The following is a 144,179-nucleotide window of genomic DNA, read 5'->3' as shown; positions in this document are numbered from 1 at the left end:
CCAGCGCTCCTCTTTTTAAATATTGATCTACAATAATCTTTACTTACCAACACGAATACCCAACCAGATTTTTTATATTAGGCTTCAAATCTCTCAGGGTGCCTTTCCATATACAAGAGAAATTGAAACTCCTTATCGTGGCGCAAAAGAGCCTTCCTAGCACCATTCCTGCTACTCTTTGCAGACATCTCCCAGCCAGTCCCAGCATTTACCCTTTGCTTGGCCAATACCAAACCTCTAACATTTCATAAACATACCATGCTCTTTTGGTCTTTGCTGTTCCATTTGCCTAAATGTCCTGCTCCTTTAATGACCTGGCATTTTCCTATATATTTTTCAAGATTCCCTGTAAACATAATAAGTATCACTCCAAAGCCTTCTTGGCAACAACCCTCCCATCCCCCCAGCTACACTTCCTCTCACTTCCTATCTCTCTATTCATAGGATAGCTGGTTCACCTTCTCTAAGATCCCAGATCTTATGTGAAAACTTTAATGGTTGCACAAGTAGTATACTATATTAAAGGTATCAGTTTATAAATTTGCTGTCTCATTAGATGTTGACCTCCTTATGGGCCCAGAGTAAGTCTAACCCATCTTTTTTTCTCAAAGTACACAGCAAATGATGGGGGTAGTAGTTACTTTTAGTTTTATTTGCTTAGCATTCCTTTCCTTGAAATCAACCTCACCACCATTCCCCCACAGTTCCAGAACTGCCTTTCTTTCATTTCTCTCCTTTCAGAGCCACAGGATTTGGTTTTTGAGTAAGTCAGTGACCTAAGATTACTTTTCCGGGGATATAAATATTAGTAAATTAGAACACTTTCCTTTCTGTTTAAATTAGGAAGATGTGGTCTGGGAAGCCCCTGAAAGTCATGGGTACAGACACAGACACAAAGACAGTTTAAGAGGATAAAGCATGATCACAGAAGCAGAAATGAGAAAGGGAGAAAAAAGCACCCTACGGCACTGCAGACCCTGGTTTGCAGTTATTCATGTCTACAATGAAACCCCTCTTTTTTTCTTAAGTTGGTTCAACTGGAGTTTTATCTTGACCCCAAAATGCTAACTGACAGAGAAAAAAAATCAAGAAATGGGAGGTAGCTGACAGGTGAAGGAGGGAGGGAGGGAGAGAAAGAAAATTAAAAAGTCAAATGTCACAAGAAATCCTTTCAACCTTACTAAACTCACTCGGTATGCAAGAGTTTTCAAACTTCTCATCAGAATTAGTGTTTGGTAGCAATCAGGTATCAAACCTCTAGGATGAAATACAAAAACCTTTGTAATGAATGCAAGAATCTACTATATAAATCATACAAAAAGCAATTAGAAAAGAATTTTAAACTTCCTTGGTTTTAAGTTAAAACTTCTCTATTTATAAATTCAGAAGTCTTCCATAAAAAAAAAAAAAAAAGACTAGTATTATGTGGTGATGCTAATTTGGTCACTAATTTCCAAAAGTTTACAACATTATTATGAGAAAAGAATAAAGGCAAATTGCAAGTTTTGCTTTCTAAATTGACCAACAATTTAAAACATTGAAAGGTTAAAACAAAAGGCTCTTAAGGGCACCTGGGTGGCTCAGTAGGTTGAGCGTCCAACTTCGGATCAGGTCATGATCTCAGGGTTCGTGAGTTCGAGCCCCGCATCTAGCTTGCTGCTGTCAGCGCAGAGCCCTCACCAGATCCTCTGTCCCTCTCTCTCCCTGCCCCTCCCCCACTCTCTCTCTCTCTCAAACATAAATAAACATTTTTTAAAAAAGCATCTCAAAGGCTCTTAGACTCTGATGGATATTTTGCACTTTTGAAAAAGATAATTATTCTATATCGATTTTTTAAATTTTAGAATTTAGCAAACCATGTCAGGATTTTCAGATCTATTCAAATAGCACTGATCTGTCTACACTTCCTTTGAAAAATTATATTATTTAAATATTGGCCCATCAAATTGACAACCCATTATATTTTATCATTATGGAATATGCACTAAGAGCAATATGCGAGGTGCTGGCTAGGAGCTGCTGATCCAAAGTAATTTTTCAGATGGAAATTAATTCAGCAATCTAGGGAAATACTACCACCAAACAATGCCCTACTGAATCTCATTAAATCAATTTGGAAAGGCATATGGGTGGAAAGGTAAAAATAAATCAACAAGATTAAAAAGGAAGTATATTGCTTTGTAACAAAAAGAGAGGAGGTATAGTATCTGGTTGCCAAGTAACAGGATTTTAAGTAGGAATCATTTGTCTTCCTTATAGAATAAGGCAATTTTGAGGATTAGAGCAAAATACTGTTGCATATGGTCCAGTTTATATAAACTGCATTTCCCTCAACCAGACCTACTCCATCTTTCAAGAGGGAGATGAGCTTTCACTGGAGGAGCCATTGCCTAGCAACAAGATGCTAAGAAGGCGAGCTGAGTCCTCTCCAGAAAGAGCTCCCTCTCTCTCCCCACTGCACTGCAATGACCTCTAGCACAGATCAGTGCCCTTGAGAGAACCACCTTAACAACCAGAAAGCTACTGGAGAAGAGTTTTGTTAAGATCACTATGAGGTCTAAGCTGCTTTTGTCTTAAAGCAGATCACACAGTGTTCATGCTTCTGTGGTTAGCACGACACAAAGCATTTTCACCAAACATGATTTTACTTCAGTTAAGCCCCTGGCTGTCATCAGTACTGAGGCACTTGACTCACTACCTAACTAACCACAGGCCTCAGGTCTGTCTGGGCTTACCTGATCGCCAAATGTTTGCTGAAAAGAATTGAATGAACTCCATCATCCCTGCTATGACCTCAAGTGTTACACCCACCAGCCCCACCCTATCCTGGGCAGGGTAGCAAACCCTCTTTTAACCTCTTATTCACAGTGTGACTAGTCCTCGGCTCCTTTTACCCTTCACTTCCACCTCCTTGATAAAGATTTTAAATATTCTTTTTTTGTTGTCTTAATTGGGCCCTAGTAAGTACACGGTGCTAGGTGCTGGAGATAAAATCAGGAACAAGACATACTTCCTGTGGGAGCTTCTAGGACTCCATGGGAGGAAACAGGTGAAGCCATGGGGCAGGCTGCCTGGAGAGAATGACTCTCCTATGAGGCCTAAAGAGCCTGCAGAAGTTAGTGGGGCAAAAAAGTGGGAGTAGCTAGAAAGTGTGGTGGACTAGAGGTGGGGAAGAAGACATCTTGCAGAGAGAACAAAGGCAACAAGAGAGTGGGATCCTGAAGCCAGGGGAGTATGTTACCCTACCATCATATCCTTACAGTTCAGTATTTTGTAAGTTTTTAGCTACGAGTCAAACTGACTCAGTAACTTTTTATTGCAACCTAGCATACAACCAAAACCATTCACAAATCTATTACAAAAGCTGCTGTATTTCACCAGTCTCTTACTCCAATTACATTTATTCAAAATGTGTTTCCATATGTTTCCAAACAGGAGACAGGGCTTGGAATACACTCAAAATAATTATTCTTAAGGGTATAGGACAGTGGAATAGAGTATGTACTAGTAAATCTTTTATCAAATTGCAAATACCCAAGAAAAAAAAATAGGAAATGTTTTCAGAGCAATCCAGATACTACCCTTGCAAATGTCTGTATTCACATGGACTTACTATTCCTAGATGCTGGTCTTAATTTTCTTTCAAAGGAGAAAAATAGGCATGCCAGTTGCTTATGATTGTTTCAATAGATAAAACGTTTAATTTTTGAAGGGCTGTTCTGGAAACACTATGCCCAAAATTAGAGCTCCAGGCTTCTCTGATTTGCTCTTCAGAGCTGGGCGGCTACTCTGCCTCTCTGCTGCCCCCATGTGCATTGACAGAACATAGCAGCACAGTAAACCCTGCCTGAGAACAAACCTGCCAAGCCACAGAAAACTTCAGTAAAGGAGGGACAACGTGACAAGCACAAGCCTTTCTCACAGATTCCAGGAATCTGGATTGGTTGTGACTCAATCGCTGCGCAGATGGGTTTCTATTGACTAATATTTTAAGGATTTGTTTCAAAGAGAGGAGAGTTTTTCCAATATCCTAAGACAGCTCAAAATGTATATTCAAACAATATGAAGAATAAGAAAGCAAGATGTAATCGGCTAATTAAGGTTCCAGTTTGTACAATTACAGAACAGTTATTGCCCAGCCAAGAACCAAATCTTACTGGTTTTTCTTTCCACCTTAGAAGTGCTATTCTGTTCCTTGCTAGTGGAATGGTATACATCGAGGATTTCATTTAGCTTTCTTATCTTACTAAAGCTAAATACATGCATTTCCTTAAAAAATAACCTGTTTTTGGCAACTTGTATGACATACAAAATGTGAAAGAAAATTCTATTTTTGAGCTAACTTTTATACAGAGCCTTTCAAATATGCCAATCCTTTCTTCTTTATTTCTATTCTGTGCCTTAGAGATTGTAAGTATTCCTACACCTTCATATATCATTCCTCTGCAGATGGTTTGCAAATGGTTCCTCAGCTTTTCTTGTATACTAGAAATTAATCTTTGAATGTTTCACCCCTGGCTCAAATTAAAAGGATAATTCCTTCTTCTCCCAAACCTTCTTTCATACTGATTTTCCTACATTTTGGGTTTTCTTATCATCTTTCCAGGCTTAACACCCAAAAGTTATTTTTGAATCCCTTTCCCCTTTCCTCTATATTCATTTTCCAACCTGTCAATGCTAGGAATTCTGCCATGGGCTTTTGTACCACTGGCCAGAGATTTCTGGTGAAAAGTGGATGCTTAATAAAGATCCACAGATGGATTTTTGATGGATGGATGGATTGTTTGATAGATGGACTGAGAGAAAAAGACATTAGACAATCATAATTTTGAAGAAAAAAACAACTAAGAGGATAGGTATGCTGTAACAGGGAGATGGAATCCAATTCCAAGTGGGGGTACAACAGGGATAGGCCTTCATGATGTGATTTTTTTAAGCTAATATTTATAAGATAAGAAGTTGTTAATCAAATAAAAAGAAGGAGAAAAGCATTCCAGGCTGAGGGAATGGACTGTTCTCCTATGAGGTAGGAAGGAGCTAACTGCAACATGGGGAGAAGAGAGAAGAGGGAAAGATGATTAAGTGCCAGACTGGAGTGTTAGTTGAAGGCTTTTTGTTTTTTTTTTAAATCCCCCTTTGGCATATTTATAGCTTTTTTAGCAGGTGAATCATACGTTCATGCCAACTGCCTATTCCATATTTGAGATTTGAAACTTAAGATTGAAATTGGGTCTTACAGCACATGTGATTAGAGATTTTATCCTAAGAGCAAAGAAAGCTGTGGAAGAGATTTAACCAGGGAAGTGACACATTCTGATTTGAGCTTATAAAATACACTAGAACATTTCCATAACACAGTAAGTGTAGTCCAAAATTTTCACTGCCATAAAATGTACCTTTTTTATGATGAGGTTAATGAAGTGACCTGGATGAGCCTACCAGGACAGTAGAAGGAGTTCAGCCACAGCAGTGCTGTCCAAATTCCACCAAGCCAGGGCCTGGCTCCCAGCCTCATTCAGCAACCACCTGTGGCAGCTGTCCAGTCTAGATTAAATATTGGTCAGGATGATTTTCGGTGCTGCAGCTTGGATTTCCAACATAGTAGCAGCAATATCAAGAATCTCTTGTTTTGCTGATACCATCTAGAGAAACTGAACTGAAAGAAAACCGGGGGAATGGAAGAAGCTCCTCATCTACTTCCCAAGATACGAGCTCCTGATATTTCCTTGATGAGCGTTACCTTCTTCTCTATGGGCTTCTCCACCAAAAGATGAGAACTTTATTATTTTTTAAGGTTTATTTGTTTATTTATTTATTTTGAGAGAGAGAGAGAGAGAGAGAGAGAGAGAGAGAATAAGTGGGAGAGGGCAAAGAGAGAATCCCAAGCAGACTCCCTGCTATGAGTGCAGAGCCCAACACAGGGCTTGATCCCATGAACCATGAGATCAAGACCTGAGCTGAAATCAAGAGTCAGCTGCTCAACCAACTGAGCCACTCAGGTGCCCCCAAATATGAAAACGGTAGCCTCCTGTTTGGGAATGGGGGAAGGATGGAGAATAGCAACCAATCACAAACTGCATTGTATTTAGTTTCTCTTAATTACTAGTGGGTTGTCATGTGCTTTTGTGGTAACACTCCAACTGTTATGTGGAAATTGGATTACAGGTGGTAGAAAGGTTTTTTAGTTAGCAGATCAGTAGGAGGCAATTGCAATAGCTCAAATGAGAGATGAAAGGTTTTTTTTTTTTTTACCTTTTTCTAAAGTAATCTCTCTACCCAATGTGGAGCTCAAACTCATGACCCCAAGATCAAGCATTGTACACTCTACTTACTGACCCAGTTAGGCACCCTGAGAGATGAAGTTTTCTTAAACTAAAGTGGCAGCAGCAGAAATGGAGGTAAGCAGGCACATATGAGATATTGAGGAAGCAGAATCAACTGATTCAGTGATTGATTGGATGTCAGGTAGTAGAGGGTAAAGTGTCAAGAAAGACCTGTGATTGCCCAGATTTCTAACATGAAAAGAGAAGCATATGGTGGTTCAGAATACTGACATACTTGGAAGGAGAAAAATTCAGGAAAAGATCACGAGTTCAGTTTTGAACATATGTTTGAAGTCCTACGAGACACTGAAGTAGATTTATTACTTAAGCAAATGGCTGTGCATGTCTAGAGCTCAAATGAATGGTTCTAACTAGAGGTAAAAATTTGGAACCTATTGCTGTGGAGATGGCAATTGAAGTGGTTAGAAAGAATATGATTGTATAGGGAAACAAGGTTAGATTAAAAAAGAAAAACAAAAAGACTAGCACCCAAGAATGAGAAAAATAGGGAGAATATGGTGGTCGGTCTAGATGCCATAAGAAGAAAGTGTCTCAAAATCGTATAAACACGAAACCATGCTGAAAGCTGTTCAGAGGTCAAGCAAAACAGAACATAAAATGATCTGACCCATTGATTTGGACAGCAGGGTGACTTTAGCAAGTAGAGTTGTGTGGAAGAAGTCAGAGTCAAAACCAGACTGGAGTTATTTGCTAATTTATTGAGAAATTTTAAAATGCAAAGTGACATGTTTAATTCTATATAGTTGTTGGGATGTAAGCAGTAAGCCTAGATACGTCTTTGAAAAAGTTTTGTAGTACAGAAAAAAAAGAGGCAAGACTATAGGTGAGAAGAAATTTTATTTTTAAGATAGGATACATTTGAGACTATTGAAAAGGGTCAATAATGATGGAAGAAGTAATGACAGAAGATAGAGAAAAGATAAAAAATTTAAGATTCTTGAGGAAGTGGGAATAAGTGGCATTGAGAACACAAGAGAGGTTTGCCTTTGATCAGAGGAGGAAGAGTTCTAGTGTTGCCTAGGAGAGGAGGGGTACAGATGATGGGGGTCTCACAGATTCTGTGCTTGGCGGTTCCCAAAGCCTTTAATACTCTGGGTTTAGACTCTTTTGTTAACCTCCAAACTGGTCACCCTGCACTGGACTCTTTCTACTCTACAACATTCAACACAAATTATGTATCACAAAGAACTACATCAATAATGTCATTTCTCCACTTGAACGTCTTTAGCGACTACAAAGAAGGACACTGAAGAAGATGTGCTGGATGTTAAGAGTTAGAACCAGGTCAAAACAGAGGACCTGGCCTTAGCTCAGCTATATGCTCATCAAAATCCCTTCACTCCTTTGTCCCTGTTTTCCAAACTCCTTTCTTTACACAACCTGGCTTCCCTAAGCCGTTGCCACTTCCATCGTGACACATCATCAATGATCAAGGTTCACTTCTTTACTTTCCTCCACAACTTACCAATGACTCCCACAGAGAAGCCCTACAACACTCATTTGGTTCTTTACAGGTACTACTCATATTGCAGTTGAATTTCTCATGGTTTTACGCATGCCTTCTCACACAGGCACCATGTTTCCATTGGTAGGTGTATCTAAGAGAAAGTAGCAGAGTACCTTTTGCATTACACACACACATGCACACACACACACACACACACAGATACGCAATATTTTGCAACAGTCATACAGAAAGGAAAACAGGAAACAAGGTAAGAGGTCTTTAGGAAGTCACTTCTGCTACATCATCATGCTAAAACTCACAGTCACATTTCCACAAGAATGTTCAAAGAATATTCTCAATGGACATATGCTCAAAAGAAGCCATTTCAGAGAGTCAGAAAAATTGAGTCCAGTGCCCTAATTAATTGTTTGACTTCGGGCAAGTCACTTTCCCTTTGGGTCGCAGGGTCTTCATTTGTACAAAAAAAGTACATAGACCAAATAATCTCTCATTTTCCTTCTAGTTATAGTATTCTATAAATCTCTTTTTGAGAATGAGGCTGATTATGAGTGAAGAGGCATTTTAGGATTACAGAGATTGCGACCACAGAGTGATGATCTTACAATTTATAGTCCTTTCTTTGCATTTACTAGGGAAGGAAAAAAAGTACTGAGTGATATTTTCATTTTCTGTGAGCCGCATTGTCCTTCCTGGGGAAAGTCTACTATCACCTTTAGAATATGAAGTGATTAAACCATAATACTCTTCAACTGCTTGCAATGTAAGGCAGTGTTTGATGATGAATGGTTACATAGATAGCCTCATAGTACCACCAAATATGAAAAAGTTGCTTTTAGATCAGACTCTAAGCATCAAACTAGTCCCACAAAGAAAAAAAAAAAAAATCCAATGCCCTTATTGTGAAATAATGACTCTAGTAACAACTACAATTATTTCACCCTTGCAACTGATAGCAATTTCTGTGGAAAATAATCAGCTAACATTTAACATAATTTCTTGGAAAAAAGCAGCACTCTCAAATAAATACATAAGACTCAGTTTACTAATTACATGAAGGATTAGAATGAATCATGAATCAATAAAAAGAGCTAAACCCTATTCATATATCCAGTAATAAATATTTAAGCACAGACTAGGATTCGTAATCATGTGGTTAAAAATTAAGGCCCTGCAGGACGCCTGAGGGGCTCAGTCAGCTGGGCGTCCGACTTCAGCTCAGGTCATGATCTTGTGGTCTGTGAGTTGGAGCCCCGCATTGGGCTCTGTGCTGACAGCTCAGAGCCTGGAGCCTGCTTCGGATTCTGTGCCTCCCTCGCCTTCTGCCCCTCCCCTGCTTGTGCTCTGTCTCTCTCTCAAAAATAAACATAAAATTAAAAAAATCAAAGAAATTAAGGCCCTGGACCAAGGTATCTATGTCCTGGCTCAAAAGGCAATAGGACCTGAAGGAAGAGGTCATACTTATAGTGTGGTAGGCATAATAATGGCCTTCCAAAGATGCCCACATCCTAATTCCTGGAATGTGCGACTGTGTTACCTTATATAGGGGCTTTGCTGATGCGATTAAATTAAACATTTTGAAATAAAGATTATTCTGGTGGTTCCAGTATATTCACAATGGCCCTTAGAAGAGCAAGGCAGGACAGTCAGAGTCAGGAAGGTGATGTGCCAGTGGAGCCAGAGGTCAGAGTGATGTGGGCTCATGAGAGAATTACATTGTTTACCACAAACTGTTTTATTCTCCTTCTCCTGTATCAATTATATACCCAGCTTTTTTTTAAGTCAAAGAGCAAATGTAGAATTACGTAAATATATTTGTCTTACTCTTTAAATGACTCTGATAAGTCTTTTCATGATTTACTTTTAGGTAAACATACTAGTTTCCTCTTGCAGGTATCACAAATGTGCACAGACTCAGTGGATTATAAATACTGCTAAAGATTTTCATGGAAGTGGTATTTTTTTATTTTTCGTGTGTGTGTGAGCCTAAGTTTATTGTATAGAGTACCTAAAGTTCTCACAATGGTGGGTTCCCTCCATCTCAACAAATTCTTTAATCGTTCTTATAATATTGTGAATTAAAGCCTCCTCTAAGTGTTGTTAAATATAGAAACATGAGCTCCTCATATCCACTTATCACCAATAAATAATATGTAATTTTTTTCTGAATAGAAATATTCTATGTGACTTGTTTCAATAATACATGTCCACTTGGAATATATTATTTACAGACATAATTCAAAAATATATTATATCTTCAAATAAAAAATTATAACTCCTGGGGCACCTGGGTGGCTCAGTCGGTTAAGTGTCCGACTTTGGCTCAGGTCATGATCTCGCGGTTTGTGAGTTCGAGCCCCGTGTGGGGCTCTGTGCTGACAGCTCAAAGCCTTAAGCCTGCTTCAGATTCTGTGTCTCCTTCTGTCTCTGCCCCTCCCCCACTTGTGCTCTGTCTCTCTCTGTCTCTCAAAAATAAATAAATGTAAAAAAATTTTTTTAATAAAAAAATAAAAAATCTTATAACTCCTAATAAAGATATGTAATCTGTATAGAGCATTAATTGCGAAAATGCTTCCTGACAGTGCATGGCTTTCTTGCATGACTAGATATGGAACTGATGTTAAAGCCCCACTTAGGCTCTAAATATACAGTGGAAATTATTTATTTTACTTTTTTCACTGAAACCACAAAATTAAACATTGTTAAATGTTAGCTGTTGGGAGAGTCTATGTAACAAATCACCCAAAGATAGGAGGCCTCTCTCATTTCCATGGAGCCAAGGGTCTCATGGAGTCCATGAATTAGTAGCAGAAGAGCTGCAAGGAATTTGTTAGCCCCTTGAAAATGCAAGCAACTCTGTGTGTGTGTGTGTGTGTGTGTGTGTCCCTATGCACACATGTGGACCTGTATTCTTAGGTCCTTACATTCTTATATTGCATAAATAAATGTCATCATTGCTTACAGCAGTCTGTAAAGAGAAATACTATCTCTCCATAGGCAAGCTTCAGTAGGCAAAAGGTTAGATACTTATAGTTTCCATTCTTACCCCAATTACACCATCCCAGTTATACCTTGGTCAAATCATTGCATCGTTTATTGCCTCAAATGTTTACTTCTTAAAACAGAGTTAATGCTGATTTTCTTATGCCCCATATTACTCGAGTCTCCACTTGGAGACAGATGGAGGGAATAAATACCCAGGCCTTCTCCCTCTGACCTCATGCCAGACCTCTTAGCAGCTGAACCTAACTGTAAGCCAGAGTGCAAAGTTACCTGGTGATATGCTTCACACAGCCTATCCTTGCACAGCAAAAAGAAGGATGGAGATGGGGAGAGAGTAGATCCTGGGGAATGAGGCACGGTGAGTCAAAGCAAGCTATCCTGCATGTGTCCTCAGGTATGAAGTTCTTAAAGCTACACGTACTAACACGGGGTCTTTACACTTGCTCTTTACCTCCTTCAGGTTCTTATCAAATGTCACCTCTGGTGAGACCTCTTATCACCCTATTTGAAGTAGCAAGCTGCCTTACACCTGCCTTTGACTCACCACCCCCTGTCCTGCTTGGAGTCTGATGGCAGCACTATCATCCTTACACAGACTGCAAACCTCACTTGCTTATATTTTTTTCATTATTGTCAGCCTCTCCCCACTAGACCGTAAGCTCCAAGAGAGCAGGAAATATTCTGGTTCTGAGAACATTGCCTATCTTCAATGCCTGCATCGGCAATATCTGGTACCCAATAGGCACTCAACCTATCCTTAATAAATTAAGAAAATTCTTGTGCTGTGTTTTAAAAATGAAAACAGGCCTATTAATAACAAAACTGTAGTGTTTTTCTTTTTTAAAAATCACTACAGATTACTACTGGTAGCTTTCACTATCTGAACTTTATCTCCTAAATCTCTCCTTTTTTTGACAAAAGTGATCGCTGTCTCTGCTGAGCTTCAGAGGAGAGTATCTGTATCCCTTAGAGCAGTACACTCTCCCCATGTGTATCAGTTATTTGCATGCATATCTGATCAGCAAAACTGCATTCCACGTTCTTCGAAGGAAGGATCTGTGATTCATGCAACGTCCATGCTCTACAGCGCGGAGCACAATCCACTGCCTGTAATGTGTTGAAGAGCATTAGCCCTGGAATCAGGGGCCCTGCATTCAATTCGTGCCTCCATGCTCACCATGAGACCCTGCCATTTAAGGTCTCTAAGCTACAGCATGGATAGCTACAAGGGTTAAATAAGATGATGCATTTAAACCATTAGCCAATAAATGCTCGATAAAGCATATCCATCATTACCTTAGTGAGTGTTCTGTGTCTGTTAAACAAATTAATGGCTATAGTAAGATATGGAAGAATAAAATCCATACAAGGTCAAATCTTCCCATGTCCTTGTTTAGTGATATATGGTGGGTCCTTTATGTAAACTAGAAAAGAAATCACTGTCTAGAGTGCAGACTCTTGGTTGCTCAGAATCAAATCCATTCTTACTTACTGTATGACCTTGACCAGGTATTTAACCTTTCTTTTTTTTCCTTTTTATTTATTTTTTTAAATTGTTTAATATTTATTTATTTTTGAGAGAGAGACACACACAGACAGACAGAGTGTGAGGGGAAGAGGGCAGACAGAGAGGGAGACACAGAATCCGAAGCAGACTCCAGGCTCTGAGCTGACAGCACAGAGCCCGGAGCAGGGCTCGAACCCACGAACGGTGAGATCATGACCTGAGCCGAAGTCAGACGCTTAACTGACTGAGCCACCCAGGCTCCCCTCTTTTTATTTATTTTTGAGACAGAGAGGGACAGGGCATGAGCAGGGGAGGGACAGAGAAAGAGAGGGAGACACAGAATCTGAAGCAGGCTCCAGGCTCTGAGCTGTCAGCACAGAGCCCGACACGGGGCTTGAACTCACAGACTGACATCATGACCTGAGCTGAAGTCAGACACTTAACTGACTGAGCCACCCAGGCGCCCCTGGGTATTTAACTTTTCTACCCTTGAGTTTTCTCACGTAATCCATTGAGAACAGAACCAGGGTGTAGTAAATGATTGATATCACTAATTACTATAGACACTAAAAGAGACACCAAACTGAAAAAAAAAAAAAGTTTTATTTTAATCTGATAGGCTGTTAAACATTCAGAAATTCTAGGAATTTAGTCTGCATGCTAATGATAAATAAAGAGCTATAATTAATTTTTTTGGAGCCTCTTGTTACCACAGTCTTGTCTTTTCAAGATAGGACTAAACCATAGACATTTAGAGAAAATTACTTCAAAACAAGCAGTGTTCCAAAGAGGTAAGATATAACTTCAAAAATTCTTTTATACATTTGTTAAAAGTAATCCTCAGAGCAGCTGTTATTAAAACTTTCTACATTTTATCACCCAACAGTGTTATTTCACAATCATTAATAATTAATCATAGGCCTCTGATTCATTCCTGTCCACTCTAAAAATAGAATACCATGAATAGGCTTAGAACCTTACCAACAGAATATTGAGTATTCTATCAACCCAACCCAGGTACCTGCTCACATTTTGCAAACAGATCTGTCTCAGAATTGCTAAACTGGAAGGTATTTCATGGCAAAATCAGACCTATCTGTCCTATGTGCAGTGATTGCAAACTCATCTCCCTAAAAGCCTCAACATTTCTTCTGCTATTTGCCTGCTGGCACAGAACAACAGAGCTTGTGCTACCATTTGAGACTCTCAACATGGAGTCCATCAGACAGGAAGCCTACTATATGGAGTTTCTGATGGAGTTTCTGATGTCCACCATGGGACAGATATTTGAACGAGCTCTGAATGAGAAAATTGAATGAGAAAATGTCATTAATACGGGTAGCATCTAATCTTTACTTAAATTTTAATTTAATTTGTGCCATTTAGAGATAGGAGGGGCCAACATGGTGGAGAAGTAGGGGGATCCATACTTCCCGTGTCTCTCAAAGAAGTGTAGAAGCCAAAGGGCTTTGAACACCAGAGCCTGGGAGGAAATGAGACTGAATCTACTAGGAATAAAATGGGAAAGCTGGAAAAAAGATATGTGGGTAACTGTGAAATGGGGGAGATAAAAACAAAGGCCACGTGGGTATGGAGCGGAGGGACCCCCTTCTGCGGAGAGCCAAAGGGGAGAGAAAGAGCAGCTAGGGAAGTGTAGGACCATATCTGGACAGGAGAAAGATCTCGGACTGAGACTGAGAGGGCTCCGATCTCTAACTGCAGAGCTTTCTTCGGACTGGGGCTGGCTCCCTCGGCACCTGGGGAAGAGGGGAACAAAGCCTGCGTGTGGTGGTAGTTCAGGGGCTCAGTCCGCAGTTGGAAAAAGTGGTTCCCTGCCTGGAGGGCTGCGAGATAGTACAAAGCCTGCCTGTGTCTGCCATCCCTGGGGGCTCCCGGTGAGGTCAGTGGCAGAGTCTACAGTAGGAGAAAGTGGTCGCTCCCTGGGGTGCTGTGGGAAAAGATAAGGCCTGCCTGTATCTGCTTGTGTCTGTGAGGGCAGTGGCTCAGTCTGCAGTAGGAGAAGCTGGTCCTCCCTGAAGTGCCGCGGCACAGACAAAGCCAGCCGGGACCACATATAGGGCTGCACTGAGAGGTGCTTCCCCAGCGCAGAGCATACAGAGCAGGACTTTGAATCCTAGCCAAGTGTAGGGTCAGGGTAGTTGGTGGAATGAGAAGGACCACCCCATCTGCCCCTGCGGCACAGTGAGGATGACTCAAACAGAGGCCACTGGGTCTGGCTCTGTGGAGAAGAGACAGGGGGTTCCCCATTCCCCACCCCCCACCCCGCCCCAACCACCACCACTAAGGCGGGGCCTCAGAGATCACTCCCAGGGCTCATAGTGGAGGTGGATCCAGATTACGCCAAACCACGCCCCCTTGCACTGCGTAACTGCCTATCCACCCAAGAGGCACAGACCCTGCAGACAGCTCCTCCCCACAAGCAATGCAGCATTGCCTGAGTTAACTCTAGGTCGATTCTGGATATATAGATATATTCTCCCTCCCCCCTTTTCTCCTCCTTATCTCTTCCCTCCCCTAGGCTGGTTACTCTGGTTATTGGTCTGTCTAAACAGACATATTTAATCCACTCTCTTGGTACATGTTCTACACCTCCATCTTCACACTCCTTTCTCTCTCTCTCTCTCTCTGGGATAATCAAACCATAGAGTTTCTCTGTCTGGGTAACTTTCTCTTCGTTTTGTTTCCCCTGCCTCTTTCTTTCTTTTCTTTTCTCTCTCTCTGGATTAAGCCTTTTAGTCTCTCTGCCTAATCAATGTTTATTTTTTCTCCCCACCAACCCCCCTGTCATTTCTCTCTTTGCATGTGCTCTTCCATCAGCACCACCTCCACCCTCTTCTTTACTTGTAGTTGGTGTGTTGGGGTTTTTTGGTTTTAGTCTTTAGTTTTTTATTTTTGTGTATTTGTTTGTGTTATTTGTTTGTGTCTTTGCGTGTATTTGTCTCCATTTTGTCTATCTGTTTTCCTTGACAGGGCTACTCCAAGGAACAAATCAAAGCACACCTGGTGGAGGGCCCAAAATATTACTACGAGTAAGGTAATAAATAACCAAAGTCACAACAACAGAGAGCAAGTAACAATCTCTGCAAAAAATCCTCCTGAAGGGCCAGGCCCTGGACAGTGTATGACCCTCCTTTAATATAGCAGTGCTCTCAGGTGCAGAGCACACAACAAGCTTTTAAAACGCATAAGGGACAGAAAATTAGCCAAAATGACAAAATAGAAGAATTCTCAAAAGAAATTCCAGGAAGTAGGACAGCCAACAAATTGATCAAAACCATTTTAAGCAATATAACTGAACAAGAATTTAGAATAATAGTCATAAAATTAATTGCTGGGCTTGGGAAAAGTATTGAGGACAGCAGAGAATCTATTGCTACAGAGATCAAGGGACTAAAAAATAGTCATGATGAATTAAAAATGCTACATAATGAGGTGCAAAATAAAATGGAGGCAGCCACAGTGTGGATTGAAGAGGCAGAGGGGAGAATAGGTGAATTAGAAGATAAAATTATGGAAAAAGAGGCAGCTGAGAAAAAGAGAGATAAAAGAGTACGAGGGGAGAATTAGAGAACTAAGTGATGCAATCAAATGGAACAATATCCGTATCATAGGAATTCCAGAAGAAGAAGAAAGAGAAAAAGGGGCTGAAGGTATACTTGAACAAATCATAGCTGAGAACTTCCCCAATCTGGGGAAGGAAACAGGCATTGAAATCCAGGAGGCACAGAGAACTCCCTTCAGGCATAACTTGAATCAATCTTCTGCAGGACATATCATAGTGAAACTGGCAAAAACATAAGGATAAAGAGAGAATTCTGAAAGCAGCTAGGAATAAACGGGCCTTAACATACAAAGGTAGACACATAAGAGTAGTAGCAGACCTATCTACTAAAACTTGGCAGACCAGAAAGGAATGGCAGAAAATCTTCAATGTGATGAATGGAAAAAATATGCAGCCGAGAATCCTTTATCCAGCAAGTCTGTCATTCAGAATAGAAGGAGAGATAAAGGTTTTCCCAAACAAAAACTGAAGGAATTCACCACCACTAAACCAGCCCTACAAGAGACCCTAAGGGGGACTCTGTGAGTGAAATGTTGCAAGGACCACAAAGTACCAGAGACACCACTATAAACATGAAAACTACAGATATCACAATGACTCTAAACCCGTATCTTTCAATAGTAACAGTGAATGTAAATGGACTAAATGCTCCAACCAAAAGACACAGGGTATCAGAATGGATAAAAAAACAAGACCCATCTATTTGCTGTCTACAAGATACTCATTTAAAAAAATTTTTTTTACATTTATTTATTTTTGAGAAACAGAGTGAGACAAAGTGTGAGCAGGGGAGGGGCAGAGAGAAAAGGAGACACAGAATCTGAAGCAGGCTACAGGCTCTGAGAGGTCCGCACAGAGCCTGATGTGGGGCTCGAACCCACGAACTGTGAGATCATGACCTGAGCCGAAGTCAGACGCTCAACCGACTGAGCCACCCAGTAGCCCCAAGAGACTCATTTTAGACCTGAGGACACCTTCAGATTGAAAGTGAGGGGATGGAGAACTATCTATCACGCTACTGGAAGTCAAAGAAAGCTGGAGGAGCCATACTTTGATATCAGACAAACTAGACTTTAAATTAAAGGCTGTAACAAGAGATGGGAAGAAGGGCATTATATAATAATTACAGGGTCTATCCATCAGGAAGAGCTAACAACTATACATATCTATGCACTGAATTTGGAAGCCCCCAAATACATAAAACAATCACAAACGTAAGTAACCTTATTGATAAGAATATGGCAATTGCAGGAGACTTTAATGCTCCACTTACAACAATGGATAGATCATCTAGACAGGGAATAAATAAAGAAACAAGGGCCCTGAATGATACATTGGATCAGATGGACTTAACAGATATATTTAGAACTCTGCATTCCAAAGCAACAGAATATACTTCTTGAGTGCACATGGAACATTCTTCAAGATAGATCACATACTGGGTCACAAAACATTCCTTAATAAGTATAAAAGAATTGAAATCATACCATGCACGCTTTCAGATCACAATGCTATGAAACTTGAAATCAACCACAGGAAAAAGTCTGGAAAACCTCCAAAAGCATGGAGGTTAAAGAACACCCTACTAAAGAATGAATGGGTCAACCAGGCAATTAGAGAAGAAATTAAAAGATATATGGAAACAAATGAAAATGAAAATACAACAATCCAAACCCTTTGGGATGCAACAAAGGCAGTCCAGAGAGGAAAATACATCGCAATCCAGGCCTATCTCAAGAAACAAGAAAAATCCCAAATACAAAATCTAACAGCACACCTAAAGGAACTAGAAGCAGAACAGCAAAGACACCCCAAACTCAGCAGAAGAAGAGAAATAATAAAGATCAGAGCAAAAATAAACAATATAGAATCTAAAAAAAAAACAAAAATCAAACAAAAAAAACCAGTAGAACAGAACAGTGAAACCAAGAGTTGGTTTTTTGACAAAATAAACAAAATTGATAAACCTCTAGCCAGGCTTCTCAAAAAGAAAAGGGAGAGGACTCAAATAGATAAAATCACGAATTAAAATGGAATTATTATAACCAATCCCTCAGAAATACAAGCAATTGTCATGGAATACTATGAAAAATTATCTGCCAACAAACTGGACAACCTGGAAGAAATGGACAAATTCCTAAACACCCACACAATTCCAAAACTCAAACGGGAAGAAATAGAAAATTTGAACAGACCCATAACCAGTGAAGAAATTGAATCAGTTATGAAAAATCTCCCAACAAATAAGAGTCCAGGACCAGATGGCTTCCCTGGGGAATTCTACCAGACATTTAAAGCAGAGATAATACCTATCCTTCTCAAGCTGTTCCAAAAAATAGAAAGGGAAGGAAAACTTCCAGACTCATTCTATGAAGCCAGCATTACTTTGATTCCCAAACCAGACAGAGACCCAGAAAAAAAGAGAACTACAGGCCAATATCCCTGATGAATATGGATGCAAAAATTCTCAACAAGATACTAGCAAATTGAATTCAACAGCATATAAAAAGAATTCTTCACCAAGATCAAGTGGGGTTCATTCCTGGGCTGCAGGCTGGTTTAATATTCACAAATCAATCAATGTGATACATCACATTGATAAAAGACCAAGATAAGAACTATATGATCCTGTCAATCAATGCAGAAAAAGCATTTGACAAAATTCAGCATCTTTTCTTAATAAAAACCCTCGAGAAAGTTGGGATAGAAGGAACATACTTAAACATCATAAAAGCCATTTATGAAAAGCCTGCAGCTAATATCATCCTCAATGGGGAAAAACTGAGAGCTTTCCCCCTGAGATCAGGAACACGATAGGGATGTCCACTTTCACCACTGTTGTTTAGCATAGTGTTGGAAAGTTCTAGCATCAGCAATCAAACAAAATGAAATCAAAGGCATCAAAATTGGCAAGGATGAAGTCAAGTTTTCACTTTTTGCAGATGACATGATACTGTACATGGAAAACTCGATAGACTCCACCAAAAGTCTGCTAGAACTGATACATGAATTCAGCAAAGTTGCAGGATACAAAATCAATGTACAGAAATCAGTTGCATTCTTATACACTAACAATGAAGCAACAGAAAGACAAATAAAGAAACTGATCCCATTCACAATTGCACCAAGAAGCATAAAATACCTAGGAATAAATCTAACCAAAGATGTAAAGGATCTGTATGCTGAAAACTATAGAAAGCTTATGAAGGTAATTGAAGAAGATTTAAAGAAATGGAAAGACATTCCCTGCTCATGGATTGGAAGAATAAATATTGTCAAAATGTCAATACTACCCAAAGCTATCTACACATTCAATGCAATCCCAATCAAAATTGCACCAGCATTCTTCTCGAAACTAGAACAAGCAATTCTAAAATTCATATGGAACCACAAAAGACCCCAAATAGCCAAAGTAATTTTGAAGAAGACCAAAGCGGGAGGCATCACAATCCCAGACTTTAGCCTCTACTACAAAGCTGTAATCATCAAGACAGCATGGTATTGGCACAAAAACAGACACATAGACCAATGGAATAGAATAGAAACCCCAGAACTAGGCCCACAAACGTATGGCCAAGTAATCTTTGACAAAGCAGGAAAGAACATCCAATGGAAAAAAGACAGTCTAACAAATGGTGCTGGGAGAACTGGACAGCAACATGCAGAAGGATCAAACTAGACCACTTTCTTACACCAGTCACAAAAACAAACTCAAAATGGATAAAGGACCTGAATGTGAGACAGGAAACCATCAAAACCCTAGAGGAGAAAGCAGGAAAAAACCTCTCTGACCTCAACCGCAGCAATTTTTTACTTGAAAAATCCCCAAGGGCAAGGGAATTAAAAGCAAAAATGAACTATTGGGACCTCATGAAGATAAAAAGCTTCTGCACAGCAAAGGGAATAATCAACAAAACTAAAAGCAACCGATGGAATGGGAAAAGATATTTGCAAATGATATATCAGACAAAGGGCTAGTATCCAAAATCGATAAAGAGCTCACCAAACTCTACACCCGAAAAACAAATAATACAGTGAAGAAATGGGCAGAAAACATGAATAGACACTTCTCTAAAGAAGACATCTAGGTGGTCAACAGGCACATGAAAAGATGCTCAACGTCATTCTTCATCAGGGAAATACAAATCAAAACCACACTCAAATATCACCTCACGCCAGTCAGAGTGGCTAAAATGAACAAATCAGGAGACTATAGATGCTGGAGAAGATGTGGAGAAACAGGAACCCTCTTGCACTGTTGGTGGGAATGCAAACTGGTGCAGCCACTCTGGAAAACTATGTGGAGTTTCCTCAAAAAATTAAAAACAGACCTACCCTATGACCCAGCAATAGCACTGCTAGGAATTTACCCAAGGGATACAGGAGTGCTGATGCATAGGGGCACTTGTACCCCAATGTTTATAGCAGCACTCTCAACAATAGCTATATCATGGAAAGAGCCAAAATGTCCATCAACTGACGAATGGATAAAGAAGACGTGTTTATGTATACAATGGACTACTCCTTGGCAATGAGAAAGAATGAAATCTGGCCCTTTGTAGCAACATGGATGGAACTGGAGAGTGTTAGGCTAAGTGAAATAAGTCAGGCAGAGAAAGACAGCTACCATATGTTTTCACTCTTATGTGGATCCTGAGAAACTTAACAGAACACCAAGGGGGAGGGGAAGGGGGGAAAAGTTAAAAGTTACAGAGAGGGAAGGAGGCAAACCATAAGAGACTCTTAAATACTGAGAACTGAGGGTTAATGGGGGGTGGGGGAGAGGGGAAAGTGGGTGATGGGCATTGAGGAGGGCACCTGTCGGGATGAGCACTGGGTGTTGTATGGAAACCAATTTGACAATAAATTATATATAAAAAATAATAATTTGTGCAATTTATAAATAAACAGTGTAAAGTACTATTCTATATAATTTACAACCACGAGTTCATTTAATCTTCATAACAACCCGACGGGGAAACCAATGCAAAAGTTAAGTTTGTTTCTAAGAGTCACATATCTAATAAATGGACGATCCAGAATTGAAACTCAGGAAGCTGAGTCCTGAATCCGAGAAACCAAAGGCTTAAGCAATCCAAAACAAACCAACCAACCAACCAAGAAAAAAACCAGTAAACCACAGGTCTGGTTAATATATTTCTTTTTTTCTCTTTTTATAAAAAAGTATCAAATTTATTTCAATATCTAGTTCCATTTTAAACTAAAGCTGGTGGACAATTTTTTGTAATTTAAAATTTATTATCAGAGGGGAGGAAAACATTAATAAGTTATCATATACTGACAGCAAATAAAATTACTGCACTATGCATTTATAAAAGCCTGTTTAATAGTAAATGTTCCAGTTATCTACTTAACTAAAGGAAAGATCCTTTAGCTCTTTATTTCTAATTTTAACACATATCTCATTTTGACACAATTTACCTTTTTCATCCAATTACCGGTATGATGACCAAAATTTTTCCAAATGTAAAACCTTTCTTTACCACTTATGAGTTACGACTTAACTATTACTTTTTAAGAATTCCTTAAAATAAATTTGAAATTTTAATTTTCACCATGAACCTGTTTCATCAGAAAGCAGAATATCACTACTAGGTAAGTTAAAACAAAGAATGGAATAAAAACACAAAAATGGCATCTATATAATGAGCAAATTATCTGATAAGACATTTTAACTACTTCACATTTCTACTTAGCACAAGAAAGAGTAAACTGGTTCCAAGGTAACACAAGGTTTGGCATTTTTACTGCAAGCTTTAAATCCTGGTGTTATTCTACTTAACAAGACATCTCTAAGAAAATTGCAGTGTTCATAAGTACAAAAACTGTTACATCTGGTAGGTGGTATTCTATATAGTCAATAAGAGAATTCTTTATAAAATTAGATTGTAAAAAATTCAGAATGTCTGATAATTATCTCAAAGGTTAAAATGAGAAAATGCAGAACACAAAAAGTCATTAGTTAATATGTGGCTTTGAGAAAGCCAGAAATGATTCTATTCCAAGAAATAAGCAATAATGATAAAAGATATAATTAATATACTATATGCCTTTTAAGCCAAAGCACACTTTTCACCTCAGGACAGTTTTGATTTTTACATTCTTAACTCCTTTCGTCCAGAAAGGGCCCCATTCTAAGCCATTATTTGAAAAGAATTCATAATGTATAGTCATTTCTCTCCACAGGATGTTTTCGTTTCAGTACATAAGCTGCAAAATGGCAAATGACTAAGTCAGTTATAAAGAATTTATAGAATAAATGCCAATTTACAATAACTGTCAACAGACTTCTACACCAAAGCCTAAAAGTTGCAGTAGTAGAGGCCACAACTAACATGATCCTTCCATGTGCTCAGACTTCATTGACTACAAATTACTGTCATAAAAATCAGAAAAGAAACCTCAGTGGGTCCTTCCAAAGCTGCTTAATTTTCCAAGTGATTTTTCTCTGGTTATAGAGCCTGTTCATTCCTTCAATCCTTCTTTGGTCGTTTAGCTTTTGCAATATTTTCTTGACGTTTTTGTTTCTTCTTTTGTTCCTTTTCCCTGGCTTCAGTCATCTTGGCCAATTTCCAGGACAGTATAGCACTTGCTAGAAACAATAGAGTAAGGGTCAAAATAACCGTTGTAAGGAAGCCATATGGGTCCTTTGCAGCCCATTCCACAACGTACTCAGCCCAAGCCTTTATATCAAACATCTTGGTAGCGTCTTCTGCTTGAGTAGTTATTTCCAACTTTGTCCTGCGATTATTAGTGAGCCAATTACAATTTCAGATGACCCTTGCTTGTCTTCTTCTTCTTTAGCTCTACCATATACTTGTGAGAGAAGACTTAAATTCTATATACTCCAGGTCGGAAGCCCGGTTCATAAATTTCTGTATAGCTCTTGGCTTTACAGCAGGACAAATACGGGCATGGATTTGAGGTGTGATTAATGTGAGTGTATATATGTTCCTTAACTTAGTTTCAGAATATTCAAGTTACCAAGTGATAGTCTATGTATGGATTTCACTAATATGAAAGAGTTCAAAGAGTTAAACACAAAGATGTATAGCATAGTCTGATATAAAGCAGCAGAGGCAACAATTGAGAAGAATCAAAACTTTCATTAAAAAAAAAAGTTTATTTATTTATTTATTTATTTTTTTCAGAGATTGAGAGAGAGACAGAGAGCAAGCAGGGGAGGGGCAGAAAGAGAGGGAGATACAGAATCCAAAGCAGGCTCCAGGCTCCGAGCTGTCAGCACAGAGCCCAATATGGGACTCAAACCCACGAACTGTGAGATCGTGACCTGAGATGAAGTCAGACACTTAACCGACTGAGCCATCCAGGTGCCCCAAGAAGACTCAAAACTTTAAAACAAGTAGTCCCAGGCTCAGCCAAGAGTAGAGAACAGTGTTTCCTTGTTTTACCCCCATGAAGAAGTAGTCACTTGCTCTTTCTCCAACAGACGGATGATAGATAGATGGGCAGGTAGAAGATAAACAGATAACACACAGATGACCCTTACTTCCTCATGCCACCCAGATTTCTCTTCTGTTCTTTTTCTCTCCCCCAATGGGGATAACTTCAAGCCTGAGTTCATGAATGTCTCTCTGGATACCTGCAGTGTCTGAAATAGCAGCCATGAACCACAAGTGGCCACATAAATTAATTAAAATAAGCAAGTTAAAAATTGAGTTCCTCAGTCCATTCACTACATGTGGCTAGTAGCCACTGACAGCACAGATATGGGAGCTGCTCACCACCATAAAAACTTCTGCTCTAGAAAAAGACGGGAGCCACTGTCAGTTCTGTCCCCTGAAAGTGGTACTGACGCATCTTTTCTGATTTACTCTATTTTTGTGTCATCACAGAGTTACACAATTAAGTTTAAGAAACCATCTACTATAAACATTGAAATTATTTGGCAACATTTACTTTATCAGACATTTCGTTCAGTCTGCCAACATTCCCTGATCAAAATCATTGGCAAGATTCCGTGGATTTTTTTTTGCCTTGCATGACATCCTTCCAAGTAGCTAGAAGTAGAGAGTTTAATATATATACTTCTTTTAATCAAAGAAAATACAACGCATAGCTGATTGTTTTCTTTACCTAAAAGTTTCATCTAACATCATGCATTATTAAGAAAACATCGCCTTTACCATTTTGTCTATCCTGATATGTGCTCGCCTCACCTTGTCTCTCAGAATTGTATCCAAATGCATCAAACAATTTCTGTATTTAATTTCCATAATATTATATCCTTAGTAGACTGGCAACAATTAAGCCACTGAGTCAGCAACTAATAAAATTTAGACATGATCATTTTTCCGTAAATATGGGAAGAGTTCCTCCATAATCTCTTTTGCTAAAGTAAAGTGAGTTATAATATCTGTTAATATTTTCCTCCATCAGATACTTACTTATCACTTACTATATTTCTGATAATGTATTAAATGTGCCCTCAAAGTTCTTACAATACAATTAAGCTAAAATTACTAAAATAAAAAAGTGGTATCTGTTGCCCTTTGAGTTCCCATAGGATGAAGATGCCTGCCTAAATTCAAATCTCTGCTCACTTTCTCCAAAAACCACACAGATACAAAAAGGGAGCAAATAAAACCATCCATCATCCATGCTTACAGAATAACTGGGAGACAAAGATTGTGACAAATTGCAACTTATATGTAAGTAGGGTAGAAGCATCCAAAGCTGGAGAACCACTCTAAGGCTGGGGCCACAGCAAAAACAAGGAGGCGAGAGTGGGATACAGAAGCAACAGAACCCACCAAGATATAACATCACTTTCAGAAGAAGAAAGTTCCAGCAGGCCTGGAAGAATGACAGAACAGAGATAAGACCTGCTGGATCAGAGCACTGGCTCCAAGAGAATTGAAGACAAGGGGCAGAAAAGTGCACAGGAGCGGATGCAGCAGTCCTGGAAGAGGTATGGCCTCTGGGGGAAGGTAGGGCACTTGGCCCCCCGGGGGCATCCCTTGGAGGCCAGGTGGTAAAGAGAAAGTAGCAACAAGTGTTCAAATTAAGGAAAACTAAGAAACCAAAGAGAATCAGGACCAGAAGACATACCAACTTGCTTCTCTGTGAAGAGAAAATTGTACTTTCGGTCCAACAGAATAAGGCATTCTCAAACCAGAAATGTTAGTGAACCACTCAAATCTCTCACCTCTGCACAGGGAATCAAGGTGATACAACGTAACTTTAAACCTGTAACAGTCCAGAGAACACAGTCCTCATGAACCTTCCCTTAGGAATCTACTAGAAGGTGAGCTTCATCCAGCCAGATATGAGCTGAGAAATTTCAGCAAAAAGACCTTTGGTGAGCACTGAAGATATTCAACATCTATACTTAATTGCAGATTTAGGACTACAATAAAGGTGGGGGAAAAGATTAAAGATAGAATATACCTGTTATGTATTCTGCCAGAATTTAAAAATGTAACTAAAGACATGGGAGGAGAAAAAAAGGGGAAAAAAGGGAAAAAAATGAAACACATTTTACTGTGTTTACACAGTTTACACAGTTTTACTATGTTTACATTTACTGAATACTGAATAGTGAAAAGAGGATATTGTTTTAAGCTGACAAATCAGTTAGAAGAAGCCTAAAAAAGGAATTAAAGGGACTAAGGTAATAAACGTAATCATTAGGAAAAAAAAAAGAAATATTCCTAAACCAAATTAAATACTTTCTACTCCAGACCCCTGAAAAAAGAAAGGCAAGGAAACAGACCACATGGTGAAACATAGTATCTATAACAATATATACAGTAAATATAAAAAAATATGGGGCGCCTGGGTGGCGCAGTCGGTTAAGCGTCCGACTTCAGCCAGGTCACGATCTCGCGGTCCGTGAGTTCGAGCCCCGCGTCAGGCTCTGGGCTGATGGCTCAGAGCCTGGAGCCTGTTTCCGATTCTGTGTCTCCCTCTCTCTCTGCACCTCCCCCGTTCATGCTCTGTCTCTCTCTGTCCCAAAAATAAATAAAAACGTTGAAAAAAAAATAATAAGAGTTGATTATTGATGTGACCAAACATATCAGTCACATTAATATATATAAATAAGCTTGATTAACTTGTTAAAGAGATTTTCAGATTGACTCACAAAGTAAAGCCCAACTCTATGCTACATACCATCAACATACTTAAAGAGGTTCAGGAATGTTAAAGAGTTGGACACAGTTTTATCAGGCAAATATAAGTAATAAAAATGTAGGGTGCCCTAGGATCCTTGCAACCCCGCTGGCATGTCTCAGGCTGACTTTGACAAAGCTGGTGAGGATGCTAAACACCCCAAGACCAAGTCAGCAGATAATGAGATGACGTTCCCCTACAGCCGCTACAAACAAACAACTGCAGATGACACAAACAGCGTGGCCTGGGCTGTCGGATCTCAAAGGCAAGGCCAGGTGGGATGCCTGGAATCAGCTAAAAGGGACTTCCAAGGAAGATGCCATTAAAGCTTACATCAACAAAGTAGAAGATCTAAAGAAAAAATATGGAATATAAGCCACTGGATTTGGCTGTCAGCAGTGCATTTCATTTAAACTAATACAATGCCTTGTTTTTCTACTACTGCAGACGACATGAACTAATGAAAATAACCAGTTAACCTAGATCCTGAAGACTGTACAGAATATGGCTCTAACAGAGTAGAGCTGAAATGGTTATTGACCTTTGTTGAGTAGTTTTTATCTATAGATCTAAGGTGCATCTGTTTCAGTAAGTAAAAAAAAAAAAAAAAAATTTTTAATAAAAATAAATTAATGCAGGGTTGATATCTTGATATTGGACGAAGTATAAATCATCACAAAAAGCATTAAATGAAACAAGGAAAGATAAAGGTCATGCTTCATAACAAAGATAGTATTTTTAAATAGCCATAAACACTACCACCACATTTATAAAACAGAAAGTCCAGGAAATGCCAGGAGAGACAGTTAGAAACAAAATAATAATAGAAGACTTGAATGTATCAATCCCAGACCAAGAAAATCAAGTGAATAAAAATAAAGGAAGGATATAAAACACTTTTCACACCATGAATAAGTGTGATCTTATGAAGCTATATTGAATTTTACCACCAATAACAATTTACATACCTTTTTCTCAAAGGCATATGGAAGATTCACATAAATTAATCATGTTATATCACATAGAAAACCTCATTTTCATAATACAGACATAATTCAAATGACATTCTCTGATTAGAGTATAATATTAATAGAAATTAATAACAACATTTCTAAAGTGTCTTTTCTAGCTGAAAATGTAAAACTTGCTACTGAACAACTCTGGTAAAGGAAAAATGCTAAATTAAGTTTCAGAATTTCTTTTAAAAATAATGATAATAAAAACAGAATGTATGGGATATGATTAAAGCTGCGACTAAAGAGGAATTCATAGCCTTAAACACTTACATCAATAAAAATAAAGAATGAAAAGAAATGAATTAAAATCCCAACCTGAAGTCCTTGGGAAAAACAAAGACACAAATGTGGTAAAGCACAAGAAAGGAAATGGTAAAAATAAAGCAGAAATTAACTATCAGAAAAAATATTAGAATTAATAAGTTAAAATGCTGTTTCTTAGGAGTGGAAATCACTTGGTAACTTATTTAGGGATAAAAAGCAGAGGCGGGGAGGCGTGCCTGGGTAGCACAGTCGTTTAAGCGGTTAAGCATCCGACTCTTGATCTCAGTCCAGGTCATGATCTCACAGTTTGTGAGTTCAAGCCCTGCATCAGGCTCATGGTGCAGAGCCTGCTTGGGATTCTGCCTCTCCCTCTGTCTGTCTCTCCCCTGCTTGTGCTCTCTCTCTCTCTCAAAATAAATAAATAAACTTAAAAAAAAAACTTTTTAAAGGGTGGGGGGGAAGCATAATACACACAATAAGAAATAATCACTGAAAGAGAAGTAGTTAAAACACTAAAGAGACTATTTTGTACAGTTCTATGCAAATAATACAGAGATGAAATAGTAATTTCCCAGTAAGTTTAATTGATCAAAATTGATCCCATTAAATATAGGTGGCTTAAGTACACTAACTTCCATGGGGAAAAAATATTAGAAAAAATTATAAAAACCCCACCTCCTTAAAAAGGCCTCAGGCCCAAATGGCCTCACAGGAGAGTTCTACCAAACCTACAAATACCAGATAATTCTAATTATGCTTAAATTCTTCCAGAACATAGAAAAAGAAAGAATACTTCCAAACTTGTTTTTTTTTTTTTAAATAAAGCAAGTAGAACAGGGCTAATTAAGCCTAATGAAGATACCAGAAAAGCATAGTTGAATTGCTTACCACTACAAACATAAGACATTAGACATTGTTCGTTCCCAGCCCCAAGGCTGGGGAAGGGATTAGTAATGGAGAGCCCTGAGGTCAGCTGCCCACAAGCACTAGGTATCTACACTGCCCTTGTTTGCCCTGCTGGGGATAACCTGAACCAGGTGTCAGTTGCTGCAGGCACAGGGCCAGCCTGGCCTTGCAAATTCCAAAGGAAATGAAGGGAGAAGATTTTTTTTAAATGTGTTCTTTATTTTTGAGAGAGAGAGACACACACACAGAGCGTGAGTGGAGGAGGGGCAGAGACAGAGAGGGAGACACAGAATCCGAAGCAGGCTCCAGGCTGTGAGCTGTCAGCACAGAGCCCAATGCAGGGCTCAAACCCCTACACTGTGAGATCATGACCTGAGCTGGAGCCAGACGCTTAACTGACTGAGCCACCCAGACGCCCCAAGGGAGAAGTTTTTACTTTAGCCTCCTACAACCAGGCTGAGCTGCCTCCTGCCCCAGGCCAGTGCTACGGTTCCACATGGGTTCAAACCACTCTCTCTCCCTCATCCGTCAACTCAAGGGTTTCTCATGGTTTCCTCCATTTTTCCCTCCCTTGTTCCTCTGGGGTGGATTTGAGAAGGGGGAGGGGAAGAGCCAGCAGTCCCACTAGGTCCACCTCTTGGGTGGAACTGAGCTCCAGCAGAGAAAGGACATTTGATGGGTTTGACTAAAACTCAGAATTCTCGAAAGGATGTGCTGGAAGATAAAGCTAGCAAGTAATTTCAAAATTATGAAGGCAGCGAATGATCTGATTTGGGCTCTAAACTAGATTTGATAGATCCCTGAATGTTTTCCAGCAAAGGAAGACTTATTAAGACAGTGTTATAGAAAGATCAATCCAGTGATAACCATTTAGGGGGATGTTGCAGTATCTAGAGTCCCATCCTAGTCAAAGTACAGGCCCCAAGCCAACAGCATCGGCCTCACCGGCATCACCAGGAACTTGTTACAATGCAGACTCCCAGAACTATGGAGTCAGAGTCTGCGTTTTAATAAAATCTTCAGGAAATTTATGTGTACATTAAAGTATGAGAAGCAGTGCCTTAGGCATCATAAAATACCAGCTGAGAAAAGAAGAGTTGGATGCAGGAAAAATTGTATTTCAAAGATAGGGGTAAGGTTAGAGAAGACAGTAAGGTTTCAAGATTGGGTCGCAGGGAGTGTATGAGACCTGGCCCCAAGAACAAATTCATAATGACGTTGACTATGATTAATGGCTTACAGCTGCATCACCACCAATTTTCAAAATAATCTAAATTGTTAAATCATAGTAATATTTCAATTTGGAAAAAAATCATTAGAAATCCTGCTATTACTCTTTTGACTCTCGAAGATTTTACATGGCTTATGTTTTTAATGAAACTATCCATCTGATTTTCCATTTTCTTTTTTACAGTGTGGTAGATTTAGAGTCTTTCCCCAAAGTTCCCTTTGTCACTAACCTGGGCATTTTTCCAAGCCCAAAGATAGTAGTGAAAATTATAGGCTCTTCCTACATACTTTTCTTTTTTAAGCAACTAGAACTGGGTTCCATATTAGCAAGCCTCAATCTTTCCCTATTTGTAGAGGTTTTTTTTAAACATCTCCTTTTTTTTTAAGCACCTTCACAGTCCTGATCAAAACACAGAAGACTTCTTCAAAAGGAGCTAAATTCATTAGTGTGCAATTAAGGGAGTTGGTTTATATGGTTTATATAATTTCTTACTGAACATGCATGCAGCTTTGTAAATATCATGATAGAGAAATTTGAAAGCATCTTAAACAGTCAAGTGTTGAAAGAGCTACTCATTAATACAGAATGTCAATTTAGTTAATATAATATAAATAATATAGAAATAACAATATAGAAATAGAAATCATAATCAAGATAAAATGAGTCCCTCTGTGAAATACAAATGTACCACATCACCCTCAGCATGTTTTACCTCTCTGTTAAAGTTAAAATTAAGAAAATGCAGCTGTCTTCAGTAACAATCTGGCTCATTAAAAGACTAATATGTTTTTTAATAATAAAATAAAAATAAAAGTATTAAAAATAAAAGTACTCTTCATTAATTGGAATATATCACATATACAAATATAAGCAAAGAAGCGTATCACCTTCAGATTAGCAATAATTTTAAAAAAAGTCTCAGTGCTGACAAGGATGCAACAAAATAGGTACTATTTACATCAAAACTGGGAGTCTAAATTACCACAAACATTTTAGAAAGAAATAAAAAATTATCTGTTAAAATGAAAATGTCACGTACTTTTGACCCAGGAATCCTATTTTACTTTTAATATAGCTAACCAAAAAAAAAAAAAAAAAAAAAAAAAAAGCATCATTGTAGTGGTATTTCTATAGTGATGTTTATTGTAGTAGTATTTATAGTGATAAAAATAAAAACTGAACAATCAGCCCTCTGACACCCTCTCAATCTGAATAGATACCAGCCCTCCAGCTGTAAACATCTGTTGGAAACTGATAAATATCAGCTGTTTTTAAAGTTTAAATATGTAGACTCATTATATCTTTAAAAGAGTCCAAATATTTTACGTAAAAATGTTACACTACACGAAATCTAATATCCCACTAATGAATTTACCTTTGACAAACGATTCGGTTGTCCCTAAGAGCCTAGCTGCTAATGGATATGGCATCATAATATTTATGTGACAAAAAATAATACTAACAGTAGAATTTAACTGATTTACAAAACTGTTTTCACATACAGAACAAGAAATATATACATCTACTCTACAGATATTTATTAAATGCCTCCTACTTCCCAGATACTCCCCTACATTCTGAGCATGCTGCAAAACAGATTTGATGCTGGCTTTCAAGGAGCTCATGATCATGAGCAAGACAGACATCAATCAAATAAACAAACAGGTATGTACACAATTAGAAATTGTGAACAGGATGCTATGAAAGAAAATAATAAGGAGGGGTTTCATTCTATAGATTAGGAAGTTGGGAATGTGCACTCTGGGAACATGACATTTCATCTATTAGGGTTGAGAAGTCAGCCTTACAAAAGTAGGGAACAAGTCCTCCAGGCAAGTCAAGAAGTCTCTTATTTATTTATGAGACTGGCTTATTTTTTTAAAAATGAATCACAATGTCTAATTGGTACTTCATTAAAGCTCAATATTTACTTATTGAATCCAACCATGGATGCATGCTATTCCATCTCTCTTAGCAAAGGGCTATGTGTTGAATTTTGGTACAATGGGGCACGTGAGAAAAGCTAAAATATTTTGTAAGTGAGTACCACATATTTATTTGCAACTAACACACCGATTACAAAAGGCCTAAGGCATACATACAAAAATTGACATAATTAAACATATATGCAATTAACCCTTTATAGAGCTGTGTTTTTAATGGCTCCTGTCTCTTCTTTCTACGTGTCCATAATAGTCATAGTTCAAAACCTTCCTCTCCATATCATCTCTAACTACATGGAATGACTTCCATCTGGGAGAAAGACTTGTGAGGGCTCAAAGAGGTCTGAATCAGAATGAGTGAAGATCCTGTGCAGTTTGAAAAGTATTCCCCGGTTCTAGGGAGTAGATCCTTTTTCCCTTCCCTATTTAAGAATAAATAAGGTTTTATGATCACTGTCATGGAACTCAGTTCAACAAGTAGAGCATTCATTGTGTACATCCCCATACCATACCCAGCTCTGTAGGGGAATCCAAAAGCATGTTTTGTTTTGTTTTTGTTTTATATGAGAGAGAGAGAGAGAGAGAGAGAGAGAGAGAGAGAGAGAGAGTGTGTGTGTGTGTGTGTGTGTGCTTGAGAGCAGGGGAGGGGAAGAAGGAGAGGGAGAGAGAATGTTAAGCAGGCTCCATGCTCAGAGACTGTGAGCTCATATCTTGAGCCGAAACCAAGAGCTGGATGCTTAACCAACTAACCCATCCAGGCGTCCCCCATAGCATGTTTATTCTCAGCTCACTACAAGACATGTTCCATGGATCTTTGGAATCTGGCCTTCTAGTTACATTATTCAAGTGTTACTTTTCCTCTCAGACCTATTGTTAGCTAAGCTCTTTTGACCACAACTTCCTTTTATCTATCTTCTCCCTTGGCATTGGCACAAATGCCATAACCACAGTCCTGGACACTTTGCTTTCCTGGCTCATCTTCCTCTCTTTACCCTCTACATAGCTTTCCCCAAAGTTTCATAATTGGCCATTTAATGTGGGGTATCTCATACCCACTTAGAGTCTACCATCAAGCTCAGATGGGTCCCAAATCCTTATCTGCGGCCCAGATCTCTCTCCATACTCCACATTCTGATCTCCTACACTCTCCTCACATGACTTGGATGCCTTATGGACAGCTCATGATAGACCCAGACACTTTCACTTTGCCCTGGTTCTGTTCTTCCTCCTTCATTTCCTGTACTCACAAAGACTCCTTAAACCATTCAGGATTCTAGAAGTGATCCTAGTCTCTTCCCTCCTTTTCACCTTCCATATCCAATTGATCACAAGATCCTGACAGTTTTGCCCTCTTTATATCCCTCCATTCTTCTCCTTCTCTCCTTGGTTAGACTCTTAGGTCTTGCATGGAGAAATTCAACAGTGATTTTTTAAGCTAGTCTCTGCCTTCCCTTTCACTGTCTCCACAAACCACCCAATGTAACTTCCATAATTCCATCAAAGGGGCTGTGTTAGAATATCAAAGTACAGTATTGGGGCACCTGGGTGGCTCAGTCAGTTAAGCCTCTGACTTTGGCTTAGGTCATGATCTCACGGCTCGTGAGTTCAAGCCCCATGTTGGGTTCTGTGCTGACAGCTCAGAGCCTACAGCCTGCTTCAGATTCTGTGTCTCCCTCTCTCTCTGCCCCTCCCCTGCTCACACTGTCTCTCTCTCTCTCAAAAATAAATAAACGTTAAAAAAATTTAGAATATCAAAGTATAGTATCAAGTTAAATGTAGTGTTTAATGACAACACTAAAAGGTTAAAACATTCAGGAAAGAGAAAAATATATCCATTTTCCTCCCCATTAACTCCCTCTAAAAGCATCAGTTTTCTAAGAAACAAGGTCACCTGAAATATCTCCCTTGTGAACTCAACAGAAATTTTAGCCAAAAAATCCTCATCATTAGGATTGGCTATTTATAAGGGCAAAGGAAGTAAATAAAGAGCACAGACAGGTATGTTTCAGGACTAGTCTCCCCACGAGTGCCCTCACTGGGGTCCTGATAAAATGAGACACAAAGCAGGAAAATTGGAATAGTGACATAGAGTGGCAAAAACAGGTTCCGGGAGATCAGGATTCCACATACCTAGATACAGGGTTTTATCCCAAAGACGCCCTTCAGGTTTTACCACTAACTCTGTGCTTGTCCTGCTGGTATCATCTCCCACTTCATCTGACTGAGGAAGTTTTTGTTGAACGTCTCTTCCATGCCCTATTGTGAGCACTGGAGGGTATGAAAAGGAATGTAAAACATAGCCCCTGTCCTTATGAGTCTACATTCTAATTGTGGAGTTAACACATTAAGGCAAACATCCATGAAAATATGCTAAATGAGAAGCTACAAAAATAAATGGTAACAGAAGGTAGGCAAGTGCAGTAAGATGGACAGAAAAAGAGGCTGGAATAGGCTGGGTCCACAGGCGGGTCCTGGTGAGAGGGAAATTGGGCCCGTATTGGTGTTGTTGCCCAAAGATTTTGTGATTTACACACATTTGTGTACAGAGCATGTTAGAAGTGTCCCCACCCCAGAAGGTGATAATGTAGGCCAGAAAAAAGTACATCAAAAATTTATTTAAAAAGCAAACCATGAAGGGCTCTGTAAGTGATAAATTTAATTTTTCAATGGTCAAATTCTCTGCCTAAGGACTGGTGAATCAGGCGGAATCATTTCTTCTGCTCTTTGAAGATCAGTCAGGGGATGCTGGGTTTCACTGCACATATCTGAAGATTTTCCACACCCACAAAGCCCTCCAGCTATAGCTCAGCATTGTGTACCACTGGACATTCAATCTTAAAAGAAGTAAAACACTACCCTCTAGTGTCCAATGAGCAGAACTGTGAAAATTTAGCATGTTTCTTCATATTTTTCAACAGTAGCCAAGGCCTAGGCCGAGAGCAGTATTCAGTATTCAGGTTTTAAATGGGTTTGCAATTAAAAGGACTAGAGCACCTTGATAGGATAAAAGTAAACCCTTCAATAAATGAAATTCTGAATCAGAGAAGATTAAATTGTTTCAAAATGGGCCTAAAACTCTAATTACTACCATGACTCTGCATTTATGCAAATTTTTCCTCTAAGGAATTCAAAATTTGACTTAAAATCCAGAAACCTTGACTCCTGGTCCAACCCTTACCATGTAGTGAAAGCACATTCATTTAAACTAACTGTTCAGTAGGACATTTATTAGAATCTACCTCTTCTTGGCCCTAGCCACATGTGTTCTTTTCCTGCTCTAAATTCCAATAAGACTTGGGTCTACATTTGTCCAGGTCTTGTTTCCTGGTGGCAAGCAATATTTTTAGTTCCGTTGTGGCCCCTGAGATGGGCATGGTATGTAAAGTGCATTTAAAAAATGTTTGAATGAGGGACGCCTGGGTGGCTCAGTCACTTGGTCCTCTGACTTCAGCTCAGGTCATGATCTCACGGTTTGTGAGTTCAAGCCCCACGTTGGGCTCTATGCTGACAGCTCGGAGCCTGGAGCCTGCTTCGCATTCTTGTCTCCCTCTCTCTCTGCCCCTCCCCTGCTCACATGCTGTCTCTATCTCTCAAAAATAAAGATTTTTTTTTTAATTTTAAAAAAAGGAATAGTACCGAGAATTCAGAAAAAAGGAACATGTTCTTTAAAAAAAAAAAAAAGTTTGAATGAATGATGGACAGATGGATATGTGATAGATGGTAAAATAATCACCCTTATTTAAAGAAGAGAAAAAAATAGTATTTGTTGTGCAATTACAAACACACCCACAAAGCTCACTGCACTGGCTCCGAGGCCATAGCATACAACTAATAAAGAATATCAGGAAGGCAAGAATGGCTCCAAATCAAGCCTGGGAGCTACTACTGTACTCTGCTGACATGAGGAATGGATGCTCTAGCTCTGTCTGCTCCTTGTGGAGGCCCTCTAAGGATTACACAGACATGTGAGCACAAAAGGAGAGAAGAAATCTTGAGAAAGTTGGAACAGGTACCTCACCCTACTATCCTCAGAAAACGCTCTTCAGGGTTTAGTTCAGTTAGAACTAAACACACAAGTCAATGCTTCCTTGGAGCTGGGTAGAAATGTCATAAACAATGGCTCCTGTAGGCACCACTGAATCAGTCAATCCTTGAGTTTCTGGTTCTGGTTCAGTCACAATTTCTGGTTCAGGTGTTCTGTGGGTGGTGGCTGGGAATGGTTGGGTGATGTTGGTGGTTGAAATGCAATAACGCAATAATATTGGATGACTACCTGGTTCAGACTCTTTAAATGCTCTTTGCTTTCTCTTGAAGGAGCAAGCTAAAAAAGTGTAAACGTATGCAGTAGGTATGTATACTTGCCCAGAGACTTCTCCAGACAAGCTCTACTTGTCTCCTCCACAGCAAGTAGCTCAAAGATTTCTGCTCTTTGTTCTCATTCCTTTAAACTGTGTACCTCGACTCTGTATTCTAAAGAGCTCTTTTACAGGTAACTTGGCTCAGTCACAACATGATAGAGACTTAAGGACAATTTTTCATATCTCCCTCTCTCCCAGGACCATAAGTATGAAAAGAAATTCACTGTGGTGCTCTCTTTGGGTATGGGGACAACTAGATGACAGGCCTGCCTTTTGGCCAGGGTTCCATTTCCCTATAGAACAGGAAGTACTGGAAGAGGTAGGAAATAAGAGGCAAAAATGAAGAAACCAAGGGAAAACGGCCTATGTACACAACACATACAGAACACACAGACACATGTGTGGTTCTAACTGCCAAACTCTCCTAAAGAATGGTTGAGACCAGTACCATTTTCTTATCATGTACTAATTCTTTGGCCACCTTTTACCCCAATATTTAGACTTTTTCCATAAAGAACTCCACAGGTCTCCTTAGTGAATACCAGGATCTTTTTTAGTGCTCATTCTCTTTGGTCTTTCTTCAACTTCTGACATTTCTGATATTTTTGATGACCCATTCCTAGAACAGTCTCCTTCTGATTTGCCTCCCAAGATTATCATTTGTTAGTTAATGGGAATCCAAAACCCTTCCATTTTTTTTAAGAATCCAAATATTTTGGTATGTTTTAAATGTATACTGTTACTAAATTAAAGCTTTAATACATCCTCACAAAATATAGTGACATGATTTCACTTGAAGAGCATGTCAAAAATCTAAACTTGAAGCCATGTGTGACTGTGAGGGTCCATGGCAGTAGGACAGTGATACAGGCTTCTCCTACCTCTCCCCTTGGCTTCTACATCTCTTTCATCAATTCCTATTCCTCTTCTTGCTTGCAAGACTCAATCTTCAGTCCCAACACCCTTCTACTTACTTTCCTTTGGCCTCCTGATCCCGTCTCCTAAGGCCAATTGTCAGTTTATACTAATGGCTGCTCAACTGATTTCCCAAACCTAACCCAAGCCTAGTTCCAATACCTCTAGTGTCCTAGAGAACATCTAAATCTTTCTATCTGCAAACTGAACACATCAGCCTCCCTCTGGGTAGCGAATTAGCTTTTCTATTTCTCCTGCCTCAAATCTCATTTCAACAGAAGCTGAGGGTTTCATACAGGGTTAGCTGCAGAGAAGGTGCCCATCCTATTTGAGCTTTCAGAACTGGGTATAGGTCTGAAACAGAGATTAATCTGAAGAAGTTTGGCAGATAAGCAAAGCTAGTTATAATGTGATGGAAAATAAGCTGTTATAACATTCTAGAACAAGAAAGCCCTCAGAGTAAAGGGCAGACTCTGAGCTTCACACAGAAACTGGGGTATAGGTTATGGGTAGGCAGGAAGTTTTTAAGACATCTCCTTCATGCCATAGATCCAAGTTTTATGCATTAGTTATGTGCATATCATGGCAATAAGCTGAAAAATACAATTTTTAAATTACGTTTAACTTTTGCTATCCTTCCATAAATTATTTACTTTGTGGATTTTCGTAGGCCATTTTTAATCCCCATATTATAATGATCTCTCAGGGATCTCTTTATGTTCTAAGATCATCCATAGCACCATGTATAATCTGTCCTTCTATATATGGAATCAACCAATACTGATCCATGGTATCGATGATATTGATCCAACCAGTGGATAGCTTTTCTTAAGCAAGTTATTACAGCCACCTGAACATCTTCATGAAAGGCATGATATGCACAGAAGGAAGAAAATTATGATGATTTGGCAACTTCCCTGTGAAAAGTCCTCCTTAGTTTAGACATTATGATTGGTTACATTCTGAGATTTGTATTTAATAGAAAAATATGCTCCTTTAAGTCCTAATGAGTACCCCAAATGAAGTAAGATAATCATGATTATACATCTCCATTGGATCACAATTTATGTCCTAAGAAAGATAATGAGAAAGGTCAGAACTTCTCTATTTTAGAAGAGTCACTCAGTCTTACTATTAGAAACCCAGCTGTAGGAAATGGACACTCCCAAAAGATAGAGTGTACTAAGCCTCTATGAGATAAAAATCCAGACTATTTAGATAATTGGTGACTCCTATCTTCACACAGGAGGCAGAAGTGGTGCACAAAATATCTGAGTATGACACAATGTTGTAGAAGATAAGGGGAAACTGGAACCCTTTGTAAAGTCTCTATCTCTCAGTATACTGGAATTTTTCTTCCATCGTAATAAACCAGATCTGATTCAATGGAAAAAGGAATCCCACATTTTGGCATTTCCTAGGGCACCTGGACTGATGTCCCCCAGCCATCTATTGGGGCTACATCATCATCATCAGTTGTTGTATAATTAAACGCACAACAAACATTAAGTGTGACCAAGATATAATTATGAAGGAGAATTTCCTTTTATGTATGACAAATTAGTAAGTTCTATTTCAACACTAAAGATAATTTATTTTTGACTGTCTGTGTTCTGCATAAATCTTCCTATAGTACAGAATTAAAAAAAAAAGCATTAATTCTATTTACCAAGCAAATATACTACTGTATTAAACATATATATTTAATATGTAGGAACATGAACTATATGAAAATCAAATTTCACTCGTAGACAACAAATATTTCTCCAAGAGACATATTAGGATTACAGAGAGGGTTAAGTGGATGGATTCTTCCAGAAAATGGTGTCCTAGTCTAACAAAATTTCTATCAAGGAAAATTATTTTTCCTTATTCTAACCTTAGCAAATTTGTAACTCAATTTCCATCACAAATCAGAATGAAGCTTTGGGGGGTGCTTAGGTGGCTCAGTTGGTTAAGCATCTGACTCTTGGTTTTGGCTCAGTTTGTGATTTCATGGTTCAGTTTGTGGGTTTGAGCGCCCTGTTGGGCTCCATGCTGGCAGTGCAGAGCCTGCTTGGGATTCTCTCTCTGCCCCTTCCCCACTTGTGCATGCACACTCTTTCTCTCAAAATAAACTTAAAAAAAAAAAAAAGGAATGGGGCACCTGGGTGGCTCAGTCAGTTAAGCATCTGACTTCAGCTCAGGTCATGATCTCAAGGTTAGTGAGGTCAAGCCCTGTATCTGGCTCTGTGCTGACAGTTCAGCCAGATATCTCCTTCAGATTCTGTGTCTCTCTCCCTCTCTGCCTCTCCCCATCTCGTGCTCTGTCTCTCACTGTCTCTCAAAAATAATAAACATTGGGGCGCCTGGGTGGCGCAGTCGGTTAAGCATCCGACTTTAGCCAGGTCACGATCTCGCGGTCCAGGAGTTCGAGCCCCGCGTCAGGCTCTGGGCTGATGGCTCAGAGCCTGGAGCCTGTTTCCGATTCTGTGTCTCCCTCTCTCTCTGCCCCTCCCCCGTTCATGCTCTGTCTCTCTCTGTCCCAAAAAAATAAATAAACGTTGAAAAAATAATAAACATTAAAAACAAAAGAAGGAAGTTTTGGTGGATTTACCCTGTAAGAAAAAAAAATGGTAAAAAGAAAATAGCATTATATAATGCATAATTTAACATTTGTTAGCAAAATTCTGTAAATTCATTCTGATTTATATTATGTATTATCAGTTCTAATATATTTTTCTGTACTCTTCTATTTTTTCTTAATATAATCTATTCCTACAAACATGCCCAAGTCTCTAGCAGCCAACTTAAGATGATTTCTTGACACTATCTTAAATTACATTGCCCTCATTGATCTCATCACATGCAAAGATAATGACACTTCACGTGTCCTTCCTCGATTTCTATAGTTCCCTTAATCCCTCATTTCCACTCCTACAATTCATTTGAAAATTGTGCAGAGCCCAACAACTTTTCCTCCATTTTCATCTCAGTTGATTTTAATCAATATTCAACTCTACTAATGTCCTCCTTTTCCTTGAAACTTTTCTTTTTTCTTTTTTTTTTTTTTTTTTTTTGGCAGTTTTATTCCGGTCTATCTTCTGCATTTCTTTCTGATAGTTTCTTTTTAATTCCCAGCTGTCAACTCACAAGAGTTTTTCTTTGGTTCTCACTTCTCTCATATAGAAGCTGTAGTTCACATGGCCACATTTTGTATCTCCTTTCTCTGACATTTCCTAGACTTAAGCACATGGGGAATTTTTTTTCTCACCATGCACCTAAAAATAGGGGTTTATCTACTGGAGAGTTAATGGGCAAATGCTCTCTCCACAAAGGGTTATCGCTGGGCCTCTAAAAATTCAATATTGTTCTCAACTATACTTTCTCCATTTTTATTATCACTGGAGATTAAACCCACAATTCTCCACAATAACAACTCCCCTCACAGAACTGCCTAAGAAAATTAGCCTGATTAGACCCCTAAGACCTAAGGGATGTTTAATAATACAAATATCACTGCATCTCTTTTCTCCTTTAGAATATCAATAGCAACTTTCATTTGGGGTAGAAGCAGATGTTTAAAAAATTGTAGCAAGACAATCCTTTCACTGCTGAAGTAGATGCAGACGTTGCTCACTTCTGCCTTGAATTCACCCATGTAACATTGAATTAATGCCGTGTTAAAGGAAACATGTGAGAGCGTACACCTAGTAACTAAGGTCCCAGCTAAGTCTTGGTGGGATAATTTGAAGGGAAACCTGGGTATTAAATAAGATAAGGGGGAAAAAATCACATTAAACAAAGTCAGCCACGGATCTATTCTTAGTTTCAGTTCTGTGTTATCAACAGTCCTGAAACCCAGGAGCAGAAGTTCCATGATGACCCTACCTGAGAACTTCAGGGTAGCCCAAAGTTGATGCAGTCTTGAACTTGGCAGCAGTAGTCTCACTATATACAGGCTATCATTGTCATTGCTGTTTCTCCTAAGTCATTGCATTCCCCCATGCTATGCTACATTTGAGCAGTTCCTGCTTGAACCATGAATCTCTTTCCTCTCTCCCAGTAATTTTTTTTTCAGAAAAAAATTTTTTTCAGAACACTTTCAAGTGTTCACTTGGGCCTTGTATAGCTTCATGTTCAGGATATGTACAATATGAAGGTGACACCTCAACGAAGGACTGATTCCAGAACCCCGAAAGTATGTGGGAGACGTGACCAAAGTCTCACTCTTCCAAGTCATGATGATAATATATTTTATAGCTAAACACTTGGTGTTTCTACATCAAAAGTTCATCTTCCTGGTATCTGACACTCCGACAAATAATTATGTGTTATTATTTAATTCCATAAGTTTCTACAACTCATAATTTCAGCTTAGGACCTCAGGTTCTATCTCACTTATACACATTCATGATTATGCTCTCTTGCAATGGTTAATTTATCTTAACATATCTCAAGGGAAAAATGCTCAGCACACATTTTTAAATGACTCTATCATAGTAGCATTATTCATAATAGCTAAAAGGTGAAAGCAACCCAAATGTCCATCAAAGGATGAATGGATAAATAAAATACGGTGTATACACACAATGTAACATTACTCAATCTTAAAAAGTAAGGAAATTCTGACACATGATTCAACATGGATGAACCCTGAGGACATTACAAGAAGTGAAATAAGCCAATCACAAAAAGACAAATATTATATGATTCCACTTACCTGGGCTACCTACAGTAGTTAAAATTATAAAGCCAGAAAGTAGAGTGGTAGTTTCTAGAGGCTAGAGGAGAACCGGAGAGTTATTTTTTAAAGGGTATAGAGTTTCAGTTTTGTAAGATGTAAAGAGTTCTGGAGATGGATGGTGGTAATGGTTGTACAATAATATGAATGTACTTAATTCCACTGACCATGTAAATAGTTAAGATGCTAAGTTTTATGTTATGTGTATTTTACCACAATAAAAAAATTAGGGAAAACCATTATTCTGGTGCCATATCAGTCATCCTGGGACAAGGGTGTCTCATTCCTTCCCAATGCAATGTTTTCTCATCATAATACAGAGTACTCATCTTCTCAAACACCCCATTCACACTGCATAATCCTGGTTCTTATTTCAAATATACTCATTCCAGTGGTGGATGACAGTTTCCGTTAATTCCACTGGTACAGACTGAAGGATGGCTTACCAAACCTTCAGATAACAAAAGAAAAACAGCAGAGTCCTAAATAACCTAGCTGGTGACCACTTGCCCACCTGGTGTTTATATTTTCTCACCTCACTGACTAGCCATCTGTCTTTTGTCTAATGAACCTCAGCCTTGTTAATCCACCTAGCAGCAAATATGTTCACAGCCGGCTCTCATCAAAAGGTGCTCCAGTTTTAACATGGCAGTTTGGATTTGTACAGAGCGGCGGGAGTCCAGATCTATGCTTCTAAGCCACTCTACTATATTGTCTCCGTGAAACACAAAAATACTTTTTAAAACATAATTTATATTATCAACAATATATTAATACTTTAATTATAATTATTATATTAAAATGATTTGAGAATCACTAAACCGTTTAAAAAGAAAAATCTAAATCATTACGATTAACTTCATAAGGACAAAAAAACGTGTATATCACACTCAGAAAGCAAACAGAAACAATAACAGTAAATTGACTCCTTTAAATGATAAAGGGTGTGGGTGGGTAATTTATAAAGTCAACTTGAGAAACTCTTTGAGAACTAAAAGGATAGAGGATGTAGTTGAAGATAATATAGAAGTTAAGAGCTTTGCTAAACTGTGGTACATCCATACTTTGGAATACTACTCAGCAATAAAAGGGAATGAGCTGTTAATACTTTCCACAACTCAGATGGCTCTCAAGGGCATTATGACGAGTGAAATAAGCCAATCTCAAAGTCACATACTATTTGACTCCACTTATATAACCTTCTCAAATGACAAAATTATATCAGTTGAGAACAGGTTAGTGGTTGCCAGGGGCTACGGATGGTAAGGGTTCAGGGGCATGACTGTACAAAGAGAGGAAGATGTTTGTGTTGGTAGAATAGCTCTGTCTGTATCTTGATGGTGGTGGTGATTACACAAATCTATGCATGGGACAGAATGGCACAGGGCTATGCATACACCCTGGTTTGATACTGTAATACAGTTATATAAGGAATAAACATTGAAGGTATATGGATGAAGCACACAGGACATTTCTCTGTACTATTTTTGCAACACACCGTGAATCTAGAATGATTTCAAACAAAAAGTAAAAAAAAAATTTTACTTTTTTCACTAAATGGAAAAGATCCAAGACACATATAAAAGGAAGAAGGGGAAGAAAGGAATAATCAGGAAGGAATAGAAAAAAATATGCTAAGACAAATATTTGTTCCTATTTTGAAAGAGCCAATCAAGCAAAATCAATATAGGATAGCCCACAGCTACAAATATCTTTGAAATATCTTTGGTTTTCAAGGATAATAAAAAGTGTTACAGGCAGAAACTACAAATAACATACAAAAGGAAAAATAGTTGGGAGTTAAAATTACACGTTCTTTTTATGATACTAAATTTTAGTAGTGCTAAGAGTGATTTCTATGCAAATAGTTCTTAAATTGTGAAGTTACTCAAAAGCTTGTTTAAAATGCATATTCCTGGACCTTATCTCCATAGATTCTGAGGCAGATGGCCCAAGAATCACATTATTTGAGTAAGACTGGTCTACTGAGTTATGCGGAGAAAAAATTTATGGTGATAAAATATTAACCTAGGGTCGTATGGGTGGCTCAGTCAGTTAGGCATCCGACTCTTGATCTCAGTTCAGGTCTTGATCTCAGGGTCATAAGTTCAAGCCTTATGTTGGGTGCTGCACTGGGCGTTATGTTTACTTATAAAAAAAAAATCTTAACCTAGCCAAACTTTTGTTACGGTGAGAAGGAATCAGAAAGTGTGAGGCCCCATTGACCCTTTTGGGGGGAAAAAAGTACTGATGTCTGAAAAAATACCATAGCTGATCTACAGCGGATGAAAAGAATAAATAAAAATTACAAAATCTCAAGAGGTGATATGGTATTAAAAAATTGGTAATGTGTAATGTACCCATTAAGATTAGCATTAAATTTTAGGGGTGCCTGGGTGGCTCATTTGGTTAAGTGACCGACTTTGACTCAGGACATGATCTCACGGTTTGTGAGTGCTGACAGCTCAGAGCCTGGAGCCTGCTTCAGATTCTGTGTCTCTGTCTGTCCCTTCCCTGCTCTCACTCTGTCTCTCTGTCTCAAAAATAAATAAACATTAGAAAAAAGAAAATATTTAAAAAATAAAATAAAATTAGCATTAAATTTTAATTGGTAGTTTTTAGCACAGCTTTGTTATATAATTAATCTATAAAAAATATTTCTTGGGAAAGAACATACACAATACTAAAAAAGAAAGTCTTAATGTCAAAGAATTTAAATAAATCTTAATTAATTAATTAATACATGTTAGGAGGAGGAGAAAAGGGGAAGGTAAGTATATGAGTCTCATGAGAATCAGTAGAAATCTTGTATTTTCGTCATTGGTTTAAAATTACATATATAGGGGCGCCTGGGTGGCTTGGTCGGTTAGGCGTCCAACTTTGGCTCAGGTCATGATCTCACGGTCCGTGAGTTCGAGCCCCGCGTCGGGCTCTGTGCTGACCGCTCAGAGCCTGGAGCCTGTTTCGGATTCTGTGTCTCCCTCTCTCTCTGACCCTCCTCTGTTCATGCTCTGTCTCTCTCTGTCTCAAAAATAAATAAATGTTAAAAAAAAATTAAAAAAAAATTACATATATATACATGAAACTAATGCAACATTGTGCATCAATTATACTTCAATAAAAACTACATATTTTGTATATTAATCTATGTATTTATTAAGTTATACATGTATACAATATGTGTAAAATACGTATACATATTATATGTATTTTAACTATGCATATATTAAAGCTAAACACTGTAGAACTTAAATGAGACAAATGTACTGTATGTTCTACAAATACTTGTAGGAAAAAAATAACTAAAAGGAACAAAGAAAATCTTCAATGATATATAATACATAGGGGAGAAGAAAATGATAAGTATAGACCATAAATTATAAAATAAAATGGCAAAATAAGATCATATGTCACTTTTTATGGTATATGTAAATGACTTAAAAGGAAAATACCATCAGATGGCATCGTAAGGGAAATCAAAGTCACTGCTTATTAAAAGAAGAGTACATATAAACAAAATGACAAAGAAATGTTGGAAATTAAAGGGGTTTTGAAAATTTCTCCAGTCAAAATGAATATTAAAACATCAGAGGAGAAGAGAGGTAGAGAAATCAGAATCAAAGTATCATGTATTGTGGCAAAAACCATGAAATGGGATAGATGTGTAACTATACTATATGTAGTATTTTATAGATGTATAAAAGTTACAATGCACAATGTAAATATAATTGTGAACAATCCATATGGTAGAGAAATACATTCAACATAAACTATTAAGAAAGAAAGGAAAATTTCACTTAAAATTTAATGTGGCTCTAACAGATATATCAAGGACATGAAACAGAATTTCAGAAGGATTATAAAAATTGTAAGAAGAATTATAAAATATCATTCGAAGGCACGATTAAGCTTTACATTTATACAGAGAATATACACTTTTCTACAACATCCACAGAACAAATATTAAAATTGTTATGTTTTGATAAAGTAGTATTTTTATTCAACCAGCCCAAAGGGTACATTCTTTCCAGATCTAATGTGCAACCCAGGAGGTTAAGAAGTAATCACTATTCTCCAATGCTTAAAAGTTCTTTCTTAGCCCTAATGCCAGGAATTAGCCCTGATTCAGTCATTGTCTCCTAAGGGTCTTAGAGATGTACAAATAAAACCCACATCAGCTCTCTATGCACTTTACCTCACTGTACTAGGCCTCCAAATACACCCCAATCCTAAATCCTGAACCTATAAATATTACCCTACATGGCAAAAGGGACTAGGCAAATATGACAAAAGATCTTGACATGAGGAGTTTATCATGGATTGTCTAGGTGGGCCCTAAATGCAATCACAAGTGCTCTTATGAGGGAAAGGCAGAAGGAAATTTCACCACAGAACAGGAGAAAGCGATGTGACTGTAGAGGCAGAGATTGAAGTGGTGTGGCCACGAGCCAAAGAATACCACAGTCACCAGAAGCCAGAAGAGACCAGGAATAAATTCTATCTTAGAGCCTCCAGAAAGAGCGTGGCCCTGCTGACAACTTGATTTCAGTCCAGTGATGATGATTTCAGACTTTTGGCCTCCAGAACTGTGCGTGAATAAATTTGTGTTGTTTTAAGCTATCGACTGTGTGTTTTAAATCACCTGCCACAGGAGCTAGTATGCTGACATTCTCATTACGTCCACCCAGTTCCTCTCTCTGGGACTCTCAACATATCAGCAATGGTACCATTGTTTTCGTTGTCACTCAATCACCATGAATTTCTCTCCCTCTTACATCTATATCCAAAATGGGGGAGAGGGAGGGAGGCAAGAGTCCATTTTTATCTCATCTCCCTTTGGGGGAAATAAATTAAAGAATATCTCCACAAGAGAAGTACAACTGCATACCCTTTTAAAGTAAAATTATCTCAGTTTGTATTCTTGTCCTCTCTCAATGAAACTGCTAAAAATGAAGAACACATCTTAGCAACCTACAGGCAATGGAGATAAAAGAGATGTCAGAAGAACATAATGCCTAAGTATTTAAAAAAGAGTTCTGGGGGCACATGGGTGGCTCATTTGGTTCAGCATCTGACTCTTGATTTTGTCTCAGGTCATGATCTCATGGTTCGGGGGACTGAGCCCCATATCAGGTTCTGTGCCCTCTCTCTCTCTGCCCCTCCCCCACTTGCTTGTGTGGATGCACACATGTGCACACACCCTCAAAATAAATGAACATTAAAAATTTTCAAAAGAGTGCTGTACATCTTGTTTTCTTACCAAAACGTTAAATTGCTAATATATTTTGCACCATAATTTTATTTTTAATTAATACTTTTGGTGGAAAAGCAAAGCATTTGATAGATGTCGGGGCCATAATAAAGCCAACTGCCCTAAGAACCATGTGGTTCTTCACTAAAGATTTCCCCCACCTTGATTTACATGGACCCTGTCAGGAGATTCAACAGGGCAGCTTCAATGAAAAAGTGGATCCTGTATGTCCCTCAGTATTGGACCTGGAGGCATATAAAACAAACATTTCTTTTGATGCCAACGTCCACTGTAGGAACAAGTTTGGGCCAGTTCAGTTAATGTATCCATGCTTATGTTTTTCTTTCTCAATTATTTAAAGTCCTTTCAATGCTCTTGAGCAAATAGGAAGTAAACACTGTGGATTAGTCATAGTCTAGCTAGGAAAACAGAAACCATCTCTAGTATTCACAGAAGGAATGGAAAGCACAGGTGGTCCATGGAGAATGGAGAGGCTGAAAGTTACACAGGGAACTGTGTAATAAGCCTGGACATTGGCAATAGCAGGAAGTCTTTACCATCCTTAAGCTGGAGGGACAATGGGAAAACATGCAATTACTAGAACCAAGAGGCCAGGACAGCCCTATGGAAACTAGGTACATCAGGATCCAGTGAGGCTGGAGCCGCAGAGGAGATAAAGCCACTAGAGAAGCCATCCTAGGTTGAGAGAAGAGAGTGTCTTGATTTCCCCCTCTCCCTTCCCTTGCCCTCCCGTCTCCCCAAATTGACTTAATCCTGTTGCTACTAAGCCAGTTAGGGTCGATCTGCAGGGGATCATCTGTACCCTCCTAGTACAGAGCAGAGCAGGAGAGGCGCAAAGGACAGATCTGCCTGGGCAATCAGGCCCAGGATCAGAACACCCTCTAATAAAATAATTTTATAGTGTTAGATAATGTGAAATATCATTTCATTCAACCTTTCCATTTTACACAGAGGAAATGAGGTCCAGAGAGATTAAACCATTTATCTAAATGTACACACACAGCAAGCTTTTAAGTCCCAGCACACAGCGAGCTTTTATTAGGATCTAGTATTTATTGTGAAACCATTCTTTGTTTAATTTAAGCCACATTATGAAGTGCGTGGTAGCTGGGCCCATTTCACATTCATTCCCAGTGTATGATTCAGTATTTGGTGCCTAGAAAACACTCAAGAAAATATGCATTTGACTAATACAAACTGAAAGAGAAAATGTAACCCCTAAGTGATTTAAAGTAGCTTTAAATAATTTCCAATCGAATATGGGTCACTGAACACGTTAAAGAAAGGACACCTTCTAAAACTAGGTCTCTTAAGTGTTTTAAAAGAAAGCACACATTTTCATTGGCTTGTGATGGTTTTCGCTCTCTACCATCCAAACAGCGGCAATGATACGGTCTTTCAACCATCATACCATTCTTTAATTTGAAATAATTGATAAATAAGGCTGTACAGGTTATATAGAACAGAGATATACAAATAAAAAACTAATAAATATTTATATGGTCTTGTGTGGGAGGCGTTGCCTAGAGCATTTCCTCCACAGTCATGACTATGGAGCAGAAAAGGAAACACAGGAAAAAATATACCCGAAGAGGGATATTTAAATGCTATGGTGGGCAGCTGGGGGAGCGATGACTAATACGGCTGCTAGTAGTGGCTTAGAAACAAAAGATACAAGTTGGCTAGAGACCTTCTGTTTTCTTCTGTTACCATTCCTCTTTAAAGCTAATACTGGAAGGGAGGGAGAGAGGGAAAGAGGGATGGAAGGAGAGAATCAAGGAAGGGTAGGCATTAGAGAGAATGCAAGCCGAAAACCCATGTCTTGCCTTTAGAATATACGTTGTAAGGCTCATCTAGAAGGCAGCATAAGTGGAATTGATGAAGCTTCTACAGTGCTTAAAACTTGACTACTAGTTCGCTTATCCATAGAAACTTAACATGCATTGAACTAATGTAATAACATGTGACGGAAGTCAAAGAAAATACAGTTCAAAGTTTTGGGGAAAAGAAACTATCAATTAATTTGAACTGAAGAAAACCTGAAAGATAAAGAGAGAAAGGCTAAATAAATTGAAAGGGTTTCTTTAGAAATTTGCAATTATTGGGGAATATTGTTTAGGAAGCTTCCTAGGGATGAGAGAAGCTCTGAGCCCTAGTCATTAGCCATATGACCAATGGCTGCTAGTGTAGGGGTGAGTGGAAAAGAGATCAAATGTATAAGAAGGAAGAAAGAGAAGGAGAAAGAGAGAGAGAAACAATTCTGTTTCAACAACACTACACAAAGCAAAATTCCATTACAACTTGTTGAGAGAAGTCACTTTGGGGAAAGATGTGATGGTAGGTTTGAACCTTCTACAAAGAATCCAAGAAAAACAACTGATTTTTTTTTTTTAATTTAAGGTTATTTTTCTAGGTGTATAAAATAAAATGAAATTGTAAGTACTTTACATGTTAAGTAAGTTGTTTTCAACAATTTATGTCAATGGATTTGTGTCAGAAGAATATAGATAATGGGATTAAACAGAAGGAAATTATTATTAACACCTCAAAGTGCAGTATAAGAGATGAGTAACTGAAGGCAATTTCAGCTACATCAGAAAGGCTTTCCTTTTTTTTTTTTTTTTAATCTTTTTTAATGTTTAGTTATTTTTGAGAGAGAGACAGAGTACAAGCAGGGGAGGGACACAGAGAGAGAGAGAGGGAGACACAGAATTCGAAGCAGGCTCCAAGCTCTGAGCTGTCACCACAGGGCCTGACGTGGGGCTCAAATTCACAAACTGAGAAATCATGACCTGAGCCAAAGTCAGTCACTGAAGTGACTGAACCACCCAGGCACCTCAAGGCTTTCCCTTTCTTTTCTTATGAATAAGAATATAATTTTATTATCCTATATACAGGCAAATAAACTAAAACAAGATCAGGAGAAAACATTCAAAATTTGAACAAATTAGGATAAATTCAAGTTAAAAAAAAAAGCGTGTTCATATTTCATCTGAGTGCCAGCTGAAAGGTAACGGCATTTCTTAGAAGAGAGGCAATATTAAAATTTTAAACTATAGAAGTCTACATTCAAAAGACACATCGGGCACCTGGGTGGCTCAGTCGGTTGGGCATCCGACTTTGGCCAGGTCATGATCTCACGGTTTGCGGGTTTGAGCCCCCCGTTGGGCTCTGTACTGACAGCTCAGAGCCTGGAGCCTGCTTTGTATTCTGTGTCTCCCTCTCTCTGCCCCTTCCCTACTCACACTCTGTCTCTCTGTGTCTCTCAAAAATAAACATTGAAAAAAATAATTTTAGAAAGATACATCATCATCTATGTAGTATTCTTGCCCCAAATATTTTGTCTAAATGTAATCTTTAAGAAATAATCAGACAAATCCAAATTCAGAATAATCTGTAAAAGGAATAACCTGGACTCTTTGTTACTATAAACACACAAAGTAGAGAAACTGACCCCCTTCCTGCCCCCTTGCATCCATATGGTAGGACTGAATTTCCTCTGCCCTTTGGTTGGGTGGGGCTAGTCCTTGCCAATCAGTGATGAGTAAAAGTAACAAGCCACTTCTCCACTAGAATATTTCATGGTTGAGAAATCCACCCGTCTTCTGTCTTCCCCACAGTAGACTTGTAATTCTCTAGGTAGTAGCTGCCCCATCACATTAGTTCCTGATTAGTTCCAATATATCAGTTCTGAGCAACTAGAAAAAAGATTTACTACATATGATTAATATATTATGTTAATAACATATATATTACTATATATATTATCTCCTCAAAAGAAAAGGAAAAAGTTCTGTTTTGTAGAAGGTATTGGTCTCTTTGTCAATCAAATGAAGATAAATTATTCATCAGAATTTAATCTGAGAAGCGCCTGGATGGCTCAGTTGGTGAAGCGTCTGACTTGATTTCAGCTCAGGTCATGATTTCCCGGTTCAAGGGCTCAAGCTCCACATCCAGTGCACGCTGACAAAGCGGAGCCTGCTTGGGATTCCCTCTCTCTCTCTCTCTCTCTGCCCCTCCCTCATGCCCTTCCTCTCCCTCTCTATCTCGAAATAAAAAATAAATAAATATTTTAAAAATAATTAAAAAAGACTTTAATCTTAAGGAATCCAAGAACTAGAAGCTAATGGACAACATGTAACTAAAGAATAAATTAACTGAGCTTTATTTAGACCAAGAACCATGTAATTTTAGCCAGCTCATTCAAATGCTTTGATTTTTTTTTTCATGTGTGGATAAGATTACTTCAGGACAACCAGGCCTAAAAGAAAGATCAAACCCTTGACAGTCCTTTTACTTAAAGTGCAAAATTACCATGTTACTTGGATTATTTATTTATACTCCTACCTTATTTCAAAAAAGACTTAAAGTAGATTCCATATTATTATTTTATTAACACTTTAAACATCCCTGAGTAAATCCATGAGGATTTTAGAGTTTTCCCATAAAACAGAGTATTTTAAGCATATTGTAGAATTTATTCACTCATGACTTTTATACAAACTGAAGTGAACATCTCTTCTCTAGAATCCCATAATACTTAGAAAGCATAGCAACAAAGAAAGAGGAAGATCATATTTAGAGGAAGTAGGTGTTTTCTGATGCCCTGTCCCAAACATCAAAAAAGTTGCACTTACTCAAATACAAAATCTTCAAACTCTGTGAATTAAGGATTATGATTCGATTATATATTTTACGTTTACAGAATATGCGTAAATGATATCTTTTATTTTACCAACTGGTAGAAAATATTTAACATTTGTTGTGGTTTTAGTCTTCCAATGTATATGTACATGATCTAAAACATGAAAACATCACTAACATTATTCTATAAGTAAATATCAAAGGTGATTAACTTTAGCCCAATAAATTTTAACCTAATTTTAACTCTTCAAAAACTGGGTAAATATTTGAGAATTATTCCTTTTACAAAATATAATTTTATAGGGTGTTACGAACTGAAAATCTTTTATACTTATGGATTTGCAGAGGTCTTCATAAATATTAAATCATAAATTCTTATGGATTTCTCAATTGTTGAATGTTTCCTTTCATGAGCTATTTGTAAATATTTCACACACACACACACACACACAAAATGTATTGGACAGAGCATGGGCTTCAGAATTAGCCAAGCTAATTCTGGTGGGCTTACCAGTGATAGGGTTTAGGACACACTACCCCAAAATATGGCACCTTGGCATACTGAATATCTTAAGCTGAAGGAGTTTGAGAAAATGGCAGAAGCAGGAAGGTCACTTAGATCTCCCCACCACCTCACCCTTCTTCCCTGAAACAGATCATAAAACTCCCAGGTGTAAGGTGTGTAAGGTATCCTCCCTGTACAAGGAGGAAGGAAGGCATTCTTATCACCAGAGATGGATAATTTGGGGCTGAGAAATCTGTACAAACGAACCTTGTTAAAATAACCCTTATCTTCCTAGTTATTTCTTCACCACTTACTACCCTTAACCCAAATCCCTCTGCCTTGTCAATTCCTCACAAATTGTTTCTTTGTCTAAAGGGAATAAAATCTTCCCACTCTGGTCACTTCAGGTCTTCACGTACATGTAAAAATTCAATAAAATACATATGGTTTCCTCCTGTTAGTATGCCCTTGTCACTTTAATTTTCAGACCCAGCCAAGAATCCTCAAGTCCAGGAAAACATTTCTGTCCCCTACACCAGCTTAACTAAGCACATATTGTATTAACCCTGGATAATTTATCTACTTAAATTGAAGAGCTTCATCATCAGCACTTCTAAATTGGGGATAGTATTAACTACCTTTAAAAGACACTGTAAACAATAAATGAGGTTATTCAATTACATCCAGTAAGTTGACACATTGAGAAAAGTGTCCATGATGCAACAATAAAGTTACACAGGTAAAGCACCTACCAGAAATCAAGTATTTGCTAACCAACCCTTACTTAACCTTACCTCAACCCAAATTTCTAATAAATGTACAGGGAGAAAGGAACATTTTAAGAAACTTTCTTCAATGCATATAAAATAGGATATTTGAGGATGTGCTCATCTATCTTAGTCTACAGCTTGTTCCACAACTATTTTGGTGACTAAGGATACCAAAACCAGACATGCTTTTATCTCTAAATTTCAAGTCAGTTGTTAAAAGTTGTGATTAAACTACTCAAGTAAAGAATTCTAGAGGAATAATGAACACTGACTACAAATTAAACTGATGATCACATATTCTATCTAGTGATTTGAGAGTCCACTTCTCATTGTACACTATAATTCATGAAAAGAGAGTACACAAACCAAGTACTTAGGAATAAGAAAAATTCAGACTTAAAATGAGCTGTCAATGTAATGTGCCATGTTAGAGATGAATAATAATTAAAATGTGCCTCAAGGGCTCTTCCCTCCCCTTTTTTTTCTGTTACAAATATTAAAGAGGAGGGTTTTAGAGGTTTTTTTGATAAACAATTTAATCAAAATGGCCAAATCAGTGATGCTTACAAGAGTTTCCTGTTCTTGACATCTAAGCCTTATTATAATGCTCTATTTCCTGTATCTCCTTACTTAAATAGAATCTTGCTTCAGGCAACTTTTTTATCTGAACTTTTGTGTGTAAAAACCAGAGACTCTTATTGAATTGTTTCTCACTGGCTACTTGATCTTAACAAAACACTGAGATGGTACGGATGGCCTGTGCAACGGGGTGTTCCAGCCTACCAGTTAGTTGAACACCACACATCCAGCTCATTTGTGTCAGGGCTAAATGCAATTACAGGATTCAAAACTAACACGCAGAACACTTCTCTTTTAAGCAATTCATCTCTGAATTGGTTAACCCTTCACTGTTTATAAAATAATAACAACGTAGGAAACAAGGACACTCCCTAATATGCAAGTGTCCCAAAATAGATACTTGTTTCAAGGTTCATTTTTTTCAGTAAGTTATCTGGAACTTTCTCATGAAGGGAAATAAATTTTGAAAGATGATTATTTTCATCACAGAGCTAAAGTTTGCAATGATAAACAGGAAGAAATAATTGTGACAAAACAGTAACTGAATAAAACATAAATTCAATAAAATGATATAGAAAAATCAGTGTTTTACATTTATCCAGATTTAAATGTAAAGAGAATTAAATTGAAATTGAGAATGTGTGGTTTCTAATCTTTGTTCTGCCACTACTACTAATGTCTTGAGCAAACTGCCTGGAATCATATTTGGAAAACATGAGAAAAAGCAATTTTTTTAAATTCTTGAGAATTAATTTTTAGCTCTCCCCTTTGACAACTTGATCAGTAACTGATAAATATGAGATAACTATTTAAATTTAACTCAAATTCTTTATGAGTTATATTTTCTATATCTAATTTGTATGAGTTCAGCAAATATTTATTGACATTTATTGACATAAATCATAAATTCTTGTGGATATTGCAATTGTTAAATATCTCTTTTCATGAGATATTATGTAAATTTTTGCATGGTGTATTGGACAGAGAATGAACTTCCAAATTAGCCAAATCTGGGTCTGTCAGCTTAACCAAATACATATTGTATAATCTTGGTTGGTTTACTTAAACTGAAATAGCCTTTTTAATTACTTTTTCTTTAAATTCTGGGTCTTTTATATTGTGAATACTGTAGCTGGGAAAAATATTTTAAGATACTTGATAAAAGAAGATATATGATGTTCAGTACCATAAATCATCAGTAAAATACAAATTAAGGGGCACCTGGACTGCTTAGTCAGTTAAGCATCGGACTCTTGATTTTGGCTCAGGTCATGATCTAACAGTTGATGAGTTCAAGCCCTGTAGTGGGCTTTGCTCTGACAGTGTGAAGCCTGCTTGGGATTCTCTCTCCCCCTTTTCTCTCTGCCCCTACCTGGCTCATGCTCTCTCTCTCTCAAAAATAAATAACCCTAAAGAATTTCTTTAAATATAAGTTAAAATAAAAATGGGATATCACTGTATAGATCAACTAATATTTAAAAATCTGACAATATCAAATATTGGAAAGGATGTAGAGCACCTGAAACACTCATACAATGCTGATGGGAGAGTAAAATGTTGCAGCAGTTTATAAGGCTAAACATACATTTACCATATTACCTAAAATTACCAAGTATTTACTAAGAATAAACAACTGTCCACACAAAGACTTGTCCGTGAACGTTCACAGCTTTTCATAATAGCTGAAAACTGAATAAAGCTCCAATATAAAAGCAAATCAGTAAGCAAATTGCACCATATCAATTGAATGGAATACTCTTCAACAACAAAAATTAATGAACTAATAATACACTCATTGATATCAGTGTATTTTAAAATCATTATCCTACTTTAATGAAGCCAGACACAAATAATCACATACTATATGATTTCATTTGCATGAAATTTTATAACAGGAAAACCTATCTCATCCATAACAACAGAAAGAAGATAAATGTTTGCCTGGACTTAGGGATGCAGGAAAATTGACCGTAAAGGTGCACAAGGGAATTCATTGGGGGTGATGGGAATGTTCTATATCTTAATTGGCAAGAGGTTATAGGATGTATATCTTTTTCAAAACTCATAGAGCATGCATTTCAAAAGTGGACTGCCAGCCAGTTTGCCAGGAGCTTCTGAGGGAGTAAACAGCAAATAGAAACTGTGCACATGATTTAGGCTGTAGGTAGCAACTAATAGTGTTAAGAAGAGTTAACCTTTTTCTTATTCTACTGTATTTAAAGTACAATGAGAAGGACCTAAGTTCTCCTGCTGAGAAATAGTAAAGACTTGATACAAGTCCCGCCAGAATGGAATCTAGTCTCTGAGAAAAGATGAGGAAGGAAGAAAAGATTAAGGAAATTGGTGGAGAGAAGAAGGAAAGAAAAGAGAAGAGAAGAGGAGAGAAGAGAAGAGAAGAGAAGAGAAGAGAAGAAAAGAAAAGAAAGGAAAAGAAAAAGAAAGAAAAAAGGAGGAAAGCAGCAAAAAAGGGAATTAACAGATTCTTATCTAAGGTAAACTTTATTTGGGCTGGCTAGTGACATGATGAGAAAAATTTTTTAATGTTTGCACCACATTCTGGACCTCAAACACATCTCTCCAGAAATACTGTGTAGCCAAAGGGACCACCTAGAAGGTCTGAGCTCCCCACAGCATCAATCCCAGGACCCGAGCTTTCTACTTCTTTAAGGACCATGGGTCTTGCAAAATGAATTGTGAATCATTTAACTACTAAGGGCCATGCTTCTCTGACTGTGAATATTTTTATAATCACTGAAACCACTGAAGCAGTTAAATTGCTGCTTTTGAATCTTATCAGCTGACACATCACACACAAAAGGATTTCAGTTAGTAGCATACCAGAAAAGTGACCAAAGATAACCTGAACCAACACAGAATCTTACCAGGATTGTGGGATATTAATGATTTCAGTCTGTTATGTTTTCCATTTCATTTTAACATTATTTTAAAATATACCTTTCCTCATAATATTTGGGGAGTAAATAACAAGAGAGACATATAAAACAAGTATGTATAGTCACATGATACTTAAAGTAGAAAATTTTTCTGAAAGGAATTTCCAACAAGGAAATATTTCTTCTAACCAGAGCACAGAAAATATACAAATTTAAAAATGTACTTGTTTTCCCCTGTAGCCAAATCAGTGGACTTATGGTACCCTACTAAACACTGGCTATTTAAGTTAAAAGGAAAAAGTGCACGTGATTTATTTTCATTCTCTGACCGCATGTAGTTTGGGATGTGTGTGTGTGTTTGTGTGTGTGTGTGCGCGCGTGCATGAGGGGAAGTATGTATTTTAAAATTATTAGATTGTTCTTATTTTTTGCTCTTATTTTTTACCAACATTACCCAGGCGGAAATTCTATAGGCTTTTGCATGAGATATACTTCATACCAAAAAGTTCTCAGATTGTTATGATTAAATTTTAAAACACACACACACAACAATGCACACAGTGTATTTACTCTAGTTGTTGCTACTATTCTACATTTCCAATCCTTAGGTCCGTGGCTTCTTCCTTTCAGATAATTTACATTTTAATTGCAATATGTTTTATATTATTTAATTACCATTTTTTCTGCCTTTTATACTGGAGACATTTAAGGTCAAGCCAACATCACGTAGGCAAAGACTCTGTATGGGCTTTACTGCACTGTGCTTCCCGCCACATCTGGGTTGAGTCCCTGCAAAGCAAGGTCATGAGAATGTGGCTGTTGTCCACCCTGCTCCTTCCTAGTCCTTAGGGAAATGCAGGTCATTTTGGACATGAGGCTGAAGAAGGTAGTAGTATTTAGAACAAACACACATGGATTCTTATCATTCTTGCTCATACTATTCAAAAACTACTTTTTATAATAAGGTTGAGTTCCTCACTGCCTGTGTGGCAAGAGGCTACTTTGTTCACACTGATATTTTTCTAGAAAACCTCTTACATAAAGAGTCTTGCGCTGAGAACAAGAGAGGTTCAAAAAGTTGTGAGAAAAGAACATAGTTGAGGAAGGGAAAATGAAAGCAAAATGAAATGAAATTAAAAACAAGTGTCTTTAAAAAAAAAAAGAATTCAAGTAAAAAAAAAATGCTTGCTTCATTCTTGTTTTCACTTCATATTCCCATGTGGCTTTCTGTAGAGAGAATCAGCCACCGATAAGAATGAAACTGCTTATTACAATATATCATTTTTAATTTCATGAAACACTCTCAGTGCTTTATATTTAAAAAAAACATTTTATATCTTTGAAAATTTACACTATTTCTACTTTCTGTCTAGTAATACATGGTATTGTATGGTACATGTAGGTACCTTCATAGTTAACAGGAAGAAAGCATGTAGGAGAAGGCAATATTACAAACCAAAAAGTAGTAAGAAATAATAATAAAACTAACTGGAAAGAATGAAATATGGCCTTTTGTAGCAATGTGGATGGAACTGGAGAGTGTTATGCTAAGTGAAATAAGTCATACAGAGAAAGACAGATACCATATGTTTTCACTCTTATGTGGATCCTGAGAAACTTAACCGAAGACCATGGGGGAGGGGAAGGAAAAAAAAAAAAAGGTTAGAGAGGGAGGGAGCCAAAACATGAGACTCTTAAAAACTGAGAACGAACTGAGGGCTGATGGGGGGTGGGAGGGAGGGGAGGGTGGATGATGGGTACTGAGGAGGGCACCTGTTGGGATGAGCACTGGGTGGTGTGTAGAAACCAATTTGACAATAAATTTCATATTAAAAAAATAAAATAAAATAAATAAATTTTAAAACAAAACAAACTAACTGGAATCTATCTTATCTATTTCTAAACAACCCTTTCACTCTCTCTCTCTCTCTTTGATGTTTATTTATTTTTGGGAAAAAGAGAGAACAGGGCAGAGAGAGAGAGGAGGACAGAGGATCCTAAACCGGCTGTGTGCTGACAGAGTCTGATGCAGGGTTTGAACTCACCAACTGTGAGATCACGACCTGGGCCAAAGTTGGATGCTTAACTAACTGAGCCACCCAGGTGCCTCTCTTTCTTATTTTATTTTGCTCAATAATACATGTTTCTGCTTTATTTCCAATACTAGAAATTGCCATAACCTCCCCTTATCTTACTTTCAATAATCAAGGTCCAACTCAAATCCTACATAGCATCATGGAATTGGGGGGTTACAAATTTCAGAAGAAACTTAAAATTACTTAGTGTTTCCATATATACTGGTCATGGCTTAGGCCACTGCCCAGGCCCACCTTTAGCTCAAACCACTTTCCTCAACCCTATTCCCCAATGCTTGGCAGAAAAGCCACAGTACCTGATCCAATGATCAGGCTATTGACTGGACGAGGGACTGGAACCTAACTCAAGAAGAGCACATCCCTCTGCTGGCAGCATCCCAGGAGGTGGTGTGGTTCAAAGGGCTGTGAGCAAAGAGCACCTGGGTGGCTCAGTTGGTTAAGTGTCCAACTTTGGACTTTGGCTCAGGTCATGATCTTATGGTTCGTGGGATCGAGTCCTGTGTTGGGTTCTGGGATAGCAGTAAGGAGCCTGCTTCAGATTCTCTATCTCTCTCCCCCACTCTCTCTCTCTGCCCCTCCCCTGCTTGTGCTCACTCACTCTCTCTCAAAATAAATAAATAAACATGGGGAAAAAAAAGTCTGTGCGCAAGAACTGAAAGCATTAAGTTGAGCATGTCAGACTCACTTCCTCCAGAAATTACCTAGGAGAATTAAGTGTCTAGCTGGTCAGTTGCAAGAGAAGAATGGATAAAGCCACAGAGAGAAGCCAGAATTCCATGAGATAAAGATAAGCTAGCCATGATAGAGAAAGCAAACATCCAGGGCTATCTGGAACCCTGCCAGGTTTCTAGTCCTGAATCCAGTATATAAATTGTTCTAACAACTATCCCTCCCCATTCCTAGGGAACACAAGTTTCTGTTACTTACAAGCAAAATATACCCAGCACCCTTCCTATCCTTCACCATCCCCTACAACACTCAGTACATTCCTGCCCCTTGGTCATTTAAAGATTTCTAGTAGAAATTATCACTAAAGTTATCCCAATATATTTCTAGGTGATTAGATTATAACACTATTTCTTATATTGAGTAAACCCTTAATCCACCAATCTTGTATTCTCCAGCTGTTTGAGCTTCATGAAAGCTCTCATCATTCTGATTCCTCCCTTCTGAAAATGTCATCGTTTATCTGTAAATTTTCCAACTGTGGTTTCTGCAGCTGAAAATAATACTCCTCCATGCGTGATGTAACCAATATAGATGGTATGAACTACCACCTTCCTTGTTCTGTGTCATACATTTCAAGTACTGTTGCCTAAAACTGAAGCAGACTTTTTTCAATGACATTGTTGAATCACTTTAAACTTATTGTTAATTGTAAGCACTAACTTGTTTTGAAATGAGCTTCAAATAACCCACATATTCCCACCTTACAGGCATGTAGTTCATTTTTTAGATCCCAGGTCAGGATTTAGGTTGACAATTTCAATTTAAATCTTTGCTAGGCTAAACTTTTGCGTTTCCAGTCTCCCATTAAATGCCCCTAACCACCAACCACAGTCTTTGTGATCATTCGATCCTCTGAATTGCTCTAGCAAATAGATCTGTTTCACTCACCTGGTGCACCACTTATATTACCTAGAAGAAGTTATTCTTCTTTTTAATGAAGGTTGTCTCCAAAGTAAAGAGCTGATATACCTCACTCTCACAACCTATACAGTGCTATACACAAAGACTTTACTTATAGTAAAGCAATAACCAAACAATAAAAAAAAAGTATATTCAGTGGGTCATACACTGTTTTCTAGTCAGTACCTGTGAGCTTCCTTGTATATGACTAGAGTGGGGCTATGCAGTACAGCCTAGTACATTCTTTCCCCTCTTCATACAGGATGAGTGGACCATCCTCTCGAAACATGACTAGATAATATGTACCTTCAACTTTTAGTATTTGGGATATTTTGACACTTTTTTAGATATTTCTTTTTTTTTAATGTTTATTTATTTATTCCTAAGAGAGAGAGAGCGTTCACAGGCAGAGGAAGGGCAGAGGGAGAGGGGGAGACACAGAATCCGAAGCAGGCTCCAGGCTCCAGGCTGTCAGCACAGAGCCCGACGCGGGGCTTGAATTCATGAATCACGAGATCATGACCTGAGCTGAAGCCAGACGCTTAACTGACTGAGCCACCCAGGTGCTCCTAGATATTTCTACTAAACATTTGTAAGACAGACAGTGCCTGTCACAGGTTGACAAGGTCATTTGGCTTGAGTCTTCAATTTGGCTTAAAGAGTCTCAGATTTAGACTTAACTCTAAATGAAGTTATACATACAGTTTCACTAAAGAGATTAAATCATCTGTCACCCAAACAATTTTAAACTCATGTCCCATTAAAACACCACCCCAATGTTACACATTATGGATAAATATATTTTAATATATCCTATAATTACCATATGAACAGCAGAATGGTATCACACTATATTTGGGGATTAAAATCAAAGCATTAATTTGTTAAATGAAAACATTTAAAACCATGTGAAAACTGTGTATCACCAGTTTTTATAATTTCAATATATAACATTGAATATCAATATTATTTTTAAATATTCTGACTGCATTAATAAATGGAGATGAGGCGGGCCTTTCTCAGTTTCTCAGAAGCCCTAAAGGCAAATGAACATCATAATCTCATTACTGAAATGTTCTCCTGACAGCCCTTATTTCCAGCCACATTAAACTTATTCTCACTTAACAAGGCTTTTTACTAGCTGATTCCTCTTGAGATTATTTCTTCTATTTGGCACATTTTTAATGAGCAGCAGTAATTGTATGAATCCTTATGCTAGGCTCAGTGAAGAAAAAATAACATCAACAATAAGGACACTATAAATGTGATCCTTCCCCTCAAGTAGCTTACCATTCCCACAGTCAGTCCACAATTATATACAACACAAAGTTAAGAAATAGAAATTGCATTTTAGGAACAAACAAAATTACCCAGGACCAGAAAGAAAAAGACATAGGTTAGGAGATGTGGAAAAAGTTTGCCAGCCCCATATTTCTACACTGTGGGCAATCTGGCTCTACTCACCAAGTTCTTTTTGGTCCCTTTACTCCCATTTCCTAATTTTAACCCCACTAGCCATTTTTCATGACAAAGTGTATTTCTGGCACACATCACACAGGAGAAGGCAGTGATCCAGCTAGAAGAGGACACGCAGCCACAGCTGTCCCTAACACTTCACCTGCCATGGTCCCACCCTACTCTGCTCCAGTCCTGGAGCTGATACAGTCGAGAGTGCGATCTTGCCAAATCTCTGATATTCCTAGCCAGCCTATCCGAGGCATACACAGTATCCTTACTCACAATTTATTTCAACTGATACAGGCATAAAATATGGCAAATGGAACTTTATTAAAACAAAAGAAAAAGAAAGATCAAAATAGGTAAATGAGCTCTTATTCTAGGGTAACCATCATAGATTACTTTGACTAAAATGACTAAAGAGTACACAGCAGCCAATTTCATTTCTTCACCTCCGTCACTTGAGGGGTGCCTGGGAATATTTATTAATGGGTGATAAAAACTGGCACTATCTGAGGGTCAATCACAGCTTGCCCACCTATTGTTTCATATCATGTTCACATTACAGTGGGCATGAAGTGACCAAGCTGTAAGAGCCTCTATAACCTCCAGCTTCTGGAGCTTGGGAAATGGTTCTGATCTTACAAAGTAAATATTCTCAGCTGCAAGCACGAAGGGTCAAACTTGAGTTTTTATTCCCAGTACAAATATTTTCTCCGTGGAGACTTAAAATTACATTGCGTGTCACATATGTAGAGAACATCAGCACTAGGGCAGAAGATACCAAAAGTGCCTTCAAGGCAGAGTCAGAGATGCAGTTTTTCTGGGTCAGTCCTCAGGTTAATAATCAAAGACCAATGACTCTCTGTGGTAAGAGAAGCAGACCCTGAAGCAAGACATGGGCAACCAGAGCTGAGCAGACACCTACGTACCTAAAAATAAGACCAACATGGGACACAGAGGGAACCTACGACATGTTGACAGAGAGAGTATATATTAGCCAAGGTTCTTATCAGTTTGTAGTGAGGCAAAACTAAAAATATCAGGATCTAACGGCTTCTAGTTTATTACATATGAATAAATAGTAAACTGACTACATTTATTAATATAGAGTTTAAGCACAGTGAACCCTCTTATTATTCCACAAGGGCCTCCATTAAAAAACCTCTTTAGGGGCTGTTATACATAAATATCTGAATTGGATGAATCTTATTTGACAACTGCAATCACAGTTTTGGTACCCAGAGGAGGTGTGATAATTAATAAGGATAAGATTTGTCTACAAATGACAGAAACAAGACTGAAGTTTATTTCCTTCTCACATTACCTGAATAAGCCAGATTGACATATCCAGCAGGGGCTCAGGCCCCTTTGTCTTGTCACCCAGCCATCTTCACTACGTCCAACAGGTGGTCGTTCCAGGATAAAGCTCCAGTTTCAATCATCATGTCTCTGCACTCCATCCAATATGAAGAAACAAAAGAGAGTTAAAAAATAGTAACCTCCTCTTTAAGAACATTCATTCCAACGATATCCTCCTGGTCAGAACTTAGCCACAACCAGCTGTAAGTGAAGATGTGAATTTCATTCCTCTTTCTAGGAGGAATGGTGGCCATGGCCCAGACAAAAATAAGAGGCTCTAGCATGGTGGAAGTAGAGACAATAGCTGTTTATAGCCAAATGGCAGTTTCTGATATAGTAACCCAAACCCCCTCCACATTATGCAATTTTGCACTAACAAAGTACTTTAAAATGTCATTATGGATTGAATTGTGTCCCCGAATAAGATATGTTGAGTCTTAATCTCAATACGGACTCAGAATGTGACTGGACCCAGTACCTCAGAATATAACTTTATTTGAAAATAGGATCTCTGCTGGTGTAGTCAAGTTAAGATGAGGTCATTAGGGTGGGGCCCAATCATATGACTGAGGTCCTTATAAAAAGGAAAATTTGGGGGGCACCTGGGTGACTCAGTCAGTTGAGTGTTCGACTCAATTTCAGCTCAGGTCATGATCCCTGGGTGATCACCAAGCATGAAGCCTGCTTGAGATTCTCTCTCTCTCCCTCTGTCCCTCTCCCCTGCTTGTGTTTGCTCTCTCTCTCTCTCTCTCTCTCTCTCAAATTAAAAAAAAAATGTTTTTAAAGGGGAGCTTGGACAAAGACACAGACATGCATGGACGGAAGAGTCTGTGAAGGCACACAGAGAGAATGTCATGTGAAGATGAAATGTTGGAGTGATGCACATACAAGCCAAAAAACATCAAAGATTGTTGGCAAACTACCTGGGGTTAGGCAGAGGTAAGAAAGGATTCTCCCCTATGGGTTTCAGAGGGAGTATAGCCCTGTTGATACTTTGATTTCAGACTGTAAGCTCATAGAACTGTGGGAATAAATTTATGCTGTTTTAAGTTACCCAGTTTATGGTACTTTGTTACAGCAGCCATAGGAAACTAATACACATAGGTTATCTCATTTAATTCCCACAACTAGTGCTATGAAAGAGGTACTGTTTTCTTTCCCCTTTGTACAAATAAAGAAATTAAGGCTCAAAAAATTAAGCAACTTGCCAAGATCCCTTGAGCTTTGGTTCAAACCTAGGTTCTTCTGATTCCACAGCCAAAACTCCTGATCTGCTACACTAACTAAAGAATTAAGAAAAAAAAATGTGTTTTGGGATCTTCCATTCCATGTCAGCTTGGACATCACTAGAGAAAACTGTGAAGTGCTATGCAGATATTAGGTGGTTTTACTATCCCCCAAGTGCATTTGTAGCATGATATTGTAGCCTATCTTCCAAACTGGGACACATTTGAGAATGAAAAAGATGCTATTCATAAGTACATTGGAACAAGAAGGTGAAGCAAGCACTGCCTTGGGAAAACCAGGTCTTACAGTCACACTATTTTTAACTCATTCCTCAGTGTGCCCTCCTCCTACTCCAAACCAGAAATGACAACATAGTAACTTTACCAAATTCTAATAATTACAGTTAGAAAACATCAAAAATACCTTAACTATGAAATAATAATAACATGGCACCACAAAAATATTTCTTGATAAGGAGCAATATACAGGTCATAAAAGATAGTTATTAGAATGATTTTGTAAGATGATTAACCCATAAAAAGAAAGAATGCATCTTGACTATTTAGCCAAAAGTATCTGAGAAGTCCTTCCAGACCTCTAAAGACTGAAGACCTCCATCTCTGGAAAGCTGAACAAGAAAGAAAGCAGTCTACCTTGTTTGAGACTCTGCATATTAAGGTGCTGTTAATAGTGACTAAGCCAGTAACCTAATAAGATGGAGAGTATCAAGCATACATTTTTACAAAAAGATGAAATTGCCTCTCTCCTAGACTCCTTTCCAAGGTTGAGGAAAAAGGAACTTCCCCAAGGATGTGGATTGAAAATTGTTACCTCTAGTCTCACACAAACTTGGGCTGTAACAATGTCAGAAAGGAGTCAGGTTGGTAGACAGAAAAGAACTCTGTAAATTCGGAATTCTGCCAAGATACAGGCTTCTCTGATTATTTCCGAGAGAGCTAGGTGCTCTTGGAGGTCATCTAGTTTGACTATAACCAAATAATAAAGAAAAGTAATAATTCTCCACAAGCACAGTATACTATTACATAATTATATAATCTGATAAAAAAGCTCGAATTAAGGCTCTCTACATTCCTGGAAGTTTGGCTCCCATGGGTTTTATCTGGGGCTAAGACAGACACAATAGAACTGTCTCTGTGCAGGTGAATATGCACTTACCCTGCACATCAAACATTGTACAATCTGAGTAAACTGCAGGGTTCTAAAACACTAATTGTGTTTACCTCTACATGAGAGGATTTCCAGTCATTCTGTGTTCTACTTTCTTCATGTCTTCTCATTGAGAACATAGTACTTTTGAAATTATAATAAAAAATAATACTTTTGAAATTAGAAAAAAAAGGTATTTAAGAAAGATCATTAAAATATGAATAGAGGTACCTGGGTGGCTCAGTCGGTTAAGTGTCTGATTTCTGCTCAGGTCATGATCTCATGGTTCATGAGTTTGAGACCCTTGTCAGGCTCTGTGCTAACAGCTCGGAGCCTGGAGCCTGCTTTGGATTCTGTGCCTTCCTCTCTCTCTGCCCCTCCCCCACTCATTCTCTCTCTCTCTCTCTCTCTCACTCACTCTCTCTCTCTCTCTCTCTCTCAGAAAAATGAATAAACATTAAAATATGGATAAAGAACTTCCAGTTTCTTTAGAAAACTAGTCTAGCATATAAAAAGCTGGAAAAAGTCAATCCATCTTAAAAACAAGTAAAAGGCTTACCAAACTGAAAAATCAACTCTTTAGATCCTTCAGGGAAGTGAGGTCATAGGGCAAACTGATGTCTCCCAAAATTAGACAGACCAACAGACAAATACAGAGAATCACTAACCCCCATGGGAACCAGTGCCAAGGTAGGGAAACCTAAACTATAATTGATGAATTGCTGGAGGCTTAGCATTACATACCTGAGAGATAAAAAGTCCAGGGAGACCCAGTCATCAGGGGTCCCCATACTTTTGTGAATTTTACCTCCAGGAGCTCAATCAGGTTCTCACAATAAATACTGAAGAAAAATCTCCTCTTGTTTATTGCAGGAGGAGGGGAAAGGAATCATTTTTAAATATTGAGAGCATTCTGTTCTTAACAAGGTCTGCCCTCAGGAAAAGCTATTTAACCAGAGCCTAGCCTGCTATTGTTTTATCTGAGCCTAATTGACCTGGGGGAAAGAAAATAAATAACTCTACCTCCTCTAACCATCCTATCCCACCTAAGGGGGAGGGAGTACTGAGAAACACATGTGGAGTTCACAATCCAGAGGTACAGGCTCACTAAAGACATAGACCTACTCATAGAATTATAGAATGCTTCCCCTCCCGCCTCTTCACCATCACATCACTAAAGTCCTATTTATAGCAGTTCCTTTTACCCAGGAAATCATGTCCAGCTATCAAGCCAAAAATTATAAGACCTACCAAAAGGCAAAAAACACAGTCTGAAGAGACAGAGAAAGCATCAAGATCAGACTCTGATACAAAAAGAATGTTAAGATTCTCAGATAAGGAATTTAAAACAACTATAATTAAAATGCTAACAGTTCTAGTGGATAAAGTAGACAACATGCAAGAATCAATGGGCAATATCAGCAGAGAATTGGAACCAAATGAAATGCTAGTTATAAAAAAGAAAACCCTCTGTAACAGAAATGAATACCTTTAATGGGCTTATTAGTAGACCAGATGTTACTGAGGAAATAATCTCTGACCTTGAGGCTATGTAAATAGAAACTTCCAAAATTGAAAAGCCAACAGAAAAAAGATGAGAAGAACCCAGAACAGAATATCTAAGAACTGTGAACAACTATGAAAGGTGTAACATACACATAACAGTAATACCAGAAGGAAAAGAGAGGAACAGAAGAAATACTGAAACAAGAATGACTGAGAATTTCCCCAAATTAATATCAGACATTAAACCACAGATCCAGCAAGCACAGAGAACACCAAGGAGGATAAAATGCAAAAACTGCACTAGGAATATCATTTTCAAACTATAGAAAATCAAAGATAAAGTTCTGAAAAAAGCCAGGGGGACAGAACACCTGACCTATAGAGCAACAAACTTAAGAACTATATAAAACTTCTCCTTAGAAACTATACAAGCAAGAAGAGAGTGGAGTGAAATCTTTAAAGTATTGTGATAAAAAAAAACCTCACCAACCTAGAATTCTGTACCCTGAAAAAATATGCTTCAAAAGTGAAAGAAAAATACAAAATTCAGAGAATTTGTTACCAGTAGACCTGCCTTGCAAGAAATGTTAAAATAGGTTATTTAGAGAGAAGAAAATGATATGTCAGAAATTTGGATCTACATAAACAAGAGAAGAACATCGGAAAAGAAGTAAGTGGAGGTAAAATAAAAACTTATTTTTCTGGGCACCTGGGTGGTTCAGTTGGTTAAGCATCTGACTCTTGATTTCAGCTCAGGTCATGATCTCATGGGTTCATGGGTTTGAGCCCTACATCTGACTCCACACTGACAGCACAGAGCTGGGATTCTCTCTCTCTCTCCCTCTCTCTCTGCTCTCCCTCTCCCTCTCTTCCCCTCCCATTCTCTCTCTCTCAAAATAAATAAACTTTAAAAAGTATTTCTCTTATTCTTTTTTTTTTAAATTTTTTTTAACATTTATTTATTTTTGAGACAGAGAGAGACAGAGCATGAATGGGGGAGGGTCAGAGAGAGAGGGAGACACAGAATCCGAAACAGGCTCCAGGCTCTGAGCGGTCAGCACAGAGCCTGACGCAGGGCTTGAACTCATGGACGGGACCATGAGATCATGACCTGAGCCGAAGTCGGACGCTCAACCGACTGAGCCACCCAGGCGCCCCGTATTTCTCTTATTCTTAATTGATCTAACAGATAATAATTTGTTCAAATAAGAGCAACAATGTATCCAATCATATATGCTTACAGGTGTAATAAATGTATGTATCCTAATGTATAAGTGAATGAATGACAGAAATGATACAAAGGATGGGAAAGAGAAATTAGGATTTTAAGTTATTACAAGGTACTTACACTACCTATAAATCAATATAGTGTTTTTTAAAGTGGACTTGGATTGGGTGTAAGTGTATTTTGTAAATTCTATGGCAACCACTTAAAAAAGTAAAAAATTAAGTACAACTCATATGCTAAGAAAGAAGAGAAAAGGGAATCATACAAAATTCTCAAATAAACCATAAAAGACAGAAAAAGTGTGGAAGACAAAAATAAGAACAAAGAACAGGAGCAACAAACAGAAAAAAGCAAATAAATGTGGTAGATATTAAAACAACGATATCACTAATCACTTTGAAAGTCAGTGAAAAGACAGAGATTGTCAGAGTGAATAAAAAAAAAGACTTATATTTTGTATACAAGAAACCTATTTCATATATAAATACATGTATAGATCAAAAGTAAATGAATGGCTTGGGCTCCTGGGTGGCTCAGTCGGTTAAGTGTCCAACTTGGGCTCAGATCATGATCTCGTGGTTCACAATTTCAATCCCCATGGAGGACTCTGTGCTGACAGCTCAGAGCCTGAAGCCTGCTTCGGGTTCTGTGTCTCCTTTTCTCTCTGCCCCTCTCTCCTCATGCTCTGTCTCTCTCTGTCTCAAAAATAAAAATAAATAAATAAAAATAAATGTTAGAAAAATAAATTAAAAAAAAGTAAATGAATGGTAATATACTATACTAATATTAATCAAAAGAAAGCAGGAGAAGCTATACTAATTTCCAACAGGGTAGACTTCAGAACAAGGAAAGTTATCAGGGATAGAAGAGAATTGCATAATGATAAAGGGGTCTCTTCTCCAAGACTCATAACAATCTTTAACATGTATTTGCCTAATATGGAGCATGAGAATATGTGAGGCAAAATAGAACTACAAAAAAAGACAGATAAATATACTATTATCGTTGAAGATTTTAGCTATATCAGAAATTGATACATCCATCAGGCAAAAAACCAGTAAGTACATAGTTGTATTCAAAAAATACAATCAATCAACTGAATATCATTGATGTCTATAAACTACACCCAACAACAGCAGAATACATATTTATCTCAAGCACACATGGAACATTCATCAAGATAGATGACCTTCTGGGCTATAAAACACACCTTAACAACTTTAAAAGAATAGAAATCATATAAGGTCTGCTAACAGACCCAAACAGAATTAAACTAGAAATTAATGACAGACGAACAGCCAGAACATCCCGAATATTTGGAGATTAAACAACACACTTCTAAATAACACATGGGTCAACAAAAAATTTCAAGAGAAAGTTCAAAATGTTTTAAACTATATTAAAAATTAAAATATAATTTATGAAAATTTGTGAGATGTAGTAAAAACAGTGATTACAGGGAAATTTATAGCACTCAATGCATATATTAGAAAAGAGAAAAAGCTAAAATCAAACATCTAAGTTTCTACCTTAGAAAACTAGAAAACCAAGTGCAAATTAAATCCAAAGTTGGCAAAAAATAGTTAAAAAATTAAAAAAGAAATGAATGAAATTGAAAATAGGAAATCAATAGAGAAAATCAATGAAACCAAAAGCTGGTTCTTAAAAACACTGACAAAATAAATAAGCCTATAGGTTGGTTAACTAAGAAAAGAGAGAGGGCACAAATTTGTAATTTCAGAAATCAAATTAGCAATTTCAGACATCACTATAAATCCCATGGACATTAAAATGATAATAAAGGAACACTATGAACAACTCAATGCCCACAAATTTAATAACCTAAATGAGATGGACCAATTCCTTAAAAAATACAATCTGCCAAAACTTACAGATGAAATAGACAATGTGCATAGGCCTGTATCTATTAAATAAATTGAATCAATAATTAATAAGTTTCCCAAACAGAAACTACCAGGCCCAGATGGATTCACTGGCGAATTCTACAAAGGATTTAAGGTGGAAATTATACCTGCTCTCTACAATTGCTTTCAAAAAATAGAATCAAAAGAACTACTTTCTAACTCATTCAAAGCCAGCACTGACCTACTACCAAACCAAAGACATAACAAGGCAAGAAAACTACAGACCAATATCTCTCAGGAACATAGATTCAAAAATCCTCAACAAAATAATGAATCATTTCAATATTGTTCAATTAAATATTATTCAATTTCAATTAAATTGAATCCAACAGTGTACAAAAAGAATTATACACCATGGCCAAGTGGGATTTATCCCAGGTATGCCAGGCTAATTCAAAATTCAGAAATCAATTAATGTAATCCATTACATCAATCCATCAAAAGAGGACAAAAAAAATCACATAATGATATGTAAAATAATTACATGGTTTTCTCTTATAATCTATTAATGTGCAAAATTACATTTATAGATTTTTTTTAGTTAAGCCATCCTTTCATACTTGGGGTATACCCAACTTGGTCATGATATTGTTAATTTTTCATACACTGTTAGCATCAATTTGCTAATACTTTACTTGGAATTTTTGAATCTATATTTTTTAGTAAAATAATGCTGGAATTTTCTTCCTCTTAATGAATTCTATTGGGATTGAGATTACTAATTTTGAGTATGTCACAATTACTAATTTTGCTTAACAAAAAACTGCCACAAACAGTTAAAAAAAAAAGAGGCTGGGAGAAGATATGTACAAAATATGTAACTGACATAAGTTGGCAAGCCAAATATATAAATAACTCAAACAAATCAATAAGAAAAAAAAGACTAACAACCAAAATCAAAAGGGTAGAAGATATAAAATGAAATTCACAAAGAGGACAGCCTAAATATTTAATTACATTCATCAAATATTATAAAAAGATTCTCAACTGCACTATAGATTGGGATAATATAAGTTTGTACAATAATTATATAGCATTGTAAAACCCATCAGAACAACAAAACTTAAAACAAGGAAACAACAAAGTCCTGGAGTGGTAGACAGTGCAGAAAAATAGGAGTTCCATCTCTGCTGGTAGAAGTGTAATTGGTACAACTAATTTGTAGAGCAATTGGGAATATTTTGTGAAGTTGAAATATGCATGACTTAGTTCCTAACAATTCTACTGCTAGAAAATCTGTCATTCAATATACACCAGAAGGGTGTAAAATGAGAACTTTAACAATCTTAATTAATTATAACAACCTTAACATCTGTCTTTCAGTAGGACCATGGCTAACCGAACTGTGAGAAATAAAATAAATAAACTGTCCCGCTCACATCTACATAATACATCTTGAAAACTGTATATTGGGTAAACAAACACTAATGCTAGGGGGAAAATAACATGTACAATATGGGACCATCTTCTGTAAATCTTGAAAACACACAAATCAATGTTATTTATGATTTATGACTACAAATGAAAGAATTAAAATATAAGTATGGATAGAAAGATACACACCAATTTCATGAATTAGATGACATCAGGGATGAAGAGAAAGGAATGGGGATGGGCGAAGGGGTTTCTAACACAATACTAAATGTTTATTTTTGTGGAACATATGACAAAATGTTAACATTTAGTTTGATATAGAACTTATTTTATAATCCTCTTCAGTTTTTTCATGTTTTGAAAATGTTTCTTGATTTTAAGTAAAAGGACTTCTTTAATAAGCATTTGATAAGTACTTGTATTATATTACCACTCTTACTGTCCCTCAAACCTTTCTCTATAGGATTCCTTTTGTGATTTGAATATTCCCTGGGCCAGTTTCCTCATCTGTAATGTAAGAGTGAATAGGTGACCATGAAGATTCTATCTCATATATTCTAAGTGCTTTCTCTTTCCCATCCTCCTTACACCTCCCACTTCCCTGTTTTTAAGATTCACTACCTGAATCCATCATGAATCCATCTTTTCCACTCTTAAGTCTCCTTTTCCGAAAAGTCATCAGGAAACATTTGACCAAAGCATGCTCAGCAATCAAGTTTGCTGAAACTCGAGAAAAGTTTTTTGTTAGGTTGGTTGTTTCCCATTTAAAATAAAAGTCCTACATTTTCATCTGTCCTCTCTAACACAGAAGATGTGTAGGGAGGAGGAGGTGGTGGGAACAGAAAAGATGCTCCATGGGAGGAGGGGTGCTACTGCATTCTTACCTGGGCGTAAGACTCCATCCAAAGAGCAGCAGCTAACTTTGGAGTGGACTAAAATGAAGCCATCGTATCTCTTAGCACAATCTGGGTAGGGCAGCACAGAACAAACTGTACTTTCCAACTGGAGGTGGGGCGCGGGTGGGGAAAGACTGGTGAGGGGAGAGAGGGCTGCCCAGATCAGAAGCATCCCGTGTAGCATCCTGCCTGAGAAGGAGGGTGCATTGGCTGGACGAGCTCCCAGAAGAAACCATCCGGGGCTGCTACAGCCCAGCAGCCCGCGCCCCCGCTGAACTGCGGAGGTGGGGCCAGGGGCGGCCGCGGGACCGCTCGCTCCCCTCTCCCGCCGCGCGGGCCCCCGGATGTGCGAGGTCGCAGGGGAGGCTGGGAGAGCAAGAGTGGGCTTCCCAGGCCCGCAAGCCTTCCGCTTGCTGAGGACTCTGTTGCAGCCATGGGCTACCAGGCGCAGGGGCCCGTCATCCTGCCTCAGGTAAAGCTGGGGACTGGGGCAGCTTCTGAAGCCAGGTCCCTTCCAGTTTCATTCACCCTGCAACAGAGGTCTGCTGCCTTGGGTTTTAGCACTGCAGAAAGTCCTCCAGGAGAAAAAGTTTTGCCTTCCTCTGACCTTTTTTTTTTTTTTTTCTTGGCAGGCACTTTTCAATATACCCCTTTAATCTTACAAAATCGCATCATTGGCTCCCTAACTGAGCCTGTATTCTGGGATTCCATTCAGCAGTCCGTGAACTTGGTGCAGCTATAATTGGGACATTTTAGGATGGAATTTGTTTACAATGCTCTATTCCTAGCTGTTATTGTTGTTCTTTATTATTATTATACGTTATATTATTATTATCCTGCTCTCATTTTCTTACCGTTATCCTTCATTGCATATTTATCTGACACTTTTCTAATTTTTTGACCTAGTAAATATTTAATTGCCATTTTATATATCAAAATAGAGCAATCTGGATGACAGAGAAACGCTCGTTTCTGAACATAAGCACAAAGGGAAAACTTGTCGTCAGTCCACAGCTGTTTTTAATGTTGTCAACTCGATTATAGGATCTGGTATAATAGGTAAGTGTTGTTTTGTTTTGTTTTAAGTTTTAAATGAAAAGACAAAATTTAAGGCTCTTACTCTGTTGCTAGTGTTCACTGATTATTTTTGAGGAAAAAATATTAAGTATTAAAATTGGTAATTTTTTCCCATAAAATCACCTCCTTTTTTTCCAGTGTAACCATGTGCACTTTTATGCTGAAGATGAGGTTCTGTTCACACTCTTTCCTCATTTGAGAGCATCTTCCATGAGTGGCAGATAAAGTTGGAGCTGCATATGGGATCTGCTGAATTTATTTTTATGGGCTCTATGGTCAATTGATAATAAATAAATAATAATATACTTTTTCCATCTTCCTGAAGTGTCCACCATTACTTGAACCACCTTTCTATGACCTTCTATAGTGTAAATCTCCAGATATTTGGAAATATTGAAGGTACATAAGTTTAATGTGAAAACATAATAACCTTGTGAATAATTAAATCATACAGTGTTTCCTTGCCTGTCTAGAGTTAAAGTACAAACTTATGATATATTAATTTTAAGTATCATTTAATTAATAAGTAGATATTGGTTAAATGAAAATACATAGATTTTTTTTAATGAAGGAGCCAAATAATCAGAATTGAAAAAAATGAGCAGCTCATATTTTCCCAGTTTGAAGCAAGGGGAAAATTCTGACAAAATTATGTGCGTTGCATTAGAGTAATTAAGGCAATTATTTTTTCAGTGCTTATCATTCTGTTTGTTCTCGGAAAACATCCAATTTAAGAAACAGCAAGACAAAACAAAATCCTGCAAAATTCATTGAGAATACTACTTTTTCCTGTAAAGTTTTGACCTTTTAGTTATAGTCATCATTGAATGTTCATCCGGATTGAGTTACTTTTTTCATCTGTTGCAAGCTGATGTGTCTCTTGATTTTCCTTGATTCCATATATAGACAATTCTTTTTGGTGGTACACAGAATAGAGGTAGGTGAGGCAAAGTAATCAAGTAGGGGCAATGATTTGTTTGAAATTCTGCCCCCATGAATCAGAGAGGTGTGGGCAACTCTGCCAGGCAGAATTCCGGAGTTAATTCCTAATGTGAACACTTTTAAGCTGATTCGTGTCAGCAGCATTGAAAAGTGCCTCTTAATTATGTACAGCAGATTTTTTAAGGAAAAATTTTTCATGGAATAAATTCTTGATGGAAATATTTTAAATACATTTTATCTTAAATATGTATTGCCCATAATCTAAAATTGACCATTTCCCAAAAAATTCATAGGAAATAATTTTATATAACCCTTCAGCTTTATAGAAAATACTTTTGCCTTCTCATTTTTCTCTCCTTTTCCTACATGGTTACCATTTTGATTCTGGCATTAGTCTTTCCTCATATCCCCTTTCTGTAGCCTTATTACCTTCTCTGCTTTCCCAGCTAGCACGAAAGGAAAGCTTTAAGTCATTACTTTCCACATATTCAAGGTCATGTTCCCCTCACCCTGAAGTGAACATTATTTGTGTGAACTGGCATCTTGCTGCTTTCTTATTCTTATTCCGTCATCTCATAAATTTGCTTTCTTGACATGTCCTTAGCTTGCATTTTATTCTGAAATAGTATTAACATACTAACATTTGAGTAGCCTTGTGCACTGTTTACAACCATGTCCTGTAAATATGTCACTTTATGAGCTTGTTATATATAGGAATTGGGGGGAAACTTCTAAATTTCTGTATGTTTTATTAATGTGATGGGTGGGGCATTTTATGTTTTTTCCAGGATTACCTTATTCAATGAAGCAAGCTGGCTTTCCTCTGGGAATATTGCTTTTATTCTGGGTTTCATATGTTACAGGTAAAATACTATGTAATTGCTTTTTCCTGCAACTTAAATTGTGCAATGATGATTACACACACACACACACACACACACACACACAAATAATTGAATTTCCTAATTAAGAAGTGCATCAAATAATCCTAAAGATTTAGACATTTATGTCCGAGAAGATTTACTTTGCCTACTAATCCTCTGAACAGATTAGAAAAGCATTATATATCACCAAGCCTAAATCCTTTTCATGTGCCTTTTTTCACTTTGTGCAGAGAGCAGTAGATGGGGGAGTCATTTTAAAGGCTGGGAGAGGGGCGCCTGGGTGGCGCAGTCGGTTGGGTGTCCGACTTCAGCCAGGTCACGATCTCGCGGTCCGGGAGTTCGAGCCCCGCGTCAGGCTCTGGGCTGATGGCTCAGAGCCTGGAGCCTGTTTCCGATTCTGTGTCTCCCTCTCTCTCTGCCCCTCCCCCGTTCATGCTCTGTCTCTCTCTGTCCCAAAAATAAATAAACGTTGAAAAAAAAAATTTTAAAAAGGCTGGGAGAGACTGCTCTGAAAGTGTAGACATCAGGCCTTCCTCTCCCACAAATACCTTAAGCAGATGCACATGAATGAGCAGTATTTTCTAGCTATTTTTGTGCAGGTAAGACTGAAAGGCCTGGTGCTCAACCAGCACCTTTCAGGGTGTCCACCACCCGCTCCCCACAGTGCCTGCCCAGGCTCCCTACTACCACTATCTTAGAGGGCAGCAATAAGGTACTTCTCTATCACTTCTCTTCTGCTTCTCCCTTTTCATGTAACATGTTCATTCACACTCACGTTTTGCTACTTTACAGCTCATACTCACCTCCTCTTCCTGTTGTTCTCATCCCTGCCCTTTTACCCGCCACCCCCCCAACTCACCTCATGACAACCACAGGGTCCTTCCTCTACCTTAGGGTCACTGTGAAAGAGGCAGATACCACCTGCAGTGGCTGTTGGTATGGTGGCTGCTGTGTGTGGTCACTTGGATGCCTTTTACCAGGCAATGCAGAACTCCTCAGCTGTCTGTTTCTTCAGTTGACCTGGCTCTCGATGGTGCCACCTTCCTGTGAGGTAATGATGCCCAGCCTCTGGCCAATGACTGACTGGTAGGAACACAAAAGCTGACCTCCCAGCCTCCGGGAGACACCAGTGAGTGTTGCAGGTGTAGCTCCAGAGGGCCTCCACCACAAGGATTGGGCTGAGGATAGTCTTCACCTGAGACCATGCGCTGGCTGAGCTGTTTCCCTTCCCCTGTCCTGTTCTTCCCCTTCTCTCGAGGGCACTCCCTCAAATCCCATGCCCAGGAATCTCTGGTCAGCTCTGCTTCTGGAGCCCAAGATGCCATCCCCTCACAAAATCTCAGGTTTCCAAGACCAGCCTTTAACTCTGTTTTTTCCCTCAGGCTGAGGAAGAGAGAGTAAAGCACACAGTAGTTACCACAGTAGCTGCAGGAGCACTGGGCTGCTTTCCTCCCTGCTTTCTTCTCACCACCTGCTCTCCCCAAACCTAAGCTGCTTTGAGCTTCTAAGCTCTTATTTTGTAGCTTAAGACACAAAACTGAGTAACCCATGGGACCCATAACGTTGTGCTTATTCAGAGTTTCTGGTGTTTAAAAATTGCATTCTATTCATGAGAACATTCATCACACTAAAAAATCCCATTCAAGGATTACTCTTGTCGTTTTTAATTTCCTGTTTCCCAGTCAGTCATCACTGACAAATAATTTCCACCCAGGCATAATAACCGTGGATTATTTAAGCACGCTGTAAACATTTACACACACTGTAACCCAGTAGATAGAAAAAAATTTAAAAAATATATATCACCTAAGAATTAAATACTTGAGAATTGACAATTTACCCAAGCCAAATCACATTATACATAAATAAATCATAATGTGAATAACTGTCTCAACTAATGCCATGCATAAACTTGTAGCAGTGACTGTGAACAGCCTTTTGCAAAGCCATATATTGCAAAGTTACTAATCAGTAGAAATTAGTTACTCTTATTCAGTTGCATGATCAAAATATTTAAGTAACTTTGATGAATAAAGGATGACCACACAGAAGCAAAAAAAAAAAAATTACAGACTGTGATTCCTTTTATTTTTTAATTAGGCCTTAAAGAGGAAAATCTACAAGTAGGATATAATACTGAATTTTTCTTTCAGTTGACACTGTAGGGGCCCCTGGGTGGCTCAGTCAGTTAAACTTCTGACTCTTAATTTTGGCTCAGGTTACAATTTCTCATCTCTCGGTTTGTCATTTGAAGCCCCACCCCACCCCCCACATCCCCCCAATCCGTCTGTTGACAGTGCAGAGCCTGCTTGGGATTCTCTTTCCCTTTCTCTCTCTCTCTCTCTCTCTCTTTCAAAATAGATAAGGGGTGACTGCGTGGCTCAGTTGGTTAAGCCTCTGACGTCAGCTCAGATCATGATCTCACAGTTTGTGGGTTCAAGCACCATGTCAGGCTCTGAGCTGTCAGCACAGCCTGCTTCAGATTCTGTGTCTCCCTCTCTCTCTGCCCCTCCCCCACTTGCACACATGCTCTCACGCTCTCTCTCAAAAATAAATAAATTTAAAATGAACTTAAAAAAATAGACACTGTAATTACACAATTGTTTTTCTTTATAATTATTCTTTTTTTTTTCTTTTTAAGGCCTCTAATGAGATATGTCCAGCTAGGAGGTAGTTTTTCTGTTTTCATGTTTTTGAAATGTTGGGAAATAAAAACAAATTGTAAATATTTACAACAAATGCTTTAGTTTAATTTTTTTAAGATTTTTATATTTGTTGATTAGAGTGTAATAATTTTTATTTTTCAAACATACATACTGATTTAAAAGAAAATTTTTATGTTGGATAACATAGACTTATTCATGGATTTATCTAAAATTTGCATGCAGTATATTTAAAGACTGCATAACGACAACAGAAAAAAAAGTATTGCATTCAAATTCCTTCATAGCTCAGCCACAATCTGAATTTTTAGTTTCATCTCCAACTAATCTAACATCTCTTTCACATTGTCACGAACATTACCATGTGTAGAAGTTATGTTTTAGCTATTCTGGAATATTCCATCCTCTGCAGATTGTGCTGTCATGCTGCCTTCCCATGGATAGTCTCCCTGCTTGACATTCTTTTTCTTCTCTACCTGGTGAAATCCTGTATATCCTCCAAGGCTTACTCAACTCCTCTGTGAAGCCTTTCCTGGTTTTAAACAAAGGCAATATAATTAATTTCTATGTCTTTTGTGATTTTAGAATATTTTTAAATATACTCATTAGGCCATTTATTACATTGAATTTTGATCAGTTATGTAGACATCTAGCAATCCTGCTATATTAATTCATTCAACAAATATTTAGTGACAACTGCTGTCATTAGACCAATGAAGAACATTATTCCTGCCTGTATGAAGCTCACGATGTTGTCAGGCAGACAAAGACATAGAATTATAATACTTCATGAAAATGCCATAATAAAAATACATAAATATGTGCATTATGATACGGATGCTGGCACTTAACCCAGTCTCAAAGGAGCAGTCATATTTTGGGAATGAAGAGACACCTCCACTGACTGTTGATGAGTGAGCAAAGAAAATGGAAGGGTACTCTAAGCAGAGGGAAATGTGGAAGTGCAAAAGGAAGCTGTGTAAGTGATTCCATCTGGCTAAAGCATAGGGTTGATGTTCGAAGGGGAGAGAGGTGAAGTTAGAGGTTTGCAGAGGCATTTATGAAGGCTCCCATGTAATGATCATCATTACTGCTTCCTGCGGACTGGCTGGATCCTAAGCGTAATGCAGCCACTGTTCTTAATCCTTCATAAGTAGATATTCTACTTCATGGAGTATGTTCTACTCTTTTAGAGAAGGAAATTGAGCCTTTGATAGGTTAAAAGACTTGCCCCAGGTTAGCAGTTATTGACAAGAAAATTGTAACTTTGACTAAGTGCATGGATTCTGGAGCCAGACAACCAGGATCTGAGTCCTGAATCTTCCTTTCTAACCCTGTGAAGTTCAGCAATTTGCTTACCCTTCTGTGGCTCACTTTTCTCATCTTTTAAAGGCGGTGGGTAATAATTGCACCTGCTTACAGTTGTTGTGAGAATTAAACAAGTTAATATGCATAAAGCATTTAGGAAAAAGCCTGGCACAGAAAACAGTGCTGTGAAAGTATTTGCTAGTATTTTTCTGGCTGTTATCATTATTGTTATCAGACTCCAAATACAGAGCTTTCTCCACCACCACATGCAGCCTATAGAAAATAACCAAAAGTAGCACAAATTCCCGTTCATTTAGCCTGTAATAGCATGCTAGGCATGGTGGTAGACATTTAAATATCATAATCCTCACAGACTTTTCAAGGTTTGGTGTATTGTCTTACTTTACAGCTGAGACTCGAGAAAATCAAGTCTTTCACCCAAGATCACACAGCTAATAAGTAATTTTTTCTGCCTCATGAAAAGGATTTTTTAATCCAAAAGCGTTAGAGGATTCCCCGGGAGGATTTTAAGCAGAAGACATGATCAGGTGTATGCTGTGGTCAGGTCCATCTGGTAGAGGGGAGACGTCAAGAAAATCTTGGTAGGGAAGGCATGTCAAAAGTATCTTGAAGAGGGGCCAGATGGGTGGATGGGAGAACTATTAGGAGTTTTTGCAGTAATCAAGGAAAGAAATGATAAAAGCCTAAGCCCTCAAATAAAACGTATTAGAGATTAGAAATGAGAGGATACTGTTGAATAATTTATGGTGCAGTAGTTAATGGACTTGGTAACCAAAAGAATATAGCAGGTGATGGGTAATGAGAAGTCTATGGTGATTCTCAAATTTCTACTGATATTGTTAATAATTTGGAAAAATATAGATGGAGAAGCAGGTTCCAGAACAAATCTATAAATTAACATTTGGGCATTACAAAAAACAAAGATGTCTATGAGATGTCCAAGGTAAAATGTTTATTAGCTAGCTAGGTATAGAAATTGGAGTTTGGAGGAGACTGGTTTAGAGATACAATGATGGTGATTAATAACAGCTGTATGAAAATTACAGCCACAGGCATGAGTAAGATCACAGTAGTTCATTTTGAGGAGTGAGAAAGAAGTCCCAAGAATCCAGGTTTTAAACAGAGTGAAAGAAACTGGTAAAAACAAACAAAAAAACAGAAAACAAAAAACTGTATGATTGGTCAAAAGGTAGGAGGAAATCCGCTCTTTTGCAGACAGCGCTCAGAGCAATGCGCATCTCTGGGGACAAGTGGCACAAGCACCACAAGACGGGGGCAAGAGAAAGCCCTACAAGAAGCACAAGTATGAGCTGGGATGCCCGCTGCAAACCCTGATTGGCCCTGCCACATACACACAGTCCATGTTGGGGAAGGCAGGACCGTGCCTTGAGACTGGCCGTGGGGAACTTCTTCTGAGGCTCCCAGTGTTGTACACGCAAAACAAGAATTATTGATGTTGTCTGTAATGCATCTAACAACGAACTGGTCAGCACCAAAACCCTGGTGAATAACTGTATCATGCTCATTGACAGCACACCCTATGACAGTGGTAGGAGTCCTACTGTGCACTGTCCCTGTGCTGCAAGAAGGGGACCAACCTGACTCCTGACAAGCTTTAAACAAAAAACAAAGAAAATTCAGAAGAAATATGATGAAAGGAAAAAGAATGCCCAAATCAATGGGATTCTGAAGGAGCGGTTCCAGCAGGGCAAGCTTCTTGCATACGTCGCTTCAAGACCAGACAGTGTGGCGGAGTAGGTGGTTATGTGCTAGGGGACAAGAAGCTAAAGTTGTATCTGAGGAAAATCAAAGCTCGGAAAGGCAAATAAATCTTCCTGCTTCCTATCTTTGGTCATGTTTATTGTTCTGTCCAAAAAAAAAAAAAAAAAAAAATGGTAGGAGGAAATCCAAGAGAAAGTGAAGTCACAAAGGCCAAGGGAAGATGGTTGAGGAAGAGGGGAATGGTAAACAAAAAAATCGCTAGGGTGCCTGGGTGGCTCAGTTGGTTAAGTGTCCCTCTTTGGCTCAGCTCAATATCTCACGGTTCATGAGTTCAAGCCCCGTATCCCACTCTGTGCTGACAGCGCAGAGCCTGATGCCTGCTTAGGATTCTGTGTCTCCCTTTCTCTCTGCCCCTCCCCACCTGTGCTCTGTCTCTGTCTCTGTCTCTCTCTCAAAAGTAAATAAACATTAAAAAGTTTTAATAAAAGAAAAAAACTTGCTACTGAAATAGCAAGTTAGATTAAGATTTAGGACGCGTCAGTTGGATTTATCAACTTGGAGCTTACTGGTGAATTTGTTGAAAGAAGATTCGAGAATGTTGGAGGGAATCAAGGTGGAAAGCATATTGCAATGATTTCTGTTTTTTCCTTTGTATTTTAATGCATTTCCAAATTACTTAAGGGATAAAAAAAATCACCTGTGCTGGAAGCATGAGCAAGAGAAGAGAAAGAACAAGAATCATACCCTGTACATAGCTGTGTACCCAATGCACCTTCAGTGTCATTCATTTAGTATTCAAAAAACATTGATTTAAGTGGGGGGGAAGGAAAGAGAGATCAACTTTTAATTGTATAATTTCTATATATTTGTGTCTTCAAATCCAACTCTAAAATGAGAGCTTAAATCTTTAAAATATAAATTACAAAAAAAAATTCTTGGGGTTCTCTCTTAACCACAATAACTGTAAAATAAAGTTCCTACTTGTACTTTGTTATAAAACAAATGATCTGATTCTCCTCAATCTATTTTTTTTCCTGAATGCTTGCATCATTTTTCATTCTTGGTTTTCACACATTGAATGTCTATGAAATATTTGATTACCTACATTCTGTTGCTTGGACAGTTGAGCCACATCCTGTTAAAAGTCGTTACATTGGTTAGGTTAGGAAAGTAAAATGGAAAACTGATGCTTTGTTTCTAGTCTGCATACTTCCTTCTGTCCAGGTCATTGCACAGATATGTTAAGTGTATTTGCATCTCAATTGAAAAATATATGACTGGAAATAGTACTGTTTCATGAAAGGTAATGTTTTATGAGAAGAAAGTGAGCCTTGCCATGCCAATCTACTGTGGCATTAAATTAAACTCTTCAAAAAGTTTCTTTGAAGTCTTTAAGTCAAAATATTTTTTAAAACTTGTGTAGTATTAAATGCAATCTGACATTGTTTAATTGCTATTTTTGCCGCAGACTTTTCCCTTGTTTTATTGATAAAAGGAGGGGCCCTCTCTGGAACAGACACTTACCAGTCTTTGGTCAATAAAACCTTTGGCTTTCCGGGATATCTCCTCCTCTCTGTTCTTCAGTTTTTGTATCCTTTTATAGGTAAGTTGATTCCTTTTACAGGTATATCCTCATAGGTAAGGTGACAATGAATATTGGAATTATTTCATAAGCATACAACTATTTTTGAAGAAAGTAGCTTTAATAGTAGATTAAAAGTGAATAGGTAAGGGACACCTGGGTGGCTCAATCAGTTAAGCATCCTACTTCAACTCAGGTCATGATCTCACAGTTCGTGAGTTTGAGCCCCATGGTTCATGAATTTGAACCCCGCATCAGGTTCTCTGCTGTCAGCACAGAGCCTGCTCCTCTCTCTGCCCCTCCCCCCTCGCACACTCTCTCAAAAGTAAACATTTAACAAAATAATAAAAAAACAAAAGTGAATAGGTGAAATAATAGATTTCTTCTAAAGCTGAAATACATTTTTTGAAAACCTAAGGGTCTGTGGAAGCCATGTACAAACAAGGCCAACATGCAATTTAAAATTTGTGCCATACTGGTGAGCATGTCTTCTTAGGTGCGTTGTTAACGTTTACCAGTGGTTGAATTGACTTGATTTTTAAAATCAATAATGTAGAAGCTATTGTTCAAACCAGTAGCTCCTTATGTCTTCATGGAAGGCTAAGACTATTATTTCCCCCAAATCTTATTTTTTTAAATGAGGGGGTATTTGGGAGCCTTCACAATTTTCTATTATTGTTCCTTGTTTTGAGCAAAGCATGTGTTACAGAAAACATGTTTGGAAACTGAACTTTAGTAACAAAACAAATCACATTTTAATTTTAATTAAAAAAAAGTTTTTAATGTTTATTTTTGAGAGAGAGAGAGACAGAGACAGAGCGTGAGCAGGGGAGGGGCAGAGAGAGAGGGAGACACAGAATCCTAAGCAGGCTCCGGGCTCTGAGCTGTCAGCACAGAGCCTGATGTGGGGCTCGAACTTGGAAACAGTGAGATCATGACCTGAGCTGAAGTCGGATGTTTAACCGACTGAGCCACCCAGGTGTCCAACAAATCACATTTTAAATGACTACCAAAACTCACTATTATTTAAAGGTGTTCTGTCTGGAAAAGATTTGTAAGGTGAAAATGTTTTTGTAATATAAATTTATATTCTCCCATAAATCTGTTATCTAGCTATTTTTGAAGTTGTACATATTCATAATCACAATACATATTTGAAAGATGTAGGAGTATGCCAATATTTGGGAATAACATTACTTTGAAAATCAGTGATGGGTATTAAGAAAGGCACTTGTTGTGATGAGCACCAAGTGTTGTATATAAGTGATGAATCACTAAGTTCTATACCTGAAACTACTATTACACTGTACGTCAACCAACTGGAATTTAAATAAAAAATTGGAGAAAACACTGCTAAATGCAAAACAAAATTTTAAATATTCAAGATGAGATATGCGATGGCTTATCAGTAACTGTATTATTTTAATTATGTTTTTAGCTATGATAAGTTACAACATAATAACTGGAGATACTTTGAGTAAAGTTTTCCAAAGAATCCCAGGAGGTGAGTCAATATATTTATTTATGTATTATTCATAGTTAATGTTGTTCATAATAACTTACAAGCAAAATATTTGCAAGTGGAAGAATTGGATGACTTCAGATATCTAGCAATATCCATGATCCATTCTGATCCTAAAGTATTAATCTACCTTTATAGACAGTTTAGTTCTTATTTAGCTGTTTAAAGGATATCATTGCTATTCATATACTTAGAATACTTTGGATTTTAAAAATCTTGTGCTACATATCCCCAACTCTCTGTAGTAACATTTTTCATGTACTGTTTTTACTATGCTGTTTCTTAAAGAAGCAAGCTGACTTTCCCCCCATTATTTGTATTAAGATATAATTTAATACAGTAAAATTAGCCATTTCTAATGTATAGGTCAGTGAGTTTTGACAAATGCATAGCCATATATCCACAATCACAGTCAAAATACAGAACAATTCCATCCCCTCAAAAAATTTTTCCTTATTTCCCTATGTAGTCAAACCCTCCTTCATGTACAGCTCCTGGTAACCACTATACGATTTCTCTCCCTACTTTTGCTTTGCCCAAAATGCCAGATAAATGGCATCGTATAGAGGTAGACTTTCAAGTCTGGCATCCTTTACTGAATATAATGCATTTGAGATTCATCCAAGTTTGGGGGTGTATCAGTAGTTTGCTCTTTTTTTATTGCTGAGGAGTGTTTCATCATATGGATGTATAGCAGTTTATCTGTCACCTAGTTGAGGGACATTTGGGTTGTTTCATTTGGCCTGATATTGAAAAACCACTATGAACATTTCAAGCAGACCTTTTCAACATGTGCCACAACCCCACTCCCTGTTTGACCTTGCACTATATCATGGCGCGTTAAATAACTTAGAGGTCACGAGTCTTTTTGTCTTGAAGAGCTTCCCGTCCAAGCCACATAATCCTCAGTTCATGGTGACCTAACTCTACAGTTGTTATCATCGTTGACAGCGATGCAGATGCACCTTTCCTCTCAGTGCTGAATCACTCATCCTACACACATACAAACCGAAAGAAAACAAAACCTAAAACTAGAAATCACACCTACTCCTTTCACAGGGTTTAGTGGAAACGGAGATCAGGGAGACTTGACCATCAAATCACAGACACACTGTTTGCTGGCTGTGTTGCCTTGAGAAGGTTAATGCCCTCTCTGAGTTCTAGTCTCTTCATCTCTAAATTACGAAGTAGAGTACCACCTGCTTCATAGAATTGTGTGAAACAACAGAGGTAATACTGACAGTCCTTGGCAGATAGCAGGCTTACCCAACACTGTTAGCTCTTATCAGCAGCTTCTGTTCTAGCCCCCAGCCTACAAATCATGTTTTCATAAACTGAGATCATGTGAGTGGAAGAATGCCGTGTATAAAATGTGACCTAATTATGTAAACTTTCTATTTTCATCAACAACTAAGGGAAAAAACAAGAAAAAATACATTCACATGTCAGCTGTGATTATCTTTTAATTGGATTCATGAAGATTTTTTCATTTCCTTTGTTACATTTTACGTTTTCAAAGGAGCATATATTAATTTAGAAAGATCTTTTTATCACTTTATTTTCTTATTTGAAAAATATATATATTTACTAGGAAATAATAGAAAACACAGACAAAATAGAGGAGATAGAACATACCCATAATTTCTTTGTTTGGGGAAAACCAGGTAGGGACAATTCTTCCAACAACTTTCTCCCTACTTTCCTTCCTCCCTTCCTTTTTAACATATACCTCCAGAGTCTTAAGAATATGTATGACTTCAGATATTCACATGACTAAGATAATACTGTACAACTTATTCTATAATGTGCTTTTTCTCTTAGTAGTATAGTAGGGATACACTTTTATATCAAATTATAGATACCTATCCTATTTGCTTTGATGGTAGTTCAGTATTCTCCTGTATAATATCAGCTGTACAACAAAATAGACCAAAATTAATTTAAATTTCCCCAAAAGAGAAACATTTCGATCACACTTTTGTTGTTTTTTAGTTATAAATAGTATATGGATATATACTCTTCATATAAATAAAACACCTTCTACAAAGCTAAAGTTCCCTTTGAACCTCCCTCCCTGGTTATTAAATTTTTAATAATCAAAAATGAATTTAAAAAAAATAGGCCACATAGCAAAGAACACACTTTATTCTTATCACAGTTTTTTAAAATTTTTTTGTTTATTTATTTTTGAGAGAGAGAGAGAGACAGAGCATGAACGGGGGAGGGGCCGTGAGAGAGGGAGACACAGAATTCAAAACACGCTCCAGGCTCTGAGTTGTCAGCACAGAGCCCGACGCGGGGCTTGAACTCACAAACCATGAGATCATGACCTGAGCTGAAGTCGGATGCTCAACCGACTGAGCCACGCAGGTGCCCCTTATCACAGTTTATTTATCATTGTTGAATGGAATATTTTATAATGTGTGCCTTGTTTGTATATTTTATGAAGTATAAGATGATGCCAAAATACTTTTAGAAGTAGATAAAATCCTTAGCTGTATTTTTTCCCCTGAAATATATCACCAATATCTTAGACTGGCAAGTGGGAATTGCTTATAACTTCTCTCAGATAACCAAAGCTTTGGTTCTTGATACAAGTCAAAGTAGTAAGAAATGTTGGTATAAGAATTTGTATGTTTAGATGATTTTGAAATTTCTCAAAAATCTTACTATAGTTTAGGGGTGCCTGAGTGGCTCAGTCAGGTAATACCTGACTCTCGATTTCAGCTCATTTCATGATCTCATGGTTCCTGGGATCAAGCCCCACGTTAGTCCCTATGCTGACAGTGCTGAGCCTGCTTGGGATTCTCTTTCCCTCTCTGTCTGCTGCTCCTTTGCTTGTGCTCTCTCTCTCTCAAAATAAATAGACTTAAAAAAATCTTACTATAGTTTAAACACTTAAAATACTTATTCAGGTGTATTTTTGTTAGAAGATCAGTATAAATAATAGATCTCATCATTAGATCCTTATTAAAAAATGTCCTTTATGGTAATAGAGAGCCTTTGTTACTAGGTTCGTCTCTGCTATTCATAGGATTCTATTTCAGTGTTTTTTAAGGACTTAAAATTTCCTAGTGAAGAGAACCTATACTTTCTACCAAACATATTAGTAGAGCAAATTATTTGAAAGGGTCAACAGAAACAGATATGCAAATAATTTAATTCAAATTATGTTCACCAGAAATATGTAAGTAGTTGAGCTCAGGGTTCAGGAACTTGAACTTCCTGTTTTAGTATTTTGATTTCACAACTTTGTGATAATTGTTTAATTATGTCTGAGTTAAACAAATATTCATGATTATTTTTTATTACAGTATGTACGTGTGTGTGTTTGTGTGTATATTTATACCACTTTGAAATTGCATCTGAGCACTTCCCTGTAAGTTAATTAGCCATATGAGAAAATTAAAAATGAGTCTCACTTTTCCAAGTAATAGCTTTTTTTTTTTTTAACCACACTCACTCACTTATTCTATAGACCTTAGACTTTGCACAAATTAATGAACAAAGACTTGGTATCACTGGGGACCTTTCAAAAACCTAATGGTAGGGTCTCTGAAAGAATTCAATATGAGCTCAAATATTTAAGCAGTGGTGTCTTCCTTGGAATGGATATATAGCTCCTGAAGTTAACACTATGGTTAGCACAGCTTTAAAATGATATAAACCCTTGCAAGTATGTTTTATTTTATGTTTACAACTTTTGCTTGTATTTGATGACAGGCACACGTGTGCACGTACACCCCCCCCCAACACACACACACACACACACACAATTATTTATTCATTATGATAGCCAAGAGTCTGCAGTATATACTGGTTTCTGCAGAGCTTCCCAAAGACTTGTCTACACAAGTTGTTTCTGTCTACTTTTCTTCAGGGAGACCACTGCTTCTCAACAAAAGTGTAGAAATAGAATATATTTACCTAAAGCTTGATTTTTGAAATGTTAAGTTTTACTGCTGACGTCTCTCTAGAATACTGAAATTAAAAAAAAAAAAAGAAAAATCCTCAGAACATGCCCTGTCCTCATGTAGCTTACTTCCTATTGAAGGGATTTGCCATTAGAGAGTTTTGAACCAACAGTGACATCATGTGTTTAACCTTTGGGAAGGATCTTTGTACTTTCTGGGTTAAAAGTATACTCTAGGGGGACAAAGGAAAGGTAAAGCAGGAAAACTGACTAGAAGGCTATCAAAATGATTTGAATGAAAAATAAAAGAGTATTTGAACTAGGGGTGTCTGCGTGACTCAGTTGGTTGAGCGTCCAACTTCAACTCAGGTCGTGATCTCATGGTTCATGAGTTTGAGCCCTGTGTCAGGCTCTGTGCTGACAGCTCAGAGCCTGGAGCCTGCTTCAGATTCTGTGTCTTCCTCTCTCTCTGCCCCTCCCCTACTCACACACACTCTCTCTCTCTCAAATATAAACATTAAGGGGTGCCTGGGTGGCTCAGTTGCTTAAGCATCCGACTTCAGCTCAAGTCATGATCTCACAGTCTGTGAGTTCAAGCCCCGTGTCAGGCTCTGTGCTGACAGCTCAGAGACTGGAGCTTGCTTCAGATTCTGTGTCTCCCTCTCTCTCTCTGCCCCTCCCTTGCTCATGCTCTGTCTCTCTCTGTCTCAAGAATAAATGAAAACTTTAAAATAAATAAATAAATAAATAAATAAATAAACAAACAAACAAACAAACAAACATTAAAAATTTTTTTTAAAAGATTATTTGAACTATAGGTTCATCCTTAAGTTATTTTGTATTTATATTTTTGTGAATAATTTCTATTTTTACATGATTTTATGGGATTTATTTACTCAAAATCTTTGTCATTTAGGTAACATTTAATGTTGAGTTATTTTTGCAATTAAGTATTTGGCTAATTACTTGTATCCCTGGTGTGTTACTCTTACCCATAAAGACTTTATAATATTTGTTGTGTTTTAGTTGACCCTGCAAACTTGTTTATTGGTCGCCACTTCATTATTGTGCTTTCCACGGCTGCCTTTACTCTGCCTTTGTCCTTGTATCGTGATATAGCCAAGCTTGGAAAGGTAACTTTTACATTTTAAAAGGTGCAGACTGAAACCAAGAGCAGAAACGAGAAACCAAGAGCACACTTTACTCACTGTATGTTAGCCAATTTGACAATAAATTATATTTTAAAAATAAAAAATAAAAAGGTACTGAAGTATAATTTGTTACCTGTACTAATTGTGTGAAACTATCTTCTATATGGCCAAGTTCTTAATTATATTTATCTTAGTTTCTTTTAGTTTACTTATAATTATACTAGGGTAAACTGTGCTTGAATATTAATCTTATTTGTGGGAATTGATGGTTAAATAGTTAATGATTATGAAATAAATATGTTCTTTACTTTCCTTTTTTTAAGGTAGATACTCTGAAAGCAGACAGCATACTTTCAATTTAGAAAATAAAAAGAATTATACTTGCACAAGTCTAATTTACTGAAAAAATGTTCTATCATTTTTACAGATAGTAGTTCAAACAATTTAAAGTTAGACTAAGTTTAAGAAGTAAGGATAACTCACTTCATTGGCTAAAAATTTTTTAGTAAACTACGATGTGTTTCATCCAGTGAATTTAAATGTCAGTATGTTGATTGATTCATGAGAATTTGGCCGTTGTGTATGATTCTTATTGCTAAAGAGAAATTATGATTTATTTCTAGTGAAACCAAACAAGTAATTATTCCTCTCACCATATACGCTCATCTGCATGGGTTAGCCTTTATCTACTTATATTTTTATTTCATTACTCTCAAGGAGTGTTTGTATTTTATGCAAAATATTATTGGTGTTATAGCTATATTTTGCCAAGCATTCTGATGAATCATTTTTAAAGAGAGTTATTTATATATATTTTTATGTTTTAATTTGAAGAGTTCAACACTTGAGTGAATTTTACTTCTTACTGTGATGTTTCATGTGTATCTGTAGTTATGGATCCTTCCATAAGGATCATGTTATGGGTCCTGTTACCCACAGTCCTTCCGGATGGAGCTGAGAGTGGAGATGATATTCCAAAGTATCCTGACCACTCTACCTTCATTCCCTAACAGACTTCCAGAAATAAACAAGAGTTTTTTGTGAAAAATTTTAAATGGCTGAACAATTTTCCATTTCACATGTTATAGATGTAAATGTTATTTTCTGAGAGCAGAAGGCTGGGCATTCATGAAAAGAAAGCTAACATTCTATCATATTATTAATACCTGGACATTTTCCCTAAATTCCCTTTGAAAGATTCATATTGAAATATCTAAATAAACCTCCCAGTGAGCAAAGCACAGTAGTTAGGAGACCTGATCTGGAGTCAGGATGGTTGCATTTGAATTCTCCCTCTGCCATCTTCTAGCTGTGTGACTTGGGGAATGCCATTTAAAATCCCTGTTCCTCAGTAGATTAGAGGACTCATAACACAACCTTCTTTCTAGTTAAAAACTAGCAACCCAGGAAACAAGGTTAATGACAATCAAATGAAATAAAAGCAGTTTCATATTATGTTTCTCTTATTAGAGAAAGAAGTCTAAAATGGGCGTATCCATTAAAAAATTAAGGGCAGAAACACAGATCTAATATTGAGTGCACAGAACACATATACACACAGACCGGTTTATATTTTAACCATTGAAATAGTGACAGAAGAGAGGGGAAAAAGCAAAGACTGTAGAAACAGACCAAAGGGCAAAGCCAAATAGGAAAAATAGACTAACAGAGCTAGAGAATAGAAGGGAAAAGGGAGAGGACACCCAAAATGTGTGAAAGTGAGTATGTGTGGGGAGGGTCTTATGTTGAAAGGGAGAGGAGAAGGTAAAGACCGAAGCAGAAGAAGTAATTATAGGTAGAAAAAAAGCACAAGCCAACACCAAAATAGGACCTGAAGAAAAAAGAAAACAACTTCCCTTTCACTTTCATGAATGAAAATCACCAGTTTTGTATTCTATACAGTAAGCCACTATAAAAACATTTAAAGCCCTGTTGCAAGATTAGAGCACTCATATATGGTCCCCTATTTTGAGAAAAAAAGTAATACTGTGATCTGATAAAAAGTTACATGCCTGAGATTATCAACACCAGTCTATAAGAATAAACTACTATAGGATTGTGTAAACAAAAACGGTATATGTGTTTATGCAAGTAAAAAGAGAAACACCTAATATTTTCAATACAACGATTTTTCTTCCAAACTGACAACATCTTTACATTTTCTTTTGCAGATCTCTCTTCTTTCTACAGTTTTAACAACTCTGATTCTTGGAATTGTAATGGCAAGGGTAGTCTCACTGAGTCCATACATGTAAGTTTTATTGCTATCTTGGTTAGTTTTTAATTTACAGCCTTCAGTAGATATTTATATAATATCTTGTAAATACTGAAGTATAAAGTAATCATGGCATTGGAAGCATTATTTATCTTTAGTATTTGACAAAATGAGAGAAAATAATTACATCTAAGTAGACAGGCATTGTTCATCTGGACCCTGCATGCTGATGTGATTAAACTGAGGTTACTTTTTATGTTAATGGTCAGTCCTAAGAATTAGAATAAGGAAGGGTTTTGAATAGCGAGAAATAAGAATGAAGTCCAGCACTCAGGAGGAAAAATGGTAAATGACAGAAACTTTTTATCTATCTGAGAGAAATTTGCCCTTAACGAAGTTTCACCAACATAGGCCGAAATGAGAATAAGGAATATAGTAGATGTTTCCCCACTACATGAATATAGTCACTTTGAAAACCACCTTTTATTCTCTACTAAGATTATATTCTTTAATTAATTTGTGTGAAGATGCTTTGTCACTTGTGAACTGATGTTAATTGCTGAAAGTGGCATTCATTTGTTTTGAATGTTATTTGGCCAAATAAAATGATAACTTAGTATTGGTTCCCCAATTTTTTTTTTTTTTTTTTTTAATTTTTTTTTTTTTAACGTTTATTTATTTTTGGGACAGAGAGAGACAGAGCATGAACTGGGAAGGGGCAGAGAGAGAGGGAGACACAGAATCGGAAGCAGGCTCCAGGCTCTGAGCCATCAGCCCAGAGCCCGACGCGGGGCTCGAACTCACGGACCGTGAGATCGTGACCTGAGCCGAAGTCGGACACTTAACCGACTGAGCCACCCAGGTGCCCCGGTTCCCCAAGTTTTAAAAATATTATCTACAAGACAAAGCATGGATACTGCTATTTCAAACAATTCCATTTTTATGCCTTGATTATAGAATAGATTCTCCAGATAAGGGTTGGGGAGTTTATTATCCAGCGTCCCAAGAGAATGCTGGAATGAAACAAGCTTAAATTGGTCTTAAGACAAAATAAAATTAACTTAAGACAGTGTCTATAGCACAGTACAAAGACTGTACTGGGTCTTTAATGAATGTAACCTGTGAGGGAGAAAAAAGGAATCCTGATAAATAACTATCTTTGATAACATGGTCCCCAAGATAACTTATTCTTTCCTATTGATTAATTGTTCTGAAAGATCACATCATTTTTAACTTCATATGCTGATGTCTAGGTTCTTAGTCAACCAGGAAAATACCAAAAATTATGCCTCAAATTTATTTGGGAGGAATTATGAAATATCTTGTCTAATTGCATTTGATATAGCCTTTCCTTTGGGAAAAAAAATGTATTTTTTAAAGGATTAAAATAAAAAAGCATAAGTAAGCACAAGTATTAATGTAACATTTATATTAATGTTCTCATCAAATAACTTAATCCCAGTTCATAGTTGTATTAGCTTGGGGTGCCAGAACAAAATACTGTAGACTGGGGTCTTAAACAACAGAAGTTTATTTTCTCATAGTTCTAGAGGCTGTCAGTATGGTCAGGTTTTGGGGAGAGATCTCTTCCTGGTTGCAGAAAGCTGCTTTCCTGCTGTGTCCTCACAGGGCAGAGAGGGAGAGAGACAGCAAGCTCTCTGGTATCTCTTTTTTTTTTTTTTTTCAACTGATCAAGATGTTTATTTGATTTCAACAAGTCACAGACGCAGTATTAGGCAGTTCTGAATGGCACTCGTATCTCTCTTCTAGAAAACACCTAGCTTATGCATGAGACAGATGAAAGTTTAAAAAACTTAAAAATTTTTATATTTATTTCAGTGGATTTCAAAATCCAAATGTGCATCTTAACAAATAAAAATTCCATATTCAGTAAGGTCTTGAAAATTATTATATAAACTTTAACATACATAATCAAATAAAGAAAAACTATTTAGCTTTATTTTAAAGTAACTTGTATATTTGGGAGATGATTTTCACAAACATTTACATACTAATATCAACAATAACTTAGCTCTTTATAAGGACACTAATCCCATCAAGAAAGCCCTGCCCTCAGGACCTCCTCTAAACCTAATTATCTCCCAAAGTCCCCATCTCCAGATACCATCATGTGGGGTATATGAATTTTTGAAGGAGACACAATTTAGTCCTCAGAAATCATGGTTTTGAAATGCACCCAGTTCACTTCAATGTGGACATTTGTTCTTTCATTTAGTAAACTCTTATTGAATGCCTATTGTTTCTAGCTATTTTGCCACACCCTGAGAGTAAAAGAGCAGAGAGGCATAAGTCAGCATCTGGTGCAAGTTGTTCACAATCAAGTAGTGCAAATGGACTTATTTTAAAAACAAAAGAAGAAAAGAAAAAGAAATGGCAGTACAGTAGGAGAAGTGCAAACTACAGGCATAAACACAGTAGCAGTGCCAAAGAAGAGAAGGCTTAATAGTTTGACTGAATCAGGAAGGGCTTCCTGGAGGAAGAAAGATACGATCTGGGTGTTTTGAAAGATGAGTCTGAATTTTCTCAGGTAGATAAAAGTGTAAAAGGCATTCCAGGCCCAGGAAAGGTAAGCATAAAAGCACAAAATCATATATTAAATTCTACTGACATTGATTAGTATCTACTATATTGAACTGTATTCATCTCTGCTTTTCAGAAGCTGAATTTACAGCAACAAAAAACTAATAAGTATATTGAACAGAATACAATAGATAATTGTTGGTTAACATTTTTAATTGTGTAAGACAGAACTTTTTTAATTGGAGCTTTCATTATAAAAAGTGACTCTAGAGAATAAATTATTAGGTTATAATAAAAGGCCTTATAGGGTTGCCTGGATGGCTTAGTCAGTTGAGTGTTGGGCTCTTGATTTTGGCTCAGGTCATGATCCCAAGGATCACAGGGATTGAGCCCTGTGTCAGACTCTGCGCTGAACTTTGAGTCTGCTTAAGATTCTCTCTCTCTGCCCCTCTCTCCTGCTCGCTTGTGTGTGTGCTGTCTCTCTCTCCCTCAAAAAAAAAAAAAAAAAAAAAAAAAGGTCTTATAGATTTGGCAAATACAATACTATGAGGCAATATTGAGGAAAAAAAACCAAGTAGCTAAAAGTTGGAGGCAAATAAATTAATCATTAATTGAGCCCCAGCGGACAGTTTAAAGCAATGATTTTCAACTCTAGCATCGCTTTAGGTTTACCCGAGTAGCTGTCAAAAATACTGATGCCAGGACCCCAGCTGCAGAGACTCTGAGGGAATTGGTCTAGGAAACAATTAATTATTTAACAGTTTTGAGTCCGTGAACAAGGATCTAGAGCCTCTTGGTTTAAAGAGATTTAAATCACGAGTATACGTTTTTACTGACGTATCATTTCTAAAAATACACCATAGATTTTGTGTTATTTTAGGCACTGTTGTGCCATTATTTTTCACAATTCATTCTCTACTTATTTTTTAGTTACTTTTTAAATGAAAACGTATGTGAGATACTATTGTGAATACAAAGAGAAAACATCTCTACTCTCAAGGGGCTCGCAGTTATTGGGGAAGATAAGGCAGCACAAATGACTGTCATATGGGCAAGTATATCTTGATACAAAGGAAAGAGGAAGGAGAGGCCATTTCCTGGTGGCGCTAAATGAATTGATTTTATGGCCAAAGAGCTATTTATTTCTGTTGTAAACAAAATGTGGTCTGTATCTTTCTAACCTTCCTCTAGTGGTGATATCATGCTTCATCTGAGCCTTTGCAATTTTTCTAATAACAGGGATTATTTACTTAACTCTTTCAATATTTAGATGTTAAAAAAGTATTTTTTTCTAATATTGTGCTGCCTTTTATTTCTGTTTGAATACTACTGCAAACAACTTCTGTTTGTCCAGATTTATAATCAGGCTAATCAAATCCCATGTTCGAGGGCTGGCATAATAGCTAGTCAGGCAGGCTTCTTTCTGAAAATATGACAACCATAAATGCTTATAATCCATAAAACATGAGAAACTCAATACTCCATGTGTGTTTTTCCTCATTTTTGGTTCAGAGGAATGATCAGAAAAGCTGTACTTTTTCATAGGGCTTTTAAAATGGTATTTGGAAAAGATCTTTAAACCCACTATCAGCAAAGAGGAAGGTCTGTAATGGCTACTGGTATTGACCTTGTTACTATGGAAACACCTTTTTAGTCGTTGTGTTTTAAAAATAAAACACACGATTCAATTTCCTTTTTCATAACTCATAAGGCTATAAATTCTGCTTTTTGATATGATTTCAAATATCTTATAGTCCAATGACTTTCAGTTCTCTTTGGAAATAATGTTCATTTTTATTGCATTTTCCAACCTTTTGCTTTCTAAAAACTGAGGTGGCAAGGCAATTTAATTGCTTTCTAGAAAGTGTGCTAGTATCAAAATGCAATGACAGTTCTTCCTTTTTTTTTTTTCAAACTACCATTGGAGGCATTATCACTACAAAAACCTTCATTCTGTGCCTCATTAATATTCTATTGTTTACATTCAGAATGGAAATGATAGCATGCAGTCCAAATTTACAACTATTTTCTCTTCATATAACATCTCTTTTATAGCAGTTTAATCATTAGTGTGGTGTTCCAAACATAATTCCAAAGAGTGTGTCCATACTTTCAACAGGCTTTTATGCATATGAAATGTGCCTTCCTCAAGGATCTTAATATGTATTAGTTTCTTTGCCCCTTATCCATTCTGATCCTAAAATTCTACAATTTGATGCTATACATAAAGAGGACCTGGAGGGGATTAAAGGAAGGATAAGAAAAAATGGGTAAAGACAGAGGAATAGTGCATTTTTGAAAAAGGCAATGATTAGTTCTGTCAAATACGAGCCATCGATTTTTTATGACTAAATTATTATCCTTTTTTGTTGCAAATGACAGCAACCACAGAATCCTAACTGCTTGACGCAAAAGAGAATTTATTGTCTCACATAACTACAAAGTTCAAAGGTATTCCCGTTATTAGATTTGATTGTATTTAGCAGTTTAATCAATGAAATCAGACACAGTTTCTCTTTTCCCACTTCTTGGCTTTGCTTCCTGTTTTGGCTCCAGTTTCTGAAAGGCTGTCTCCTCATTGTGACAAGATGACAGTAGCAGAACCAGCCTACATCCATTCAAGTCCCAGTCCATGAAAAGAGAATGAGGTTTCTCTTTTAGGTTACCTCCAACCTTACTTCCACTGTTAGTTCTGATTGCCTCTAATGGGGACTGGTGATGATCCCAAACTCTATCATCATAGCCTGTGCTGACTTGCTCGTGTTTGTTACATGCCTACCCTTAATGCTAAGGATAGGGTCACTCCCACTAAAGCACATGGATTGAGAGTAGAGGAAAAAGTGGTCCCAAAAGAAGTCAAGGCAATGATGCCAGGAGAAGAGGGAGTAGCCACTGTATGATACAAGCTACGGATGTCCACCTCAGGTGACAGGAAGTTACTGGTAACCATTAGGAACATCAGTCAAATGATATTAGTGGACATCAGGTTAGAGAAAAGTAAGATGCAAGTGAATGGTAGGGAAGTGAATTGGGCAAATACATACCCACCTCTTTTTGTTTTTTAGGAGCATCAATGAATGAAAGTAACATGGCAAAAAAGTAGCTTGAGACAGGAAGAACTCTAACAGATACATTTTTGTTTTTACAATGGGAGATATTGAGCATGTTATAGGTCAAGCCAAAAAATGGAACCAAGTCCCCCAGGAGATCTTGAAAAGTTGGAATTTAAAATATAGAGTAATCCCTGATGAGGAACTGGGATGCTTCTTCCTCTTGAAACAGTAAGATCAAGTATGGAGAGTAAAATATGGATACATTCTGAAGACCAGAGAAGAGCATTTGAATGTGCATGCCCATATTTTTTCAGAGATGAGATTATTATCTGAAAGTGTGGTAGACAAAGGTATGTTCAGAACATGAATATTTTAGTTGGTTATATTTAGAAGTTTCACCATGGAAAGTAAGAAGGGATCCATGCATAGGAATGAAATAATCACACTATATGTTAAATTATCTTTATTCATATTTTATGTTTTCTTGTGTATTTTATCTCTTTCCCACAATTGCAAGCTCCATGAGAACAGGATTGCATTAGCTCTTTTCACATCATATACCCATGACTCAGCACAGAACCTAACACAGAATTAGAATTGCAGCAAAAGAGTGTTGAATGATTAGTGGAATAAATGAATGAAACTTTGTGCCTTCTGCTTTTAATTGCTTCAATTTGGAGATTAACTATAATTTTGAAGTAATGAGCCAGTAAAAATTATCATGAGACAATAAAAATTTCATGCAAAAACATTCCCTGTCAAAGAAAAATTTCCTAAGCCTACTTCCATGCCAGCAAAATTAGCTAACTGATTTACTAAAATACCATTTGATTCCAAGTTCTGCAGCAGTGTTAGAACTGGTACATTTTGCCAGACAGATTGCTCACATGAAGCAACAAGTAGATCCATCATTTGACTTGAGTCTACATGAAAATAGGAAAAAACAGCTGCAAGACAATGTATTCCCAGGAAAGATTCATCCAGTCACTGTGCTAGCAGAGCTGGAGAAACCGCTTAGGCTACTCGGTGTTAAGAATGTATTCTACTCATCATCAATTATTTTTTTAAATGGCTGCCGTAGTGAGTTTTTCACCTGTCTGTTATTTCCAGTGAGAAGCCAGACTGGCATGTGGTGTAATTCACAAACAAAGGGCAAAAATAGAGTAGTCTGTTCTTCCAGTCGACAAGCATTTATGAAAAGTCTAGCTAATGTCAGTCTCTCTTCTAGGTGTTCAGGCTATAAAGATGAAGAAAGGACAGTCCCTGACCTTAAATACCTATACCTATAGTTTATGGATGGCAAGAACAGACATTTGAAAGATAATTTCAATATAATGATGAGTAGAATTATGGGAAAGAGCTTAGAAACAGAGACAGGGCCCTTAGCCCAACCTGGGCAGGCAGGTAATAATATTTCAAGATAAGAGAATATATGATCTCCTGCTTGAAAAAAAATGTACTAATGTTAGTTGGGTCAAAAAGGAAAATGGGGAGAGGTTGGAAACTACTATTGGCCAAAGTGTGTGAGGCCCAGACATGTGATGTCTTTAACATGTGATGTGTAGAATGGCAGAAGCAGTTCAAGGTTAGGAGGGATACTGCCACTGGTTTGGGAACTATCAAAGGAAAATAAAGTGCTGCCCTTGAGAATTTTCCCAAAAACTCTATGTTGCTTTAAATCATTCCTCAAATATATATTTTATCACAGTTTTAACAACAGCCATGTCTCCATGTTACCTTAAGAGATCCTTAAGGTAACCTCATGTTACCTCATTTGAAAAATTACTGAAGATGGTGCTTTCCTAATCCACTGACCCCCATTCTCCCATCTCCACCACCTACGTAGCCCTCTGTGTTTAGGAAGTAACTAGACTTTGGTGATTCTGAGCTGAGAGTTTGACTAGGCTATGCAAATAAATGACCATAGACAGGCTGGCAGAGACCAACATGGAAGGAGAGCTTCATGTGTAGTGTTAAGAAATTTGAATTTGTTGTTTAGCTGATGGGGCATTGGAGGTTCTTCAGCAGGAGAGCAACTGCAGCAAGTCTCCCTATCAATGGACTAATCTTACAGCAGAGGTGAGTATAGATAGAGGTACAAAGACTCGGAAGGAGTCTATCTATAGCAAGCATTCAGGCAAAAGACAAAAAGGCTGGTAGAAGTGAAGAAGAGGAAGAAGAGGAGATTGATGTCAGAGTGTCCAGCTTGGACAACCGGACTGTTAGATGGCCTAGAACTCACCACCAAAAGGAGAAAATGGGAGAGTCAGTTCAGTCAGTAAGCATTCGCTTACCGGGTCAGTTTTTTAGGATATACGTCTATTAAGATCAATATAGCACAGTTCCTTTCTGCAGGTCTCACATAACTCATTGGGGAGTGAGGTAGGGAAGACAAATACATAAAAGATAACCTCAATAGACTATTTCATAGAATTATGAGCATGGTGTTATGGAAACACAGAGGAAGGATGCTTGCTTCTTTTAAGTTGTTAACTCAGAGAGGAAGCAGGTCTGGGAAAATCATAGGAAACGTTTAATATTTTAATATCTTGATTTTGAGTAGCTCTTGGAATGGGGAAGAAAATGAAAGAGTAGAAGTCATTCAGTGTTTTGGAAATGCAGGTTGAGTTTAGGGAGAGTCTGGTATGGCAAAGATTGTACAGGAACAATGTGTAAGGTGAAGAATGGCGTAACCCAAGTGGAACCCACTGGAAACAATTATCTGGAGCTCACATCTGAAATTACCTTTATTTTAATATGAACCCACGTTATATTTTAATTTAAAAACATTTCATGAAAAACAAAGTAGAGAACCCAGACAACACTCATAATACTAACAAGTTTTCATTTTACCCAAAAGTTCAGTCTGTCCCCTCCCACCCACTCTCTGCCCTTTCAGTCCCAACTCACAAAAACAGTTAACACCAACTTTGAAGAGTTCACAGAGGAATTGGAGCCAATAGTGGGAAAGAAGAAATAAGTAGGTAATAGAATAAGAATCAAAAGTGATTGGCGTCCCAAATGGAAAACAAGAAGTATTTGTGATGTTAATGGTACCACGTTGTGCAAACTTTCATATAATTCATATAAAAAATAAAAATTATATTTTGGCAAAAAAAAATCAGCATAATGTTTTATGTAAATTTTAGTTCAAGATCAGCTTGGTGTAAAATTTGTTTTTTTAAAAAAGGATCAGCTTTGATGTTTAGAGTGATTCCCAAGAACTTTCCTGAACAGCTTTGTGTGTTCACATAGATAGACCACGATTGTTTACAGAAGAGAATCAGAAGAAATGTGAGCTGGGAGCAAGGAGGTGGCAGAGAGCTGTCAGCTGATGCCCAAGCTGGGGAAATGGGCAGACCTGCCTATATCATTAATAGCTTGTGGTGTGACAGGAAATGTGGAGCCTTTGTTTGTGTGCCTGCCAGACCACTTAACTCTCAGATGTGTCTGGCTGACAAGGTTAATATGTAAGGATCTCTTAACAGAAAAGCAGGCTCTGCCGAGATTGTATGATTGTATGCCTATGTGTAGCCGAAAAGAGTTTGGGCAGGTACCACAGAGAGGTATCATGTTTGATCCCCTCGATCAGAGGCGTGATGTGCTCAGGATCAGAAGCAATCCCCTTGAAGCTTGTTTTCATAAGTCTGTGAAGACTAGAGATACGTTGGATAGGACCGGCTTTCTGCTGCTTTGCCTTATAAATGCTTAGCTGTTGTGAAGATAAGGTGGAGCTTGCCTTTCAAAATAGGATGAAATGTCTGAATCCAAGAATCCAAGTGGAAATGATGTTGCAAAGTGAATTTATGTCCCTGAACCTCCCCACTCCCATCCCCCTCCACACGTACAAAACGTTTCTAGAAAGAATATAATTAAGCATCTGACTGGATTTTTTTCTTTTTTCGGAGTAAGAGAAGCTGTCATTGTTTTGAAAGTAATTTGCTGTACCAAGGTTGCAAATTGCCATAAGCCAGTCTCTATTTGTGTTAATAAAAAAATATATTAAAACACTTGAAGCATTATGTCTTGAATCCTCTGAACCTGATGGTAAGCCTCCATTATGTTGCCATGATCCATTTGAAACTTTGTAAGACATTTTATAGGATCCTGCTTCTTCCCAGTACTGCTGTTATTTGGTTTTATTTTTTCTCAAAAGAATACATTCATATATTTTTACAAAATCAAATATTACAAATGGCTTTTAATGAAATAGAGAAACCTTTTTACCAAATCCTTTTCTATTTCATCTGTATCTTTTGACATTTACATCTTTACCTCTGCATAATGTGCTTGTAACTGTTATTTCTGGATTCTCACTCTTTGCCTATATAGTAGATGAAGATTTATCTCTCTCAAGTTATCTTTCCCTTTGACCATATCCTAATACATGGAGATATAACACCATGTTTAAAATTAGTTATATTTCTATTCTTGTATACTTTTTTCCCCCAGAATTAATACTTGCTTTTGATTGTGTTTCTAACCAGATTTAGCTGGACGTCCAAGTTAGCTTTTTTTTTTTTTTCTTTTGGTAAGGCTTTGAGTTTTTTGAGGCAGTTTTAGGTTCACAGCAAAGTTAAGAAGAAGGTACAGAGATTTTCTATATACCCACTAACCACACACATGTGTGGCCTCTCCCTTTGTCCACACCCCCCATCAGAGTAGTACATTGGTTACAATTGATGGAGCCAGATTAGTACATCATAATCATCAAGGCCTATAGTTTCTATCAGAGTTCACTTTTGGTGTTGTACATTCTGTGGATTTGCACAAATGTATAGTCTCATGTACCCATCGTATTATCACGCAGAGTATTTTCACTGCCCCCCAAATCCTCTGTGCTCCACCTATTCACCCCTTCCCCTAACCTTCCAACACCAACCAACCACTGATCTTTTTTTGTCTCCATAGTTTTGCCTTTTCCATAATGAAATATAGAATCATACAATATGTGTATAGCCTTTTCAGATTGGCTTCTTTCACTTACCAATATGCATTTTGGATTTTTCCATGCCTTTTCATGGGTTGGTAGCTCATTTCTTTTTAGCACTGAGTAATACTCTATTGTTCGGATGTTCCACAATTTATCTGCTCACCTACTGAAGGACATCTTGGTTGCTTTCAAGTTGTGGCAGTTGTGAACAAAGCTGGTACAAACATCGTGTGCAGGTTTTGTATGAACAGAAGTTTTCAAATCCTTTGGGTAAATAACACATAACTCAATTGTTGGGTTGTATATTTCGAGTATGTTAGTTTTGTAAGAAGCCATCAAACTGTCTTCCAAAGTGGCTGCGTGATTTTGCATTCCCTCCAGCAATGAACGAGTCCCTGTTGCTCCACATCCTCACCAGCATTTGGGGTTGTCAGTGTTCTGGATTTTGGCCATTCTGGTGAGTGTGTTGTGGTGTCTCGTTATCGTTTTAATTTGCATTTCCTTGATGATATATGATGTGGTGCATCTTTTCATATACTTATTTACCATCTGTATGTATTCTTTGGTGAGGGGTCTGTTAAGCTCTATGGCCCATTTTTAATTGGATTGTTTGTGTTCTTGAGTTTTAAGTGTTCTTTGTGTGTTTTGGATAACAGTATTTCATGAGATGTGTCTTTTGCAAATATTTTGTCCTAGTTTAGCTTTTGATTTTGATCATTTTGTTACTCTTTCTTCAAATGCTCAAACATGTTAGATAATCTACCGATTTATTTATTTATTTATTTTTTCCTGGAGACCTCCCACTCAGAGCCTTCTAGCCTTCCACCCCGTTGCTCCTTTCTGAATGGATTGATTTCTGTTTGCAGCCCCACTGTCATCCTCTTTTTTGTGTTAGATGCCTTATATCCAGGATCTCATATCTTTCATTTTTCTTTATTTTCTCCATTTTCCAGGGCATCCCACATAGCTTTCTGTTGTCTCTGAGTCTTACACACACACAAGTTTTGCAAAAGGAATCAGCTCTTTTTCATCATTAGCTCTCTCTCTGTGGTTGTTACTTCTTCCATTCTCAGCAGCTAACCACGTAAGCATCTGCTTTCTTGTTCTCAAAATGTCTTCTCCACTGATGTCTCTTTTCCATTATCCCCTCCCCCATGAATTTATTCCCATTTTAAATTCCTTTAATATCATTTTCATAAGGTCTGAGGAGAGAAAGAAGGTATATTTCCTTTTTTGTGGGGCTTGCAACTATGCCATGAAGGGAGTAGACCTTACCATACAGGTGTACAGGTAGGGGATGGTTAGAAAGTCCCATCTCGAAATGTATCCAGTTACTGGATTATCTAATCCCCTTCCCTATCTCTTAGTTTACAGCTGCTATTATGCTGTTCCTGATCAAGAGACTAGGAAATAAAAGAAAGAACAACTATCGTATGTATTGGCAATTAACTTATAGCTTTGGGAAGAGATAGCTGTGAAAAACAATGACTAGGATTTTATCTTGTTTTACTGGGTATTTCTCTAGCACCCAAAATTGGGAATTGATTATTTCTGCCTGTCATGTATGCATTCAGCAAAAGTTACTGTGTATTCAATATGGTAAAAATTGTGAGAGATCTATTTCCTATTGCTTCCAAAAACTATTACACACACACACACACACACACACACACACACACACACATGCCTCAAGAGTTTATAATACGTGTAAGGCCATTTCACCTTATTAAAACAAAATGCAGGTCCCCCAAGTAATTCCACAAAGTGAAACTCTTAAGTTTCCTGTTCAGGTAGGTAGCCTCTGACTGTCTCTAAGAAGGTAGTGGTAAGTGTTCAAGAAATAAACTTAAATGTCACTGTACTTCTATTTTCTCAATGCCAATGACAAAATATAACTATATTCTTTTATAATCTTTGTGGTAAAATACAAAAGGAAGAACTTTTAGTAATATGGACAGAATAAACCCTTTCTATAATTTGAAATTGAAATAACAAAAAAATAGTAAGAATAACCCTTAATTTGTGTATGTGTTCATGCGTGCATGTATGTGTAGATAGAAGCTTTAAAATGCAAAAGGTTAATTTTTAACTGTTTTTTTCTTCTTTTAAGTGATTAGTCTAAGATATTATCCAGTAATTAAATAATCAGGCAGTTTGCCTCTCTACTCATCTTAGATGTCACATATCTTCAGGTTTAATGAATGCCCTCTTTTATTCAAACGTTTAATTATCTTCCATTGGTGGTAGTCTCCACACCACCGTAGCAAAATTTATCATATCAACACAGAGCCCCAGCTCAGCTGGGGAGACTGATGGCTGCACTAAGATATAAACCCTGGAGTAAGGTGAGCAGCCCCACGTACCCTGAGGTTGTCTAAAATGGCCTTAGGCAGCTGGAAGGTGCACCAGTTTGACAGATGCAGTTGTGCAGAAAATCAGTATATGGGATAGAATACTGAATATTTACTGTGAATATCCAAAGGATAAATGAGCCTTTTCATCTTTTTCATCATTATCAACCAAATGGCTGCCTATTTGGTAGCATATGTGTCTATTCTCAAGATTAATCATTCACTTATTTTAAATAAAATAGCTCAACCTCCTCAAGGTCCCTTTATTCTCTGAAGGAATTATGAATACTATGATGAAGATTGCATTTCATATATTTGCAGGTTCTTACAGCCAGACTAAGACATGCATTGTTACTTTAATGATAACACAAGGAAAGGGAGAAAGAGTGGGAAGGAGGTCTTATCCAATACTGATTGTCCACTATCTAACACACTCATTCATTTTCTTATTTAACCCTGTGCCAGATATGTAAATAGAATTATTAATAATGTGGAGAATTATTATTAATAATAATAATGTGGAGAATTATTAATAATGTGCAGACAAAATTGTGACCAGTGTCATTAGGTAATCTGCCCTAAGGCACTCTGCTAGTATATCATAATGCTAAAATTTAAATCCAGGTTTGTCTGACCTCAAAGCCCGTATTTTTTTCCATTACAGCTTTCTGTATTCCATATGGTTTTTCTCAGCTGTGAGTAAGGTTGTCCTTCATAGAGGAAATTAAGTTCATTGTTGTTTTAGTTGTCCTTTATTAGTATTAACCACAGTTTGGTCTGTAGCCAGAAAATAATCACAGTAAATAAAAGAAGCAGGTAGGAGCCAAATAGAGGTAAAAAGCTAGTCCATTCATCAGCAGGTAACAATAACACTTACTGAAGAGATGCTATCGACCTCGGTGGACTAATTTCAGAACTATTGGCTTCCATTGCAAACTCTAGACACACACCAGTGAATGCAGTTGGTTTCAGTTCCTCAGGGAAATAAACTTCAACAGTAGCAATAGAAGAATCTAAACCAAAGACAACTGGGGAGTAGTTCTTATTTGGGGATTTCTTCAGAAGAAGACTTGCCTCCTTTTGTACAAAATAAATATTCTAGAAGAGTTGTATGTTAATTAATATGTTTGAATTTGAATGATCATTTGAAAGCCATTCCCAGTTGACAGGTAATTTATTGTGAATTATACTTTAAAATTCAAGAAAGAAAAAGGAGGGGCGCCTGGGTGGCTCAGTTGGCTGGGCATCCAACTTTGGCTCAGGTCATGATCTAGCAGTTCACGAGTTCAAGCCCCGTGTTGGGCTCTGTGCTGACAGCTCAGAGCCTGGAGCCTGTTTCAGATTCTGTGTCTCCCTCTCTCTGTGCCCCTCCCCTGCTCATGCTCTGTCTCTCTCTCTCTCTCAGAAATAAATAAAGATTTAAAAAAATTTTAATAAAAAAAGGAATCCTGTAATCATTTTGTAATAACAAATTAAATTTCACTTCATTGATTCATATTTCATAGTATTTCAGCATGACTACAATATACTATATCTTTTCTGCCATGTCTGTATTCATGATAACAATTTTAATTTGTTTGTTGGGTTTTTTTTTTTTTTTTGCTTTTGCTTTTTGCTTTATTTTGAAGACTCTCTGATATCCATGATTCTTTATATGTTAAAAAAAGTACTCTTTCTGTTTATTGTTATATTCAATTCTTCCATTCTTCTACTTGCCTTTCAGAAAATTCAAGTGGTAAATAATAGCTGAAATTTACAACGTAAGCTACACTATAGGAAAAAAAATTAAACCTCTTTGGGTAATTTCTTTAATTCTTTTAGAAATTAGAAAATAATTACGTCTCTGAACAAAAGTTATTAATATGACTCTTTCTAGATCTGTATTGCCCAATATAGTAGCAACTAGCCACATGTAGCTATTCATTTAAATTACATAAAATTAAATAAATTGAAAACTAATTCCTCTGTCATACTAGCCATAATTTCAAAGTCTCAATAGCCACATGTGGTTAGTAGTAACCATATTGGACAGCACAGATATAGAATATTTCTGTCATCATGGAAAGCACTATTATATAGTGCTGTTCTAAATTGTGATATAGAATATAGACCAAGATGACTTCTTTTATCTTTTTTTTTTTTTCTGCACGATCCCCAGCAATTTAAAACAGTAATTGCTACCTAGGTAGTGGCCAATAAATACTTGTTGAAAATTGAATGAATTGAATGAGTGACTGGAAAACAGGAAGAATGTAGTTTCAGTTGTAGAATATTTGTGGAAATTTATGGTTAAAAATTAGGTTCAGATCCAGAAAGGTTTTATGCAGTAAATATTGTATAATCATACAAAGTTTGGGAAGCAGGAAATTGGGCTAGATTCTTTTGAAATAATTTTCTATATTTATTGCCAATATTTGCCAGCAATAGACTATCATATTTAAAAGTCAATTCATTTCTCTTTCTCTAGAGATAGCTATTATTCTTAAGTTGGTTTAAATCATTCCTGTTTATGCTTTTATACTTTACTATGCATTTATGTATTGACAATAATATCTAGTATTGATTAGTATGTTTGTAAAATATATATATAAATAACCACTATGGTAGGGGCGCCTGGGTGGCTCAGTCGGTTAACCGTCCGACTTCGGCTCAGGTCATGACCTCGTGGTCCGTGAGTTCGAGCCCCATGTCGGGCTCTGTGCTGACAGCTCAGAGCCTGGAGCCTGTTTCAGATTCTGTGTCTCCCTCTCTCTGACCCTCCCCCATTCATGCTCTGTCTCTCTCTGTCTCAAAAATAAATAAACGTTAAAAAAAATTTTTTTTAAAAATAACCACTATGGTAAAAATATTGCACATTCTCTTCTATAATTCATGATTTTTCCTTCAGTATTATTTTTCATATATTTCCATTTTGATACAGTTAGTACTGAGTGACTCTTTTTCATTGTTCTTATAGCACACAATTTTGTTTATGTCATATTTTAGTTATGGATTTATTTATCAATTTTATTGCTTGAAATTGAGAGAGTTTCCAAAGTTTGGGTAATATAAACAACGTAGTAGTGAACATCCTTATCCATATTTTTGTGTGTGTGCATGTGTGCACTTTCCTAGCCTAGGTCATATACGTAGAAATGTAATTGTTTGCTCACAAGTTTTGAGTGCCTTCAGCTTTACTAGATATTATCAAACTCTTCTCCAAAGTGTTTTACAATTTACAGTTTTCTCCGTAATAATTGCAAGTTGTCCTTTCCCAGCAATTTATCAACATTTCTATGGTTGAATTAAGTGTGAAATGCCTGTTTGTATGGATTTTATTTGAGTTTCTTTGATTATTAAGGAAAGTGAGCAACTTGTAGCATAATTATTCTCATTTTCTTTTCTGTCAATTGACTGTTGTTCATTGCTTATTGGAATGTCTTATATACACAACAAATCTTGTTTCCAAGTGTTTAGTTTATCTTTATATTTTAACTTTGTATATGGATTATTTTATTATACAAACATTCTCATGTTTACCAATCTTTACGTTGCTTTTATGGGTTTTTTAAAAAATTATTTCCTCCTTGAATATCATATTTTATTCTTTAAATTTAAATATTAATTTGGGGGAGAACTGACATCTACATGATAATGAGTCCTCTTATTCGTATATATGGGTACAGTACATCTCTCCATTGATTTGTATCTTTCCTTAAAATTATGTCATGCCATTAAGGTTATGCATATCTTCTAAAATATGTAGTGTTTTTATTGACACTGCCTTTTAAAAAATATTTTACTTGCTTATTTATGTACATCAACCCTATTGATTTTCGTGTATCAAGCCTATATCCAGTGACCTTGCTGAATACTCTTATTAATTTCAACAGGTTGTCAGTAAATTCCCCTGAGTTTTCTGTGTACACAATTCTATTGGGTACAAATAATTTATCCGTTTCCAATGATTACATATCTTATGACTTCTTGTTTTATTGCATTAGCTAGAAATTCTAGGAATATAGTCCAGAGGCAGTGATAGTAAAGATCTTTACTTGGTTTTCACCTTTAATTATATTTCTAAATTTTCACTTTTAAGTGTGTCATTTGCTATAGATTTTGGTAGGTATTCCTATCAGGTTAAGGAGGTTCTATTTTATTAATAGTTTGCTTAGCATATTTTTCAAATGAAATACTGGATTGTAGGCTTTTCTACAGATTCTGAAATGCTCATAAGCTTTCTTCTTCCATTAATCTGTTGATGAGATGAATTACATTAATAGATTTTTGTTATTGAACAACCCTTGCATTTATTTGAAAAACCCTGCCTACTCAGGATTTTTTCTTATACATTGCTTGTTACATTTGATAATATTTCATTTTGTATTTCAGCATCTCTAGTCTAAAATCAGAACAGTTTATAACTTCATTTTCTCAATCACGATGGGTATCAAGTTTCCAGAAATCTCAAAATATACTGAGAAACTTTCTCTCCCTCTCCCTGCCTCTCACTTGCACGTACATGTGTCTATAGCTGGTTGATTCTGGAACTAATTTCAGGCTCTTTTATAAAAGATTGGAAAGCTATATTTAATGCCTCTTTCTTTCTCTTTACCTAGATTTGGACACACATGCATTCTATCAGTAACATCTTTTTTTGGTATTTTTCATCTTATGAAATCAACATCACTAAGCTGAATACAAAAAAATCAAAATTGTCTCTTTGTACTGTTTCACACTCCATCTTATCTAAGAATATATTCAATGAAACATATGGACCAGGAAAGATTTTAAAAACTTAAGTGGAGGAAGAAGAATGAAAATCAAACTCCTACCTTTTTATTACCAATAAAAGAAATAAAAAGTAGAACAGTACCATAATCTGTACTGAAGGGAAAAATGAGTTGTATTATCCATGTGCAAATACAGCAAGAGAAAGTAGATATTTTAAAACCTATTAAAAAGTTTAAAATCTTCCAAGTTTCTGTAATTTTTGTTGGTTTTAAAATTTTTTAATGCTTATGTATTTTTGAGAGAGATAGAGAGACAGAGCATGAGCAGGGAAGGGGCAGAGAGAGGGAGACCCAGAATCCGAAGCAGGCTCCAGGCTCCAAGCTGTCGGCACAGAGCCCGACTCCAACTCATGAGCCGCGAGATCATGACGGGAACTGAAGTCGGACGCTTAACCAACTGAGCCACCCAGGCACCCCCAAGTTTCTGTAATTTTTAGTGCTGCTTTTCTACATCGTTTTTTAAAGACCATGGACAAACTATGTATTTTTCCATGTTAATGTTGGAATTTGACAGGTACTCTGTTCCCAGTCGATGTTCACTGCAGTAAGAACAGTGGAGGCAGCAGGTGGCAGCAGCTCCCACTCAAAAAACTGGGAATCACGGCAAGCCATGTAACAGCCTGAGGCCTCCCTTGTAGGCTAGCTAGTTCTTTTGTGTAACTGCTCATTTCAAATATGGGGGGAAATCGATATAATGCAGAAATCCCACTAACTTTGACAAAGCAAATGAGACTTTTTTTGTGTGCCTATTTTACGCAGAGAATGAATAACAAATTTATGAATTAGGTGGGTGTACAGCTATTGCCTTTATGCTTTCTACGACCCTCCTTCCTCTTTTCCCCTCTTCTGTCCTAGTGTATTCTTTTGGGTTTCACTCAAGCCTTTCCTTTTTCAGGGAAGCCGGACATCTTTTAACATTTCCCTACATTTTATTAAATGACAATGAATTACAATAATAATAAGCTGATAATATTAGTGACCACTTATTGAACACTTATTATATGTAAGGCTCTCTTCCAGAAGACTTACATATTTTATCTCATTTAGTTCACACAATCATTCAATGGAGTAGTTACTACTATTATTACCCACATTTTATAGATATCAAAGCTGAAATGCAGAAAGGTTAATAACTTGCCTAGGGTCACCCAACTAATAGGTAGAAGTGGCTAGAAGACTAATACCAGCTATCTGACCTTGGAACCTAGGCTCTTCACCATTATTCAGGGATATGTTAACCAGGAGACCAATCTCTACCAATAGACAGAATGACAAATATTTTAATTACGCTAAGGAATAGGGTAATTTAAAGTTCATATATTCCAAAACGTCTTTGAGAAGTACTTCCACAGGTAAGAATTTGAGGCCACTGACAGTTCAGTATGAAAGGGATGGGCAGCAAATCTCAACTTCTTCACTTACTATCTGTGGAAGCTTGACAAGTTACACCACCACCCAGAGCTTAACTTTCCTAATGTATTAAATGGTGACAGTAACTCTTGAGTGTTATTACGAAGATTGAGATATCATAGGATAGCTCCCAGAATACAGTTAAGTACATCCTCAATTAATATTAGTTCATGTCCACCTTCTTGAGTAAACTGTACTGCCAACTATGGATTTCCCTTGGGTAGGATGAGCCTGGAGAATGAGTTAAAGGGGAATGAAGGGAAGCATTCATTAACTGAGGAAGAACATTGCATTATGAATTTTTGTATTTCCCTCAGTGAGTATCTTAAATGATGAGTGCATAACCAATGTATCTTGTTAAGTTGATGACTAAATAAAGTCACAAAATTAAGTAGTCAGTGGATATTTTATGTATGTACAAACAGTCTTTTCAAACATTTGACATGCATTTTAGAGGACCAAGGTTACCATTACATTCCTGTTCCTGAGAAATTATTCACAATTAAGGAAGATTAATGGGAGCCCCTTATTAATTTCTGACTCAGTTTTTATTGTGACAGCATTTTGTGTTCTCTGATATGCTTAGGCTTGTGTTTGTTTGATCATTCATTAAATACCTGATTTATCTTCTAGACCAAAAACAGAAGATGCCTGGGTATTTGCAAAGCCCAACGCCATTCAGGCTGTTGGTGTTATGTCGTTTGGTGAGTATATGGTTTCAAAGGCCCTTTCTCAATATGGAGGCTTCTGTATAATGAAAAAAAAGTTTCGTATTTGTGTCTGGAGAGCAGATGTCCTAAGTTTTAGACTTCCTATTAGCAGCATATGATCTAGTTTGTGCCAACATAAAATTAGGCTCAAACTTTTCTCACTCATCACTAAAGTTTGATTTAATTTGGACAAGTCTCTTCCTCATGCAGACAACTCATTAAAGTCATCTTGTTTCTTAACTTGAAAATCGAGCAAGTGTTGTTATGTGCTTCTTCAAAACCTTGCACACAAAGTATTACAAATTGGCCAGATGTCTAAAGCTACTCTGTTATATCCCAGATTGGAAAAGAAGCCATGGACTGGAAATATAGTGTTGTTTAGATTTCCCGTAAAACTGGAAGGCCAGTAGGAAATGGAAAATAGGAGAGAAAAGTTGGATAGGCCTGGTTTATATCAAGAGTGACATGAAGAGACTACATAAGCCTAATGTGAGTGAAATTTCTCATTCCTAAAGCCGTTAGAAAGTTATTTTCTGACATAGCTAGTAAATTAATGTATTTGAACTTCAGTAGCATTCCAAAATCATATACATCTCCGAATTTTCAGAAGAAAAAGAGAACCTTAGTGTTTGTTTTAATGACGCTCATTTTGTTTTGTTTTGTTTTGCAGCATTTATTTGCCACCATAACTGCTTCTTAGTTTATGGTTCTTTGGAAGATCCCACAGTAGCTAAGTGGTCCCGCATCATCCACGTCTCCACCTTGGCTTCTGTATTGATCAGTATTCTCTTTTCTACATGTGTATACTTGACATTTACTGGCTACACCCAAGGTAAAATGAGAGATTCAGTCTCATCATATTTTGCTATTCACACGGAGTGGTTCTGTCACTTCTCATTTTGGGTACAATTATACCTAATGTTCTACTCCGAAGTATCACTAATCTCTTCTGCCCATTCTCTCCTCAACCTTCCTGCCTCTACTGTTTCTGTTTTGTGATTCTCTCCCTTTTAAACTGCTAAACTTATTTCTGTAGTTCATTCTCTCTCTTCTTCCATGCTTTCACTTAAAAGCACTTGAATTCTGGCTTCCCTCCCCACTACCCCCTGCAGCTTCACTTCCAGAAATATCAGTATCTTTCTGCTCTTCAAAGTGAATAATCTTCTTGGTTCTGATTCTCATGCACCTCTGCGAGTCACTTAACGGTTCTGAACATCCTGTCTTTTCTCCCATAGGAGAAGGAGCACCATCATATCATCATTCACTCTGTTCATATTTTTTTTTACTCCCGGAGTGATTGCTCTCTGCTTTTTCCTACCTTCTTTCCCCTTCTCCCCCCACCCACCCCCTCCATTAACTGGCTCAGGCAAGTTGCCTTCTTTTCTCTGAACAAATTCTCTGGAGATTGCCCTTGTTTTAAACTCTAGTCCAGACCTATCCTTTCATTTCCAGTCTCTTGCCTGCAGGACCTACCTATTTAGTTGTCCTGTTCTTACCTTAAACACAGAACATCATCTTTCACACAAAACCAGCCCCTCCCCTCCTTCCCTCCTCCCTCAGGGCACCACTCCACACTGAATTTACTTCTCTTTTCCCTGTTCACCCAGGCCCAACACCCGAATGGCTCTCTCTTCTGGTTCCTTTGACCTGTGCGTTCACCCCTCCGTGTAGTGTAATATCCAGGGTAATCTGACAGCCCGCTAAATGCTGTGATTCAAACATGTCACAGCTTTTGCAGGTCTATTATCTCATTTGACCTTGAAACAACCCTATGAAGGTAAGTGGAATAACTAGTTTTACCCCCTGCTTAGAACACAAAGAGGTGAAGGAACTTGCCCAAGCTGGATGGTGACAAAGTAGAAAACAAGTTTCCTGACTCCCAGTCCAATTTTCTTTCCATTCTCTCTTGCTGTCTACCCCATTTTGGTCAAGTGTGACCCATTAAAAGCTGTCTCTTATCCTCCAGACCCTCTTCCCTTAGTTGTCAGATGACACTAGGTAGTCTTGAGTGAGTGGTCATTGTTTCAAATAGAGGTTACTGGTGACTATGATGATAGGCGGGCATTTTTCAAATAATGAAAAAAAGTAAAAATGCCTTCAAAACAAAGTGGTTAGTATAATTCCAGTGCCATCAAAAATATAATACAGGCATATGCCATTAGAGTGCAGTAACAAAGTGATCGTGAACATCCTGATAAAAATTGTGTTTCAGAACATTGCCATATATCACTGTTGCTGTATCATTTGCCAAGGTGAATGGCCTGTAGGCTCCAGTCTGTACAAAACCTTGGTTTTTAAATGCCTTCTCTGTAAGACATAAATCCTTTATCTTAGTCACACCTTCCTAATGTTGTTATCAGTGGTAATTGCTTAGATATAATTAAATCTTTATATAACAATGCTGACAGGTTGGTTTGGGTTTGGGTTTTTGTGTTTTTTTAACCTAGCTATAATTCCCGAAAATACACTTAGACTCAAGCTGGAATAAGCTGACACTGTTCCTTCAGGCTGTTTCATTTTAGGCAAATCTGGTCTTATCTGTGCACGCTGCTTGCTTCCTTTCTTTTCCCTCTTAGTAGATAAATTTCAGCTTGTGAGGCACTAGGGACTGCAGGTTGCTCTTGACGTTCTAGGCACTTTTGAAAAGGGGCAGGGCCCATTTTGTAGAGATTAGTGAACAGGGACTTTTAGTCCTCTTTCTCAGAATGGTGGAACCTTTTCAGTCAACCTTGAAACAGGCCTCTGCCACGACTGCTCTGTGGTTTAATCCCTTCTGCCCTAAGAGACACTAGACAGGAATGTGCATTTGTTCTAATTGACAGGAGGAGGGGAGAAGAGTCATTAGAGTCTTGGCAGAGCCAAGTCATTTAGCTTTTTAAAGAAAAAAAAAAAAAGGACAGAAATACAGTTTTGTTTTCTTTTTAAACAGTATGGTAGTGTGTGACTTTGATCTGATATCCTGTTCAGTCTAATTGGAAAACGTGACCAAAATTTTAAAATGTAAGCATGTTATATTTAGGAAATGAACAGGTCCAAATATTGTTTGTTTCAGTTCTGGGAAGCTTTTTGCCGCCATGACTTCTGGGCCCTCGTTAGATACCTCCATTTCTTCATAGATGTCTGAGAAAAGACAGTGTCGAAATAGGAATTGGTCCGGGGCGCCTGGGTGGTTCAGTCAGCTAAAGCGTCCAACTTCCGCTCAGGTCACCATCTCACGGTTCGTGAGTTCAAGCCCCGTGTTGGGCTCTGTGCTGACAGCTCCGTCTGTGTCTCCCTTTCTCTCTGCCCCTCCCCCGTGTGCATGCTGTCTGTCTCTCTCTCTCTGTCTCTCTCTGTCTCTCTCAAAATATATAAACATTAAAAAAATTAAAAAAAAAGAATTGGTTCAAGGTGTACATGGTCCATTGTTTAGTGTGGAACTAATTAAATATAATGCTTTTCCTCAGAAATAACCATATTTCCACACTTTTAAATCAGTGCTCTTACACCAAGGTTGATCCGATACCATGAAAGGTAAATTCTTGCTGTGACAGGGGGTTTGTGATTGAACCCTATAGCGTGGTCTACAGGAAATTCAGCTCCCCAGATGTACTGGTCTACTCTTCCTTTCAGGATTGCCCTTGATCTAAGAATAACATTTCAAAAGGAAATTTGTTTATTTTAACATTTTTTTTTTTTTTTTTTTTTTTTTTTAATAACGAAGTCACTTATTTACCAGAAACAAAGACCAGAAGCAAGTTTATAAAACCAGTGTACAAGAATTTAGGGAGTTGATTCAGGTGTCAGAAGACAATGGATAAAAGTATTTTTCAGATGTTGATACAAATTTAAGGCACATCTACTAAAAACAAACAATGAGAGTAAGGGAAAAACTACTAGTTATAAAATCATCTTCAAGTTGGCACAGGTACTAGTTTTAATATCAGTCAATAATTATAGAGTTATCGAATGCAAACACGCTATATTTAGACTTGGCAGTCTGTTCCATTGATTAAATGAAGTTTCTGCAGCTTGACTTACATGATAAATACCCATTATCTGATTTGTTAGGTGTTTATCTCAAATATTCAGTTGAAATAAATCTATTTTATATTATTCTTTAGGAGACTTATTCGAAAACTATTGCAGAAATGATGACCTGGTAACATTTGGAAGGTTCTGTTATGGAGTTACTGTCATTTTAACGTACCCAATTGAATGCTTTGTGACTAGAGAGGTAAGCACAGTTCCTTTCCAACACTTTATCTAGTTGATCCCTCTACTACATTTAATTCAGGAAGACTTGTAAATAATTTAATTCTGCAAATTTGCAAGTGCACGATGAGGAATAGAAGTTATAAAATTTTCTTTTTCAACCAGTGTGAAGAGAATTTCATACTCAAATGCTTACAAGTTATTTTTTTCTAAAATTGGATTTGAAGATCACGTTTGGTGGTTTAGTTTATATTAGCATAAGTATAAATATTTATACAACTGCATTCCAAAATGAATGCCAGCCTTTAATAGGGCCAAACTAAGTTGTTTTTCCTTAAAAACATTCTTACAGAGAAATTAAGTACTGAGATTTAAAACATGTTTTACAGAATTGCCCTTTTGCTAAGATTGTTTTAGAAGTCAACATGTATTCAGGCACCTTGGAACAGATTTTGATCAGTTGTGTTATTTTTAAAAAATGAAAATATCTTACTGTATATGGAAAACCAAAATCAATTTAAGCCATTAGTTTTACAGATATATTTCATTTATATATTTATCCAAGTATATTTATCTCTATTTTACACCATGTAAAATGATAGAGATGGTATATTACATATATATGTTTTTGTGATGTATTTGTACTATATATATATATATGTGGATTTGTGAAGGATGATTAAGTGAAAAAAAAAACTCACTCTTTTTGTGTAAACTTGGATGACATGGCTTGTTGGGAATCCCTTATACAGTCAGCGAAAAATCCACTGTACGAGTCAGCAGAAAAACATGATCCTGTTTCACAGTGGTTCTTTCAGCAATCACACTGAAAAGGGCTTAGTTTTAGGATCTATTCCTAGAGGCTGTTTACACAGTGCGCCATGTGAATGGGTCTAATGTGTGAAGTGAAATGCCTAAACGCCACAGAGCTTTAAATACACTAACTGATCGGCTGGCTTCTAGAGGAAGACCAGTGCCTACCTTACACCTTTTCTGGGGTAAGGAACTGCTCAGGGAAATGGAATAAGGAAATATTAAGCACTATGTATGTCCTTTACAATTAGCACTTGTCCTCACTTACAAATGTGTAAATCACAAACCCGTTCTCCAACTTGAATATAAGAGAGAAGTATACTGAACTTTACTTTTATGAAGATTTTTTAAAATCTAAGAGCCTGTAAAGTATTTGCTGTTGTTGGATGCAGGAAATGGTTTTATTTTAGCTTCTGCCCAGTACTTTGGGTTCAAATCTGATCTCTAGATCAGCAGTAACAGATGGTACATTCTCGTGTGGTTTCTGGTGAACTGCTTATGGACCATCTGAGTCACTCCACCTGCACAGCTTATGTCTTCAGTACTTGGAACTTGTGTTTCCTCTCTAGCTGCCATGACAGGAAGACAGAACTAAATCAAGATCTCTGCCATGGTAGCAAATACGAGGCAGAGGAACCTCAGATATACTTCATTCATTCACTTCCTTTTTCTCTCTCCTCTGTCTACACACACACACACACACACACACACACACACACACACAGTCAAAGCCATTTCTATTCATAGGTTAAGTAGCCAGCCACATAAAAGGATGCCAGAAAGCCTGCCCAGACCCCTAATGAATGTCTCTCACTAGCCTGCTGCACTTTCTACTCTTAGAATTTTGTCAGAGGCATCTACAAGAATGAATTTTAAATATTTGGAAAAACATTACCAATTGTAAAACCATAAATAAGTAAAAGTTATTAGTATCCCCATTAATTATTAGCAGAGTTATGGCAGTATCCAGTCTGTGGGGAATGCTACTTATCTAGGAATATTACTTAGTACAGCTTGGAGGGTTGGCTTCATTAAGACTTTCTAGGGGCGCCTGGGTGGCTCAGTCGGTTACGCATCCGACTTTGGCTCCGGTCATGATCTCACAGCGCGTAAGTTCGAGCCCCGCGTCGGGCTTGTGCTGACAGCTCAGAGCCTGGAGCCTGCTTCAGGTTCTGTGTCTCCTTCTCTCTCTCTCCCCTTCCTCCGCTCATGCTCTGTCTCTCTCTCTGTCTCAAAAACAAATAAACATTTAAAAAAATTTAAACAAAAAGAATTTCTAGCATCTGACCTTCTACCATTTTCAACTCTTGTCTCAGAGGTTCCCTTGCACAGAGTCAACCCTGTTCAGACTGTCTCCTCCTTGTCTCCCATAGGTATCTTTCCTGTTCTTCTTACCTCTTTTGCTCTTTTCACATTGTTGCCTCAGTCTGTAATTCTGCTCTAAATCCTACCCGTGTTTCAAACCCTATCTCAAGCCAAGGTCAGACAGGCATATTTCAGAATTGCTGTAGAGCCAATTACTCTCTAAGAAAGATGGATCTAAGTAACTAAAGCTCTTTCTGTTCTAAATTCTATTTGATTATTTTATCCAGTCATAAATTGATCACTATTTGCTTTTTTAGATGGGTTGAGTCTCTACAATCTACTTTCATTCAAATAATCTAAATAGCATCTGTAGTTGCTATTAGTGGCAGCCTTATTGAACTCATACTTTTTAAGGTAACTTCCCAACATCATTCTTACACTTAAGAAATAGGTTTTTTTCATACATTATTATACCATGTTCTGAGGCTGTAAGATAACCTACTGCCTATATAATAATTCAACAAAGAATATTTGTTGTTGAAATGTGTATGCATATGTGTGCAAGTACTTCAGAAATATAGGATGTTCATATGGCTTAAGATCTGACTGATTGCCTTACTGGTAGTGTTTTATATAGTCCTAAATGCTATAATATGATATACTTACTTAATAAGTCCTCCATGCCTCTGAGAATCCCTCTCTAAATAATGTGTTTATTTGGCAGGTAGTTGCCAATGTGTTTTTTGGTGGGAATCTTTCATTGGTCTTCCACATTATTGTAACCGTGGTTATCATTACCATAGCCATGCTTGTGTCATTGCTGATTGATTGCCTTGGAATAGTTTTAGAGCTCAATGTAAGTACAATTAAAATTTACACCTTCTATCCTAAAAATAAAAATCTCTTTAAAAAGAGTGTTTACATTTAACAAAGGTTCTGTTTTCCTTAACAAAGGTTGCACTTTCTGAAATGGAATGAAAATGTGTTCATTATGTTATAATAAATATTAGAGTGATGATATTGTCTACTTTATAGAACTATATACTTTTTTAAACATTTACTGATTTTTTTTTTTTTATTTTCAGAGGGAGAGAGTGGGGAAGGGGCAGAGAAAGAGGGAGAGAGAGAATCCCTAGGAGGCTCCATGCTGCCAGCACAGAGCCTGATGTGGGGCTTGAACTCATAAACCATGAAATCACAACCTGAGCTGAAATCAAGAATCAGATGCTTAACCGATTGAGCCATCCATGCACCCCTATAGGACTATATACTTTAAGAGCCGTGCTTCTCCAGTGGGGGAAATTTTTCCTTACCCAGCAAACATTTTTGGTTGTCACAGTTGGGTATGTGGGTACCACTGGCATCTATTGGGCAAGGTCTAGGGATGCTGCCAAAGACTCCACAATGCACAGGACAGCCCCCATCATAAAGAATTACCCAATCCAAAGTGTCAGTTGTGCTGAGGTTGAGACACCCTGGTTTGGAGCACTTTTTCATATTTTATTTTCTTTTTTTTAAATGTCTATTTATTTACTTAGAGAGAGGGAGGGAGAGAGAACGAGTGGGGCAGAGACAGAGAGAAAGAGAGAGAGAGAGAGAGAGAGAGAGAGAGAGAGAGAGAGAATCCCAAGCAGTCTCCACACGGAGCCTGACACAGGGCTCAATCCCATGGCAGTGAGATCATGACCTGAGCCAATATCACAAATCAGATGCTTAACCCACTGAGCCACCCACGCGCCCCTCATATTTAATTTTCTGTAATAAATAAACATTACCAGGGGGCCTGGGTGGCTCAGTCAGTTGAGCATCCGACTTTGGTTCAGGTCATGATCTCATAGTTTGTGAGTTTGAGCCCCACATCGAGCTCTGCACTGAAAATTCAGAGCCTGCTTGGGATTCTCTCTCTCCTGCTCACTCTCTACCCCTTGCTTGCTCTCTCGCATCCTCTCTCTCTCACACACAAAAATAAATACACATTTAAAAAATATTACTAAAAATAACTATATATTACGTGGATCTGGAAGTTCCCTTGTTAAGTAAGAGTAGGTCTAGAGAGATTCATTAAATATGTGTGAATGAAGAGTTATACCCCACATTCACTTACCACAGCCCAAGTTCTTTTTCTTTAACATATTTTTTTTTCCTTCTCTAGACCTTTCCCTTGTAATCTGTACTGCCATCTCCCAAATCTAGGTGCTTGTGATACCACATCTGAATTAATACTGGTTTTTTGCCTCAACTAGCACATATTTAAGTTCTGCTTCCAGTGTATCATAATAATGCTTAAAAATGTCTACTTTCCTACCAGAGCAGGCATAAATTCTGTTGCCTCTATAATCTGACCCCATGCCTTCTGTGGAAAGTTATTTACCATTTACTTCCCCAAATCTACCCTTAGCTCTAGTCAATCTTATTTTGGGCCTCTGAATAAGCCATATTAATTCTTTCTTTCATCCTTTGTCTTATATATATTCTTTCCTATAATTATTATTTTCCTTTCATTTCCATCCAAATATCACAAAGATTTAAGAGCTAGTGCAACTTCTAATTCATGTATTTTTTGATCAAATATATATTATTCCTATATAATTGAAATACAGTGATGGGAGGAAATCAGAAAGGATCCATGCTTTCACGGAGCATACAATCTCACAATTAAACATGAAAAGTTCAGCTACTATATAAGTCATGAAGAAGAGAAATGAAAGTAGATGGATTCCCAGAAAACATTTATAAGAAAAGATTGACAGGATTTGGTGACAAAGAGGGATAGAAGGACACATCAAGAATGACTCCTTGGTTCTACTTTGTGGAGCTGGGACAATGATGCCACCTGATGTGAAGTGAATAGAAATGGATCTACCACTTTAGAGTCATTAATCTTCCTCTTCTACAATCCTTATGGAATTTCTGCTCAGAATCCCACCACTTGGCCTCTATTAATTATGCACCACAAGGAGGGCAGACTTGTACAGATGGAATCCCAAGTCATTATTTACTCACTCTATTGAGAGCTGAGGGATAGATGAAGGCATTATTGTCTGTGCAAGACACTGTTCCCTCCAAATGCCATTTGGATTTGAAGTTCCAGACAAAAGCAGTGGAGGATTCAGTTAGTAATACACTACTGGGGATGTTCTTATAGCAGAATATATGAAAAGTAGGGAGTAGGCAGCTTCTCAAAACCACAGGATCCTGGGGAATGATCTATCCCACCAGCAATGGAAAGAAAGCTCATAGGAGAGATACACAAATATTAAAGGTAACTTTCACCTACTTCCCAATTTTGCATAAACCAAAGACTATTAGGTTCATTCAAAATCATTTTATGTTCCAACCTTGATCTATGATCTATGTAAGTGGATGACTACTACCTTAATGCACTAACTTGATTTGTGTATTGTTATCATGTATCGTGTGTTGTTTAAACTGTCTGTAAGCTTGCCTTCCCTACCAGAGAGTAAGTTCTTTGAAGACAAGAATGATACTTAGCTATTTCATCCATCCTCCACAGTATATGGCATAGTACTAAGAACACAGTGCTCAAGTTACTGCATGGGCTATTGCCCCTTGGGATCACAGATCAGGAACTATTTCTACAATCGTTCCTGAACATAAGGGGTATTCATCAGCATAGCACCAGGATACTAAGTGTTACCAAAAAATGATGGTATTGACAGTGACATTAATCTTTCATCTGTGCTGAGGATATGATCAACATAATGACCCCCAAGTCTGTTATTTCTTACTTTGTTAGATGTCTCATTTGAATTCATATTTGGTTGTGTGTGGGCTTTTTTAATATTGTAGGATTTTGGTATGAAAAATATGTTTATCAACTGCCTGATCACTTAGTACATGTTGATAGCCTAACTGTTCCCTTTAAGTTAAGCAAGCATATAAACATTATTGATTTTTTAGTAATGATCTATTTTTGTAAATTTGACCATAACTTTCTGTTAATTGCTTATCTCCATGATACTTGCACAATAAAATTGTAAGCATTTAATTACATTAAAGAGTACCTATTGTACTTATGTTGAAAATTATTTGCAGTTAAGACAGAATTCTAGTATTGCAGAATAATCAGAGAAGAATATTGGGTGAATGTCTATTATAAGGTCAATATCTGAGCTGGTTTTAGAAAACGTTTTACAGATTTAAAGCATGATTCTAGATCTTTAGCTTTTTAAAAACCTGGTCATATAGTTGTTCATAAAAAGACAATTAAAGCAGAGTGCTAAGTTGTCTGTTATGATGTACTAAACCCAAGACAATTACACTAGTTTTAAAGAAATGAACCCACAACTATATGGTCAATTAATTTTGACAAATCAGGAAAGAATATCCAATGGGAAAAAGACAGTCTCTTCAACCAATGCTGTTGGGAAAACTGGACAGCAACATGCAGAAGAATGAAACTGGACCACTTTCTTGGTGGACCACACACCAAACAAAAAAATAAGTTCATATTGGATTAAAGACCTAAATGGGAGAGTTGAAACCATAAAAATCCTAGAGGAGAACACAGGTAGTAACCTATTTGATATTTCCCATAGCAACTTCTTTCTAAATATGTCTCCTGAGGCAAGGGAAACAAAAGCAAAAATAAACTATTGGGACTATGTCAAAATAAAATGCTTCTGCACAGCGAAGGGAACAATCAATGGAACTATAAGGCAGCCTACAGAATGGGAGAAGATATTTGCAAATGGCGTATCTGATAAAGGGTTCATATCCAACATATATAAAGAACTTATAAAACTCAACACCCAAAAAAATGAATAATACTATTAAAAAACGGGCAGAAGACATATAAATGATGGCCAACAGACACCTGAAAAGATGCTCAACATCACACATCATCAGGAAAATACAAATCAAAACTACAAGGAGATACCACCTCACACCTGTCAGAATGGCTAAAATTAACAACACAGGAAACAGCAGGTGTTGGCGAGAATGTGGAGAAAGGGTAACCCTCTTGCACTGTTGGTGGAAACTGGTGCAGCCACTCTAGAAAATAATATGGAGGTTCCTCAAAACATAAAAAATACAACTACCCTATGATCCAGCAATTACACTACTAGGTATTTACCTAAAGAATATAAAAACACTAATTCAAAGGGATTCATGCACCCCAATGTTTATAGCAGCATTATCTACAATAGCCAAATTATGTAAACAGCCCAAGTGTCCATCGACTGATGAATGGATAAAGAAGATATGATATGCATATACAATGGAATATTATGTATCCATAAAAAAGAATGAAATCTTGCCATTAGCAATGACATGGATGCAGCTACAGAGTAGAATGCTAAGTGAAATAAGTCAGAGAAAGACAAATACCATCTGATTTCACTCATATGTGGAATTTAAGAAACAAAACAAGCAAAGAGGAAAAAAGAGGGAGACAAACCAAGAAACAGACTTAACTATAGAGAACACACTGATGGTCACCATAGGGGAGGAGGGCAGGGAATTGAATTAAATAGGTTATGGAGATTAAGGAGGGCACTTACTGTAATGATCACCTGTGATGTATGGAAGTGTTGAATCACTATATTGTATACCTGAAACTAATATCACACTCTGTTAACTAACTGAAATTTAAATAAAAATTTTAAAAAAGAAAAGCTGAGATGGGCAAAAAAAAAATAAATCATTTTGTGAGAATGTAATAAAATTGAGGATCTCCATTCTTTTACAGATCACCTGAGCATATGTTTTTTCAATCGACAGAAGTCTTTTGGCATGCAGAACATGTGCAGGTCTTTACTCAACTCCCTTCTGTGTGGACATCTGTCATGTTTAATAGAGCCAGATGAAGTGTTATTTCTCTCAATAACTAATGTAGGCTGGACCATGCAACACTTTGGAAGTACCTCAAGTATGCTGTGTTCCACTTCCGAATGACAGTATGAGCTAATATGTACTGATTATTTACTCCGTACAAAGTGTTTTGCATGCATTATCTTCCTTGATCTGTATTAGTTTTACAGATGAAGAAACTGAGGCACAGAGTGATTAAATAGAGTAATTAAATAGTTCAGAGGCGCCTGGATGGCTCAGTCAGTTAGGCGTCTGACTTTGGCTCAGGTCATGATCTCGCAGTCCATGAGTTCGAGCTCCGCATCGGGATCTGTGCCGACAGCTTGGAGCCTGGAGCCTGCTTCGGATTCTGTGTCTCCCTCTCTCTCTCTGCCCCTCCTCTGCTCATGCTCTGTCTCTCTCTCTCTCTCTCAAAAAATAAACATGAAAAAAAAATTTTTTAATAGTTCACACTAGTTGTAAGTGCAGAATCTAAATTTGAACACAGGCTTTCAGACTCTGTAGTCCACATTTTTAAAAAAATTTCCTTTAAATTACGTAAAATCAATAAGTTCATTTCTCTGTCCACTTTTTTTAAATTTTTTAAAAAAAAATTTAAATGTTTATTTATATTTTAGAGAGAGACACACACAGAGTATGAGCAGGGGAAGGGCAGAGAGAGAGGGAGAGACAGAATCTGAAGCAGGCTCTGGGCTCTGTGCTGACAGCTCAGAGCCCGATGCGGGGCTCGAACCCACTATCTGTGAGATCATGACCTGAGCCGAAGTCATACGCTCAACCGACTGAGCCACCCAGGCACCCCACTCTATCCATTTTTTAAGTTAAAAATCGATGCACTGAATTTACCTATAAGTGAGGTTAAGAGTAATCCATAATATATGTATATGGTTAGACTTTAATAATGGGCTAAAATAAATACCAGATGAAATAAAATGGGACTGAAAGTTTTCATCTAAATTGATGTTTCACTAATATCTTTTATCTTAGTTAATAATTGTACTTTAAGAATTCTACTGTGGCTTCTGAATCATCACTAAGTAGACTAATGATCTTCACTGATAGATAATGTAATAGAATCAAACCTTCGGTTTGCAAATTTAGGGAAATGCTGTTACTGTAACTAAAATAATAGAGGATAAATTATTTGGGGTTATATTAGTTATTTAATAAAAAGCAAAACCCTATTTAGAGCTTAGCTTCCCTTTTATTACATTGTTTTTATGGCAGTAGACAATAATGACGTATTTTCCAAAGGAAATGCACCCTCAATTTTAAAGGATTCATTTTAGAAGCAAATAAAATAAATATAAGTCCCATTCTTGGTAATAAAAATCCAGCTTCTTGGCACTGATGTTGCTATTAGAGAAAAGAGGTATCTGCAGTAATTGGGCCCTATGGGTTTCTACTTGCAGCAGTACAAAGAGAAAAGATGAAGCAGCTGGGGCCTGTGGCCAGAGTAACCAGCCCAACAAGCATTGTGTACAGCTTAAAGTAGAAGGAAGCAAGCAAGCCAATTACCCAGTGAGAGCCAACGTGGAGAGATACAGTCATCAGGGTGAGCAAGGCATAGTCGGAGCTGCCAAAGACCTCCTGAGCTAGAGAGAATTTCTCTTTAAGGTATAGGAATACATTTCATGAGTCCAAATTGATTATGAAGTAGAAATTCAGAAGACGTATAAGCATTCTTTTGTTTAGTTTTCAGCTTTCTTGCATCATTTGAGAGGTTTCTATTTTGGTAGGAAAACTTAGATACTTTTCCAATTTGAATTGCCAGTGAAAATCATCAACACCTTCTGTCATTTTCTTTAGCAAACTCCAGAATGCCCTGGCGTCAGTTGTGTCATTATCAAAGGATAGTGCTGCCCTGCCTTTATAAATAAGGCTGTATTTTATTGTCCCTTGAAGAGAGACAGACAGAATCCCAAGCAGGCTCTATGCTATCGGCGCAGAGCCCAACATGGGGCTCAAACTCACTAACCGTGAGATCACAACCCGAGTCAAAATCAAGAGTCGGACACTTAACCAACTGAGCCATCTAGGTGCCTCTTATTCTCCCTTAACGAACAGTTATGATATTTACATCCTGTCAAGCAGTTCCAAAAATTATTCCAAATCCAGTGGTGTATATCTCACACAAGGCTATATTAAATTGATCAAAGAAGCTGGACGAATTTACAGGGAATAGAGCAGGTGGAACCACTCTGTAATTCTGATGGTCTTGGGTCCTAACAACAACCTCTAGCAAGACTGAGCTTTCAAATATTAAGAAAGTAACTGTTATCTAGACAAGATACCCAACTGGACTTCTTCCAGTACAAACATCAGCTATATAGTTTTCCCACTAATTGCTACTTTCTCAACTCTTAAGAATTATAACATAAACAGAACACCCATTGCTTTGGACTGCCCAGCAAGTTAGGTTTGGAAGAGTCCCAAAATGCTGACTGATGACAGCTTCTTAGCAGCAGCTGGTGGCGGTTTTCATCCTGATACTACTCTCAACACTCTGAAGTTCCAGATGAATTGGCATTCCCCGTTTGTTCCTGTAAAGAGAAGAGACTCTGTACATATACACATCCCCACACCCACATACATATATTTATATCTTAATTACTTTTTCATTGTTTTCAATTTTTTTTCAAAGAAACCAAAGGGTAATAATTATCATAAACACAGACTGGGTTCTACAGTATTTTTCATAACTTAAAAACATTGTCAGTTTCAAGTGTTATGATACAGCCTGGGGAATCCATAATCCATTCAATTCTTGCCAAATGCAAACTAATTCTTTATATCTGTGTACCTTGGTAGGTACTTATTTTTATGCAGGTTCTATGAATGACAAAATTACAATGTCCTTATATTTTGGATTAGAATACAATGTGGGGTCAGGGGGTGGGGTGCGCCTGGGTGGCTCAGTTGGTTATGCATCCAACTCTTGCTTTCGGCTCAGGTCATGATCTCATGGTTTGTGAGATCGAGCCCTGCCTTGGGCTCTGTGCTGAGTGTGGAACCTGCTTGGGATTCTCTCTCTCCCTCTCCCTTTGCCCCTCCACAGCTCATGCTCAGTCTCTCTCTCTCTCTCTCCCTCTGAATAAATATATAAACATTAGAAAAGAAAAAGAATACAATTTGGCGCTCTTTTCTCATTCTTTATCTCTGACTGTAGACGTATTTTCCATGAAGTGTGGTCCCTCTTAATCTCCAAATTTTTAGATACTGCCTGAATAGTCTCATTTCATTTCTCTGCACTTGTTTTTGTAAAAAATAAAAAAAAGTTATAGTTTTGGAATCATAGTCGTAATATTTCTGGTATGAGGATGGTACTTAGTATAATAGTAATTTTAGTAAATGATAATATTGAGAAAATATTTCTTCTAAAACTGTTTTAAGGTATAATCTGTTTTTACATCATCCAGCTTCAAAATCAGTTTTCTGTGATTTTTCCCTGGAGAAAATCTGCTAAAATCATGTGTCAAACCATAGGTGATAGGTGTATAGGGTTTCATTATACTATTCTTTCTACTTTTCTGTATATTTACAAATTTCCATTATAACTGTTTCAAATATAGCAAAACATATTTTAAGGAAAGCTTGCTTTTAATTCTAAACCAATATCATATTTGCTATTGAGTGTGTTTTTAAAAGTTGTGTTTTATGGCTTAAGAGAATGTCATTTGTGGTGCGCCTGGGTGGCTCAGTCGGTTAGGCATCTGACTTCAGCTCAGGTCATGATCTCACGGTTTGTGGGTTCAAGCCCCACCTGGGGCTCTGTGCTAACAGCTCAGAGCCTGGAGCCTGCTTCGGATTCTGTGTCTCCCTCTCTCTCTGCCCCTCCCCCACTCATGTTCTGTCTCTCTCAAAAATAAATAAATGTTAAAAAAAAATTTTAAAGAGAGTATCATTTGTTGTGTAATTATATTTGTTATATCTTAGTAATATGTGTTATATTTTGTTTACTATATAATTCACATTTAATATAATTTAAAATCTCTATAGTGCCTAAAATGCATTAAATTTTAACATTATTTCATGTGTTAGTGTCTAGTGCATATTTAGCCTCAAGGGGAAAGTATCTTTTCTTTTAAGTCAATAACTCTTGGTATTTTTATAATAGACAACACTACTGCCCATAATTTTCAATCTGACATGCCCCCTCAGGTTGGACTTACCCATAAGCTAATGTGGGGGAGGGTGAATGAGTCATAGTCATTTAGTTCTGTCAATTTTCTAGAGTAATTAACGTGTTTGGTTTTACTTGAAAGAGAATTTAGAAATGTTATTTCATGTTAAGTGCCCTCGGGTGATAGTTATCTTTTTTTATTCCAAGGGGCACCTACTTTCATACACAATGAAAAGAGAGGAGAGATAATATCCCCTACACACTTCCCAATAGTCCCCTCTTGTACACAAATGACAAATAGACCTCTCATACTTGAACAGCATAGTAGGTACTCAGTAATTTGAGATAATGAGTATAAGGAAATATGATGTGACTGAAAACATGGGATGTTTCAAGAGTTTGCCAGAAATTGACCTTGCCATCTGCTTTATTTTCAAAATTATTATTTTCTGATCATGTTTTTCTTAGTCTGATATACTATTATGTTATTTTACTATTCTCATTTGTAAATATATTATCAGAAAGGGGAAAACCTATTCCTAAGTCTCCCTTGGATTATTTTTCTTTCCTTTGTTTGATTCAAATAAACCTATTAAAGTTTTAATATGTACAATGACAAATACATTTTGTAAATGTTTTTTAAAACCTGTCTAAGGAATGTTCCGTTCAGTAACATATTGTTATTTCTTGTTTTCAATATGCAGGGTGTGCTCTGTGCAGCTCCACTAATTTTTATCATTCCATCAGCATGCTATCTGAAACTCTCTGAAGAACCAAGGACACACTCAGATAAGATTATGGCCTGTGTCATGCTTCCTGTCGGTGCTGTGGTGATGGTTGTTGGGTTCGTCATGGCCATCACAAATCCTCAAGATTGCACCCACGGGCAGGAAATGTTCTACTGCTTTCCTGACAATTTCTCCCTCACAAACATCTCAGGTTCTCATTTTCAACTGACAACACAACCTTCCATTTTAAATATCAGTATCTTTCAATGAGTTGACTACTTTAAAAAGTATGTATGTTTTCATAGACTTCTAAACTGTAACATTCACACGTTTTTAGTCCGTGTATTACAAAATTATCATTTTGGCATTTATCAAGATTTGGTTTTCTTTAGTCTTTAGACCAATATAAAAGATAAAGAAGAAAAGAAAATTGTATTTTGTTATTTTATTTTAAACAAAATAAAAAAAAATTTTAATGACTGCTGCACTAATCTTTTTTTTTTTTTTTCAACGTTTATTTATTTTTGGGACAGAGAGAGACAGAGCATGAACGGGGGAGGGGCAGAGAGAGAGGGAGACACAGAATCGGAAACAGGCTCCAGGCTCTGAGCCATCAGCCCAGAGCCTGACGCGGGGCTCGAACTCACAGACTGCGAGATCGTGACCTGGCTGAAGTCGGACGCTTAACCGACTGCGCCACCCAGGCGCCCCAACTGCTGCACTAATCTTAATTGCAGGAGGAAAAGTGAAGGCCTTGGCACTTGCTGCCATCCTCTCGAAGCATCATTCTTGTATTTGATAGGGGAGCCAACATATTGCATTCCAAAATAAGTAGATGATTGTGGGTTGGAATTTTGCATACATATCCTTTACAAGAAAAAATTGTTGTGTGTTTTAAAGTTTACGGAATTGAAGAGAAAGGAAAGTGAAAACTACTGAAGGGAACAGATATCCCAAGAGCAAAGTGAACGTTTCCATTGTAATTTCAACAGCATCCCTTGTTTAGAAGGGAGTGAATCCCTGGAGAAGTGAGTAAAGTTCTTCCTGTGTTAAGAAGCATGAATAATAGACTGTACAGAGCAAGATGTGTGAGGAATAAACATTACCTCTCAAGTTTGGATCCTGTGGGAATACAATGGTAGTGCCATTAAATAGATTATAAAATGGGGCGGGGGGGAATCCACAAGTTTCTCTGAGGCACATGCCCAAGAGATGGGTTATGTGTCAGCTTTGGACCCGTTGATTTCAAGTACTGGTGAGAGTATACAACTGGAAGCTGAAATCGGAGACTAGACCCTTGCAAGAAGAATCCGGGCTACGAAAGAGGTTTTCTTACTCCTCAGTGATCCTCAGGGAGATTCTCAAGAGTGCTTGTTGACTGGATTTTCCTGAATAGACACTGAAATGGAGTTTGGCATGCAGGGTATTTATTAAGGATCATCACTAACAGAAGAAAGGAGGAATGCAGCATCGGGAGGGCAAGATGGAACTGTAGCACAGGCCAACAAAGCCTCAGCCAAGTCCATGGGGAAACTAGAGCATCTGTGGCCCTTCAAGACTTGTCCCTGTTCAGGTGAAATAGCCAAGTTGTAATACCACTGCGTCCATCGGCCCTTGAATGTGGGCACTCGTGGAGGACGAGCCCGTGGACTGGGAAGCTCTTGGCAGCTGAACAAACCCTACAGGAACTGAGAGTTGGGTGCTGTCTTTTGGTGGCTGGGGCACCACATGCTTCCTTGTAGGGGAACTGGTAGGCACAGCTGTGTCCTCCACAGCTGCCCTCAGTTTTTAATGAGGATTTTAAAATATCTTTTCATGAGGATTTCATATCTTCAAATCTATGACAATCTTTTAAAAGTAGTCAAACAAAATTTGGCCACCCTACACCAAATTGCCCCAAATTTTATTTCTCACTTTTTAATTTGTATTTCAAGTTGACAATACATGGCACTTTATTAACCATTGCCAAACAGAAAATACCACAAGCAGAGTTAATACCCGATGTGTTTGTACAAATCACAGTCAAAAAACAAAAAAGAACAAAACAAAACACAAAACAAAACAAAAACCCACAGGAAGTATATAACGGATAGTTTCACAGTAGTTTGAATAAAGAGGTGAGAGCTGAGTCATCATGTGATTCAGACTAAGACCTGTGGATAGCAAAGAAAGCTGTACCTTAGGCAAAACCGTGCTCAGGCTTGGAGTATGATTTTTGCTTCAATAAAACATTATCCATGCCCCTCAATTAGTTTAAATGCTATAGGCTGTATAGCTTTTCTGTAGTTGACTTGTAGATTTGTGTTTCATAGTTGTTTAAGAATCATAAGGTTAAGTGGTATGTGCCTATTTTTAGATTGATACATGTTTTGGTAAAAAAATAAAATAAAAATACTTTGATTCCATACTGAGGGAATGTAAAAAATTTTTACAACAGTCTATCTCTGCATTACTCAAGACTGAGAAACACTGACCTACATAGTTTTTAGATAAAGTCAGAAGAGATGAGATTCCAAGAGTGTACAAAGAGAAACACATCAAGGATAATGTAATTTAGCACTTAACCATCTATTATCTTGTAGTTTGGGTATTGCTTCAGATACCAAAAGTTAAATTAACCTTGATTCTTCAAGAAGGTTACAAAAAAACCCGAAAACAAAAAACCCTCCTGATAGGAACTGAGTATCGCATTAATGCCTAATCAATACTTTTTCTGTTTTGTTTTGTTTTGTTTTGTTTTGTTTTTTGTTTTATTTTTATTCCTAATCAAATGTAGAACAAAACTGCCCTGATCCCAGTTATAGCTACATCTTTCTTTTTTTTTTTTAATGTTTTTTTTTTCCATTTATTTTTGAGAGAGAGACAGAGACAGAGGATGAGCAGGGGAGGCCAGAGGGAGACGGAGAAACAGAATCTGAAGCAGGCTCCAGGCTCTGAGCTATCAGCACAGAGCCCGACGCCGGGCTTGAACTTGTGAACCGTGAGATCATAACCTGAGCCAAAATCGGCCGCTTAACCATCTGAGCCACCCAGGCGCCCCACTACATCTTTCAAATTATGATAGAATAAATCTTTGAAACACATCTATTTTTTATTGCAATTATTTTTTGCAATTATTATATTGTAATATATATATGCAATATATATGCAATATATTATATTGCAATTATAAATAAGTTTATTTGCAATTATTTATTGCAATTATTTTTTATTGCAAATATTCTATTTGCAAGAATACTTATCTGTTTCTTTAGTTTGCTACCATGCAAAACTTTGAGAATTTACCTAACCCCTTCTATTTTCTACCTCAATTTAATGAGAGATTTCTACTTAAACTCATTCCCTCCTTGCTACTTGTTGCCCCTAATACAGCAACTTGATGACTTTAAACCAATTTCTCAGGTTATCACTATAATTGGAATTATAAAGTGTTTCTTCATTTAAGAAATAAAGAAAGGGAATAGTATATTGACACACTAATGTAAACATCTAGTAATACATTTCCTTTAAGAGTACAGATTGGATGGCACCTGTGTAATTTGTGAATTGGGTCCTTGTCCATGTTACAATTTATAATAGGATCTTTCATCTCAAGCTAACTTGAACCATCTTCAAGTATCAGCAGGGAGACCTCCTTGCCTCTATCTGCAATGGTGTCAAGCTGTAATGGTTGCCTCTTGTCTTTCTTAAAAGGACCCTGAAATCCAGGTTATGCAACTAAGAAAATCCCCACTAGTCCTCTGCTGAAGACATACTGCTTACATCAGTTTAATTAAAGATTGATTTATTGGACAGAAACAGTCCTCTTTCTGGTGTATCTGCTGCCATCTTCTCAGGAAAGCAGTATTAGTCTGGTTTGGGTTCAGTTTTGTTTTGTTTTTTTGTTTTGTTTTGTTTTGTTTTGTTTTGTTTTTTTAGCTGAGCTGGCCACTGACAGGTAACCCAAGAGTGGCTCAAGCATGGGCCAGCCAGTGATCTTGGGGTGGGGTGTTCATAAATACTAACTGTGGTAAGGGCAATAATTAGCTACACCAATCAGATAAGCTTCTTTAGGAATTTATACTTATTCTGAAAAGTGTATAAAGAATTTGCCCTGATGACAGAGCAAACATGCAGAATGGATGAGAGACACCATGAGTTAGGGAACCACATAGACTGGGACAGAGAAAAGAGCATATTCTCTGGAACAGTGGTTCTCAAACTTTAACATGTGTCTGAATCCCTTGGAGGACTAATTGAAACACAGATTGCTGGGACCCACCTTCAGAGTTTCTGGTTCAGTGCTCTGGGGTGAGGCCTGAGAATGTGCATTTCTGAAAAGTTCCCAGGTGGTGCTGCTGCTGTTGGTTCAAAGATCACATTTGAATATTGTTGGAGGTTGGACATAAGAGAGATGCTAGATGGTACCATCTGTTTAGAGGCTGGGCAAAATACAAGCAAGAAGTAGAAATGCTGTGCTGGAGCTCAGGGAGAAGACTGAGGCTAGAGACAGAGGGAGGAAAGCTACTGGCACATATTAAATGTCCTTATCCTTTGTTTCTTTGAAAAATCATTTAGAGAAGCTTACAGAGGGAAGAGGAGAAACCAAGACTGTAAGATTAGTGAAGAGTAATGACAAGAGAGGGGAGGAGAGATAACAACAAAGAAGAAAACAGAGATTACAGTCTAAAGTCAACACAGCTGCAGTGGTTAAGCTGAAAGCCTGGTGTGGAGCCTACAGGCATTCAGAGAAGGTTGCCTGAGCTTCATAGGAAGAAAAGAAGGAAGGAAATATTCCAGTTCCTTGAAAGTACACCAAGTTTTCCTAGGACTAAACTCTCAGTGGAATGTCTTACTTGGAAAATTACATAGGGAACACGAGTATAACTGGGCTGGACTCATAACATCATGCAGATAAAGAATTCCTGTAGTAGTGTTGTATAGGACACTTTTAATAATCATTCCACTAATGTTTGCTCATCCACAATAAAGATTATCGGTAAATTTAGTTTTGGAGTTTTTATTATATTATTCATTTATAAAAATATGGTAAGTGCTCTATGAAAACATACACGCACACACACACACACACACACACAGATTTAGTCTGTCCATTTCTAACTTCCACCTGATTCTGGATTCTGATCCTTATCAACTCACACTAGACTAATGCCACAGCCTCTTACATAAGTATTTGCCTGTGGTTTCTTTTCCATTCAAGGTGATCACTCTGAGAATCATCGTATTAAACTGACATTATTAAACTGATGTTTAATAACACCACTTGCTCAAAATCTTTCCATGAAACTCTTGTGCTTAAAGTACAAACTCCAAACTCCAGCCTGTATTCAAAACTTTCATAATATGGCCTCAACATGGCATTCTGGTCTTTTGTTCCATGAACCACAGGAAGGGACTCTTTAGTCTAACATAACTAACACATTCCTTTAAGTAAAATTGCTCTTTGCCACTTTTGCCCCTAAATTCTTGGCATTCTCTCACCTGAATATTCAACCCCTCCCTCTCATCAAAATTCTATCAATTCTTTGATCTTCTCCCTGTTCTATACCTGACAACTTTAGCTGCAAATCAGTTCTTCCTCCTTTGGAATTCTGTGATTCTTATACTTATGTTGCATGAGGAAAGCCCCTCTGTCTAACCAGACTGAAAGCTCGTTGAGGACCAACAGTGTGCTTTAAAGCTTCTTTTTATTCTTCATATCTCATGGCAAGGAGACTTGAATATAGTAAACACAAGTATTTGAAGTGAGATTGATGGCGTAAAAGGGAAAATGGTTAATTATACCATACGTATTATTTTATTGAATTTTTTCCGGCTATAATGATTGTCATATAAAGTAAAGTAGCATTTTAATGTGATGTAGTCATTCATCTACCAAGCTGGTTTAAATAATTGAGTTGGGTTTCTTGTTTTGCTTTATTATGCACAGAACCTACAGAGAAATTATTTGGGATAGTCGTAAAAGGACTCTTCAAGTAAATACCAATCAGCACATCTTTTCACTCATTTTTGACAGCTAACCAAACATTTACTTATATCTTTCTTAATTATAAGCTCTTTAAGACCTAAGACCATGTCACATTTAGTTTTCTTTTTTTGCCAGTGTATGCTCATTTTTTACTCATGCCTGATAAATATTTAATGATTTGAATTTATCTAATTTATACATATCTACCTCCATTTTATAACCCATCAAGAAAACTTACATTAACCCCTTTATTTAATATTATTCCTAAATTTAATATTTAATATTATTCCTCATGGTGTCTCTCATCCATTCTGCATGTTTGCTCTGTCATCAGGGCAACAACAACTAAGTGTCAAAACTTTAAACCAAATATGTTTATGATTTAGGTACAATTATCACCTTGCCTAATCTCAGCAAATAGCTCAGTAATTGTATAGGGCACTGAAAATCAGAGGTGGTTTAGGAACACAGGCAAAATTTAAGAACACTTTGGGCAACTATCAGTTTGAGTTTTAAGTTTGAAAGGCTTTGGAAATGTTTATATCCAAGACAGTGGCAGCTGTGTATTTATCATTTTTAAATTTTGTTTTGCCAGAGGACAAGGCCAATTCCAGAAAAACAAACCCAGCCCAGGCTTCTTAGAGTCAGGTCCCATTGCAAAACAACATTGTTCTTTAATCTTTACATTCTGAAGGAGAAAAGAATAAAGCATACACACACACACACACACACACACACACACACACACACAGCAAAGAAAAATTACTTTATCCCAGAACAGCAGTCTTTGGAGGACTTCTGACTTTTCTTACACAAGTTTGCATTCTTGTAAAGTCTTAAAGAGAATTTTCCAAGTTACAACTTTTAACTATTGTTCCTCCTTGTACAAAATGTAGATAAGCTGGAAGTTGAGTAATATGACCTTGGGTTTTATGTGCTCTGTGTCTCAGTGCATTTTAGAATGAATTTAGATTTATTTAAAAAGTTGTAAGAATAGACAAGGGAAGGAAATTACCTTTAAACGTTTGGAAAAATAGGGCTTAGAAAACCCTGGGTTTTATAGAAGGGGCTGCTTGATTGGATAAACACAATGGGAGAGTCTCTTTATTCTAGAAGACAATCTGACCTTTTAAAGCAGACATTTCCTTATGTATACGTACCCTGTGATTTATATTCTGAATTCCATTTCTGGTGACTTTGCTCTCCATAAAAAGAGAAGCCCAGAAGACTTCTGCCTTGCATAAAATTCAAATGTGGGTTCATGGCTTTAAATAGGAGCTGTCTATCCAAACGGGTAACAGAAGGTTGACCACTATGGTTTCCCAACAAAGTTAACCCACATGGCTTAAAGTCGTTCCCCCTGAAGGCCTCTACTTCGTGTCTTCAGCCATTGTAATTTTTCACCTCAACACCAGTACTATTCTCCAAACAACAGCTGTGTGTCTGCCCACTTCCTTTACACTCTGGATAAATCTGGCCTTTCAGAATTACATTAGAGCAGGCCTAGCAGTAGTGGGTGGATAATCATCTGCTTTATAAGTGAGGAAAATCTAAAAAGTTTCTCTATTCATTTTCTCAAATATCTTCTATGAAATGATACCAAGGCATCTGACATATTGTTGATGGCTTTTCAGTGTTTAGAACAGAGTCATTCCTTAACACTGGGGATAAGTGAAAGGATCCAGAATAACAATTAGGAAGAGTAGCTCTAAACTTTAAGGGTAGCTCATGAGAATGCTGCCCTCCACACTTCTCTCCACCTCCCTAAATTCCAGCAGAACTTCAGATTTTTCCCAAATGCCTCCTCTTCTGAAAAGTCTTCCCAGTCTTCTCCTGCAGACCATAGCTTTTCTTCTCCTGCAAAACTAAGGGTATATATCTGATGGTTAATAGAAGGAACAATCCAGTGTAAATTAGAACTTTCTAATAATTAAGAGTTCACTAATGTTGGCATGGGCTACTATGGGACTTGGTGAGCCTTCTGTGACTGAGACAACTTGGAGGCTGGAAAAACAATTGCCTGTAATGTCACAGGGGCAGTTCACTGCTGAATAAAAACTGAACTTGATGATCTTCTCGTCAAGGTGTCCTCTAATGCTGAGCCTCTAGGTACTGCCTTGTGTTCTCTGATGAAATAAAATACAGAGCTGTTCTTGAAATGTTTCATTATTTGTTTTTGCAACTCATTTAATTTTTTTCTAGATAAGTATTAAACAGATTAAGAGTGGCAATCTTTTGATTCCTTTTCAGTGCTTAGACCACCTTGTACAAAATAATTGTTAAAAAAAAAAAAAACAACTTACGAATTGAACCATGAGAGCTAGTTTTGAAGGGAGGACAACCTGCAGACAATAAACCAGATATGGAACAGCACCTAAGCACCACATTTCTAGGGATCAGGTCCCACTGAAGGATGGGAGCTCACAGGAAGTTAGAGCAATTCGTCAGCAACTTCACTTATTCTACCATTAGGTCAATGTAGAGATTATTGCTGCCATTGCTGACCAGCATGCAAAAACCGTTCTCATTCTCTTCCTTCTTGTCACCATTCCCGATTTTCCACTTACAAGAAAGATATTTGCAGGAAACACTACACAGAATGCTTAATAATTGTGGCAAATAGATCCATAAGTTCTTTAATTGCCCCCCTTTGATTGGAGGAAGTTCCATAAAAGCAGAATAGAACCCAATCACAGACGAGATAAACACAAATGTATTAAGCTCATAATGGGGTTCACAGATGTGCAGTGTCTACTGTTGATTAAGAACTAGGAGGTGGTTATACTGCTTTGCCCTGAGAAGTATGGTTTATGGATCAGCAGCATGGGCATTACATGGGAGCTCTTTAGAAATACAGCATTTCAGGCTCCACTTCAAACTGACTGAAGCAGCATCTGCATTGTAACAGCCCAAGGTTGTTCATGTCCAAGTTTGAGAAGCACTAATGTACCAGGCCTTGTCTTTTGGGAGGGGGGCTCATCAGAATCCACTAGGAAAATTAGTTAAAGAGAAAAACAACCCCTGGAGAATCTGTTATGCCCAAACAAGGGCTTCCATTACTCACGAGAATTGTGGTAACACATTTCTTGGGGTTTGGGGAGGAAAAGTGACTGTAAATCATGATCCGTGGCTATAACACTAAAGCCCATTTCTGTGTATTGTGTTTTCTCCCAGTCATGCAATCAAAAATGAGGTTTTTTTTCCCAACATTGTCTAAAATTGAAACAAACTAGTCATACCTTTTCTTTAGATAAAAATTGCAATTTCTTTTTAACTATGATAGAAACAGTATTACAAATGAAAAATTTTAAGGCATCCTGTTGACTTCTAGCTTGTGTGTAATAAGCCCTAATGAATAAGTCAGAAAGTTTCTACCATGGGAATGTGCTTTGAATTTATGGTCATATCTGGGAGGTAGAGAGCAGAAAGGATTACCACTGCATTAAATATTTAAAGCCTGAACATAGCAATTATATTTAAATGCATGGAGAGGATAACTTAAGAGATAAATGTATGAAAGTCACCAAAAATATTCCTTATGTCACTTCTAGATTAAATGTTTGATTAAACAAAATATTCACTATCTTAAGACACATTCTCCAATGAAGAACAGCTTAAAATACATTTTTCCTTAATAAAGATGAACGTGTATTTACTTTAACATTTTTTTAGCATTTTTAACGTTTTTATTTTTGAGAGAGAGAGAGACTGAGCGCGAGCAGGGGAGGGGCAAAGAGCGAGGCAGACACAGAATCCAAAGAAGGCTCCAGGCTCTGAGCTGTTAGCTCAGAACCCGATGTGGGGCTTGAACTCATCAACCACGAGATCATGACCTGAGACAAAGTCAGATGCTTAACCGACTGCGTCACCCAGGCACCCCACTTTGTTAACATTGAAAACTTAAGGAGGGGCACCTGGGTGGCCCAGTTGGTTAGTTGGCTGACTCTTGATTTCAGCTCACAGTTCATGGAATCTCACAGTTCATGGGATCAAGCCTGTGTCTGGCTCTGTGCTGACAGCGTGGAGCCTGCTTAGGATGCTCTCTTTGCCTCTCTCTCTGCCCCTCCCTCACTAGTGCAGGAGTGCTGTCTCTCTTTTTCTCAAAATAAATTAAATAAATAAATAAATAATGAAAAAAAGTATGCTTTATTTTGAAGCAAACAATAACTGAGTAATATAATTTAATTTAAATTCAGGGAGGGTCTGGTATTCAGAGAATGGAGAATATTTCTCATTCTAACTGCAAGAACTCTTGACTACAAGGGTGAGCCACAGAAAGCCCTTATCTAAGTGGCAGCCACCTGGGTTTCCTCAGTCATCAGCGTGAGAAGGCAGGAAGTCTGGGTCCAAAGTTAGAAGGATGAATCTCAACTTTGTCCTTATTCATGTAAGAAAGTGATTTAACCTTTTTTTTTTTTTTTTTTTAATAGGCCTCACACCCAGCGCAGAGCCCAATGCTGGGCTTGAACTCACATCCCTGATATCAAGATCTGAGCTAAGATCAAGAGTCAGATGCTTAACCAACTGAGTCACCTGGGTACTCCAATTTAACCTTTTTGACCCTCACTTTTCTTATCTATAAAATGAAGAAATCATTATATAGTAGGTTTCTGTGAGAATTTTTCTTAGGCTTATTGATAATGTGTATTACTATATGTACTATATTGCATTTATTTATTTTCTCTCATTGTGTTTTTTTATTTTATTGGATGAAATGACATCATGCCTTTATAAATAATGTATGAACTAACTTTAAAAATTTGGTATTTAACTTTTAATTTTGGTAATCATTATTTTACCAAACAAGTTTTTCATTCTATATAGCCAAATATTTTGTTTTTAAGGTTTTTCAATAGTTTTCATAAAAGTCATTCTTCAGCCCAAGAAAGGTAATACTTTACAAAAATAATCTTCTAGATTTGAATTATAATATGCTCATCTTTTAAAGTATTTTTGTTACAAAATTATAAAGCGCAAATTGTAAATAAAAATATTTTGGTTTTGCTAACATTTTGTTATATTATTGTTAATATTTGGTTTATTACCTTTCAGTCATTTTCTATGTAGATTGTGTCCAAAACTGGAACAATGCTATTGTGACATAATAAGAAATATATATTTGGTCTCTGCCTCCAGTTCCTGATACAGAGCTCCTAAAACACTCATATTTTCTTTGAAGTGATAGAGATGCTATGAGCATCTTTTGTTTTAATATTTGGTCTTTAGCCCAGATTCCTGGTCCAAAGGCTTTTAGACCCTTGGAATCTCTGGGGTGATAAGAGACTTCATATGCTAATGAATAATGGGGTAGCTAGTGGTTCCTAGATAGCTTTGGGGGACTCTTCCCCCAAATAATTGTCTGTTCACCTGCAACTATTGTTGTAGGAGGGTTGTTCACCAGAAAGACCAAGGCCTAAGTAGAAGGTTGAACCTCTAGGGAGGGGAAATAGACTGGACTTAATCACCAATGGCCAATGATTTAATCAATTATTCCTAAGTTATGGAACTTCCGTAAAAACTCTAAACAACAAGATTCAAAGTGCTCCCTGGCTTGGCTAAACATGCCTGGAGAGGGTGTGGAAGCTCTGTGCTGTCCACCATCCTGAATACCTTGCCTACGCATCTCTTCCATTTGGCTGTTCCTGAGTTCTATCTTTTGTAATAAACCATTATTAGTGAGTAAACTGTTCCTGACATCTGGGAGCTATTCTAGCAAGTTATCTAATCTGAGGAGGGGATTATGGGAACCCCTGATCTATAACTGGTCAGTTAGCAATATGAGAGCTCTGGACGTGTGACTGGCATCTGAAGCGGGGGCAGTGTGTGGGGACTGAGCCCTTAATTTGGGAGATCTGATGCCATCTCCAGGTAGATAGTGTCAGGATTGAATTGAATTGTAGCACATCCAGCAGGCATCAGAGAATTGGTTGGGGGAGGGGAGGACGGGGGGAAACCTCACACATTTGGTGACAGGGAAGTTTTGATGTCAGAGAAATAGGCTTTCCTTTATAAAGTTTGGTGTTGAATTTTTTTATATGTAATATTATGAGCATTTTCACTTGAGATTAAAAGTTTTCATGGTAGATATGATTTTTAACTGCTGCATAATATTCCACTTTATATATGTTCCATAATAATTCTCCTGTTGGTCTGTTTTTAAGATATTTCTCATTTTTATCATAAATAACATCAATGAACATTCTTAATGTGACTATTTATGCCATATTTCATTATATTCTTATGATAAATTCCTAGGAATAGAATTAAAAAATGGAAGAGCATAAACACATTTAAGGCACCTGTTTGTTGCCACAAATCTAACACCTACATGAACTATACTAATTCAAAATTTCACAAGTTTTTGTGAAGGTCTATTTGCCACACATTAACACTGAATATTACTCTTTAGACAAACTAGCCATCAGAGAGTAGCTCTTTTAAGTTTTAAATGTTTATTTATTTTTGAGAGACAGAGAGAGGGAGAAAGAGAAAGAGGGGCAGAGAGAGATGGGGACAGAGGATCTGAAGCAGGCTTTATGAAGACAGCACAGGCTCCAACTCACAAACCGAGAGACCATGACCTGAGCCAAGCCGGACACTTAATAGACTGAGCCACCCAGGTGCCACAGAGAGGAGCTCTTCTAAATGACTTTAGAACACAGTATTTTGACTGTACATCCCTAGAAAGATGTACTTGACAAAGATGTACTTTACAGACCAAAAATATTTTTTAGCCCTACATTTTTATATAATCCTATTGATTATATTTGTGGCAGCTATGGGCATTGTTATTCCAAGGTTATTATGTGGATATTGTGACTCCAGACAAGTAAGCAGTTATAACGACGTTCATAAGAATCAGGATTTTGAACATTATAATATCAATAACATTTTGTAAAATTCCTGTGGTCCTAAAATTGAATTAAAAATATATGGTTCAATTTGAAAGTATTTTATCTTAAAAGAATTTAAAACTTATTTACTGGCTCTGTCCATTGTAAAGACCTAGAAGTAATGACCAATACATAACATATTGAGCACAGCAATATAAAACTGTAGTCTCCATATACCATTCCCACTAAAAGGAATAAGGGCTCCTTGGAAAAATGTCTCAATGCAGAAGTGGAACATAAATGTGCAAGCTAAGAATGGAGCATCATTTGATAACAGAAAACAAAGTAACAGAACCATCAAAAGAACTGGGAAGTCAACTTGAAGAGGATTTTTTTTTCCTTTGGTCAAAGATGGGACATGAGCATCAATCAGGATAATAATAGGAGTGGTTTAAAATAAAAGAAAGGATAAGAACCATATGATTCTCTCAATAGATGCAGAAAAAGCATCTGACAAAATACAGCACATTTTGTTGATTAAAATCCTCAAAAAAGTAGGGGTAGAGGGAACATACCTCAACATTATAAAGGCCATATACGAAAGACCCACAGCTAATATCCTCCTTAATGGGGAAAAACTGAGAGCTTTCCCTCTACAGTCAGGAATGTCCATTCTCACCATTGTTATTTAACATAGTACTAAAAGTCCTAGCCTCAGCATTCAGACAAAAGAAAGAAAGAAAGAAAGAAAGAAAGAAAGAAAGAAAGAAAAGAAAAGAAAAGAAAGAAAAGAAAAGAAAGAAAAGAAAAGAAAAGAAAAGAAAAGAAAAGAAAAGAAAGGAAAGGCATCCAAATCAGCAAGGAAGAAATCAAACTTTCACTATTCTCAGATGACATTATACTCTATGTAGAAAACCTGAAAGGCTCCACCAAAATATTTCTAGAACTGATAACAGGAATTCAACAAAGTCATAGGATACAAAATCAACGTACAGAATTCTATTGCATTTCTGTACAGCAATAATGAAACAGCAGAAAGAGAAATCAAGGAATTGATTGATCCATTTTACAATTGCAACAAAAATAAGATGCCTATGAATAAACCTAACTAAAGAGGTGAAAGAGCTGTACTCTAAAAACTATAGAACACTTATGAAAAAAATTGAAGAGGGCACAAAGAAATGGGAAAACATTCCATGCTCATAGTCTGAAAGGACAAATATTGTTAAAATGTCTATACTACCCAAAGCAATCTACACATTTAAATGCAATCTCTATCAAAACACCAACAGCATTTCTCATAGAGCTAGAACAAACATTGAAAATTTGTATGGGACCACAAAAGACCCCAAATAGTCAAAGCAATCTTGAAAAAGAAAAGCAAAGCTGGAGGCATCACAATTCCAGATTTCAAGCGAGATTACAAAGCTGTAGTCATAAAAACAGTATGGTGCTGGCACAAAAACAGAAATATAGATTAATGAAACAGAATTGAAAACCAAGAAATGGACCCACAACTATGTCATCAACTAATTTTTGATGAATCAGGAAAGAATACCCACTGGAAAAAAGTTTCTTCAACAAATGGTATTGGGAAAACTGGACAGGAACATGCAGAAGAATGAAACTGGACCACTTTTTTTATACCATACACAAAAATAAATTCAAAATGGATGAAAGACCTAAATGTGAGGCAGAAAACCACCAAAATCCTGGGGGAGAAAACAGGCAGCAACCTCTTTGACCGTGGCCATAGCAACTTCATCCTAGACACATTGCCTTAGGCAGGGGAAACATAAGCAAAAATGAATTATTGGGACTTCATAAAGATAAAAATCTTCTTCACAGCAAAGGAAACAATCAACAAAACTAAAAGGGCAAACTACAGAATGGGAGAAGATATTTGCAAATGACATATCTGATAAATGGTTAGCATCCAAAATCTATAAAGAACTTATCAAATGCAACACCCACAAACCCCAAATAATCCAGTTAAAAAATGAGAAAACATGAACAGACATTTTTCCAAAGAAGACAATCAGATGGCTAACAGACACAGGAAAAGATGCTCAACATCACTCATCATCAAGGAAACACAAATCAAAACTACAATGTGATACCACCTCACACCTGTCTGAATGGCTAAAATTAATAACACAGAAAACAACAGATATTTGCAAGGATGTGGAGAAAGGGGAACTCTCTTGCACTGTTGATGGAAACTCATGCAGCCACTATGGAAAACAGTATGGAGGTTCCTCAAAAAGTTAAAAACTTTTTAACTTTAAGAACTACCCAAGATTCAGCAACTGTACCACTAGGTATTTACCCAAAATACTGGATACAAAAATACTGACTCGAAGGGACACATGCACCCCAATGTTTATAGCAGCATTATTGACAACAGCCAAATTAGGAAAAGAGCCCAAATGTCCACTGACTGATGAATAAAGAAGATGTGGTGTGTGTGTGTGTGTGTGTGTGTGTGTATTATATATATATGGAATATTACTCAGCCATAAAAAAGAATGAAATCCTGCTATTTGCAATGGCGTGGATGGAGCTAGAGTGTATTATGCTAAGCAAAGTCAGTCAGTCAGAGAAAGACAAATACCATATGATTTCACTCATGTGAAATTTAATAAACAAAACCGATGAACATAGGGGAAGGGAGAGAAAGAAAAAGAGGGAAGGCAAACCATAACAGCCTCTTAACTATAGAAAACAAAGTAAGGGTTGTTGGAGGCAGAGGTGGGCAGGGCAATGGGTTAAATGGGTGATGGGTATTAAGAAGGGCACATATGATGAGCACTGGGTGTTATATGTAAGTGATGAATCACTGAATTCTACTCCTGAAACCAATATTACACTATATGTTAACTAACTAGAATTTAAATAAAAACTTGAAACAAACAAAAATATTAAAAAAATAAAAAAAATAAGTAATTAAATAAATCCTGTTTGTGTTCAATAAAAAAACACACAAAAACTCATTTATCATCTTTGGAGTACTGGAAAGAATGAATGTATTATTTGAAAACTAATAAGCAAGGAGGAAATCGAGCACTTTTGTAGTCTTTCCTTTACAACCTGTATTACTGGATAACCAAAGAATCGGTGGGAGAAAGTTTCTCTTTATTACAGTATTTCAAATAATAAATGAAAAGGGAATGATAGAATTAAAATATCACCATTTTATGACCTCTAATTAATGAATAAATGCAAGCAGTGATCATCAATAGTGCTAACATTACAAAAAGAGATAACCTGATATTGTTGATCAGCAATGGAAAACCACATTCCCACCTACCTAGTAGTCAAAAAATAAAAAATAAAAATATAAGTGAACCTGAATTATCAAGCCTCTAAATCTAACTTCTAATTTTTAGGAAAGAAAAAGACAGAGAAACCTATTAAATGATATCATTGGAATGCAACTGGCAACATTCAGACTATGGAAAATTCTACAGAGCAAAGGACTTAGTTTCTTCAACAAACTGTAAAAATGAAAACCCCAGGGAGAGAAGGAGGGAATGAAAGGGAGGAGGAGGAAAGACGGAGAAGAAAACTGATTAACAGAATCTGAAGATTCTTCAGTTTGTAATGTACTTCTTTTTTTTACAGATACACACTGAAGTATTTATGGGTGAAATAATATCTGAGAT

General features: G+C 37.3%; 2 protein-coding genes and 2 pseudogenes across 2 annotated transcripts; 3 read left to right on the top strand and 1 right to left on the bottom strand.

Annotated features, from left to right (window-relative positions):
• Positions 1 to 21,965: 21,965 nt before the first annotated feature.
• LOC115520773 (small integral membrane protein 15-like) lies at positions 21,966 to 22,776 on the bottom strand. Its single transcript, XM_030325427.1, has one exon. It carries the CDS (start codon positions 22,619 to 22,621, stop codon positions 22,397 to 22,399), a length of 225 nt encoding a protein of 74 aa, XP_030181287.1. The 5' UTR covers positions 22,622 to 22,776; the 3' UTR covers positions 21,966 to 22,396.
• Positions 22,777 to 26,159: 3,383 nt separating this feature from the next.
• On the top strand, positions 26,160 to 26,441 carry LOC115521665 (annotated as a pseudogene).
• Positions 26,442 to 72,325: 45,884 nt separating this feature from the next.
• SLC38A11 (solute carrier family 38 member 11) lies at positions 72,326 to 128,071 on the top strand. The gene is made up of 12 exons (XM_030324554.1): positions 72,326 to 72,417; positions 72,887 to 73,004; positions 74,753 to 74,827; positions 82,031 to 82,165; positions 83,583 to 83,648; positions 88,606 to 88,712; positions 90,902 to 90,981; positions 110,639 to 110,709; positions 111,386 to 111,547; positions 114,819 to 114,931; positions 117,752 to 117,883; positions 127,690 to 128,071. The coding sequence occupies exons 1-12, from the start codon at positions 72,379 to 72,381 to the stop codon at positions 127,981 to 127,983; spliced, it is 1,392 nt and encodes a 463-aa protein (XP_030180414.1). The 5' UTR covers positions 72,326 to 72,378; the 3' UTR covers positions 127,984 to 128,071.
• On the top strand, positions 80,071 to 95,021 carry LOC115520309 (annotated as a pseudogene).
• Positions 128,072 to 144,179: the final 16,108 nt, after the last annotated feature.

This window comes from Lynx canadensis, chromosome C1, assembly GCF_007474595.2.
Source record: "Lynx canadensis isolate LIC74 chromosome C1, mLynCan4.pri.v2, whole genome shotgun sequence".
NCBI classification, from domain to species: domain Eukaryota; kingdom Metazoa; phylum Chordata; class Mammalia; order Carnivora; family Felidae; genus Lynx; species Lynx canadensis.
This window is presented reverse-complemented; position numbering and strand designations above follow the sequence as displayed.

Excerpts from the sequence above, each read along its gene's own strand:
- SLC38A11 (XM_030324554.1), top strand. The coding sequence starts at position 72,379 with ATGGGCTACCAGGCGCAGGGGCCCGTCATCCTGCCTCAG. Across the intron at positions 73,005-74,752 it reads TATAGGATCTGGTATAATAG|GATTACCTTATTCAATGAAG; the intron begins GTAAGTGTTGTT and ends TGTTTTTTCCAG. Across the intron at positions 82,166-83,582 it reads GTTTTTGTATCCTTTTATAG|CTATGATAAGTTACAACATA; the intron begins GTAAGTTGATTC and ends TTATGTTTTTAG.
- LOC115520773 (XM_030325427.1), bottom strand. The coding sequence starts at position 22,621 with ATGTTTGATATAAAGGCTTGGGCTGAGTACGTTGTGGAATGGGCTGCA.